Here is a 144179-nt window from a genome sequence, read left to right on the forward strand (position 1 = left end):
AAGGAACTAAAAACTCTCTCCAAACAAAGTCTAGGGGCAGAAGTTATTCCAGATGTGCCCATAACTGCCAGAAGCTGGAAACAACTGATAGGTCCTCTGGTAGATACGCTCAGACAAGGTTCACACATAAAGCCGAGTACTTAGGATTTTATAAGGAAATGAACTGTTATGCTACAAAAATAAATAAAGAAAATTTAAGAGTGGGCTACTAAGAGAAGGAACCCAGTCTTTAAAGGCACAAGGCGGTTAATCCTAAATAGATGTCATTCTGGAAAAGGTAAACCTGTGTTAACTACAAAGAGCAGAGGTTACAGGAAAAAATTTTTTTTTAATTTTTATTTATTTTGCATTTGTGTGTATGTTGACAGTGTTGGCAACAAAGTGCCTTTACCATTTGGGCCATCTTGCTGGTCCAGTTGCCAGGGCTTTAGAGTAAGGAAAACATGTTGTATGATACATATGACATAGTTAGATATCATATATCTTGTCATATCTATCAAATCTCTAGGAGGCACAATCCTACCGTGAAGTTTACTGTAGCCATGATCTTCGGATAGTAAGGTTGTGTGGGTCTAAATACATCAGTTATCACTCTGATAAAGACACTGATAACAGGAGAGGCTCTGCAGGGCAAGAGATAGCACAAGGTCATCTCTATAGTATGCAATTCAATTTTGCTATGAAGCAAAAAAAAAAAAGAAAAAGAAAAGGAAAGCCTCTTATAAAAGAGAATTCATACAGCTTGGATGATGCTGTGTAGCTCCTGGATTAAGCATTTATTCACAAAGGAAAGAAGAGGGCTCCTAAGAGTCAGGAAGCTCACAAAACTTAGAAGAACTGATGGCCCAGCCTCCAGAAGCTGTAGACAGTTGCTGGGGAGAGGAGAGCCCTCTTCAGGGCTCCCAGAAGGTCCTGCTGGGAATTACCATGTTGCAACTTCATGAGTGACCATGGGCTTTCCAGTGATGTGCCTACCCAAGTCTGTCATGTGCCCACAAGTAACCATACATCCACACTCCTGTTAGCAGCCCCAAATAAGCTTGATGACTCTCCAAGCTGGACTTGAGTGGAGCCAAGTGAATAGATGAATAGATATTTGCTGTCGTCTCCACAGGAAAAGTCATACAGCAGACGGTATTTTTAATAATATCAGTAGTGATGTCAACAGCAAATGATCATGTAAACAAATATGCACAGGATAGAGAATATTTTAAATAATTCGCTGGTTACAAAATAATAGATATTCTGATGTACTTAGAACTGAATATCATAAATAATTATACTTGAATTCCAGGGACCACAAAAAGGACACAGTCAAGAGATTCTAAGAGGAAAAGTCCTTTACAAATTTATGTTTCAGGGTCTGGAACTTTATTATTATGACAGACTCACTCTATAACAAACCATCTAAGGAAAGGGGGAAAGATTCGAAGATCAGTAGGTTTAGCAAATGTCTAAAGTGAGGAGAAAAACAAATCTAAGACAAAAAAAAATCTGATCAAAAATCTCTCAGGTATTTTTCACCAAATGTAATCTCAACTTAAGTAAAGAATTATTCAAAGTCAGTGTCAGGTCTTACAGGGAAATAGTTTACATATATTTCCTGTATCCATTTTATTAAATAAATACGTATTGAACAGGTCACTGGGCCCAAAGATGAATGAGACACAGCATTTGATTTCAAGGCACTCAGATGGCTGAGAGAGTGAATGAGAAAAATTACAACCCTGGAATAAAATGTGGAAAGTGTAGCCATTTAAGTATAAAAGCCTAACAACACACCCTTTGATTCTAGAACAGATGTGTTTTCCTCCATTTCACCTAACTCTCACGTGAGCAAAATTCACCAAAGGTGATATGCCCTGCAATATCCAAAGCAATATCCCCAACTTCTCAGTTGGGCAGCTCCAGGCAATACAAGAGTTAAATCTCGTCTCAGCCTCAAGCAGATAGAACTGAAGTAAGACATCTCTTGCAAAATCCTATCTAAAACTGAGCAGAGAATTTAGAGACAGCCCGTTAGGGTGGGTAATGGAAGACAACCGCTTCCAATCCAAAAGTCAGCATCTCAAACGGAAAGCATACTCAGGCGGGCTGGCATAGCAATGCTTCCTGCTGGTATGTGGGAGATGGCGGAGTAAGACTGATCAGGAACAAGGAGCCTCCAGCAGCATCCCACTGACCAGTACAAGGCAAAGATCATTAGATCACATTTCTTTGTTTAACCATCCCTAGTTAAAAAAAAAAAAAAGGATGACAATTGCTCAAGCAAGTTGTCACCTGTCTCGTTTCCTTCAGATGTACCCCTAAAGGAGACGTTTTTTTTTTTTTTACACCAACATCAGAATGGGAAATTATATATAGGAGAGATCTAGACTCTACGTTGACAGATCTCAGCCTCTTTGCTCAGAGGGGATTCTCCAATGGCATTTTCAGTTCTGTACATGGCACATGGAGCACAGCCTCAGCCTCAGCTCTTGCATGCACCATCCTTGTGGACGAGTCTTTTCTCAGCTGGACCTTCTGCTGTGCTGTGTTAACAGCTGTCGGGCTGTAAAGTGCTTCCAGACACAGTTGCTGCATTTCTGCAAGCTGTTCTTTTCTCCCTCCAGGTGTTGTTATTATTGTTTTGTTGTTGTTGTTGTTGTTGTTTTTAAGCTGGTATTTATTCAACTCTGGTGTCCAGTAATCATGTTTAAGAGTTTAAGACTTTCCACTTTGTGTTAGAATGACTTTCCAGACAGATCATCCTGCTTTGAGGAACTGGTTACAAAGTCTTCAAGATAGGTTGTCACATTTTGAATGGTGTGTGTGTGTGTGTGTGTGTGTGTGTGTGTGTGTGTGTGTGTGTACACATGCTCTTGCATGCATTTACATACATGTTTTGGAATCTGAGCACTGCAAATTCTAAGTCCCTTGGAGTGTGTTTTGCTTTTTTCCAGAACACAGGGCTATTGATCGGAGTTTGGTTAACAACTTCCATGGCAAGAACTCTGTGAAATCAAGAGCAGCAAGCACCCCCCCCCCGCCCCCGGGAAGCCCACGTGGGTCTCTCCAGGGACGCCCAGAAAAAGAAAAGCAGCATAGAAACACACCAGCTCTCTGGAAAGACAGACTCGGGAACTTGCCACTTGTATCCTTGGACAGACTAGATCTGATTTGGCTTCCCTTGGTTTCAAACATGGTCGTCTGTGTCACCTTCAACAAAGCTCAGCTCTCCCACTGGTTAGAGGAGAACGGTGAAAGCGACCATTTTCCTGGCAGTATGATGCTAGACTCAATTTCTGTAGTTAGTTTTAAGGATTAGGAAAACTCAAAAGCAAAGAAAGTATTCAAATATTTCTATAATGTAAGCATTAGCATCGAGGAGTCTCAGCAAGCAAGACCATATCAAATGATGAACTTTATTCTCTGGACTAAATTGTTCTTTTGTCTTGAAATAAAAAAATCAGAGCAATGTCACAAATGATGCCATGGAGTCTGAGCTACATGCTATCTGCACACATTTCTCGAAACAGGAAAAACATTTAAATGCCCTTTTAAAAGCAAAGCGAGGAGTTTCACCAGTTTAAACTTGGTCCTTACAGATACTTACTCCAGGACCATGAGTGAGTTATTTCAAAACAGTAAGTTTAGCAGTTAAGCCACTTAGGAAAGAATGACTGTAAAAGAATTTAACTGAAAATGCCAAACAAGATGATGGATATAGAGTCATAGGTTATGAACTATGTCAAAACTGAGGGCTCATCACTGACCCTCAGGATGGCTGAATTTCCATGCCTGGGTAGAGAGAGAAGCTGTGGGTATACCGGAAAACTGTCTTACTATAAAAGGACCAGGGGGTGGAGAATACGGTTGTGTAGAGGCCCGGTCGGAAGAGGGCTGCTGATGCTGTCACACAGTTGTCAGACACAGGCACGATGAATTCATGTTTTGTCAAGGCCCAATTTGCAAGAGATCGTAACACTTTTCATTTGACCTTTAGAATTTAAAAAGCAAGAGGTTTTTGGAACCGAGGCCCAGTTGTTTGCCTGCTACAGGACTCAGACAGACGAGTGGCTTCCCGAGGCACAACTTTCTCATGAGAAATGCCTAAGATGGGCAGCACATCTTCGTCACAAGTTAAGTAACATCTTAGGTCAGCACAGGGTCCGGGACACGGAGGTGAATCATGGCATATTCACTGCCTTCCTTCTGTGTCTGAGCCGTACCTCTCTCTCATCACCACCATTTGCACCAGGCACCAGAGTTTGGAAACTTTGTCTCTGGATAATAAATTTCATAAGCCGTGGTTGCATCTTTCCAGCAAATTACGCAGAGCCCGAAAGAGTCACCCGATTGGCACCTCCATTGCGGTTCTGCGCTTCGTGCAACTATTGTGACGGGGCCCTCACTGTTAGTTAGGTGAGTGAGTTGTGGGACCCTCAGTGCTTCTGATTATGTAGGTTTCTGGAAAGTGAAAGAACAGGGTGGAGGGGAGTTGGGAGGAGTGCAGCCTCAGAGCCAGGTCTGACAAGAAAGGCTTAGACAGTGTGGGCTTAGAAGCTCAGAAAGCTGCTTTGCAAAAGGCAGGTGCGGTAGCTTTACACAGAAACAGGGACTAAACGTCCTTCTGTTCTTTCTTCTACCGTGCTGTTCTACTCCATGCAGATTCCCTTTGCAGTAGAATCATGACGTTTTTCTGAAGAAGTAAATACCCGTCCTCGTTTATGAACCATTGCGCACTTGTGGGGTTTTTTTCCCCCCTCAGTTTCACCACTGAGAGAAGTCGGCAACACCTCAACCCTCCGCCTTGCATGCCACCTTGATTAAGGCACAAAATGTTAAAAGCAAATTACTGTGAAACAATTTGCACTTAATGTTTCAGTCATATCTGCAAAAAATATGACTTAAATATAGTTTTATTAATAATACATATTTTAATTAAACGGCTGGAGGTGCATCTAGCAGGAAAAAAAATTGAATCTTCCCTAGATTTCACATAGTGGTATGATTCATGGGCAGTAAATATGCAAAGCTCTATGCCCATAAGGCAATCAAACTCCAAAGCTGATATGCATGCTTTTGTCTAAAAGAGTGAAACCCAGTGAGGGTTAGAAATAATAGTAATCATAACAGACTGCCAGAGTCATCAAATGAATCGGCTTCCGCCAATAGCATCCTCTCCGTGCAACAGACGCACCCTTCCAAACGCAATTATATCTACTTGAACATTCATTATTACTTCTGGTGTTCTCATTATACACACACACACACACACACACACACACACAATTCTGCTTCTGCACGTATACCTATTGAAGAACTTCATAAATATTGACAACAAAGCAGTAACGATCAGATACTAGTGACCATCTTTGTGGACTCAGAAATGCTTTATTGCAAACTGCTTGTTCTGGGGTTGCCGAATCCCATAAGCACTTCGCTACAGTTCCTGGTGCTTGGCATTTGCCTCATGTATCAGTTAACCAGAGTTACCGCAGCGAGCACCACGGGCTCAGAGCCTCAACAACGAAATGCATTTTCTCACGGATTTGGAAAGCAGGTGTCTGAGATCAGGGGATCAAGGAGCTGCTTTCTCCAGGAACTGGTAGAGGGCTACCTTCTCCCACTGTGTGCTCTTCCTTTTATGTCTATCTATTTCCCAATTTCCTCTAGATATAAGGCTATCAGTCCTATTGATTAGGGCCTCCCTCTAACAACTGCCTTGGCTTAGTGATTCAAGGATGCTATCTCTAAATATAGATACATCCTGAGATACAAGAGGATATGATTTCAACGAGGGGCCTTTGGCACAACATAAATAATCTCGTGACACCTGTCAATTACCCAGAGCTTCACAGATTTATATTATCTGGCACAAACCATTATTTAACCAAGAAGAACCTGCCAAATGTATAAAACAAAACAGAGAACCCGGCACTAAGGTTTTCAGTTATATATCATCAATTTTAACCCCTCCAAAAAAATTGTCTTTGCTGTATCTATAATTATGTTATTAAAACATTTAATTAAAGGCAGACTCTAAGTTACCAGTAAAGAGAACATCAGGGCTTATAAGATAAACGTTAAACCAATGGGTGACTCAGGAGTCAGAGGCATCCTGTATCACAGATACCATGCTGAGGATGCCTCTGAGGGACAAAGCCAGCTCGAGGTGCCTTTGCAAGGGACCAGATGGAATGTACTTTTGGGGCTCTATGGTCAGATGCATACACGTTTGTAATCATTTTTTTTCTTCCTGACAACCTACTCATTTTATTGTTACAAAGTATCAAGAGTATTTTAATCTTGAAATACATGTAATTGTAATTTAAAATGTCATTCTAGGGTTTATATGCTTATTATTATTTTTTATTATAGTGTTTGTTTCATTCATTCCATTGATTTATTCAACCAAGTTGTGTCTTCAGATTTGATGTGTAACATTTGTAGAGAGTCTTGCTTTTTTATCCACTCTGTTAATCCCTCCTCTTTTGTTTTTTGTTTTTTTTTGTTGTTGTTGTTGTTGTTTTGCCATTAACATTTAATGTAATTAGTGATGGCTGATGTAGGTCTACCCATTTTGTTACTTTCTTCACTTGGTTACTTGAATACTTTAATGTTCCATTTCAACTGTGTTTACATTTATCCATTTATCTGTGTTTTACATCTATGTTTCTTTGTATTATATTTATGCATTCTTTAGGATTATAGTACACATACACAGCCTTCGACAGCCTCCATAAGATAAGATTCCTATACAATAAGAGCATCTTGAAATCAAATAATCTCTTTTCCATCACCCTTCAAATGAAGTTCATATTAAAGTAGCCACATGCTACCCTTACTGACATTGAAAACCTCACACAACATTATAATTTTGTTTTGGTCATTCATATCCATTTCTAAAAATTTAGGGAGAGAAAATAAGCCTTTTGTACTTATCTCTGTGTACCATTTCTATTGGTCTTTCATTTCTAAAGATGTAGACTTATTTCCCTTCAGCCTAAAAAAAAAAGTGTCATTTAGCTTCCCTTAGGGAGAAGGTAGGCTAGAGACAAAACCTCTTTATTTCTTGCACATGTGTGCATATACACACATGCAAACACACACAAGCAAGAGAGACAGAGAGAAAGAGACAGAGAGGTTATTTAACTTGAAATTATAAAAGATTAATCTGAGGATGTGAGGTTTTAGACTAAGAGTTCTTCACCTCCAGTTTTAAGGGGTATTCAGTCATTTCCTAAATTCCATAGATTCAGGTAAGAAATTTGAAATAATTGATGTCATTATCCAGCTGTGTGCAAGATATTACTTTCTCTGTCTGCTTTTAACGTCCCATTTATTCATGATTTTCCAGCTCCCTGGTTTTCTTTGAGTTCAGTTTGCTTACTAATGGCTTAGCTTTATTTCTATATATTTTGCTTTTCAACAAATTTGGTTTATTGTTATTTTCTTAACTGTTTTGGTCTCAACATTCCTTTTGAATTTTATTCTTTTTTTGTTGAATCATCTGAATAGAACTTGAATACAAAAGTAATTTTTATTTGCCAGATGTAATTGTCATCTCTGAGAGGCTTGCTGCTGAATAAACTCCCTCAATTTTATTATTATTATTAAATTATTTTATTTATTTACATTCCAATAGTTGCCCCCCTTCCTGGATTTCCTATCCCGGAGTTCCTCACCCCACCCCACCCTCTGTCTCTAAAATTACTCTTTCTAACCCTTTCTGGCTGGAGGGTTCAACTCAGCTGTTTTGGCTCAAACTCATCTCCAACCTGACTGATTCAAATTAGCTTTTCTTGTCTTCTGACTGAATTGCTGTGCTTCGCTTCATACTAATTTTGACAGTAGGTTCTAATCTTCTGGCTCATCCTCATTCTCTGGCTCATTCTGTCTTCACCCGTGTCTAGCTTGTTCTTTCTTCTACCTGCATCTATACAACTGCCCTTGTAAAACTGCTATGCACATACCATATACCTTTCTTCTTTCTCACTGCTCTTAAATAGCCTCTTTGTCATGTGAGTTCTGTTCTCGTGTGAGTTAGGCAGATCCTAACTCTGACTGATCCTGTTAAATCTTTCTCTGGTTCATCATTTTGTCTGCCCCTCAATTAGATGTCACTTAGAAACATAGATGCTTCATTATACACTCACCTTAACTTCATTTTTAGGGATTAAACGTGTGTGCTAAGGGTGTGTCTGTATTTCAGCCAGGTAATACTATAATCCAGAACAAATCTGCATTCTGGCTAAATCATATAGACCTAGAAGATCTTTGGATATGACCCCTTGCCAGATCAGCTATGGATTAAAATTTCTCCATACTTGAATTTCTGTTTGTGCCAACCTGTTTTATTCTCTGTTCCTTGAACTCAGTAATTTCTATCAATGCATTTCCAAGTCCAGTGACTCTCTTTGCTATCTCCATATTGGTCCTGAGCCCCTCAGTGAAAGCTTTATTACAGATATTAAATTCTCAATTCTAAAATGTCCATTTGTATCTTTTTGATACTTTTTCCCCTTAAAAGAGGTAGTCTCAACTTTCTTTTTGTTTTATTAATTTATTCTTTGACAATTTCAAACATGCATACAAATCTTTCACATTCTCTGCTAAAATGTCTATTGTCCATTACTTCATTGTCAGACACATTGTTACTTCTTGAAAGTCTTTGTCTAATAGTTCAGTGTCTAAATCATCTTGAAGGTGGCTTTGACTGTCCTTTCTTGTAGGGATTGGTCACATTTTTCTGTTGCTTGAATGTATGTTGTATTTGCATAATTATGGATCCACATGTTGGACCTAACAAATGATGTATTCCTTAGATTCTAAATACTAATATATTTCTCTAGAAAATATTTATGTCTCTATTTTACCAATCAACAACTCATTTAGGTACAAATTGTAAGTTCTGCCCTCTCTTATGTTGAGTTGTGATTCAAATCTCAGCTTTGTTCTTGTGTCTGAGCCACACTGAGCCACACTAGATGAGTTAGCCAAACACCTATGTGTCATACACACAAGGTATACATATAAACTATGCTGTGATGGTTTGTATATGCTTGGCTCAGGAACTGGCCCTATCAGGAGGTGTTGCCTTGTTGGAGTAGGTGTGTCACTGTGGGCGTGAACTTAATATCTTCACCCTAACTGCCTGGAAGTGAGTCTTCCACTAACAGACTTCAGATGAAGATGTAGAACTCTCAGTTCTGCCTGCCCCATGCCTGCCTGGATGCTGCCATATTCCTGCCTTGATGATAATGAACTGAACCTGTGAACCTGTAATCCAACCCAAATTAAATGTTTTCCTTATAAGAGTTGCCTTGGTCATGGTGTCTGTTTACAGCAGTAAAACCCTAACTAAGACATATGCCATACACATAAAATATGTCATACATGTAAGTTATGTCATACACATAACTAAAGAATTTCTTCCTCTGGAATCTCTTTTCCAAAATTACCTTCAAAGTTTCTCTAAGAAAGAAAGATGGGATTGTTGTAGATCTTGTCCAATTCTATCAAATAGTTACACATCTAAGGTTCACTCTCAGGACAAGGCTATGAGATCTAGCAGGAAAACAAAGACTATTGTTCTATCTGTTGTTCTTCTTGAGATAGTCCATCATCACCTCCCTCATTTGGTTCATCTCGATAGCAAGTCTTCAACATGTTTTAGTTTTTCATCATCGGGTATTTTTATATCCTTTCTACTTTTTAGTTGCATTCATTGAATAAAATCATTTTGAATGAGATTATATCATTACAGTGAAACAAAAGTTCTTTACATTCTCCTTTCAGACACAACAAGAAGACAAATCATGTGGAATCTTCCAGTGAAACTAATTTTGATCCACCTGTCATTTAAGGACCCTAGAACCTTATCTGCAGATAGATATGGTTATGGGGTAGCATTGTCTCGTAGCTGCCATTCACTCCAGAACCTTATCTGCAGACAGATATGGTTATGGGGTAACATTGTCTAGTAGCTGCCATTCACTCCAGAACCTTATCTGCAGACAGATATGGTTATGGGGTAGCATTGTCTCGTAGCTGCCATTCACTCCGCCAGAGTGTGTTCTCCCCGAGTTTGTAGGTCAGGATCAGAAGTAGCTGACATTAGAGTTCATCTAATATACACCAGATATATACACCTGAATAATTTGTATTAGTATAGACTGAATGTATTTCTAAAAATTAAAATACAATTTCAAGGAAATCCAACCACCAACTAAAAATTCAAGTAAATAGGGAACATACAGAGCAAGAACACCAAGAAGTAGCTCTCCATTCGTGTCTTTAAGCCACAAATAAGTTTCAACCAGCTTCAAAAACAGGGCATTCACTTTCATAAATCCATTTTTACTCCAAGAAACTAATGATAATTAATTTGTACAAGGTCACAATATGAATATCAGCATCACCTGAAGATGCACACATTCCTTTTTCCAGCCAACAAATATTTACTGAGTGCCTACATTTGTTAGACACTGTTCTATAGATCAAAATGTTCTCAGAAGAGATGTGCAAACTAATAGGTTCTAAAACTTGTTACAGTCTTTTGAATGAGCAGTAATTCTCTTCCTCTTTTCCACAATTACATTATTTCTGTAATTTGCTTTTTTGATTTATTACAATGCTTTTCTGATTTGATTAATGCACTGTATGTGAGGCTATGGTACAAGTATAAATACTCTCAAAGAACAGAAAGTCATTGATTTGATGTAATCATGATATCTCAGTATACACATGAAACATCATTTAATGGTGCCATTGTGTGACAGCTACTAGTAATTAGAAATGTAGGGATTGTGCTTCAGAGATGGAAGCAATGGAGCTAAGTCATTACTCCTACCAAAACCATAATGGCAACCTCCCTGCCGGCAGCCTTGCCCTGCTTTCCAGTTGCCTTAAAATAATATGGATATGCTGCCCCTCCTCACACTGCCACTTCTCCAGACCAGCCTGCAATAGCCCCAACTTATGAGACAAGGTAACTCTCTCCACTCCAGAGACTAGACATAGTTTTCAAGGTCTGCAAAGCTGGCATGTTGGCTACTAAGAAAGAGCAGCAATTCTGGAACAGTAACCAAAACAACAAAACATGTCAATGTGCAGAGTGGAAAGAAGGTTATAGTCGAGTGGAATAGTGTGACCTCCATATCTACGTTGACCTGACAACTTTGTTCATTTCCCATTCTTTCCAAGTTGCCTGCTTTCTACTAATAACCTCACTGTATGTGCATGCCCCTGTGTGTATGCATGTGCTTGCCCCTGTGTGTATGCATGTGCTTGCCCCTGTGTGTATGCATGTGCATGCCCCTGTGTGTATGCATGTGCTTGCCCCTGTGTGTATGCATGTGCTTGCACCTGTGTGTATGCATGTGCTTGCCCCTGTGTGTATGCATGTGCATGCCCCTGTGTGTATGCATATGCTTGCACCTGTGTGTGTGTGTGTGTGTGTGTGTGTGTGTGTGTGTGTGTGTGTTCGTGTCAAGCTATTTAAAAATAGTATGTTCATTCATTCTGCATGCAGGTTTCTGCACATCTTTTTTCTTGAAATGTACTGTGCCAAGGCATTGAACTAAGTAACAGAGAAACAAAGGTCCTAGGATTGAAGGAAACTTACCCCAGTGTCACCCACTTCCTTGGTGATACTTTGGGTCATTTTGTGCTTTGTTCTCTTCCCTAAAGCCCAATCTTCCCTCTTGCCTTTAGTTACTGCCAGCACTGTAGCAGATGACTGCTACAGTCATGGTAGACCATTTGTGCTCTCACACAACATCCTGCCTCCACTGCCAGCCTTCTCCTGCCTCAGGAGGTAAAGACTACTGCTGGATCCAAGGAAGTTCCTTTTGGTCATAAAAAAGAAAGAAAGAAAGAAAGAAAGAAAGAAAGAAAGAAAGAAAGAAAGAAAGGAAGGAAGGAAGGAAGGAAGGAAGGAAGGAAGGAAGGAAGGAAGGAAGGAAGGAAGGAAGGAAGGAAGAAAGAAAGAAAGAAAGAAAGAAAGAAAGAAAGAAAGAAAGAAAGAAAGAAAGAAAGAAGAGAAAAATTTAAGCCCAAGTCTTAATTCCTACTCCCTCCAAGCCTAAAGCACAACAAATGGCTGATCCCACAAAAATTAAAAGCACAGAAGTTACAAAAAGCACAAAGTTTGAGTTTTCACATTTCCTAGATCAATGAAAGTAAGACTTTTTCCCTGTGGAGATGAATGCAAGTTTAATTCTATTTATATTAACAGTCTGTTTTTCTCAGGGAAGAAAAATAATACTTTCAGAAGGGAAGTCTCTAACTGCCTCTCTTTCCTCTCCATACTGTAACGGGAAGACAACATTAAGCCTTTCAGTGAGATGATACCCATCTCAATCCACCCTGGCCATGCTGACCAAGAATGGGCTGCTCTGCTGGAGTCTTAACCAACCAGATCTCCTCCAGTTCACCACACATCACAGCCCATATCCTTCTTATGTTTGTATGATTGTTTTAACTCATACCATTCAGCCCAGTGTTAACTCCATAGAATCAAAATCTGTATCTTTTGTCCTTCTCCTTTGCCTCTTTTTTTTCCTTTGCCTTTCTTTTCTTCTTTCCTGACTGTCACATCTCCAGTTGTGGTATACTGTGGGAGTTTACTAATGTATCTAACAATTTATAACTATAATTGTTGTTGTTGTTAAATATCTAATAGTTTATTAGTATATATTATATATCCAGCAGCTTTCTGTATACTAACTAATTTACAACTTTGTCTTCATTATGAGACCATGATGGATGCATTAGAGGGGGAGTCAGCCACCTATCCATCTCAAAAATTTTAATCCAGAATTGTTCCTGTCTAAAGGAAAGACAGAAAAAAACTGGAACGGAGACTGAAGGAAAGACCATCCAGAGGCTGTCCCACCTAGGGATCCATCCTATCTGCAGACACCAAACCCAGACACTATTGCTGATGCCAAGAAGCACTTGCTGGCAGGAGCCTGGTATAGCTGTCCCCTTAGAGGCTCTGCCGGAGTCTGACCAAAACGGATGCAGATGCCCACAGCCACCCATCAGACTGAACATGGGGACCCCAATGGAAGAGTTAGGAGGACTGAGAGAGCTGAAGGGGTTTGCAACCCCATAGGAAGAAGAACTATAACAACCAACCAGAACCCCAGAGCTCCCAGGGACTAAACCACCAACCAAAGAGTTCACATGGAGGGACCCATGGCTCCAGCTGCGTATGTAGCAGAGGATTGCCTTATCTGGCATCAATGGGAGGGGAGGTACTTGGTCCTGTGAAGGCTCAATGCCTCAGTATAGGGGAATGCTAAGGCAGTGAGGGGGGAGTGTGGGAGTGGACGTGGAAGCACCCTCATAGAAGCAGGGAGGAACAGAGGAGGGGAAACCGGGAAGGGAGACAACATTTGAAACATAAATAAATAAAATAACCAATAGAAGAAGAAGAAGAAGAAGAAGAAGAAGAAGAAGAAGAAGAAGAAGAAGAAGAAGAAGAAGAAGAAGAAGAAGAAGAAGAAGAAGAAGAAGAAGAAGAAGAAGAAGAAGGGAACTCAGTTACACATACAAATTGTTCTACAAAAGCCTATAGAACAATAGAAAGACTAGGTGTTCATTATTGCTTAATGAATGATGGTAATCAATCAACTCTTATCCCAATAATCTTAGTATTACTATAATTTTCTCTTGTGATAATTTAACTCGTGTGATTTAGGGGCGTTTGTGAACATTATTTCCCCCTTGCAGCTACTGTAGAGCTACTTTGCATTCACACAAACCTGTCAGTGAATCTATCACGACTTTCCATGGAATTCCATTAGGGTTCTTACTTGTGAAGTTAAAATGTGAACACCTACAGAAAATCATGTGAAAAATATCATTTCGGGGGGGGGGAGTCTAGTTACTCTCATTTTCATCGGTGAAGAGGTAAAATTGGCAGAGAAGTTTGGCTCAGAAGACCTCTTCGGCTTGTGATCACACACTCACGTAAGCTGGACTTCCCATAGTCGTATTGCAAAACTCCAGACCTGAGGGAAAACTTGGGCCTCACTTTCCCTTCCTCAGAGCCACGCTGTTGTGACCCACCTTGCACAGCAGCTCCTACAGAGGAGGAGGAGTGCTTGCCTTGCTCACGCCTACTCTTTCAGCACAACCAACATCCAACACTTAGTTCTTCAGCAGATGCACATAAGATGAAGGTATATATTGAACTCAAGACTTAACCATCATGCAACATGATTTTGTTTCCTAATAACCCTTGAAAATGAATGCAACAGGTTTTACCCCTGCTGCCGATAAAAAAGTGGCCAACTCTATCATTAACTGCTGAGTCTTGGGTAATTCCAAATCCTGTGCTGCTGATGTTAAATTGCCAACCATACGATCTACTTGGCAGTTCTTGCAGAACTCAAAACTAAAATAATAAGGTTGGTCTGTGAGCGTAGACCAGTGACAGAGGACATGTTCAGTCCTCAAGAGTCCCTGGATTTGATCTATACATTAACTAAAATAAATTGAGGCAATAAATGCAGAGGAATAGTTTCACAGCTGATAAAGTATGGGAGAAAACCAAGGTATTTAGCACAAAATATTAAGATATTAAGCACAAAATTCAGGTAATGTCAATCTCTCAAAGAAGAAGAGAGGGGGAGAGAGAGAAAGAGTTTACAGGAAAAAGAGGGGTTCCATCAATGCTGGTACTTAGTGGGTTGGAAAGTACATGAATGCTTGATTGTTCTTCTATCTTAGATTGCATCTATGTAAGTATCTATACTTTTAACATTCATTTTATTACTCTTTTCAAAGAATTTCATAAGCAAGTATTTACATCAGTTTAAGAAATATGCATTTCTCATTGTTTTTGCAGGACAGCATATAATCCAAACAAGGAAATGGAATTGATTTAACTATCCAGGTTGATCGAGAGTTGATCAAGTGGTCCTCTACTTTACCAGTACAGATTCTCAAACCATCTCAAGGGAAGTGTTAACTTGATAGAAGAGTGGTCACCTTTCATCCATGACATAGACAAGTATGTATAAAGTTCATTAATCATGTCCCAGTCATACTAAAATAAGCTATGAAGTTAGTTGGGTAGAGTGCCATATGCCTGTTATCCCAACACAGGATAGGTGGAGGCAGACAGATCAAGACATGAAGATCATCTTCAACTAAATACAGAAGGTAGGTCTAGCCTGGGCTACATGAAACTCTGCCTCAAAGAAACAACTCAAACAAAACCAACAATAACCAAGAAACTATGCAAATTTGTCACCAGAATTCTTTGTGAACATCCCTAGTGGAGGAGAAAGAAGAAAGCTACGGGTGGTTGCTCTCGGTGCACCTGTGTGACAAATGCAGAGATAACCCTATTTGACCTGCTTCCAATACATCCACTTCATGTTATGTAAGCTTGGACAAGCTTTTTCTTCTTCCTATGGATCTGTTTCCTTGGCTCTGAAATGAGACTAATGCTTAAACTGCAGGCAGATGTAGGCAATTTCAGTAACACAAAACATTCAGTAGAAGGTGCCAATATACTTGCATGATGCAAAGAACCAATAGTCAGTCCCACAGTCTTTGTTAGTTACCTCGGTGTCTTCACTGACAAGCGCTTGATGGATAGAGAGGAGGAGGACAGTTGGCTTCTATTAAGTAAACTTTCATTGATGTGTAATAATGCAAATAGCTACTCACAGCAGTCTTGTATTCTGTAAAGGTTAAAAACCTCTAATACGTGTATCTATACATGCAGAATTCCTACCAGTACAGACTCTATAAAAATCCCATTATATTTATATGCTCATACCCTGAGTACCTGAACTAATAAAATTGCATTAATGGCTATTTACATAAATTCACAATTCTAAATTAGACCTTTAATTTCTGTAATAAAAAAGAAAGCGGCTCATGTAATTTCCCCATTTTTATTTTCCTACATGGAATAGGGTCGCTCTAACATAATGTACGACTTTGTGAATATTTGCAGAGCTCCTAATATTTTATCTAATATTATATTTTGTGTTTTTTGATCTCTGACCCCTGTTTATACTCCCAGAACCCTCATGAGCAATGCTCACTATGATAACCTTTAGTGGAAGAAGCCGGGCTAAAATGGAAGCTAAATCATCCATGGCGCAAATCTCTCAAGGAGGCCTCTCAGGGTCAGTAGTGATTTTTTTCCATGTATATTTCTCTACTTTAAGAATGTTTCTTAAATATTTGATTCATCAGGACTGAAATATAACCCTTCATTTCGAATAGATCACTGTCAAACACTGTAGAGTGTGACCACGACCCGAGTTCTTCCTGTCCTTTTATTATTATTATTATTTCACATTGTTCATTATTTCAATATATATTCCTACATCCTCTGGGGACCAACAAACCGAAACAAGAAGAGCCCAGGAAAAAATGATGAGACAATACAGCTTTTAAAAGATGGCAAACGTGATTTATCGACAGAAGAAATAGAAAAACATTATTTTTAAAATTAAATTGAATTTGGTGCCTTAATATTTACAAAAGGTGATGAGTGTTGGAAACCAAAAAAAAAATGAATATACTTTCCTCAAGGGGAGAAAAAGAATTATTAGAGAGAATTAGGATCATGTGAGGATCAGACTATGCGGAAACGTAACACATTATAAGCAAACACACGATGGTTAAGATACAAATTGTAAATGGACAAAAAAGGATTTTAACGCCCGTGGAAGAAGAGGAAAACCTTAGTGAGAGATGCTTCACACCTTAGCAGGGAGCGTCCATAAGACCACAGAGTAAGCCGTGAATCAGAAGAAAGAGACCCTAGATCACTACCAATGTGACTTCTTTACTCCAACTCAAACCAAACCACTGAGCAATGGAGACAGTGTGCATTCCACACTCACTCAAAGGAGGAGCGCCCCCTGCAGGCAGCTGAGCCAGAGACGCCATATCCAACCCTTCTCCCACTCCTACAGGCTGTGATTTCCTCATCCACATTGATTTCTGCAGCCTAAATCTGACCTTAGGAGTTTCCAGCATTAAAAAGTTTGCTGCTTCACAAGACCAAGGGCCTCTCCTCCCATTGATGACCTCTCTACTACATATGCAGTTAGAGCCACGAGTCCCTCCGTGTGTGTGTGTGTGTGTGTGTGTGTGTGTGTGTGTGTGTGTGTGTGTGTTTTCTTTGATTGGTGATAGGAAGCAGGAGTGGGTGGGTTGAGGAGCAGGGGGAGCGGCGAGAGGATTGGGGATTTTCGGAGAGGAAACTAGGAAAGGGGATAACTTTTGAAATGTAAATAAAGAAAATATCTAATAAAAAAATTTTTAACTAAAATTTGCAGCTTTGTCATTGCCTGTGGCTCAAGGGTCTCTAGGATTTGGCCATTTCTTCTTTGCTCTCACGTCCGCAGTAGCTAGGAGAAGTAAACCCTGACACTTGCAAGGACTTCTCTGTCTCCTTCCTGTTTTTCCTCTCCTCTCTGGAATGTTCTCTCGGAGAGTCCTCGGATCTTTCACCCCACCCCCAACCGTGAACATTAAAAGCAGAGCTTATTTTTCTTTCCTTTTCTTTTCTTTTCTTTTCTCTTCTCTTCTTTTCACACCTTTAGAACCCACCAGGATGCCTGGCAAGGAGACCATAAATCCTTATCAAGCGAATGACACACAGAATATCCCAAGGTTCAGAAAACTCTTTTGTTTGTTTTGTCATGCACATTCTCTTGACTCTATTTTCCTTCTTCCCTAGGAATGAGTTGGACAGGCATCTGACTTTCTACCACAGGCCTTTCTGAAGCGATAGGGCGCCAATGAGTGCGGAATGAAAGGGCTTGGTGCTCTTCAGGAAAGGAAGCTCAACCTTGAAGCTCCACTGGCTTCGTCTTGGAAAACCTCTCCTTTGCTTCTCTCTCTCTGTGTTCCTGGAGACATTTTCCCTGTTCCACCGCTGACTGAGTCTGGTCGGTGAGTTCCCTTATCGGAGGCCTGTTTGTAGCCCTTCACCTAGCAATGATGTCTTACCCTCCCCCATTATTTCAGTATTGCAGTAGCCGGGGAGATCAGAGCCATAGGTAACTGGTAACATTAAAAGGTTAAGAATTTGTTCTTAATCAAATAGTAAGACAGTAATGGCACTACAAATAGAAGCACATTTTTTATATTCTCATTTCCTTCCATGGAAATGAGCATACTTTTCATTTGCTAATGAACTACAGGAAGGTCATAGCTGTAGTCATATTGAAATAGACACTCACTGGGTAATGTACTACAGAGGTGTTTATACGCGGAGTAATTATTCAATCAATCAGCTGGCTATTAAGTTAGCGCCTACTCTGCACAGGGCATTTTACTAAATTATGCAGGAGACATAAAGAAATGTAGGGCATCTTCCCACAGTTCCAGATCCCAACATATATAAACATATACTCTAAGCAAAAGAAACAGTTCCCTCTCATAATCTGAAACCTGAAAGATATTAAAGTGGAACTAACCATCAAAGTAAGAGTGCTTTCTACCTGATGTGGTGTATCTAGATATTCCATGAGTCAGCCTTACCAAAGTGAAATCATAAAAGATAGATCTAAGGTCCACAATCTTCTCCCTGTGCCCTAGAATGTGGCTCACCTGGTAGAGTGCTTAGAGCCCAGTCCCATACAAATCAGCTGTGGTGATGCTGGCCCAAAATACCTGGGAGGTGGATACGAAAGAACCAGAAGTTCAAAGCCATCCTAGCCTAGCCTACAAGACTCTCCGTCTTAAAGGAAGAGATAGAAAGCACTAGAAAGCAAATCTCCGGCCTGATCCATTCATTCACTCTCACATTCTTTCACTCACCCAACCAAAATGTAATGGTAAAAAGAGAATGAACTGGGGCTCCTGAGTCCGTGGCTTCCCATTGTCAGTCCTCGTGACACTCACAAAACTCACACATCGATGAAATCATAAGGGAAAAAGAAACAACATCAAATGATAGGACATGGAGCTGACTCATCGGCTGCAGCATAGAGCTAACTCAGATGTCAGGCTGCAGCACAAATGCACAGAGAGACGGGGCTGTGGGTGTTAGTGCTAGAAGATTCGGAGGGAGACAGAAAGGGCAAGGTCACTTATGGCCCAGGTTATATGTTACTGTTGTACTCTCCTCAGGCTAGAGTGACAAAAAACAAAAACAACAACAAAACAAACAAAAAAACTGTAGTGGGCAGTTTCTTTCCCACAGCCCAAGAGGCTGGAAGTCCAAGTCACTACCCAATTTGGAGTCTGATGAAGTTCTGCTTTCTGATTCATGTTGGATGCCGACAGTATCTTGACCTACCTCTAGGAACAACACTGAGTGAAAAGCATCTAAAATTAAGCAAATGTCATTACAGATCCATTCAGTATAGCATAGATTTGTACAACAGGAGACAGATGGAAGAAGAGGGGAGGGAAGAAAATATAAATTAGAGGAAAACGAAAGTTTATGTGGGAAATAAATGATTATGTAATTGACATTTTTGTTTAAGGAAAGGAAAGAGTCCTTTGGGTGCTAATGTTAATTTGGAAAAGAAAACAAATTACAGTCATGTTTGTGTCATTTGCAAAAATAATTGTGAATTAAAGATGCAAACACATAAAACAAATGTAAAAATAAAAGCAAACTTTGAAATTATTCGTATGATCTTAGGATGGTAGGAAACTACTTAACCAAGTCAGAAGTTCAGTACTCACGAGGTGACTTTTTTGATGTTTTAGAATTCTGTTAGCAAGTGGTATCCATGCTGAGCCAGCATATACACTAGGGGGGGAATATTTACCTTTAGTTAAAAAGAAGGTGCTGTCTGCATTTGTTATTTGCAATGCACAAACTGACTTGACAGCTCAGCCTGCTTTTCAATAGCTCACCATGGCTGAGTTTCACCCACCTTCACACAGTAAAATTCAGAATACTTATCCTCCCAGAACCCCTTGCAAAATATAACTAAGATCTTCTTTGCCATAACTGTATTCTCCAGGCTCAAGATACTCAATATTGGTACATGGGATTGAACCTGTATCTATGAGATTTTTTTTCTATATCATATGCTTTCTGATGTCTCTGGGTAACAAACAAGTTTGCTGATTTATCCAGAGTGGAAAACTGAGATCTCAGGAAATCCAAGAATGGAAGATTTGGAGAGAGTTGCTGAGCCTTGTTGGCTGTGTTCAGCCAATTGCCTGAAGTTACAGCACCAGGAAGCAAGGGAGCAGGGCTGCATCCAGGGGTCAGTGAGCCATTCAGCAAAGCCATAGCATAGTGCAGGTGGACAGAGTCTTCAGGTCCCTAATCCATTAATTCTTCCAGGACTAAAAATCTTTCAATAGATCCCCGACTACACAACCAGACAGTTCTTATTGTTGTTATCAACCAAAGAAATTACTACAATACTGCAGGAGGAGCATCTACAAGTTGATATTTAAAGAAAAAAAAGTCTAAGAGTCAGCTCAAAGGAAAAATAGACAAGGAATACATATAGGCATATCATTTTAAAATATGAAAATATAAGCATATACAAGAATGCATATCTTCATAATGTAAGGGAGCTCAAATATAAACAGTGAATTAGACTCTTCCTACTCTTGTATAGGCAAAAAAAAATTAGAAAGATTACAATTCATAACCGATCAGAGTGTTATAAAGAAAAACATCAGTAGAATATTCAGTCACAAACTGAACACTTATTTCAGACACATAATACCCAAGACTCAGGGAGCATCAAGGAATGAAAAGGGGACAAGAAGATTGTAGGAGCCAGAGGAGGAAGTATACCAGAGAAAACCACTGTCTTTTGGACAAAACAAGATATATACACTCAAGAACAACAGACAGCTGTGACTGGCTGCATGAGACCTGCAGGAGATCCAAGGAGTGACATTCTAGCATAGAGTGAGAAAGGGCTCGTGAGTTCAGACTCCTATCCGAGGAGCTATTGACAGTTAATGACTCCCACAGGGGGCGAGGGGGGGGAAGAGGAATAAATCAGTTTAAAGTTGCAGCCCCTGGTAGGTAAACCACACCCCAATGAACGGTTCCACACCTGAGCAGCACCAATTAGTCTGGGTTGGCTACTGGGAGGAAAACAAGGCAGGAAGTGAGGAGGCAGTGGAGAGGTGGGGTCTGCAGTTAGGAGGAGGAGTGGCGGGGAATATGGTCTGTAGGAAGCATTCTAGGAATTAATAAAATATTATATTTCAAGAAAATATCATTAACATCGTGCAAAGTCACCAGCTTCATTTGTTAGTTGTCTACCCTACAGCCTTAGAGGAATCTGGTAATTATTATAAAGCCAAAAATGCACCTGAGCGAGGACCCAGTCACTCCACTGTTCGGAAACAAGAGTCTAGTGCAGAGCACTTATGGAAAAGGATATTTGTTACAGGATTCTTTGTGCTCTCAAAAAAAAAAAAAAAAAAAAAAAAAAAAAAACAACCGAATTGTCCACCCATTAAAAAAAAGCAGTTGACCGAATTTTATTTCATTCATTATGCAACATTATTTTGCATATGTGATCAAAATTTTATAATATTTACACTGCAACCTATTAACACATTTGGATCCATGTTAGAGTGCATAGAACACGGTGATGCTCTGTACACAGGGGAAATCGTGAGTGGGAAGGAAGCCCAGTATGGAGCCGTTGAAAGTGAGGACGGTGTTAATAGTTAGCATGAGACGTGGCAGAAAGCGAGGGTGAAGTCCAGGTCTGTGGATGGAAGTCACCGCATGTGGTATTACCTCCTGGAAGACTGTGGCGCAAACAAGAAAATAACGGCTTCACCCAAGAGCGAGGCGTCGCACGGTCGCTGAGTGGTTTGATGGCAACACACAGGGTCACTGAGTGTTTTGATTATGTGTGCTGTGGGATCTCAAACTATTCTGAAGATTCATAAATAAAATTTTGAGAGAAAAAGAAAAATAATCTGGAGACTGCTGTTTGCTTTGGTTTGGGGTAAACACATAATCTCTCTTCTCTGTTGTCACCTCAGAAAAATGACCTACTGGCATGTGTAGCAAAGGACTCTATAACCTTTGCTTTCTGTTCATGTTATTAGATGTTATCAGGTGTTACTTTAATGTTTTTATAGCTGTTAAAAACCATAGCCATACATTTTTTTAAAATGTAGCTTAAGTGTTTTACTAACACTGTCACACTCCATGTGAGGATTTCAAAAATATTATAAAACATAAAGTATTTTAAAAGATGTTTCTACTAAGTTGGGCATTACAAAAGGGGGGCTCCTGGTATCATTCAGTCCCCATGTGGTTACCCTCAGGTCTACTGTACCAAGTGCAGCACCTGGCAAAATGAAGCAATCTTTGAAGAATGGGTAAAGCACTCAGGCTCTGGGGGCATATAGTGACTTTTCTTTGCCCTTTCTCCTAGGCGCTTGCTAAAGTCTGAGTGAGTGTGTCCTGCAAATCTCATAGGCTGAAGCTGAATTGCCAAGACAGTGGTACCGAGAGATGGGAAACAGAGACAGTGTTGATCACAAGGCTTGTCTCTTGTGGGTGAGATTGGCCCCCTTATACAGAAGCGAGGGAGCCCCTCAGGAGCCCATACACCCTTTCCACATAGGAGGGTGCCTTAGAAAACAATACCTGTGTGATCTCTCTCAGCACACAATGGATCTACTGGCTGCTTAACCTTGGACTTCCCAGCCTCTAGAACTGTAAGAAAACTTTCTGTTTACAAGTTAATCAATCTAAAGTATTTTTTATAGAAAACTGAATAGAATGGCAAAGGTTTTTCATATTTACAAAATTACTCTTATTTTGAAAAATGTAATTATTACTGAAATTAAGGTCTCTTTTGTTATCATCTGAATGAAAACAATATGATTATTTATCAAAAATCAAATTAGAGGCTAGAAGGATGGCTCTTGCTATCAAGGCCCTTGCTACCATGCCTCAGAGTCTCTTTGATCCCTGGGACCCACGAGGTGGAAAGAACAGATTCTGGCAAGTCATGCTCTGATCTCTATTCACAGGCTAACACACACGCACACACACACACACTTTAAAATAAACACATCAATTCTTTTTTAAGTCAAGAAGGAAATAAAATCATGCAAACCTAACTGAAGTATCTAAGCAAGAATTTTTTAAAAAGGGCAAGTTTTTATTTATTATATTTTCTACTAAAAGGATAAATAAGTGTATAAAATAGATGAAACAAAATGTAGCTCTTAATGGGACTCAAGAACTTTAATCTAAGAGCCAGAGAACTGGTTCCATAGATCAAAGAGTTTGCCTTGAAAACCCAGTATCTAGAATCCATAGTAAGAAAACCCAGCCCTGAAAGATGTCTTTTGGATTCTACATGCATGCATCCAAGGGACACATGTAAAAACAATTATGAGCAACTTCTCTTAATCATAAAGAAAGCCTCTATCTGAGTCTACAGTGCAGCCATTCATGTGTGTATTTAAGTGAACACACAAAGTGGGCATATTTCAAGGTCTCTTCACTTGAGTTGGCATTGTGAATATACCGTAAATAAGAATGAGGCCCTGAGATGGGAGTAAGAATTTGGAGGCCATTGTTAACAACTTGCAAATGGAAAATTGGTTTTCTCCAACAGTCTCACGGGGAATACAAACTATTCTTAAGGGCAGGCCCCATGCCCATCTGTAGACAGCCAAAACAGAAGGAACTCAACACCATTTTTGGAAGTTCCTTGTCTCGTAATTTTTTGTCAGGGTTTTGTTTTGTTTTCCACCTTAAAGGTCCTTTGCATATATATCGTGGTTTTGGTTTTATGTTTTTATGGGGTTTCTCTATATGAAAACATGTAACTCTGCATCTATATGCGTTTCTTAGACTTTATTGGGGAGTGTCCTTTTCTTCTTCTGTTTGTTCTGTCCCATTCTGATTTGGTTGCTTTTATTATTATTATTTATTAATTACTGTTGTTATTATTGTTCCTACTATTTTAGATGCCTGTTTGTATTCTAATGAGAAAGAAACAGTGTGGATTTGGGTGGGTGGGGAAGACAGGGAGAGGGCTAGGGGAAGAAAAACCCAAATCAGAATACATTGTATAAAAACCTGATATTTTAATTTAAAAAGAAGTTAGATGCTTTTCAAAGCTAAAGGATTTCCATGACTTTACTATTCAGCTAAAATAATGTTTATCAAAAATAGGTCCAAAGAGTTCTATACTGCATTCATGGTTGAAATATAGTCACTCCCTTACTGAAGAAATTTTAATTTTTGCACTAAAATGAGTTATCAATAAATAAAATACATTAAAATATATCTGCCTCTAAAAGACTATTAGCCTTGGGATTGCTAATAAAGTAATGACAATAATGAGCAATAAAAGGATCTGTCATTTTAAAATGCTAAGGCTTTATGATGAAGATAGCAAATGGCTTGTAAGCCTTAGGACCGTTGTTACCTGAGTCTAAGCTGCCCTGAAGCTCATTTCTCATGACTAAAGATCACAGGGCCTGCTGCTTAATGGGAGAGTGGGTAAGTGAGTGGACAGGGATGTACCAAACACATCCTAGCTGCTCTATCATCTGTGAAGAAACACAGCATCCCCGCACTAGAAAGAAAGGGAAGCTAGATAAAAATCAGCCCATTATCTAGAGCATTATCTCTATCTTTTGGGCTTGCTCATTAGTGGCTCTCAGCACAGCTCATACCACACTCCTTGTCCAAACTGGGTTAAAAAGAGACCTGCATGATATGAAACTTCAATCTTGCATCATCACCTTTGGCTAATATAATAGAAACTGAGTTCTGTCATAGCTTGTCTACCACCATAATTAAACAGAGAGCTTAGATAACATAATAAAAATGGCCAAGATAAGGGGAGCAAAGGGGATGGATTTTTTTTCTATACCCCAAAATAGGATTCATGACTTTAATGGCTTTTCTCCCAGCGCAAAATACATGATGCTTAAAGTCCAAGTGACTTCTGATGCTATATCGCCTTCTGACGCTTTGGTAAGGTTTTATGGGTGCCATTCATTTATCTTGGAACGCGGCCATTACTGTGGTATTGCAGAAAATATCACTTTATCCCTGCATCAGGCACACAAATAAAAACAAAACCTAATTTCTCTTCTTCCAGATTTCGGTAACATAATGTCGCTAAATCAGAGCAGATGGCAGCTGTCCTCTGTCTCAAGTCACCCCTCTTCTGTGCAAAGGCAGGTCATGTGACGTTTCCTATGCATTTATATTTTCCCTAATGAAAGGATGCCTCTTTGTGCTGCAATAGATAGTTTGGATTTTTTAATATTGTTAGTGTTGAGAGATAAACACTTTGGTACATATTGGAGAGTAATAAATTGTGTTGAACATTGATAAACTAACGCAATTACCAGCAAGGTCAGAGAGTCAGCTAATTTAGAAATATCAGTCCTAGGATTTTGAGTTGTCCCCTGGAGAACTGCGGCCACTTTATTACAGCAGGAGGGTGAGGAGAAAATGGTACATTAGGATTGATCTTTTGATCTAATTGTGGGACTCTGCCATTCCTTGTTTGCCCAAAAATGCTTACCAAGCAAGAGGAAGCACAGCACAACTAATTGAGGGCCATCCCTTACACATCAGACACAGTGAAGGAATTCTGGGAAATACTAGACAAACTGCACCTGAGGTTGTTGGTAAGAGCCTGCTGCCATTTCGTGCATGTTTGTATTTCTTTTGCAAGATGTTTTCAGCATCATGGACAAAACTAAAAGCGAGCACCTTCAATCCACTTAAGGTGAGATTTTTCACTCTCCTTTCAATTGTCTGAGCTGGTTAAAATCTGAGAAAATCTAAATTAAATAATAACCAGCACCCTGCTTCCAATAGGGGATGAAAAGTTGCTTTAGGATTCCCTAAACATCAATAGGTTTTTCAGAATCAGAAACTGTCCCGTTGCCCTCAGACATTCATTGATACTGATTTATTTGCCCATCATTAACACAAAAACTGTGTACAACTTATATCTAGACCAGTTCACCAGCACTATTTACATTAATTCCAGAACTCTCAGGCTCACATTATTATTGTTCCGATATAGTTTACTTTATCTCTGGCCCGAGATCCATCAGGTCCTGGTTTCTCAGGATAGGTCAATTTGAAGGATTGCGTTAAAGTCAAACTGGGTAACATTCTGAACCCAGGGCTGAAGCAAAGTTCAATTGAAATGAGATTCACGCCTGGCTGCCAGGCACATCACAAGCACCATCTACCTGTGTTACTTGGGTACAGCATTTCAAATGCAGCCTCTTTGAATACGTAACCCCACTTGAGAAGGGCTTTCACAGGCTGAAAACGATGGCAGATGCACATTTACACAGCATCTCAGAAAGGTGTGAGATTGACAGGAGCAGTAAAACATCAGAACCTCGGACTCTAATCATGGATGGTAACAAAGTGCCTTAAAATTGCCTTCTAATATCAGCATGCAAATATGTAAACCACATGTAAGTCGTAAGCCTTGGTAGGATAAAGACGGATTACCTGAAAACATTTCCCTTGAACATTGTATCTCCAAAAGCAAAAACTAAAGCTTATAAGACAAACAGGAAGTAAAATTAAAAAGAGTGCTATTGCTTACTACAGTTCTGATTCCAGAGTCCATTCTCCCAAAGGCAAGGGAACTAGCAGAAAGGCAAGCATTCCTACGGAGCTGAGGGGAGGAAAGACATCAGTGTTGAGTGATCACAGACAGTACTTCAGTCTTTGCCAAGAGCCCACTCAGTTCTACCATCTTCACACTTGAGAAAACCAGCCTCCAGAATGCCCAGCGTCTCCGCTGCCTTAAGTGCCCCTGCGTCATCTCAGTTTCTATGAACTTAACTACAGTGCAGAGTACTTAAAGCTCACAGAAGAATGGTGATATTTTAAGGGCAGAGTCTTGAGAATACAGCTAGAATGTTCACGATTCTATACCGTGGGTACAACTGAACCAATAATACATGTAGCAAATAACTGATTAAAATTGATGTAGGAGGCTCAGCTGTCTGCCCTTTGTCTATAGATCTAATTCTCAGAATGGGGCTGGGCTAATCCCTGTGATGTAATCAGCTCCAGCGGCTTAGCCACTTACACTGCATTATTGGAAGGATGATGGAATGGTGACGGGCTGTTAACAGTAAGATGGTATTAGGCAGAATATGAGGTCAAACACTGAGCTTGGTCTGTGACTGGGAAAGGTTTGGGGGGTTTCCTTTTGTTTTGTTTCCTTAAAAAGACAGCTGAGGCCATTTGAAGATAATTCTGAAATTCCTTTCCAGGGAACAAAATACATATTTAGTATAAAGAAACACAATAACTATGATAAAAAAGGTCAGAATATATGTTTATATGCCCCCTATACATATTAAAGGTGGATTAAAGGTGTATGTCACCAAGCCTGACTTAGTAGTTAGTTATAATGTATCTGAGAATTACCTAATTAAAGAACTGGCATTGATTCTTCCAGAATACAAGCTAACTTCTTAAAGAATATGTTACCACCATTGGACAACTGGTGTTATTGGATGGCGGAGCTGGGTTGTTTTTGTTGTTGTTTGTTATTATTCAGTATTGCATGCATACATATGTGTTTTGAATCAGTCTACTCTCTCCCCTCCATTTCTCATGCCCAACCCCCATCCTATCATCACATTCCCCTCTCAACTAGAGCTGGAGAGAGAGCCCTGCCTTAATGGCTCAGGCTCACAGTTCTTTTGGTTTTGTTTTTAAAGGGCAGACTTTAGTTCTTATTACACAAATTTAAGATGCTGCAGACTACTTAGAACTGATGTTTGTCTCCCTGATCAATGAGTAGAGTCACCTGGGCCCAGTGTTCTCCATTGGGTGCTGAGACATGGTGAGCGTCAGCCCTACTCATGACCACAAAGTTGTATGTGTGTATGTCACAGTGATCACTAGTCTAGACTACAGTTCTAAATTCAACGTCTGACTCCACCATCAAATAGTCCTTCCTGTTGGACAAAACCTTAACCTCTGAGTCTCCATAAAAGACCCTTCCCAGAACCTCAGTTACACACAGCGTTGAACACCATAAATGTAATGTATAAAATGTTCTCATGACTAGTGTTTGGCTATTTTAAGGTTTGCCCCAATGACTAACATTTAAGCCCAACTCTGAACAATAAAATCTAAAGAGAATATATTTTAGATGATAATTTTTCAGTAGCTACTTTTTGTTAATATTTGTATTGCCCTGTGCTTGAAATAAGGAGCCTGTGTGAAATCTCCCAAGGTCTCACATTCGAGTGGTCAGTTGCTCTGTGGTAGATCAATTACTAATGTAATCATTGTTCCTGATACCCAAAATGATATTCAATATTTGCAAAACATTTTAAGTCCTTTGCATAAAACATAAATACAGATCAAGTGCTGCGGCTTAGTAAAAAACAATCCAAGACAACAACAAATTTTATCAGAAAAGTCAATATTTGTACTTTGTATTTGTAATTCTATTTTTAATATGTTACTTCATTGACATGCACAGGCACTCTTGATATAAGTAACTTCTAATCTTATACTTTAATGCAGTTGTTTTTAATAAGAGTTCTTGTAGGTGTAGGGAAAACACAAATCATGCAACATGTCTTGTATTTTGTCCTAAGCTCTAAAACACCATACGTGACCGGTATGTGTTTTGTCCCTACTTACACGATATGTGTCTATCTCTCTGTCTGTCTATGTATGTGTATGTGTCTGGGCCTTTCAGCCTATAGATGTGTGTATGTTTGTATACGTGTGTGTGTGTGTGTGTGTGTGTTTGTATATGTGTATGTATGTGTATATGTGATACACACAAGTGTGTTCATTTATGCTCACCTGTGGAAAGGTTGATATGGAATGTTTTCCTCAAGTTCTTCTCCACCTCATATTGTGAGAGAACGCCTCTCATTGAACTTGGGGTTCACCAATTTTGGCTGCAATGAGTAGCCGGGAAGCTCCAGGGATCCCCCTGTCTCTGCCCTCCAGCACTGAGGTTGCGGATATACACCAGCTGACCCAGCTACTCTATGTGACTGCTGGTGATCCAAGCCCAGGTCCACATGTTTGCCCTACAAGGACTACACTCTGTGAGTCGTCACCCCATTGCCTTCAGTTGTCCAGTCATAAGGAGAATGTTCAGAAATCAAGCTTTGTAAACATCTTACAAATACCACATGAATAACAGCTATATTGTTTTTATATTTTCTGCTTTGTCCCATAAGTAATATTCCTAAACACCCACTCAGCACAGGATACAATCGGTGTTAAAGTTAGCAGCACAGCACTAGGGTGTTCTCTGTGTTGACAAGGTTATGCAATAAGATAATCAAAGCCAAGTGCTAGAGGAAGAATATCCGGTAATAGGAACTAAGAGGAAAATTCATTTTAAAGCCAACGGTGGTTTTCACTCCTGTTGTTTCATTTGCTCCAGTCATCCTTGTTTGTTTGTTTTACTCCTGTCATCTTTGATAACTCAGAAAGTCTTCTTTTGGAGCAAATAACTAACAAGGGAGATGGGATCCATTGTGCATTGTCTGTCACTGAGGTGAAAATACAATACCATTAGCTAGAGATTATGTTTTACAGATTCTCGGGGATGGAGGACAATAGGCTCAGTGCTCTCAGTATATAAGTAACGTACTGGCTATGGGGAGCGGGGTGATTCTTTACAACAAAAGAATATACACTAGCCCCGCTGTCTTAGTCAGGGTTTCTATTTCTGCACAAAACATCATAACCAAGAAGCAAGTTGGGGAGGAAAGGATGTATTCGGCTTACACTTCCACATTGTTGTTCATCACTAAAGGAAGTCAGGACTCAAGCGGGTCAGGAAGCAGGAGCTGATGCAGAGACCATGGAGGGATGTTACTTACTGTCTTGCTTCCCCTGGATTGCTTAGTTTGCTTTTTTATAGAAGCAAAGACTACCATCCCAGGCATGGCACTACCCACAACAGGCTAGGCCCTTCTACTCTTGATCACTAATTGAGAAAATGCCTTATAGCTGGATCTCATGAAGGCATTCCCTCAAGAAAGGCTCCTTTCTCTGTGATAACTCTGTGATGACTCCAGCACACAAAACCAGCCAGGACACCTGCTCATAACAAATCTCATGTGCACTTCATTAGGTCACTGTCCACTTGGCTTTTCTGGAGGAGTTAGTCATAGATCATTGGATTTAGTTATTGTTGAGCTAAATCCCCTTATTTTACAAATATAGCTGTTGAAAGTAGAGAACTGTGCTTCCATTATAAGCTCACAAATACCATCTAGGCCTGAAGAGCTAATTTCTTCAGGGCCTCAGCACCTGCAATTCCTGCAGGTTTGTGGTGACTCTGAAGATCAGACAGAAAATCTGAAACATGCATCATCTGTCGGGAACTCCAAACCTGTGGAGCTTTGCATTCAGATCTGTGGTGCACACCTCTGTCAGCCATGGTCGTGTGACCTCAAACAAGTTATTTTCAATATCTTTGCATTTCTTCAGACAGCAAATGAGGATAACAGCTCTCTTGCTGGGTTTATGTGAGGCCTGGAATATATATGTGTGTGGCCAATGCCTCAAAGGGAAAATATCCTTATGCTTCTTCCATACTTTCATCAATTACTTACACATTTCTTCTTCCATACTATCAATTACTTACACATTTCTTCATCTTGGGAGTACTGTGGTGTCTACATGTCCTTCGTAGCATCCTGGCCACTGCTCTGCTGACTTCTTTTCTCCCCTTAGTGCCTCTGCCCTCCATTCATTGTGGGTAGATTTAGGATGATGTCATCCATTCTCTTCTATAATGTTAGCCTAAAAGGCTACATGACATTAGCTAAGGCCCAACCCCCACCCCACCCCCCAAAAACGTGCTGTGATGGTTTGTATATGCTTGGCCCAGGGAGTGGCATGGTTAGAAGGTATGGCCCTGTTGGAGTAGGTGTGCCCTTGTTGGAGTGGACATGGGTTATAAGACCTTCATCCTGGCTGCCAGGAAGCCAGTATCCTGCTAGCAGCCTTCAGATGAAGAGGTAGAACTCTCAGCTCTGCCTGCACCAGGCCTGCCTGGATGCTGCCACATTCCTGCGTTGATGATAATGGAATGAACCTCTGAACCTGTAAGCCAGCCCCAACCCAATTAGATGTTGTCCTTCTAAGAGTTGTCTTGGTCACGGTGTCTGTTCACAGCAGTAAACCCTAACTGAGACAGGTGCTTACGCTCAGACTTAGTGTTCTACCATTACTTGAGAGCTAGAGCAGCATCTGAGCTTTGCCAGCCTAGTTCAGCTTATATATTGAACTGGACTGTACACAAAAATGTAAAATCAGCTCAAGTCATCTGACCTTGAACTGAAAGTGCCAGTGCATACATACGCATTCCTCCTCGGTTCTGTGCCTTACTCTATTCTTTATATTCTAACACCATTGTATATGTATTTAATTTTTGACATGTTTTTCACTGTGGGTTTTGGCACTGATCTTTAAAAGATTAATTAGAACATTCTTCCTCTTCCTTGTTGAAGCTTTCTCACTCTCTTTAATTTTTGTTCCTAGAACTCTGCATGCCTCACACTGTTCCTCTAGGCTGGGGAATCACACTGTCAGTGTCACTTGTGAAAGTCGTCATCACCAGCTATGATGTCTCTTCCTATTGTTTTAGCTGTACTTGTGGCTACGTAATATCTTTTCCCCACTGAGATAGTTTTGAACCCTTTGAGATAATGCCATGAGATCCCATTACATTTTCAATAACTGTTTATTCTGTTTGAGTCAGACAGAACCTCTTTATTCAGTTTGATTTTAGAAGGAGTAAGACAGTGAATGAAAGAGGTGGGGAACTTCAAATCTTTAACGTCTACTGTGACCTGAAATTACAGGGATAAGATTTTTTTTTCAATTTGTCAGATGATGTCTTCATTGTTTTATTCTTGTGACAAAATACTGGGTGTGACAGGGCTGGGGGTGGGGATGTTATGTTGCAATTGGATGCAGTGTATCATGGTAGGGAAGACAGGTCAGGGAATCATGGTAACAAGAGTCAGGTGGTCACATGACATCTACACTTCAGGAAGCAGAAAAGGAACAGGAAGCAATGCCAGGCTATCAAGCTGCAAGGCCTGTCCCCAGCAACCAACTTCCTCCAGCAAGGTTCTCTCTCTTACTGGTTCCACGGGTACCAAGCAGGGGACCAAATGTTCTGACATGTCTGCCTCTTCACATAACTTATATTCAAACAAAAGTAGATTCTAAAAGGTCAATTTTCTTCATAAGACTCCTGTGTGACCCTTTGGTTAAGGCTCAAAGGTCTACATACAAGAAGAGTAGACAGATTGTAAGAGCCGTAGGAATGAATGACTTAAAGACAACTGTTTGCAGACAAGGCAATACAGGTGTACAGATGACCTCGTAAAAATTGCAACAGCATGCATTAGCTCAATCCTGGCAATATCCTAGCATGGAGGAGAGGAAACAGGCTGAGGTGTCATTGGCATTTGATTGCTACTGAGAGAGACAAAGTCAGTTTCTTTAATGGTGTGGCACCGGGTACATCAACCACACTCCAGGGTGGGCCTCATACCCAGAGTAGTTGATCAACATAAACTGGATTCAGTATGTTGAGAGCAAGAAAGACACAGATGCAGACAGACAGAGACACACACAGACACACACAAACACACAGAGAGGCACACACACACACACACACACACACACACACACACATACTCCAGAGGTAGAAGGAACAATTGAACAAAAAGAGAGAGTATGAAGTTAGATAGGTGATAGGTAGGGTAGGATCTGAAATGGACAGCAAAATTTCTCTGGTTTTGTTAGGGTAATCATTATTGAAATGAAACACAGTCTGAGGGGTGGGTTTATTTGGTTCAAACTTCCAAATCACTCTTCTTCATTGAAGGAAGTCAGGACAGGAACTCAAAATCAGGCAGGAACCTGGAGGCAGGAGCTGATGTGAAGGCCAAGGAGGGGTGCTGCTTATTGGCTTGTTCTTTATTACTTACTCAGCCTGCTTTCTTATAGAACCCAGAACCAGCAGCACAGAAGTGTCATTGCCCACAGTGGGCAGGGCTCTCCCCGTCAATCACTAATTAACAAAATATCCGATAGGCTTGCCTACAGCCAGATGTTATATAGACATTCTTCTCAATCGAAGCTCCCTGCTCTGTGATGGCTCTAGCTTGTGTCAAGTTGACATAATACTAATCAACACAAGCTCGTTGATGGAATATTTCTTACACATTTTTTTTTCAAAATATATAAGGCCTAAAGTCTTGGTGGTACGATTCTTTATGCAGAGGGTTAGGTTTGTTGGAAGTGGCTAGCCACGTACAATTCTGCTTTCATCAAGAGAGTTACAAATAACTCCTGTAGATACTTCCTACCCAAGGGCATGAGGCCCAACTCCAAAATCCTTGAATGTGGACTTGGCGGAATGGCTTCCTTCAAAGTGTGCAGTATGGGTTGTGTGGAAAGAATGGCTTTGTATTCAAGATGAGTGCTCCCTCAAGCAGATGATCAAGATCGACAGTGACAATGGAAAGTCATTGTTAATCGCATATACCTCTGGCATGATATGGATGGCACTCTGAGGTCTGTGGCCTTCCTCTCAAAACCAATACCCTATCCCAATCCTGAGTATAACACCAGAGAGGCTTAAATTGGAACAATTCTGCAAATGTGTGACCAATGCTTTTAAAACTGTCAAGGTCATCATGGTTATGGGAAACTATTTGGTTACCGGTCACAGCAGAGAGTTATCTAAGGAAGTGTGTCAAGCAGGTGAAGTGTGGCCTCCTGGATGAGATCCTAGAGTTACAAAAGGCTACTAGATAAAAATTAAGGAAATCTGAATGAAGTATAGGTATACCAATGTTGGTGTGTGTGTGTGTGTGTGTGTGTGTGTGTGTGTGTGTGTGTGTACAGGCACATGAGAACAAGAGTCAGAGACCAACTTCTATCGAAATCAAGGCTCTGTTCTTCTGTTTGTTTTTTTATTTTGTTCAGACCCAGGATCTCTCATGGGTTTGGAGTTCATGTATACAATCCTGAATGGATTGTGAGGCCCATTCATTCTCCTTGTCTCTGTGTCCCCTCCAAATCTGGGATTATAGATGTGTACAACCACTTCGAATTCAAAAACAGGTTATACTGCATGCTTTACATTGCAAGCACTTCCACTGGGCCACCTCCTAACCTCAATGTTGGCTCCTTAATAAGAATAAATATACTACACTAACATAAAATATTAATGCTAGGGGAAACTGAGGCAGGGAACACTCTTTTATACTATCCTTATGATTTTTCCTTAAACTCAAATGTCTCTAACATAAAGCTTCTTTTCTAATACAGAAAAAGTAAACTTTAATAATGTCATAATGTATATATCAGACTTATCGCTAACAGAATAGAATTTTAGTGATCTCCTGTGTCGAAACTAGGATATGAAGAACGGAGATGCAGTTCTGTGGTGGAGTTCTTGCTAGCGTGAACAAGGTCCAAAATCAAACCCTCAGCACTGCAAGGACAAACGAACTGAGCAGATCCGAGATCCACACCCATCTAAGTATCAAAGCAAAGCCAAACAGACACTTTGGTTTCTCTCTGAGAAGCTTTGGTTTAAAAAAAAAAAAAAGTGGTGTTCAATTTTCAGACTACATATTAGCAATAATCTTCTCCCATTCATAAATGATGTCTTGCCAAATAATGTGTCTTTGTATCAGATAAATGAATGTGAAATTGTAACATTCATTTGTAATGTGACAATTAAATGTGTAATTACACAGCAAGATACATTTTCATGTCTGTAAGCAAAAAATTAAATATGCAATATAATTCCAGGGCAAGCGGTTTCAACACTGCTTATGAGTAACCCTTCTTATTTTACTATCCTTATAATTACCCAAGATCCTCAAAATCAAAGCTTGGCCTGTCAAAGATGGTAGCTGAGAAAATAAGAGCCCGGGGCTGGTGCGACGATATTTGGCAGAAAGACTTGGAGGGTGGTGGGAGAGAAGGAAGCAGCATTCTCCCGGATGTGGTACTTGGGAAGAGTGCTGTGGTCCTTCGGGTGACCCACAGAACTGAAAAGCATCAGTTAACTTGGGTCAACTTACTCCAAAGAATCGAAAATCTCCGCCCACCAGAGTCCTCGGAAGAGAACTCAGCATCCTGCTTACATCTGTCTTTTTGGCTTCTCTTTGCTCGGCTGCAGCTTTTATCACCACCTGGGGGCAAGCCAAACAGGCAAGGGCGCCTTTCCACCACTAAGTCATTCATAAATTATGTGTTTTCTGAGTCAAAAAGACGCTTATGATTTCAAATGATTGCTTGGCTTTTTCCCCAATAAAATTCAGTCATTTATTATATATTTCTTCTTCATCTCAAATACGATTTTAAAATATAAACTGATTTTTGTAATCCATGAACACCGTCTTTTTGTTTTATCTCCCTGTCTCTTCCTATATGTCAACCTGTCAGAAAACTTTTGTAGTTACTTTGAACATATTTCAACTTAGGGGGGAAAAAAAAGAAGGTTGGAATTCTAAATGCACAGCACTTAGTTCTTAATTACTAGGCAAGGCATTTGCCAAGTATTCACTAACGTACCTTTAGATTATATATCATACACTGTCAGTGCACACCAAGCGAGCTTTCCTGCTAAAGTTATTTTAAAAGCAAATTCATTTCAGATGATACAAAAAACAAAAGTATTGTTCAGGAAACTTAAACCTTTTCAGTTTAATTGTTACTTAGGTACTTGCTATGTATACTTAGTACTTACTATGTATAAGCCACAAGTACAAATCAATATGTATCTAAATGATGATTAGGATCTCTCTCTCTCTCTCTCTCTCTCTCTCTCTCTCTCTCTCCCCCCCGCCCCCCTTTCTCTCTCTCCGTGATCTTTCTCTGCCCATCCATTTGTCCACTGGTATGCACTTAGGCTGCTTCCATTTCTGGTCCATTATGCATAACACTGAAAGGAACATGGTTTAGTGTCTCTCTGACATACCACCTTCAATTCCTTTGGATAGATCCTGAGATGTGGAACTGCTAGGCCATAGAGTCATTCTTTTTTAGGATTTTATTTCTTTTTCTGGCTTGTTTTGAGGTGAGGTTATGGGGAAGACTGGGACGGCTTTCACTTCCCCAGTGCAGAAATTTCCAGCATGTGCCACCATGCTCGGCTTTATTTTAAGTTTTTTGAGGAGCAACTACACTATTTCCAAAATATCTATAGTAATTTACATATATACAGACTGTATGTATCATGGTTCTCTTCTATATCCTTGCCAATATTTATCTTGTCAATAATTATGACTATTGGAACAGTATGATATCTCATTATAGCTTTGATTTGCATTTTTAATGATTAGTAGACACGGCACACTTTCCATTTACCTGTTAACAGTCTCTATCTTCTATCTATCATCTATCTATCATCTATCTATCATCTATCTATCATCTATCTATCATCTATCATCTATCTCACTTATCTCTTTCTTTCCTTCTTTCTTTCTTCCTTTCTTCCTTCCTTTCTTTCTTTCTTTCTTTCTTTCTTTCTTTTTTTCTTTCTTTCTTTCTTTCTTTCTTTCCCCTCTCTCTTCACTCTCCATTCTGTCTTGATTTTTTTTGAGACACAATCTCATGTAACACAGGCCAACCTGAACTTGCTACATAGCCAAGGTCATTTGTTTTGTTCTCTTGAGTTGGCAGACTGGGTCCTTATCAAATGTCGCCTTTGCTAATTTGCTCCTCCCTGAGCTGTCTCTTCACTCTGTGTACTTGACTGTGTAGAATCCATTACACTGTGATGATCTCACTTGTCTCTCTTTACTTCTGCTACTTGTGCTTCTGGGGGTCGACAGAATAATAAAAAACAAACAATAAGAGAATACAAACCACACTAATACTATAAAGCCTTCTTCCTAGGGTTTTTCTTTTTTTAATATTTTTATAGTTTAATGTTTTTATCTAAATTTTAATTCATTTTGAAATGATTATGTATATATAGTAAGAAAGTAGCTCAGTTCTAATCTTCTGCATGGGCCTATTCGATTTTTATCATCTACAAGAGCAATGATATGAAATGATATGGAGTCAATCAATAGTAGAGTGTGTTTTAAAAGCATAATACATTTACATATACTACTGGTGGAATACTATTTGTCTGAGATCTTGTTGACATTAAAGAAAAGCAAATTCTGTGATTTGTCAGGTGGCACTATAATAAGTGAAATAAGCCAATTACAAAAATACTTTCTAATTTCATATGTGGAATCCACAGAGGTTGTTCTGATAGAAACAGCAAGACATGCTTCCCAGACACTGCTAAGGAAGGGGAAGAAAGGGGAGAAAAGAAGATGTTGGTCAAAGGATACAGAATTTCAGATGCACTAGAAGAACAAGTTTTAGTACCCTGTACCACTGTATAATGCCCACAAGTCACAATATACTGTGTGCTAATTATACCTTACAAAATTGCTGGAAGAATGGAGTTTTATCATCCTAACCACATAAAAGTAAATCAGGAGGCAATATACACATGAACTTAACTGACTTTGTCTAGAATGCATGCATAGATCAAAACACTAAACTGTACCACATATGTATAATTAGTAATTGTCCATTAAAAAAATCAAAAAGTAGAAATGAGAGACCTTGGAAATCCAGCAGCCTTGATACAATTTCAAATTCCGTGTCAATAAAACTATTATAAAACATAAATAGTATTGGGGAAGTGATCCTGTAGCATTCAACACATTGAGGAAACCTATCATATTTGAGTCCTTAATTAAGAAACCCATTGGATCCATGGCCAAGTCCACAGTGAACAGAATCGTTGTCTCTTTGTGCTCAAACCCCACTGCTTCTTACTGAAACATGCCATCACTGTTCTACGTGCTTGATGTCTCTTGGATTGCTGAGTTCAGGCATTGCTGAATACCTTGTTTCATGACCAAGGGGGACATTGTCTGGGCTCTTCTTGACATTTCCCCCATCTTAGCACACTGTATTTTTGCTAAATTCGTAGCTTTTCATAGAGATCATTTGAGCAGGAAGTCCTACCCTAAATCTAGATAGCATATTCTGATGTTATGCCAGATAAAGGGATATGGAGGAAAAAACTGTTGGGTTTTTTTTTTTTTACTTGCTTACTTAGTCTTCCTGGCAAGCTCATCTATCCACCATTAGAGACAATTTCTGCAAGGTACCAACAGAGACTGAAGGGCAGCATCTCTCCAGGATCCTCCAGGGCTCTAGCACCATATTGGCACTACTGAGACATCTACCCTCTCTACTGGGAGATGGCAATTATTGAACTAATCCAGACCACTATCTGTATGTCACTCTAATTAAACACCTTTTAATACTATAAAAAAATGAAACCCATCCCATAACTTACATGAACAAAGTCTACTCCTCAGGTGTCAAGATTCAGTTGCAGTGTTAAAAGCCCACAGTGAGGATTCTTTCATAAGGTCTTTAATCGTCCAAGACAGAAGCAGCTGTCATTCAGGTGCGCTAAATGCCTTTATGGTGTTGTGTTCAGTATGTACCAAAACTTATCAACAGACTATAGAGCAAGCAAGAGGTCAAACAAAATATCATGGATGTATTTGTCACCACTGGACTAAAAGTATAAGCCATTCTTTGAAGATGATACCTATGTCTTAGTTTTCAACCATGCTTAAAAATTCAATAGAACTCTTTAAAATCAATAGCTAATAAACACTATTTTTTTTCTCACCCTGGTGACTACAAAAACAAACTTGAACAATCAGGAAAGGATGATATGGTCACAGCCCACAGCCCTGAGGACAAACTCAGCATCCCCTTTTGCCTGCCTACAAGACATGCTGCCTTGTCGGTATAGATCGCACTTCAATACGAACATACCTGATTTTTTTTAAAAAAATTATTACTATACATATAAAAATATATATTGTACATACAAATGTTTTTATCTCTGTGGTTTTATTCATCTCTGTAAAATCTACAGTCTACAAGTGAGAGAAGATATATGATATCTAAGAATGACTTTAGTTCCTATATGCAGTCATCTCCAGTTGCATACACTTTCCTGTAAACAATAGAATTTAATTCTTCTTTGTGGCTGAAAAACATCCCATTGTTCATATTTACTACATCTGCTTTGCATTTGTTTGTAGGGAGAAGAGGGAGCCCTGAGTGTGCCTTGGATGGAAATCTTCTCATTGGGAGACTCGGAGGCATGACAAAGACGTTCCCTGCTCCATGTGTGGGTGTCTACAACAGCTTTCTTCTCCCAGATATTTATGGCCTGAATACTGCTCGCCTACAGAGAATTTGCCTCCCAAGATGAGCTAAACTGTTTTCTTGATGCAGCTCTATGCCAAAAACTCACCTCCTTGTTTATCTGTATGTGATAACCCGGGCTGTATGCAACCACCTCGCTTCTCTGTTCAACTCTAGGTAATAAATACACTGATGTTTCTCCCTCAGAGAGCCCAGTACGACCTATCTCAGCTCTCCCTCCCCGCTCCCCCTTCCCCTCCCCCCTGTCTCTCTGTGTGTGTTCACGCATGTGCGTACACGTGCTCTCACATGTGTGTGTCTGTTTATTTGTTTGTCTCCGTTTTCTTTGTTCCCTCACTGGCCCAGTCGGATCAAGTCCCTGGAGGCATGCAGAGCCTCAGCACTATTCCTCTTTGGATGGACACCTAGAATTGTTCCATATCCCAGCTATAGATGTGAATAGTGCTGGAGTAAACATGGATGAGCAAGTGTCTCTGCAGTGTTGACTTTGGCAAAGGTGAGTCCTCGGGTCAAATGTCCAAGGATGCTACGAGAGAGATGTTTTATAAGATCATTAACCCTATGGTGTTAATACTTCATCTTTCTGACCCCATTTAACCTTAAAAGCTGGTCTCCAAACACACTCACGTTGTGGGTTAAGGCTCAAGCCTATGAGCTTTAAGAGTGTCCAGCAGAAGGATTTCTGCTGTCTTTTCCTTTGAAACACTTGGTGATTTGTAGCATGAATCAAAAGATGAGTAAACACAAGTGGTTTGTAGCATCACTGAGCCTTGTGGAGTTGGGAGGCAAGGGCTGCAGCTTAAGTGAGACTAAGGGAGGTAGAAATCAAAGAGCCTATGTCTCAAAAAAAAAAAAAGAAGAAGAAGATCTTGCACGCTGTATCAAATGTTTCCTACTCTGGTTACTGGCTCCTGATACAGTAAATTAACATTTTAAGTCTCTATCTTCATCATAGATTTATAACATATTTGTTGAAAGCCACCAGCAATATTAGTCATGAAATGCCAATAATCTTCGTTCCTGAATCAAAACTATTTCTTTAGCAATATTACTTTTCTAATTTAACTTTTGTTTTCCTTTGAGAAACAAGTATGCTATTTTTCATTTGCCTAGTTTTAATATAAATATAGGGCTTATTTAATCAAATGATCCAATGTGTCTATCTAAGTTCTGTGAATATGGTTTAGAAATAGTCAAATAGTTGATGTACTATTTCCAATCTTTTCCCATTGAAATTTCATTCCCAAAGCCCTCCAAACTCCTTGGATTTTTTTTTCCTGGTAACACCAGGTCAATTAATCTGGTTATTGAGGCATCTGGATAGTGAATAGGTAGGTAGTATATAGAGCATGGTTAACTAGACATAATTTTGATTCACTTTCTAGGTTGGGTAGGGCAGAATGGTACAGGATTTTTTTCATATAACTCAGAGCAACAATTAAAAACTTGGGAAGTGTTTATTTCTGGAATTTTTCATTTAATACATTTTTACTGAAAACAAGGAAAGCAAAAATTTACCAAGAGAAGAATATGGTAATAGTCATCATTTACTTCTAGGGACATTATATCTGCTTGATTTTTCTTGTAATTTGGGTCATACTAAAATCACTCAGCCTCAATGAAGCTTTGGTGTGTGGAAAATATAAGGAATCTGTTTGTGCTTCTCCCAATTTGCTGTAAACTTAAAACTACTTTGAAAAAATAATTTTAAAAAATAATCTTTGCAAATAGAATAAAGGAATACTTTTTAAAGGATAATATTTTGAACAAAAACTTTAACTGTAATACACTGTAATATTTTCCTTAATTTCCTGGCTTTGAAGAAACAGGTACCCCAAAACAGGGAGCAAATTTTAAATTTTGCTACACTGTTTATAACTATTATAGGTATGTTTGGACATAGGCTTGATGTAAATATTAATCCAAATACAAACATTACTTTAACAGCTTGCAGTTTTTGTTCAACATTATGTTTATGAGATTTTATATATAGCTCTCATTTGTAATTGTATTTGCCAGATGCAATTGTCATCTCCAAAGCTTATAGCTGAATTACCTCACTTTTCCTAGCTCTTTCTGAACTCTGGCTATCTGGGTCACCTCAGCTGTACTGACTCAATCTGGCTTCTCTTAGCTTCTGACTGAATTGCTCTGTTTGGACTCAAACTAACTCTGGCAATTTGTTCTAATCTTCTGGCTCCTTCTAATTTTTTTAATTAATCAATCCATTCATTTACATCTCAAATGAAATCCCACTTCCTGGTTACCCCTCCACAAACCCCATATCCCACCTGTGCCCTCCTCTCTTCCCTTTGCCTGTATGAGGCTGTCCTCCCCCCATCTACCCACCCTCTCCTGCACTACTGCTCTATCATACCCCCTATGCTGGGGCATCAAACCTCCATGAGACCAAGGGCCTACCATCCTATTGCTGTCAGACAAGGCCATCCTCTGATACATAAATATCTGGAGCCATGGATCCCTCCAGATATACTCTCTGGTTGGTGGTCTATTCTCTGGTGAACTGAATGGTCAGGCCAGCTTATGCTGTTCTTCCCCTGGGATTGCAATCCCCCTCTGCTCCTCAGTCCTTCTGCCAGCTCTCTACCAGGTGGCCTGAGCTCAGGCTAATGGTTGGCTCAAACATCCACATCTACATTGGTCAGTTGCTGGCCAGACTTCCCAAGGAACCACCACAACAGCTTCCTGTCAGCAAGAGCCTCTTGCCCACAGCAACAGTGTTGGATTTGGTGTCTATAGACAGGATGGATCCCCAGGTGGGGCAGCCCCCAGATGACCCTTCCTTCAGTCTCTGTTCCATTTTTTTTTTTTGCCCCTGTTCTTCCTTTGGACAGGAACATTTGAAATGGGTTGGTGACCCCATCCATCAACCAGGGCCATGCCTATCTACTGGAAGTGGTCTCCACAAGTTCTATCTCCCTGATTCCTTCAACCATCTCTGCTGACCTTTACTAAACTGCACGAACTCACAACAAACTGATTCACTCTCCCTGTGCTGCTCTTAAATGGCTTCTTTCTGTCACATCTCTCATTCTGTCAAATCTTTCTGATCTGTTTCTTTGTCTGTTCCTTAATTAGATATCATTGTTTGGAGTTAAAGGCATGTACTAGAGGATGCCAGCCAAAAGGACTAAAAGTGTGTGCTAAGGGTACAACTGCATTTAAGCTGGATCACCCAGACCTGAGAGGTCTTTGGGTGCTATCAGAGCAGCCATGTGTCTGGTTAAAATCCTTAAAAATCCTTAAAATCTTTCTGCACTCATTCACTCATTTTAATTGAATGTGGTAAATGTATTATACAATCACTTATTACTCTTTTGTTTGAAGATTTCATATTTGTGTATTACTGGATATATATGCATGAGTATGTGCACCTGTGTGTGTGTGTGTGTGTGTGTGTGTGTGTGTGTGTGTATGCATGTGCGTGCGCACGTGCACATGTGTGCATGTCTGTACAGTTGAACAGAGGCCAGAAGAGGGCATCATGTGTCCTCCTCTATCACTTTGTCATCTAATATTCTGAGGTAAAGTCTCTTCCTGAAGTTGGAGCTCATGCTTTCTCAGCAAGCTGGAAATCAGCAGGCCAGCCAACCCTAGTGACCTGCCTGATCCTGTCCTTCTCAGAGCTGGAGTTATAGGCATGCACCAATGTCCAGCATCTTGTGTGGATGCTGCAATCTGAACTTTAGAGTTCAGATTTATGATTGTGAAGTAAGCACACTTAAACAGTGAGCTATCTCCCCAGCCCTCTCATAATCGAATGTTTTCATAATCTATTTAGTGAGTTATTTTACGTAACTTTTGCACTTTTCTCCATTGCATCAACACTACTGTAAGCATTCTTGCACTCATTTATGTGCTTGACACAAAATGTATATTTATAAAAATATATTGAAACTCAGCTTTTGTAAGATAACTCAAATTTTTAAGGTTCAACTGCAAATTGTGAAGTAAGACTTGCTTTCTCAATCTGAGCAGTCAAGAGCAGTAAAAAACTAAAGAGCAGAACCATCCCAGGTTAACATCCTCACTTTGGACACTTTTGCTCTCCAAACACCAGGCCTGGGAGTAGCCCCCCACCCCCACCCCCACCCCCGAGAGGGACTGTAGGTATGAAATGAGACTGTCAGTGGTCACTGAAAGACATAACCAGGTACTGTCACCAGCAGTCAGAGAAACCTGCCTCCCCCTCAGGCAAAACTACATCCCAGACTGTATGCAGAAAAGAATTTTAGTACCAGCCAAAGTGTAACAAAGTTAATAAAGTTTATTAAGTATTTAGACAGAGATACATGTAGGAAAAGAACAGGACACACCATTTCCAAGACCTGTTTTTTTCTCTCTAAATTCAACTATTATACAACCTTTTTTAGGGGTTGACCTGTCTAACTTGGACACTGAGGTGGCTCTTTCTTCATACAAGGGGAAAGTATCTAACTGTAACACTCCACAGGAAGGAGTTACTGCTTTCCCAGGAGCTGGAAGACCTCACTCTCTGAACTACCTTCATTGAATGCTTTCTTTTTTTTTTTTTTTTTTTTTTTTTTTGGTTTTTCGAGACAGGGTTTCTCCTTATAGCTCTGGCTGTCCTGGAACTCACTTTGTAGACCAGGCTGGCCTCGAACTCAGAAATCCGCCTGCCTCTGCCTCCCGAGTGCTGGGATTAAAGGCGTGCGCCACCACGCCCGGCTCATTGAATGCTTTCTTAACAAGAACATTTTTCCCACTGAAGTCTCAAGTTCCTCTCCCTTTTTTAGTCTAAGTACATTCTCTTATGTCTTCCTTAGTCATTCTTAGTAATCCATGAAAATCATTCATTTAATATTTTAATGTTAAATTTTTAACATCTGTGATAAAACATTACACATGAGATGCTCTCACACTTTAAATTCCTCACCATATCTGAGGGTATATTGCATTTCCCCATTTCTGGTGGGTCTTCTTCCCCCTTTTCATGGGTGTAGTTCACTCAGCGTTTTAATTGTTCACTGATTATTTCAAAGAACTAATCTTAGGTATTGGTGGTGGTTTGTTCTTACCATATATATTTTGTTTACTTTGACACAGCAAAATGGTTTCTTCTTTTTCTACTCCCTTTTACTTTTATTTATTTTCTTCTTTCAAGTTCTCAAGATGAAGTCTTTCCCCTTTTATTTTCAAACTTCTATTTCCTATTTGATGCCTCTAAATCCATAAAGTTTCTTAAGTACTGTGTTGGCTATATCCCACAAGCTTAATAATAAGCCACTTTGCTATTTTAACTTCTAAATTATTTACAACTACAATTTTGATTCCCTCTTTAGAAATTTTTAGGATTTTGAAAGAAAAATACATTTTGTTATTGCTACTATTGTTTACACTATGCAAAAAAAATATGTCTACTACTAATTCAAATTTGGGAAAATGTGTTTTACTTTAATTTGTTTTAAAACCCATGGTAAATTTATGTGCTATGCTATGTGTTTTGGAACCAGTGTGTATGCTGTCATCACTTAACTATTTAATAGATCAGTCACAATGATTGTCACTCACATATTTGGTTTTCCTGTTTTCTTTTTGTTTTTGTAATCTACTGATTTCTTGAAGACATTCTTTTGGTCCTGACATTTTACATTTCTAACAAAATATAAGTAGTGTCAAAATCATTTCTTCACCCTTGAGTCATCAGGTTCTTTGTGTTAATTACCCAGGATCTGTATGAAAACTATGTGTATTCAGCTCTTTGTTGCCTGTCCTGGGGAAATTCAGTTACAGCTTATGAGAACTGATCACAAACAACCACAAAACTGAAGAAAAGGGGAAGCAAATGCCAGACTGGACACAATGTCATTGACTGAGTCTATCCTAAATGCTGAGGGTTTATGGAGTAAATGAAGATTTCACACATCAAGTAGATGGGTCATTTTTCCTACCTTTGTAGTTATTCCTTTTCTTGCTGGACACTTTTGTACATGTGTATAATGCATCAGGGTTTCCTCTTCCCATGGCCTCTCTTATCTCCCTCACAGCCCTATTAACCCCCCCTCACTACACGAGTACCTATCTCAGATTTGTGTCTTTCCTGTTTGTTCTGTGACAGATTTTGTTTATCCAGGGCCATCTGTGTGATCACTGGATTACAACTGTCCATTGAAGTCTCGTGGTGTCATCAGGGACACACAACTGAAGACAATAGCTACCTGTCTCCCCTGATCTAGCCATAGCCCGTAGTTCAGCAGTGAGGGGTAGAGCCCCTTAGTTCTTCCTCCATCCTTACCTCACTATTGATGAGCTCATTCTCATTTTTTGAATTTTTAAAAAAATGCACTTATACATTTTTGTTGGGAACAAAAAAAAGGGGGGGCCCTGAGGAAGGCCCTGGGGAAGAAGGGGAAGGGAAATGGGGCCAAACATCTGGCCAGAGTTCCTGTGCTCTGGGCAGGCGGATGCAGGTGTTGGGGGGCTGCCGGTTTGCTTTCCACCTGGCTCAAGTGGGCATGCAAGCCTCTGACCCACGTGGCGGGGGTGGAGAAGGGGCAGCCCCCAACCTGGGCAACCCAGGGCCACACCCTGTAGCCCAGGGGGTAAAGGAGAGAGGGATAAGGGATGAGGTCCCCAACACTGACCAGAGTGCACAGCGGATCTTGATGGAGCAGAGACTCTCTATGGTTAAAGAGCTTTATTATAGAAATGCAGGGGGAAAGAGAGAAGGAGAGAGAGAGAGAGAGAGAGAGAGAGAGAGAGAGAGAGAGAGAGAGAGAAAGAAAGAAAGAAAGAAAGAAAGAAAGAAAGAAAGAAAGAAAGAAAGAAAGAAAGAGGAGAGGAGAGGAGAGGAGAGGAGAGGAGAGGAGAGGAGAGGAGAGGAGAGGAGAGGAGAGGAGAGGAGAGGAGAGGAGAGGAGAGGAGAGGAGAGGAGAGGAGAGGAGAGGAGAGGAGAGGAGAGGAGAGGAGAGGAGAGGAGAGGAGAGGAGAGGAGAGGAGAGGAGAGGGGAGGGGAGGGGAGGGGAGGGGAGGGGAGGGGAGGGGAGGGGAGGGGAGGGGAGGGGAGGGGAGGGGAGGGGAGGGGAGGGGAGGGGAGGGGAGGGGAGGGGAGGGGAGGGGAGGGGAGGGGAGGGGAGGGGAGAGGAGAGGAGAGGAGAGGAGAGGAGAGGAGAGGAGAGGAGAGGAGAGGAGAGGAGAGGAGAGGAGAGGAGAGGAGAGGAGAGGAGAGGAGACAAAGAGAAAGGAGAGAGAAGAGGAGACAAAGAGAAAGGAGAGAAGAGAGAGCATAAGAGTAAGACAGTGAGGTGGGGGCTGAACAGCCCTTTTTATGGTCTTTACTGTTGTTAGGTAACTGGGGAGGAGTTTAGCCTGAAGGTCAGGAGCTTGGGCCATTGCTTAAGTGACTACTGACCATGCTTCTCTTGTAGGAGCTGTGGGAGGTGGTAACTTAGGCAGGGGCCAGAGTTCCAGGAGCATGAGGGAACGCCTACTGTTGAATTATGGGCCACCGGTGAATTATGACCATCAGGGTTTAGACCTCAGCTCAACTGGATACCAGCCTGCAATTCCCCACATATTTTGTTTGTGTTTATACATGTTTGTGTATCCTACGCAGACCAGGCATATGTGTAGAGACCAGAACAAAACTTACAAGAGCTTAGTTACCATCTGCGAACCAGGGATAAAACACAAGGATCATCAGGCCTGGCAGCAGGGGCCCCTACCCACTGAGCAATCTAACTGGCCCAGTTGGTCCATTCTTGTCCAGACTGAAGGCAGGCATATAAAGCTGCTATGAGTTTGTAGTTGCCATGGTTATGTCTCAGCTCAGGAAATGACACATCTCTCACCCTTCTTCCTACCTTCTGATTCTTACATCATTTGGACCCCCTTTCTGAAATGTTCCCTGAGCCTTACAGGGGATGGTATAAATGTCTTGTTCAGGACTGAGTCCTCAACCATCACTGACTCTCAGTATCTTGGGCAGCCATATGTCTGCATTCAGCACCATCCACTGAAGACTTCTCTGACTAGCACTGAGAACAGCATGTGTCTATGAGCATAAGCATACATATTTGGAAGGCATCTTGATGCCATATCAGTTTGCTGAATCATGGTATTCAGATGGTCACTTTTAAATGAGTCATTTCAAGTTGCATCACATTGTCATAGAACAATTAAGGCTTGAATTCCTTTTTAAACCAGGTGCCTTTTATAGAGAAAGGACCTATTGAAATTTTTTAAAATATCTGAACAACAAAAGCTGACCTTATCCAAGTGGAAACAGATATTCTGTTTTGCTCACATAACTGTGTATGTGGGGCCATAGAGGAGGCTCCTAAAGTCCATTTGTCAAAAGTTGAGAGCCTGAAATATCCCCAGTCCAAGTGTGGCTGACTGTCCTGGGCTGTCATCTAGGTCAGGAAGTGATCGGATCTGGGCTGTTGGTATTTAGTGAATGTGAAGAAATGCTAACAGCACATCTACCTGGTCTTCTTGTTTCTTGCCTTTTTGTTTGTTTTTCCCCATACAAGTGTAAAAGAGGAGCATCTCGCTTTGCTTTTGTCCGTTTGTTTTTCAGTGTATTCATTTCAAGGGCTAAAGACAGCTTTCTCCTCCACACAGTCCAGCCTGGAACTGACTGATTCAAAGCCTCATGGATATGCATTTTGGGAGCACTCCAAGCTTTCCCAGTGTGCCAAGCCATATAAAGAGATGTACAGGTCAAGGGGATATGTGTCTTGGCCCTAAAGAACTTGAGCTTCTGTATAAGGTGGCACTTCCAAAGCAATGCTTACTCCATCCTGTAAGGAGCATGGGAATGCAGTCTTTGACCCACAGTGGCTTTTTTTTTTCTTTCCTGTCAGTGCAAAAGCCAGCAGGATACAAAAGACTACATGTGCTTTAGCATTGTTTTCTCAATAATGTTGACCATGGTAAGCCCTTGAAAAGATCTCAGTGACCCTCAGAAGTTCACAAATTATGCCTTAACAACAAGAGGACATCTAAAATGTGATCCAAAGGCTGGGAAACTTCTCTGTGATTAAACAGGTCACCCAAGTAAAGGGCGCTGTCCTTGGTGCTACATTTCTTTCCTCAGTCACCCACAACTATCTGTGCTAAAACTAGAAGATGCATTCAGGAGAGCACACTGCTTTTCCCTCTCAAAGAAAGAATGACTTTGAGAGCTTTCTATGGGGGTTGAGGCTCCTCTCTAAGAAAAACATGATGTATGGCAGTCTCAGATAAACAAACAAACAAACATGGAATGCTGCAATTTGTGCTAAGTTACTGGGCCCATGAAAAAGTCTTAGAAACTAAAACAACAACAAAATTTAAAGAATTTAAACTCTATATAATGAATCTGGAGGTGGGTTTAAAAAATAAAGGAAATGTTCTATTTTGTTCTCTTTTACCCACCTTCATTTTTAGAAAAAAAAGGGGGGGGGGGATTAGGCCTTTCCTTTTTAAAGCTAACTGTGTATTTGGGGGTCTAAGTTACTTCAGAAAACAAGCTCTATTAATATGTATGAAAAGAAATTTATAGCAGCTATCATGAAATACAAAGCAACCAGGAATAAATTCATTTAATAAAAGAAATTGAGTGTGCTGTATATATCCCTAGATGTTACATTTAAAATATTTCACCAACTTAATCTAGTTAGCTAGTAGTGAGGCAATTACACACTGAAGATTTAGGGTCGATACAGATTTAGGGTTCAGCTGTGATCTTGGCTGGGTCTCACAAAACACTTCATATGGGAAGGAAGCCCCTTGGCAACCTTCGCATCGCTGTGTTCAATTAAGTGACAATTTATTCTGTTTTTGTTTGTAATGGGGCTCGTCATTTACTGTCATTACTGGTCCACAAGAGAATATTCTCTTTACTTTTCTTCTCAGAATAAATCTAAGCCATCTAGAGTTTGCTCTTCTCGGCAACAGAAAAGCTTGCGACTAATGGAAAGGCAGCTCCATCTAGCTGTCTATCCTGTACCCCTCTGTCCAAGTCCATCAGAGGAATATTATGTATCAGCAAAGAGCAGCTTCTCTGAACTCGACCCTTTCTAAATGGACAGATCTCTGACCTCTTGTATAAAAACGTTTAAAGGCACTGATACTTATTCACTTACTTCTGTTGTATTTTTCTCCTATTTTTGCTTTGAACATGTGGAAAGCATTTAGTCACATTACAATATACACGCAAATAAATATGTTCACTTCACCTCCCTGCTTAAGTTTGAAATCCAGGCCTAACCTTTCAGTAAGGTTAAAAGGTTACCTGATTGACTGTTCAAATTGTATTATACATGAGAGTGTTCATTGTGTGCATATGGGTCTTTATCAAAAGAATGCTAAGCAGTTCTCCCGAGGCTTCTAAAGGGGTGCTCTCTAATCTCTCTCGTTGAAATCAATCTAAAAATATTTAGCATGTGGAAATGGTGTAGTAGTCACATGCATCTTTATTAGACTATGCCAATATTAAGGAGATTTACCAAAATAACAGTGCTTGTTGCACATATTTCCTACATTGTTATTATTAAATTATTCCTAAAATTGAAAAATTAATAAATTCTATAAGACATACTCTTGAGTGAGTGAGGAATTCCACTGTCAACACAGTTTTGTCACTAAAGAGATGTGCTCACATCTTTATAAAGTCACTCAAGTCACCATTTCACTTCAAGGAGCTTTATGTACATTTCAAACTCATGGTTGTGCCACATTTTCTGTGTGTTTCCATCAATATTTCATTTTGCTATCACCTAGTTATGCCTCTTGCTACAAACAACAAAGTGGCAGGGCCGTCGTTGGATGCTTTAACAGAGCTGGAATTGGGCAAGCACATTACACTGTGATCTTCATTCAAACAGTAAAAACGTGCTCTATGGGACAAAAGACACATTTATAAGCATAAATGTGATTTTATAAATTGCTCAGACTTTTAAAAGCAAAAGCACATTCATCATATGTAATTTCTCAGGCTGTACCATGTTTTATCTGGCTCACAGTCCTGTTTAGGTATAAGCAGCATGCATACCCATGAAGAATGGAAAGGAGACCATGAATGGAGATCTACAAAAGCTGCCTGTCTATCCAGGTCGGATGCAGCCTATAATGCACTCAATCATTTATCTCTACAATACAGTTTTGCAGATCTACTACAAACACACAGTTCTATCCTGAGCTAAATCCTTAGACTCTTAAGAGAAAGCATGTCTTCAAATTTCCCAACCACAAAAATTATAAGGACAATGTAAGGTGACTGATAACGGGCTTTACTTTCTTATAGTTAATTCTCTTCTGAGATAAGGCCAATGCCTTTGTCCAAAGTCATTGACATCCATCAATACTACAGCCTGATTCTGATCATCAGAAAAACTAGAAGAGACACACTGAAGAAAGAACAGCGGTCTAACAATCAGAAGTAAGACTTGTTACCCCATACCATGAAAGCAAATAAGGAGCTAGGTACCCTGAATTCTAGGCAACAGCAGAGAGCCTGCATCAGGAGTTAGGCAAGTCAAGACTGATGTTTGCTGACCCCCAGGACAACCATCACAAGTGTGTAGACACCAACAGTACAGTTACTAACTTTCTTTTTCTTCACAGGCAAACGAGAAATGAAAAAAATTCAAAGCATAAATTCTTTAACCCTAAGATATTGAAAAACAGCTTCAAACTTGGATAGGACAAGAACATGCTCCATCTTAGCCCCCCAAAAAACACACAAAAGGAAGGGAAGTGTTTATGTTCCCTTACCAAGCCAAACTTGTCCAGGACAAACAGGATACTCTCAATACATATCTTTTCTATCGACATGTCTTTTCAGTTTGTTGCCTAAATACACTGTTAAAAAATTGCATTTTCATAAAACCACCACTTTTTGTTTGTAGAAAGCAATCCGTTTCTTGAAATTTTGACATTGTTTAGAAAGAGATTTTAAAGCCATAGTGAGGCTGAGGCAGGAGGATTGTGAGTCTGAGACTAGTCTGAGCTACATAGATAGTTCAACACTAGCCTAAGCAATATGGGAATTCCCTGCCTCAAAGATAGACATGTAATCCATAAAAATATTTCAAACTAAAATATTAAGAATTACTAAAATTAAAATTGAAAATGCACACGACACTGTAGATGAGACCCCATCCCTTCTTATACTGTGCTCACAAGATCAGCAATGTGGAAGCTTTATGCTGCAAATGACTAGCCTCTCCTCCACATATGAATCCCTTTTGGTTCATCTGTTTTACCAGCACCCAGAGAGGCAGTACCACCCTCCACAGAGACACTGTACAGCACGAACTAATCCTCACTTACACTGTGAATTTAATAGATAGCATGACTTTCAACTGCTGTCTGTAAGTTAAATCTCTTTGTTTTTAGTTAATTTGCTTCAATCCTTTACTAATCCATGAATAAAGTCTCATTAATCATCTCTTTTCTTCTATTTATTTATTATTATTCTATACTTCTGTGAGTCTAAGAAACAATTCATGGGTGATATTTACACAATACTACAGAAGGACTTTAACCCAGTAATACCAAAAGTAATTCTGCTGTTAACGTATAAGCACCATTACAGTACGTTCATACACTTTGTCAGATGCAGGTTTTACTTCTTTGCCTTATAACACTAAGGATCTGGACAGATGGCTCAGAATAGTTGCTGCTCTTCAGAGAACCCATGATCAATTCCCAGCGCACATAGGCCAGCTCACATACCATCTATAACTCCAGTTCCAGGGGATCTGCTGCCCTCTTCTGGCTTCTGTGGGCACTGTGTGTGTATAGTGCACAGACATACATTCAGGCAAACATAAAATAAAGAGTTAGATGTCTAATCTGGGCATGGTGATATACATCTTTAATCCCAGCACTAGGTAACCAGAGGCAGGTAGAATTTTTTGAGTTCATGGCCTTCCTGGTCTACATAGTGAGTTCCAGGTCAGGACTACATAGAGCAACCTTGTCTCCAAAAACAAAATTTCAAGTCCAATTATTTTTAACAGGTACTAAAGCAGACAGGGGGCTATTTGAGATGAGAAAGGGTGTCAATGAGAGTAGCAAGGGACAATGAGCATAATCAATGTCTGTTGTCTACATTATGAAAATGTCATAGCCGAAGCTGTTGTTTTATGCAGCTAATACACAGTGATAAAAAAAATAATAAAATGAAAACAAATTCTCATGTCGCACACATTGTCTGACAAGCACTGGTCTGTGTGACTGAGAAATGTATTGCCATTCATGCAGAAGCTGCCTTTACAAAGACAGTGCCGAAGCTACCATTACCCCCTGAGAAAGGTAACTGACAACAGCCAGAGTCTATCTTCAGTTGCTTTCTTGAATCATGAACAGAACAGAAAGCGAATTAGCATTGACAGCAGTGGCTTTCATTTAGATTAGAATTACCTCCTCTGGTACTTTTACATATTCATCGCATTGTAGCAATTGATGGCTTTTAAATTTCTCCAGAAATCAATCCAGATTATGAAACTTGAATACTTAGTTGTCACCAATTCAATATCACTAGTGGGAATAAGGTGTCATTTTCATTACATTTCTATCTTACATTGATTTTTATCCCATGGTGAGGCTCAGACTTGAAGTGGTTCCAATCTCCTAAGAAGATTTCCTCAAAGAGCCTTTTACCCCCGTCAGTTTCCCATACTCCACACAAGGGCAATGCATGGGGAACCAAAATACAAAGAGTATTACCTAAAACTGGCACAGCAGCTAATTGAAAACACTTGAGTAGACTCCAGATGTACTGTATAGCCCTGAAGCCAGGATTACACTCACACTCACTGCACAACTGAAGTGAGCTTTTTCAGCCTTGTACCCATCAGAATCTACCTACTCCAAATGCCAACATGCTGAAGGTGCCAGAGCAGATGTCAGGAAAGATTCTAGCTCAACCGGGTTCTAAGTTCTTGTGTATTGTGCTTTACACAAAGAGATCTAAGCACAAGAAGGACAAAGGAGGGTTGAGAAGATAGGACTGTGGCAGGACACTGGCCCGCCATGTGCAACCCTGATTCGGTGCCATAAAGGAACAGAGAGAACGGTCTTTCTAGAGACCTTAAAAGTCCCGTCTTCTACTGCCTAAAAAAGTCAGGCTGCAAACACATCGGCCCACTCTCAAGTGGAACAGTCTTTGTCGAGACCTATTGCCTTCAGCTGGGATGTTTGAACGCCAAAGAGAAATCTCCATTTAATAAGCATGAAACGACTTAAAGATACAGCATGATCCTCTACTTGAGAAACTGGATGTTTTGACTAGTGATAAACAACAACAAAAGCACTTAGTAAGTACCCCAAACCTGAATGGTATTCACTCCTGAAGAGGTAGGAAATTCTGCCTGCTGATAGAGAACCATTGCCAGTGTGGCGGCTCTGTCACATATGCTTCAAGAGGTGGCAGAGAGGAGGGAGGCTCTGTCTATTCTCAGTGTTCTGACCTATGAACATTTGAATGATTAGTAGCCTAGCATTCCTTGTAAAAAGCCAATCTGAGACATCCTACAAGTCCCAGTGGCTTGCAGGACAGGAGCAAGCCATGCACTAGAAGAACCTAGTGCGGGCCCTTGGCGGAAGTGAGCCCTAGATAGACAACTCTCAAATGGGACCACTCCAGTAGTCCAGAGAAGGAGCAAGCCCAAGATGATCAGCACCATGAGGCCTGGACAAAGAGCTAGCCTGAGATGACCACCAGTCAGGCACCATGGAGACCCATGCCCAAGATACCCCTACCATGCTCCTTAATGTACCAGATGGGACACAGCACTCCTGAGACCACTCCTGAAATAATCCCAGATGCTCAGAGGCCTCAGGCACCTCTAAAAGGTACACGTAAGTAATGTAGCAATGAAAAAGAAAAAGATAGCAATGTAGGGAAAAATGAAGAGAGGCAAAACTGAATACTCTAGGGTAATGATGAATAGCCTGGTGTGAGTGGCCAGTGATGGCACCTGGGATCATGGTAGGGTTTTAGCCTGTACTGACATAGGGGTACATGTCTGGGTTGGTGGTCCAGCATCAAGGATCTGTTACTACCAAAGACCAGGCAGACATTCCTAGTCTGGGCTGTTGCCAAGGGACATGCTGCTATCTGAGATCTGTGCAGAACTGGACTCACCCCTCACCTGAGCATTGTGGGAGAGTTGGCTCTGGGGGCATGAAAGCCAGAGAGTTGATTCTGCCCCTAGCCAGATGTTGTACTAGGAATGAGTGGTTCCACACATTGTGAGAATTGCAAGTGAGACAGCCCCAAGGGCATGAGCATGGGAGAGTTGACCCTGTAACTTGTCTGCTTGCAGTGGCATGGGCAAGGGAGAAATGGCCTCCCCTCCTGGCTTGCCACCTATGGCAGGCAAGAGAGCTGTCCCCTAGGTCAACAGATCAGGAAATCTGGCCCTGCTCCTCATCTGCTGCAGCATTCGGGAGAGCAGGTCTTGTACCTCACCTGGGCAACACAGTGGAGCTGTCCCTGGGTATAGGAGTTGCAGGTGATCAAGCCCCCAAGGTGCTCAAGTGTGGGAGAGCTGGCCATTCCTCCTGTCTACTTGTGAAGTGGCATTGGTGAGGGAGAGATCCCTTCCCCCTCCATCTTGCCCTCCCCACAGGTGGCAGGTGGGAAAGTGGACCCTAACTGGGTCATAAGAGCAGGAGAGCAGGCCCTGCATCTCATGTGGGCAACACAGTAGAACTGGAACTGGATGTGGCGGTTGAGAGTGAGCTGTCCCCAAGGGGTAAGTGTAGGAGAACGTGCCTGCCTCTTATCTGCTGAGCTATGGCACAAAGGAGGGAAAGATACCCTCCTCTTCTCCCTTGACCCTCACCACCTATGGTAGATAAGAGAGCTGGACCTGGAGTCATGAGAATAGGAGAACTGGCCATAGCCGAGAATACTTGGGAAGATTAGAACCTGTACCTCACCTGGGCAGCAGGGTAGAACTGGCCCTGGTAGTAGGAGTTTCTGGTGAGTCAGCCCCAATGGCATGAAGGCAAGAGAACCAGCAGGCTGTCTGGTTCAGATACCTCTCAGACCTGATTCAGGGCTTTGAATCCCACCTCCCACCCCCACACCCACCCCCAACCCCACCCCTACCCCCACCCCCACCCCCACAACACACACCACACACACACAGCAGTATCTACCTCATCAATGAACTGCTGGAGAACATGAAGGGGCTGATCCTACTGATCCAAAACTCCAGGATCGCCATGACACAAGGCAACAACAGGGTATCTGAGAGGAGTCCCAGTGAGGTTCCAGTATTGATAGAGTAGAAGAAGCCAGAGACCTCGAATCAGACCAAGTCATTGCAATAAACATTAGCAAGCAAAGATGTGTGGACAAAAGGGTAGACTGTAGGACCCAATGAAACATGCTACAGTGTCCACAACAATTGTTTGTTCTCTGTTGAGCAGGGGAGGTTTCAAGGGAAGAAGGTGGATGAGCAGGATTAGGAAGCATGGTGTGAAATCTACAAAGAACCAATAAATTTTTTTTAAAAATGAAAATTCTGGTAACATGCACAAATCTTTAGGAACCAGACCAATTGAAAGTCACAGAATACAACTACTCCATGGTTTCTTTAGTTATTATTTGTATTGGTAGTTAGACTTGTAGAAGTAGAATATAGAATGGCTATTGCTAAATGCTGTTGATGGAAAAATGGAACACTGGATAATGGGCACAGAAGTTTAGTTTTACAAGATGGAAACATTTCAGAAAGTAGGAAGCAGTGTGGTGAATGCACTTAAGACTCCTGAACTGAAAGTGTAGGTAAGAGTAAAGGGTATATATTTATATTATGACATATTTTTAGTAGAAAAAGAGTTTGAAAACTTTCATTCAATTGGCTCCATACTAAGGGAAGTAAAACTAAAATATTTTAATCAAAGCCCAAGTCAACAAATATATGGAATCAATGGAACAGCTTAGATTTTCACAAAAACACAAAGAATTCTTAAAAAGAAAAAAAAAAGACATCCAAACCAATATATATGCTTTAAGGTTATGGTTCTCCATGTTTATAAGTTGAGGGTGGTTGAGAATTAGAAGGGAAAATAATCCTCTGATACTTGAGGCATTGTGATTTGTCACTTTACCTACAAGATAGTTTTAACAGTCATGTATATTTTTGTCAGATTTTGTGCTTAGATTGTTTTTTTTCTTTTGCATTTTCAGAAGTGCCTGAAGCTTATTGCTTTATACCTTTATTCTTCTAAAGAAAAAATTGATTTGTTTGATCATAAATACTTAGTAGTGAACAGAAAAAATTCATATTCCTGCTGACAATTCTATGTGGCTTATACATTTATGAGATATTAAACTTTAGAAGGAATAACTAGTAATGGAAAGTCTGAAATAATTTAATTCTAAGCAATAGCACCACTCAAATACTTTAAGAACAGTTATTTGTGCTGTGTTGACATAAGATCATAGAGGTAGATAGATAGATAGATAGATAGATAGATAGATAGATAGATAGATAGATAGATAGATAGATGATAGATAGATAGATAGATAGATAGATAGATAGATAGATAGATAGATAGATAGATAGACAAACTAAGAGCCATAAATCAGAATAAAGAGCATGCTTGAGGCTCTGGATTTGATCTCTATTACAGCAAAAAGTAAATAAAGTAGAAGTTGAAAATGACACTGCTGTTTAAAATTATTATGGCATAGACACTGTGAGCATGTTTAAAGAAGCATTGGCACTCTGCATTATTGGACAGAAATCTACCCACAGACAAGATGCCTAACACATCTGTGGGGGATTGTTACAACAGGAGACTAAAGTGAGAAGACCACCTTAACTGTAGAGGGCACCATCCAAGGGGTTAGAATCCCAGACTGAATTAAAAGTGGATGTGAGCGGAGTACTAGCATTCATTGTGCTCAGCTTCTGACTGTAGATGCCATGTGACAAGTGGCCTGAACACCCGTTAGCCATGACCTACTGTCCATGAGAGATGATACCGTTGAACTGTGAGCCAAAAGGAACACTTCCTTTCTCGTGTTGCTTTGTCTAGGGTACTTTATCTCAACAACAGGAAGAATAACTGATACAGGTAGAATCAACTGAATGACTCTACTTTGGAAATTCCCTGCATTTCTATGAAAGAAAGATAATATTCCTATAATATATCAAGAATTGACCCTGAATAGATTGTTCTATAATTTCATCATCACAAATGTTTGGGGTTGGGGGGGGGGTGTTTGTTTGTTTGTTTGTTTAGCCTTTTTCAGTAGCAAAACCTTCCCAAGTGCCAACTCTCAATGTCTCCTCTGAGCTGAATAGTTTGTCCTGGTCACAGAATCCACAGAAGTGTATCTCAAGACCTCTTGCTCCTCTATATGTGTTCAGCCAAGCACAGGCTTCCTCAGGAGGATCCAGCTTTAGTCTGCAGACTTGAGACATCAGATCTACCAGCTGCAAACCGAAAATCATCTTTAAGCCTGACTTGTGTCAGAAAAATTAGACAAGTCTTCTTAACCAATCTAAGTCCTGGAATCCACCCCCTTATCTGTGTTCTCCACCTTTCCTGACGATTCTTTCCCACTGTCACTGACTCCATGACAACTCTAGATTTAGGTCCCATCTAATATCTAGGACCACAGGTCTCCAGAAATCAACTTGACTCTTCTCTATCAATCACATGTAAACCCACATATTGATCCCCATTAGTCTTATGACTGTGGTGCACCTTCCTGTTTTCCCAACCTCAATTCAAACTCCCACTACTTTTGCAACGTCCCTATCAGGAACCTGAACTGTCTTTCTCCCAAGTCCATCCCACCCGTGATTCCCTGTACTGCCCAGGCTTTCCCATCCATTCCATAGAGCCAAAAACCCTTTCTTGAACTCCTGGAATAAATAAATATTTATGCTCAGATTAGTAATACTGACCCCCAAAGTTGTAACAGCAACACCAGATTTATGCTTTTTCTTTGTTACTCAAATGAGTTTTACAGTCAAGTGGTGTAAAACGCATAGTTATATCCATGCATAGTTAATGTAAAAGTTATATCCAAGTGCAGTTTCCAGACTATTTCTCCCTTTTCCTGGAAAACTTTTTTAGTGAAATGACTACACATCATTCTGCCCCTTAAAGCATGCCTCCTGAATCTGTGAGCTCATCAAGAATACAACCAATAGAAATGTCTATTGACATAGAAGACAGTTCAGGCCATGATAGAAGACAACTGGAAAGTAAATGAAGTTTTTGTAAAATAGCTCTGTCATGGAACTGAAGTAAGAAAAAAAAAAAAAAGATTGGAAGGAAGGGAAAGGAAGAGGAGGAAGAGGAAAGAGGAGGAAGAGGTCAAGATACTCCCTCTTAACATGTTATTAACTTCTGCTATTTATTTATTTGTTTTGCTTTGAATAGGGAAAGCTAGTATATGTCTACCATATTGCAGATACCAGTGTTGTACTTAAGGAAACTAGACAGGGTGCCTGCCTTCATTGAGACAATTTGACTAACTATTATTATTGTTGTTGTTGTTGTTGTTGTTAGGAGGAGGAGGAGGAGCAGCTGTGAAATCTCTTTATGCTCTTAACTCCTGTATAGTAATTTCTTTGTTTTTTTAATATTCTGTCTTTCATCATATCATCATCCATACATAAGCCTTTTGTAATCTTTAATAGGCTTTTCTATAATAATTCCCCATTGTGTAACATCTTAACACATCTGTGGTCTTCCTTTAACTTTCATATGTGCATACTAAGTCAAAGTCATCCGGATGCAGGATGCTATTGCTCTGTCCACAGCCTAATATAAAATGATGGAGTAAGGCTTCAATGAGTTTGTAAGGTTAGGTTTCACTAGACACAAATAGTTTGCCTTCAAACCAAACCAACCCAGTGAAAGGCTTTCTGGGAAAAGAAAGCAAAATAACTCTTGCTTGAGGGTGCATTCTTGAGATAATTTGAGTTAATTGTTTCAAACCATGTAAACTTCCTTTAAGTCTGCTTATTTCTCTCTCCTTACCTTTTCCCAAGTTTAGTCAGTAGGAGTCAAAAACACTCAATGGTCTAAGGAAGCTACGATTGATGAAAATGCATAGAATATATTTTCCAATTAAGTATAAAAGGGTGTTCAATTAATTGCTCTAAGAAGTTTTCAGGGTACAATTATTCCTCTAATGTGAACTATTTTATAAAAAAGTAAAATGGGATTGGTAAGATGGCTAAGCAAGTAAAGTGTCTGCTACCAAAACTGATGACCTGATTGTAATCCCAGGACCCACATGCTAGAAGAAGAGAACCAGCTCTGTCAATTGTCCACTGGCCCACAAAACACACACACACACACAAACCAAAATAAATAATTCTGGACATATACGGACATCAGCTAGGGTTACAGATGCTTTCTTCTTCTTCTTCTTCTTCTTCTTCTTCTTCTTCTTCTTCTTCTTCTTCTTCTTCTTCTTCTTCTTCTTCTTCTTTTCCTTTTTTTTATTAGATATTATCTTCATTTACACTTTAAATGCTATCTTGAAAATCCCCTATACCCTCCTCTCACCCTACTCCCCAGCCCACCCACTCCCGCTTCCTGGCCCTGGCATTCCCCTGTACTGAGGCACATTATCTTCACAAGACCAAGGGCCTTCCATTGATGGCTGACTAGGCCATGCTCTGCTACATATGCAACTAGAGACACAGATCTGGAGGGTACTGGTTAGTCCATATTGTTGTTGACATAGTACTACCGGAAGATCCAGCAATACCTCTCCTGAGCATATACCCAGAAGATGTTCCAACTGGTAATAAGGACACATGCTCCACTATGTTCATAGCAGCCTTATTTATAATAGCCAGAAGCTGAAAAGAACCCAGATATCCCTCAACAGAGGCATGGATACAGAAAATGTGGTACATTTACACAGTGGAGCACTACTCAGCAATTAAAAACAATGAATTTATGAAATTCTTAGGCAAATGGATGCATCTGGAGTGGATGTCATCCTGCGTGAGGTACCCAGTCACAAAAGAACACACATGATATGCACTCACTGATAAGTGGATATTAGCCCAGAAACTTAGAATACCCAAGATACAATTTGCAAAACACATGAAACTCAAGAAGAAGGAATACAGATGCTTTCTTAAAGGCAATGGCTCTGTCTTATGCACATCAGCTAGGGTTTTACATCGCATAAGTTGATGAACACAAGGGCTGAAAGATACAAATGGGAGCAGCTTACTTATCACCAAAAAACTAACAAACAAATAAACTACTTGATTGCCTTAATTTTATTTATATATACCATTCACTTCCTTTTTTATACAAACAAAAAACAAACAAAAAAAAAACCAAAAAAACTACCTTAAACTCTAAAACTCAAACATTAGTCAAGGTGCACATATCAGAACACTTAAGTCCATGATGGCCTGAACTATAATTTGTTATGCCTTGATATAATTGCATGTAACATTGCTATGTAAAATTAAGGTAAAAATAAACAGTTGAATATATGTATGCAAAATAACCCAAGCATCCAGTCAATTAAATGAAGAAAAGGAAAATTCACTAATCAATCTATTCTTTTAGGACATTGAGAAATTCAAACACAGTACTTCTTGTTAACCATAGAAGACGTAGCCCAAAATCTCACAAAGATGCTTGAACCTGAAAGTAGTACCAGATCCTATATGTAATGAGATTTTTTCCCTCTGTATACCCGTCATAACGTCTAATTCCCAAGTTAGACACATGGAGAAACTACCAAGAACAAGAATAAAAGAGAAAAATTACAATCAGATACATAATGAAAGCTGTGTACATGCCATGCCATTTCTCTTTTCTACCCTTAGCTCACTGTGGTGCACTCACCCTCTTCTTGTGAAGAAGAATGATGAAGCATGGTCAGGTGACTGTCATGGCCATGTCACATTATGACATGGCATTAGATGACAAAGAAAGAGCTACATTAAAAAGGACTACTTAGACACAAATAACAAACATCTAATAACTGAGTTAGTTACCAACTGGCTAACAGGCAGGCAGTATATCCAGTGTGGATACTCTGGACTTTCTTTGATAATTAGCAAAGAAAGACAAAGCAAAGGGTGAATTTCCATTATGCTAGTCAGATGATGGACAACTGAAAACTTAAGAACTGTCAGTTTGGAAGATTATTTACTTAATATGTTTAGACTGAAGTTCATCATATGTAGCTGAAGTGTTGGAAACTACAAACAAAAAAACATGAATGAATCCAGTCATGAGAGTGAGTTGTTTCTCCCTTATTCAGAGGGAGGGTATTTCAATTAAAACACAAAGATAATAATAAGTTCTTTATCATTTTATAGTTTTATTAAAGCAAACTTAATTTAAAATTTACACCTGAAAAAAATTTATGAATGTTCTCCTTTGTCATTCCCTCACACAGTATGGGGTCCATCAGAGAAAATTAAAATGGAACATGGGAAGGATCGAAAGTCACGGCAGCATAGACTTCTTTTCTAAAACTACATTGTAATTGGTAGAATTTTCTTCTCTTTCCTATGTGCACCCACCTAGTGCTTTAAGCACACAAGCACAGAACATACAACGACAAGCTCAAAGAGTTTATGTTGTCCAGAGGATTCCAAAGGTCAAACGAGCATAAGAAATCATTCCTGTGTGTGTCTAATCTGGCAGAGCTAAAGACAAATATGTGGAAAGTTTAGATATCAGTTTACTCTACTCAATTAGAGGAATAAGTCCACTGGTAGAAGCAGGCCCTGAATTTAATCTAAGTACCAAACAATGAAAAAGAAAAGTTGTTCTGAATTAACTTGAAACTTCTTACTCCAGACTATGGATCAGATATCCACTGTCACTTGCTTTCTGAGAGGGTCACAGGTAGTAGTGGCCCATCCAGATCAAAAGGAAACTATATCCAACAGGCTTTCCCTGCCCCATAACTGCTGGGAAGTCGAACTTCCTCACTCAGATTTACTATCCTTTTGTTTTTCCTCACAGGCAAGGCATGGTTCCTGTGAGATGACCCCAGCAAAGGTTCAAGACCTTGGTATTGTGTGCCTGAGGCCTTTTACTGAGAAAATTGAGTGTGAGACCTTGATCTTCAATACTATCTGCCTATTGTGATATCTCTCTGAGGTCTCTTCACCCCTAAATTCTTCATTTCTTCACAGAATTTAGCTGAGTAGTACTTTCCCTTGCCTGTTTATCTCCATGGCTGTCTCCCTGCTGGTATTTATTGCTTATCACTGTAAGTCTTTATTGAATGTAATCTGTTTGGGGATATAGTTGGCATGAAAGATGCCCCACCAAACGAAGTTGTAAAGTATTATACATAAATACTTAATTCCTGGACTTATTTATTATCCTCATTACTTATTTACTGCTGTACGTACCCAGGACACCTTTGGAAGAAATAAATCTGGTCAGTTGCTCTCCCAAATTTGATCAGAATATCTTATAAGATATAAATTATGACATTATATAATTATTAATATTCTTCCTATGACTGGCACAGATTACAGTTTACAGAAACTTTTTCACCATTCTTCTTCCTGGGCACCCAAGGTAAAGAAATTCTCAGCTCAGAGGTGCAGGTCAGAGAACTGAGAGTCAGCATTCTAAGTGACACAGCAGAGGTCACCTGAGTAAGAAGCCACACACCCTGGCACAAACCCAGGTCTCCTGCTGCAGGCTCTAACTCTGTGAAACTTAAGGATGAAGAGTTTATAGCACATTATGTTTTGTTTTCAGCTAAATTAACCAAACTTTTTCTTTTATCCAAGCCCAATAGAGTCTATGATTGAATTTGAAGTCTTTGTTAGAACAAATATTAATGTTTTCTATATAGCCATGGGCAAGCTGGGAAAGCCATTATAGTGATCTCTCATTGATATGCAAGGGCAGAAGTTTATATTCACCACAAAATGTTAGCAATGGCTGGGCTACAGTTGTGACAATTGTACATTCAGTGACAATTCTATGATATGTAGGACTAGGATCTTAATCAGATGACTGTACCAATAAAGGGAACAAAGATCCTCACAGAACAAAGATCAGGTTACACAAGTGATTTGATGACCTTTTTTACTGACAGGCTGTTAGGGCACATTTAAATAATGAATGTGCATGGTTAGAAGCCTGATAGGCCTTACAGTTAACATCAGCTGCATCCCTTATATGTCATATCTTTATATCAATAAAAGTAGAAGGAGAGAAAGACTAATATACACAGATAAAGAACTTGTATAGTGATCTGTACTGGGGAGCTGAGGCTGTTCCACAGCCCACTGTGCACTGGTCCCAACAGGAGAGAACTGGTCTCCCAGGAGTGCTTACACTCCCAGGCTCAGAGGTGAGATAGCCACTTTCTCTCCAATAACTGCCTGGAGCGGGGTTGGGGAGGAGCACTTGAGGCACAGGAACAGTGGAGAAGCTGGGACAGGATCCTTCTGGTCACCATCTGCAGCCAGAGTTTGGGTTCCAGAGCTCTCTGTATACAAGTTCTGCCAGGAGAGAGCTGGTCTCCCAGGAGTATTGACACAGGCTTACAGACTCACAGGAGAAACAAGCTCTAGCCAGAGACAGCAAGAACATCTAACACCAAAGATAAAACAAGATGGCAAAAGGCAAACACAAGAATCTTACCAACAGAAACCAAGACTACTTGGCATCATCATAACACAGTTTTCCCACCACAGCAAGTGCTGGATACCCCAACGCACCGGAAAAGCAAGATGTGGATTTAAAATCACATCTCATGATGATGATAGAGGATTTTAAGGACATAAATAACTCTCTTTAAAGATACAGGAAAAAAGCAAATAAACAGGTAGAAGCCCTTAAAGAGGAAACACAAAAATCCCTTAAAGAATTATAGGAAAACACAACCAAACAGGTGAAGAATTGAACAAAACCATCCAGGATCTAAAAATGGAAGTAGAAACAATAAAGAAGTCACAAAGGGAGAGAACTCTGGATATAGAAAACTTAGGAAAGAAATCAGGAACATCATCAACAGAATACAAGAAAAAGAAAAGAGAATCTCAGGCACAAAAGATACCATAGAAAACATTGACACAACAATCAAAGAAAATGCAAAGTGCAAAAAGATCTTAACCCAAAACATCCAGGAAATCCAGGACACAATGAAAAGACCAAACCCAAGGATAATAGGTATAGATGACAGTGAAGATTTTCAACTTAAAGGGCCAGTAAATATCTTCAATAAAATTATAAAAGAAAACTTTCCTTACCTAAAGAAAGAGATACCCGTGAACATACAGGTAACCTACAGAATACCAACTAGATTGGACCAGAAAAGACTTTCCTCCCATCACATAATAACCAAAACACCAAATGCACAAAACAAAGAAAGAATATTAAAAGCAGTAAGGGAAAAAAGTCAAGTAACATATAAAGGCAAACATATCAGAATTACACCAGACTTCTCACCAGAGACTATGAAAGCCAGATGTTCTGGGCAGATATCATACAGACCCTAAGAGAACACAAATGCTAAGTCCAGGCTACTATACCTAACAAAACTCTCAATTACCTTAGATGGAGAAACCAAGATATTCCAGGACAAAAACAAATTTACACAATATCTCTCCACAAATCCAGCCCTTTAAAAGGTAATAAATGGAAAACTCCAACCCAAGGAGGGAAACCACATCCTAGAAAAAGCAAGAAAATAATCTTCTTTTAACAAACCAAAAAGAAGATAGACACAAAAACATAATTCTACCTCTAACAACAAAAATAAAAGGAAGCAACAATAATTTTTCCTTAATATCTCTTAATATCAATGGACTCAATTCCCCAATAAAAAGACATAGACTAACAGACTGGATATGTAAACAGGACCCAACATTTTGCTACATATAGGAAACCCACCTCAGTAACAAAGACAGACACTATCTCAGAGTAAAAGGCTGGAAAACAATTCTCCAAGCAAATGGTTCCAAGAAATAATCTGGAGTAGTCACTCTTAGATGGAATAAAATTGACTTTCAACCTAAATTTATCAAAAAAGATAAGGAAGTACACTTCATACTCATCAAAGGAAAAATCTACAAAGAATAACTCTCAATTCTGAACATCTATGTTCCTACTGCAAGGGCATCCACATTCATAAAAGAAACTTTACTAAAGCTCATAGCACACATTGTACCACACACAATAATAGTGGGAGACTTCAACATCCCACTCTCAGCAATGAACAGATTATTGAAACAGAAACTAAACAGAGACATAGTGAAACTAACAGAAGTTATGAAACAAATGGATTTAACAGATATCTACAGAACATTTTATCCTAAACAAAAGGATATACCTTCTTCTCAGCACCTCATGGTACCTCCTCCAAAACTGACCATATAATTGGTCACAAAACAGGCCTCAACAGATACAAGAAGATTGAAATAATCCTATACATCCTATCAGATCACCATGGACTAAGGTTGGTCTTCAATAACAATATAAACAATAGAAAGCCCACAACACATGGAAGGTGAATAATACTCTACTCAATGATAACTTGGTCAAGGATGAAATAAAGAAAGAAATTAAAGACTTTTTAGAGTTTAATGAAAATGAAGCCATAACATGACCAAACTTATGGGACACAAAGAAAGCAGTGCTAAGAGGAAAACTAATAGCACTGAGTGCCTCCAAAATGAAACTGGAGAGAGCATACACTAGCAGTTTGACAGCACACCTAAAAGCTGTAGAACAAAAAGAAGCAAATACACCCAAGAGGAGTAGAAGGCAGGAAACAATCAAACTCAGGGCTGAAATCAACCACGTGGAAACAAAAAGAACCATACAAAGAACCAACCAAACCAGGAGCTGATTCTTTGAGAAAATCAACAAGATAGATAAACCCCAAGCCAGACTATCCAGAGGGCACAGAAACAGTATCTTAATGAACAAAATCAGAAATGAAAACAGAGACATAACAACAGAAACAGAGGAAATCCAAAAAAATAAAAATCATTAGATCCTACTACAAAAGCCTGTACTCAATTAAACTGGACAATCTGAATAAAATGGACAATTTCCTAGACAGATACCAGGTGCAAAGTGTAGTCAACACAACCTAGACTTAGCAAACCTCCTGCCCCAGCCTCCCATGGTAGGATTACAAGCATTCACATCCAACTATCATAAAGATTTTTCACTTCAACATGAAACTATTCATTTTTAGATGTACTAATATTACCCTACCCATGCTAAACAATGTAAAGTGTATGAATCAGATTGTTCTAATATGCTTTCTGTTGCTGAGATTAAACATGGGCCCAAACCAACTTGAGGAAAAAAGGGTTTATTTAGGAAGACAGATTATATATTCCATTATCTAAGAAGGCAGAGTAGAAGTTCAAGGCAGGAAACTGATTGCAGGACCACACAAGCAGAGACCATTGAAAGATACCACTTAAAGGCATCTTCAGATATCTACCTTATGAATCCCAGGTCTATCAACTCAGAGATGGCACTGCCTACAGTGGGCTGGCTCCCCAGTACTTTATCAGCCATTAATCAAAGAAATGCCTCACAGACAAGCCTATGGAGACAATTCCTGAATCAAGGTTCCCTCTTCCCAAGTGAGTCTACTTTATTTCAAGTTGGCAAAATCTAATCAAAGTAACTGATCCCTTGTTAGCTTGATAAGCAAACATATCATTATTAAGCAATAACTTTTCCTTTCTTGTTTATCCCCTAAGATCCTATGTTAACATCACAAGATAAAACACAGTATAATGGGCTGGAGAGATGGCTCAGTGGTTAAGAGCACTAACTACTCCTCCAGAGGTCCTGATTCAATTCCCAGAAACCATATGGTGGCTCACAACAATCTGTGATGGGATCCGATGACCTCTTCTGGTATACCTGAAGAGAACTACACTGTATTCATACATTAAAAAAAAAAAAAAAAACTAGACTCCCAGGAAGTCTGTCTAACCAGGCTCACAGGTGAGACACCCTCACTCACACCTACACCCTAATCCCTGACCTAACTGGAACCCCCCTTCCCCCAGGACTCAGGGGAAGCAGGACCTACAGCCACCCTGGTGAAGACACATCTTCCTTCTGGCCTACAACCCTTCCTGTGGCAGAGCCTACACTCCACAGCCCCTCCCACACCCAGAGACAGCTTAACTCCCAGGAGGTCTGTCACAACCAGGCTCACAGTTGAGTGCCCCTGTAAGATTCTTAACTACAGTCAAAAAAATACAAAGTGCAAAAATCTCCTTACCCAAAACATCCATGAAATGCAGGACACAATAAAAAGACCAAACCTAAGAATAATAAGATTAGGAGAGAGAGAATATTCCCAACTTAAAGGGCCAAAAAACATCTTCAACAAAATCACAGAAGAAAACTTCCCTAACCTAAAGAAAACAATGCCCATAAACTTAAAAAAAAGCCTACAGAACACAAAACAGATTAGACCAAGAAAGAAATTCCTCCTGACACATAATAATCAGAACATTAAATGCACTAAATAAAGATAGAATATTAAAAGAAGTAAGGGGAAAAGGTCAAGTAACATATAAAGGCAGACCTATCAGAATTACACCAGATTACTCACCAGAGACTATGAAAGACAGAAGATCCTGGACAGATGTTATACAGACGCTAATCAAACACAAATGCCAGCCCAGGATATATACCCAGCAAAACTCTCAATCACTATAGATGGAGAAAGCAAGATATTCTTTGACAAAACCAAATTTAAACAATATCTTTCCACTAGTCCATCTTTACAGGGATTAATAGAAGGAAAACTCCAACATAGTATAGAAACTACATGCAAGGAAAACCAAGAAATTAATCATCTCACAACAAAACCCAAAGAAGAAAACCACACAAACATAATACCACCTCTAACAACAAAAATAACAGGAACCAACAATCATTAGTCTTCATATTCTTCAATTCTTCATAGTCTTCAATATCTCTCAACATCAATGTACTCAATTCACAAATAAAAAGATATGGGCTAACAGATTGGATATATAAACAGGACCCAGCATTTTGCTGCATACAGGAAACACATTTCAGTGACAGAGATGGACACTACCTCAAACTAAAAGGCTGAAAAAAAAAATTCCAAGCAAATGGTCCCAAAAAACAAGCTGGAGTAGCCATTCTAATAGCCAATAAAATAAGTCTTTCAACCAGAAGTTATCAAAAGAGATGGGAAAGGACATTTCATACTCATTGTTCCTATCTAAAGGAAACACAGGGGGAAAATGGAGGAAAGGCTATCCATAGACCACCCCACCTTGGGATCCAGCCCATCCTCAGGCACCAAAACCTGATGATGCCAAGAAGTGCTTGCAGAGAAGATATGGCTGTTTCCTGAGATGGTCTACCAGCACCTGTCTAACACCACTGGACAGAGCCTGGGGACCTCAATGGAAGAGTTATGGAGGGACTGAAGAAGCTGAAGGACATTGCAATTTCATAGGAAGAACAACAATATTAACAAATGGACGACCCAGAGCTCCCAGAGACTAAACCACCCAATCAAAGAGTACACATGGGCTTATCCATAGCTACTGCTACATATGTAGCAGAGGATGACCTTGTCTGACATCAATGGGAGGGGAGGTGCTTGTCCTGTGGAGGCTTGATGCCCCAGAGAAGGGAGATGTTAGAGGGATGAGGCAGCAATGAATAGGTGGATGGGGTAGCAACCTCTTAGAGGCAAAGAGAAGGGGGAGAGGGGTTTGCAGAGGGGAGACTGGGAAGGGGGACAAAATTTGAAATGTAAATAAAATGGTTCATAAAAAATATTTCAAAAAAGTATATCATTAAAAATCCGATGGTCTTTTAATAAAAATATAAACACTTTTAAAATGCCAGTGTCTCTTTAAAATACTTAGAGTCTCTTAACTGTGAGTTCCTGATGAATACAAAATCAATTATCTTCTTTTTTATTATAAAAGTCAAGATCCAGGCCATAGTGAGAAATCAGATTAAAGCAAAACCAAAATGCAGCCATGTGACTAACTCAGTTTCTGATGTCTGGATCTCACGGATCTCACTCATGATCTTCAGAGCATCACTTACCTGGCTCTGCCATCCACAACACACCCAATCTGCCTCATATGCTCAGGCCAGCTTCCCTTCACAGCTACTGCTGTCTTTAGCAGCCCTCCTACTGACCTGGAATCTAGAATATTATGGAGTCTCCACTGCAACTGATGCTGCACCTTCACCAATGGCCTCTCTTCATGCAAGCTTCAATTCTGCCAAGCAGTGCTACAGCTTAGCTACTCTCCATGACCCCTTCATGTGGGAGACTCTCACACAATATTTGCCAAGTTCTCTGGTCAGCTTGGTATGCAGTCCTAACCCCACACTGGGACGAAGCCTGTGCTGGCCCTGGGAAAGAAAGTATTCCTTCATACATGTCATTTTAATAATGCTATTCCATGTTAATCACAGCTGATATTTCAGCCTCACTTAACCATGCTAGTAAAGTAAGCATTTTATTCCACACAGTCTCAATTTGTATTCATTATATAAAATCCCTGAGAGAATCTAAGAAGGGTTCTCAAACCTCCCTTAAAGATTTCACAAGCCACCTGAGCCTCCAGCACCTGCATGTCTCTCAATTCTTATCTTACCAATTGGCACTTAATAAAGGACATTTCTGAGCCCTACCTGGGATTAAATGCTTCCACAATCTTCTCCAAAGCAGCATGGATGTCTGTCACAGCATCCTCTCAGTCTCTGATACCAATTTATTATATTCTTTTGCATGAGAAGAGAGAGGAGGAAGAGGGAAAGAGAGGGGAAGAGAGGGAGGGAGAAAGGGAGGGATGGAGAGAGAGAGAGAGAGAGACTGAGAGACTGAGAGAGAGAGAGAGAGAGAGAGAGAGAGAGACTGAGAGACTGAGAGAGAGAGAGAGAGAGAGAGAGACTGAGAGACTGAGAGAGAGAGAGAGAGAGAGATAGAGAGAGAGAGAGACTGAGAGAGAGAGAGAGAGAAGAGAGCACTGAACAAAAACTAAGGTAAGAAGGAAAGGGTTTACTTTGGCTTACAGTCCATAGTCAAGGACTGTGTAAGGGAAGAGCTCAAGTCAGACAAAAAAGCAGAAACTGGAGCAGAGGCCATGAAAGATGTCTGTACACTGGCCTGCTCTACATGGTTTGATCAGCTATCTTTCTTACACAGCTCTGTCCCACCAGCCTAGGGAATGACGCTGCCCACAGTGGAATGGGACTTTCTTCATCACTTAGCAATTCAGAAGATGGCATTACGGTCATGCCCACAGACCGATTGATGGAAGCAGTCTCTAAATCTAGGTTACCAGGTGACTCTATTCTGCGTCAGGTTGCCAAAGCTAACCAGTGCCTTATCCTCCACAGACTCTCACACAACAGCACTGCCTCTGCCTCATGGCTTGCAGAATGCCTTGCTTATATTTAGGGAGTTCTGATACTCATCCAAGCAAGAAGGCATGGCAGGAATATACAGTTCTCATCACTCTATTCAGAATATATCATTCTATAGTACCTCATCTAACCACTATCTCCAACTTCTATGGAAAATTATCCTCTGCTAACAAGAATGGACTTACCAGGGAAGCTTTACAGCAGTTTTGACCCATCTCTACCTCCATAGGCCTGGATAAAAGAGAGGTGGTAAATACTGTAGGCATTGCCTCAGCCTGGGATAGCTCCAGAGGCTGCTTCCATAAATGATAGCAAGGCAAGATTTTCAGTTCATAAGAGCAACAATCAGCTTCTTCCTCTTCCTTGGCTCATTTTACCATCAACTTCCTAAGTTTTCTTGAAAAAAAAATTCCTCAATAAATCCCGTGTTATGATTAAAGCTACCCAGTCAAAGGCTCTCTTCCTATGAAACTGGAACTAAGTGGATACCAAGTTGGAGAATAGATATAGAAGGGGTTAGTTTAAGGCATGTGTGGTGGCTCCGTTCTGTAATTGCAGCATTTGAGAGACTCGGGGAGGGATATCATCATGTGTTTGATGCCACCCTGGGCTACATATTGAGTTCCAGGTCAGTTTAGGCTACAGGAAGTGAGCATGTCTCAAAAAAAGCTAATTTAAAGTACAGATTGTTTTGCCCTACCTCTGGAGAAGTAAATTTTATAAATGTGTCATAAAGCTGAGAACTGGACATTTTAAAGCAGTGCTAACTGTGGATCCAAAAGAGGAACCCACTGACCACCCCTATGGTTCACTGGACTGAACCATCAATGCATACTCTCGACAGTGGGATGCTGGGAATGTTACTGATGTGGCAATACTCTCAGGCAATGTGTCTGAGAACAAGTTTCTCTATAGTTGCTGCCAGGACTTTCCAATTCCCCCAGCTTCAACTTCACGATATGACTTTCACTCTCCTCATGTTTACAACTTCAAAATGTTAATAAAACATGATAAGTGCAAAAGTCAAAATAAAGTAGAAGAGGTGACATGTCAGTAATGGACGGCACACTCTTAATTTAAATCATATATATTTATTCGCTCACTCAGTAACCGAATCCTAACCAAATGAATTTGTAATATATTCCAGTCTAGTTTTATTAGGATTTGTGCTGTATGGGTAAATGTGAAAACAAAGAAAATATATTGCTATATCAACTTATATTATTCATGCATATAAAGTTCTGTGTACCTGCCCACACAATTGAGAAGATGCATTAGGAAGTCGATTACAATAACAAGAGAAGGTTATTTGAGCCAAATCAAAACAATAAATGGGCTAGAGAAAAATTGTAAAATATTTGTTTTACATTTTCCTCCTGTGACACATAAAACATTATCTTCTTCTCTAAGAGATTATGCACATTTCTACTCTGTCATGCGGCATAAAGTAGTGATTTGTTTAGAATCATTTCTGTCTCAAAAGTTACACAAGCTCTTTTATGCTTTAGAGAAATTATATTTTTGATTACTACAGTTGCTGAATATTACAGTTGTTATTTATAATTATTTTCATACAGTTTTAACTATAAAAGATACTTGAACAAAACTCTAATTTTCTAACTTATTAGATTCACTACACTTGGCATTCCTTTGTAAAATACACCCATATATGTGGACAATATACAGAGCATTTGTGTATGTTTGGCTACTCTCTTATGCCCACCTGTCTTCTTTTCTTGTAAGGTGTCACATCCCTTCAAGAGTTAGCTGTGTATTATATTCATCTCTCATCTCTCATGTAATTGTGTCTCTCATCTCACTTTTTTATATTATTTGACTTTGTTAAATGCTAAAGAGTCATGTGAAAGATGGTTTTAAAATAAATAAATAGATGTTTCTTTGGAAACTGAGATGAATGTTTTAAAGAAACTTGTTGATTTAAACCATCCACTAAAAATGCCAGGAAAGAAATCAAGAAAAATCCTATTCAAATAGCTTTTTAAGGAAACTCTAGGATAAATGTAACCAAGAAGGAAAAAAAAATGAAATTTACAATGAAAACTTTAAAATGCTGAAGACAAAAAGTAAAAAAGAAAACCACCAAGAAATGGAATGATTTTCCATGAATATGAATTAGAAGAATTGTTTTATTAAAAAACAGTAGCCATGTAGCTAAAAGCAACCTATGGATTCGTCATTCCAATTACATTCAGAGTACTAGAAAAAACCCAATCCTAAAGTTGATAGGGAGCACAAAGGACAGCAAATAGTCAAAGTACTCCCAAGTAGAATGAGTAATGCCAAAGGTATCCTGATGCCTGATCTCAAATTACACCACAGAGCCATAGTCACAAAGCATCTTGTTAATGGCACAAAACTGGATGTGCAGAGCAATGGGATAGAATAAAGGAACCAAGAAAAAACTCGCACAACTACAGCTGTCTTGAATCTGGCAAAACTGTCAAAAAAAAAAAAAAAACCCATACATTAAAAATGACTGCCTCTTCAACAAAATGGAAAATCTGGATACCCACAGGTTAGAAAGATGAAACTAGATCTTGTGTCCGGGGTCCCTTAGAGACCAGTCTACACAGGTCAGCTCGCAGACTGCAGAGGGTTAGCAAATGGACTGCAGAAGCAACACAGCTTCTAGGGACACACCATGTTTCAGGATCCAGACACCTGCCAGAGAAAAGGTGCCTCACTGGGAAGGCTCTGACTGCCTGAGCAGGTGAGAGAACCATCTTGTGGCCCGGATCCCTCAGAGACCAGTCTGCACAGGTCAGAGTGCAGACTGCAGAGGCAACACATCTTCTGGGACAGGCCCTGTTTCGGGCTTTCACCATCAGTCAGGAGGCAGGTCTGAATGCCAGGCCTCTGTACATGTTCCCTGCAAGGGGAGAGCTTGCCTGCAGAGAGTACTCTAACCAATGAGACTCAGGAGAGAGCTGGACTCCTAGAACTGCTGACAGAGACTAACAAAATCACAGGAGTAACAAGCTCCAGCCAGAGAGAACTGTAACAACTATTACCAGAGATTACCAGATGGCGAAAGGCAAACATAAAAATCTTACTAACAGAAACCAAGGCCCCTCACCTTCATCAGAACCCAGCACTCCCACCTCAGCCAGTCCTGGATACTCCAACACACCTGAAAAGCAAGACTCAGAATCAAAATCATATCTCATGATGCTGATAGAGGACTTAAAGATGGTCATTAATAACTCACTTAAAGAAATACAGGAGAACACTGCTAAACAGGTAGAAGACCTTAAATAATTACAGGAAAACACTGCTAAACAGGTAGTAGTCCTTAAAGAGGAAACACAAAAATCCCTTAAAGAATGACAGGAAAACACAACCAAACAGGTGATAGAATTGAACAAAACCATTCAAAACCTAAAAAGGGAAGTAGAAACAATAAAGAAAACCCAAAGTGAGACAACTCTGGAGATAGAAAAGCTAGGAAAGAAATCAGGAAACATAGATGCGAGCATTAGCAACAGAATACAAGAGATGGAAGAGAGAATCTCAGGTGCAGAAGATTCCATAGAGAAATGGGCACAACAATCAAACAAAATGCAAAATGCAAAAAGATCCTAACTCAAAACATCCAGGAAATCCAGGACACAATGAGAAGACCAAGCCTATGGATAATAGGAATAGATGAGAATGAAGATTTTCAACTTAAAGGGCCAGCAAATACCTTCAACAAAATTATAGAAGAAAACTTCCCAAACCTAAAGAAAGAGGTGCCCATGAACATACAAGAAGCCTACAGAACTCCAAATAGACTGGACCAGAAAAGAAATTCCTCCTGACACATAATAATCAGAACAACAAATGCACTAAATAAAGATAGAATATTAAAAGCAGTAAGGGAAAAAGGTCAAGTAACATATAAAGGCAGTCCTATTAGAATTACACCAGACTTTTCATCAGAGACTATGAAAGTCAGAAGAGCCTGGACAGATGTTATACAGACCCTAAGAGAACACAAATGCCAGCCCAGGCTACTATATCCAGCCAAACTCTCAATTACCATAGATGGAGAAAACAAAGTATTCCATGATAAAATTCACACAATATCTCTCCACAAATCTAGCCCTTCAAAGGATAATAAAGGGAAAACACCAACACAAGGATGGAAACTACACCCTAGAAAAAGCAAGAAAGTAATCCTTCAACAAACCTTAAAGAAGACAGCTGCAAGAACAGAATCCCATCTTTAAAAACAAAAATGACAGGAAGCAACAATTACTTTTCCTTAATTTCTCTTAACATCAATGGACTCAATTCCCCAATAAAAAGGCATAGACTCATAGACTGGCTACACAAACAGGACCCAACATTTTGTTGCTTACAGGAAATCCACCTCAGGGAAAAAGACAGACACTACCTCAGAGTGAAAGGCTGGAAAACAATTTTCCAAGCAAATGGTCCAAAGAAACAAGCAGAGTAGCCATTCTAATATCGAATAAAATTGACTTCCAACCCAAAGTTATCAAAAAAAGACAAGGAGGGGCACTTCATACTCATCAAAGGTAAAATCCTCCAAGAGGAACTATCAATTCTGAATATCTATGCTCTAAATACAAGAGCAGCCACATTCATTAAAGAAACATTAGTGAAGCTCAAAGCACACATTGCATCTCACACAATAATAGTGGGAGACTTCAACACCCAACTCACACCAATGGACAGATCCTGGAAACATAAACTAAACAGAGACATATGGACACTAACAGAAGTTATGAAACAAATGGATTTAATAGATATCTACAGAACATTTTATCCTAAAACAAAAGGATATACCTTCTACTCAGCACCACATGGTACCTCCTCCAAAATTGACCATATAATCAGTCACAAAACAGGCCTCCACAAATACAAAAATATTGAAATTATCCCATGTATCCTATCAGATCACCACAGACTAAGGCTGATCTTCAATAACAGAATAAATAATAGAAATCCAACATTCACGTGGAAACTGAACTATACTCTACTCAATGATTCCTTGGTCAAGGATGAAATAAAGAAAAAAATTAAAGACTTTTTAGAGTTTAATGAAAATGAAGCCACAACATACCCAAACTTATGGGACACAATGAAAGTAGTCCTAAGAGGGAAACTCATAGTTCTGAGTGCCTCCAAAAGGAAACTAGAGAGAGCATACACTAGCAGCCTTACAGCACACCTAGAAGCTCTAGAACTAAAGGAAGCAAATTCACCAAAAAGGAGTAGATGGCAGGAAATAATCAAACTCAGGGCTGAAATCAACCAAGTAGAAACAAAAAGAGGTATTCAAAGAATCAACCAAACCAGGAGCTGGTTCTTTGAGAAAATCAACACGATAGATAAACCCTTAGCCACACTAACTAGAGGGCACAGGAACAGTATTCTAATTAACAAAATCAGAAATAAAAAAAGGAGACATAACAACAGAACCTGAGGAAATCCAAAACATCATCAGATCCTACTACAAAAGGCTATACTCAACAAAACTGGAAAACCTGGATGAAATGGACAACTTCCTAGACAGATGCCAGGTACCAAAGTTATATCATGATCAGATTAATGATCTAAACAACCCCATTTCCCCTAAAAAAAAAAAAATAGAAGCAGTCATCAATAATCTCCCAACCAAAAAAAAAAAAATTCCCAGGACCAGATGGGTTTAGTGCAGACCTCTATCAGACCTTCAAAGAAGACCTAATTCCAACTCTCCTCAAACTATTCCATAAAATAGAAACAGAAGGTACTCTACCCAATTCATTCTATGAAGCCACAATTACTCTGATACCTAAACCACACAAATATCCAATAATAAAAGAGAACTTCAGACCAATTTCCCTTATACATATCAAGGCAAAAATACTCGATAAAATCCTTGCAAACCAAATCCAAAAACACATCAAAACGATCATCCATCATGACCAAGTAGGCTTCATCCCAGGATGCAGAGATGGTTTAATATACAGAAATCCATCAACGTAATCCACTATATAAACAAACTCAAAGACAAAAACCACATGATCATCTCCTTAGATGCTGAGAAAGCATTTGACAAAACCCCTTCATGATAAAAGTTTTGAAAGATCAGGAATTCAAGACCCATACCTAAACATAATAAAAGCAATCTACAGCAAACCAGTAACCAACATCAAACTAAATGGAAAGAAACTCGAAGCAATCTCACTAAAATCTGGGAATAGACAAGGCTGCCCACTTTCTCCCTACCTATTCAATATAGTACTTGAAACCCTAGCCAGAGCAATTCGACAAGAAAAGGAGATTAAGGGGATACAAATTGGAAAGGAAGGAGTCAAAATATCACTATTTGCAGATGATATGATAGTATATATAAGTGACCCTAAAAATTCCACCAGAGAACTCCTAAACCTGATAAACAGCTTCAATGAAATAGCTGGATATAAAATTAACTCAAACAAGTCAATGGCCTTTCTCTACAGAAAGAATGAACAGGCTGAGAAAGAAATTAGGTAAAGACACCCGTCTCAATAGTCACAAATAATATAAAATACCTTGGTGTGACTCTAACTAAGGAAGTGAAAGATCTGTATGATAAGAACTTCAAGTCTCTGAAGAAAGAAATTGAAGAAGATCTCAGAAAATGGAAAGATCTTCCATGTTCATGGATTGGCAGGATTAATATAGTAAAAATGGCTATCCTGCCAAAAGCAGTCTACAGATTCAATGCAATCCCCATCAAAATTCCAACTCAATTCTTCACTGAGTTAGAAAGGGCAATTTGCAAATTCATCTGGAATAATAAAAAACCTAGGATAGAAAAAAAACTATTCTCAACAATAAAAGAATCACTGGTGGAATCACCATGCCTGACATTAAGCTGTACTACAGAGAAATTGTAATTAAAAAAAAAAACTGCATGGTAATGATATAGCAACAGACAGGTAGACCAATGGAATAGAATTGAAGACCCAGAAATGAACCCACACAACTATGGTCACTTGATCTTTGACAAGGGAACTAAAAACATCCAGTGGAAAAAAGACAGCATTTTCAACAAATGGTGCTGGCACAACTGGCAGTTATCATGTAGAAGAATGCGAATTGATCCATTCTTATCTTCTTGTAAAAAGCTCAAGTCTAAGTGGATCAAAGACCTCCACATAAACCAGAGACACTGAAACTTATAGAGGAGAAAGTAGGGAAAAGCCTCAAGGATATGGGTACAGGGGGAAAATTCCTGAGTAGAACAGCAATGGCTTGTGCTGTCAGATCAAGAATCAACAAATGGGATCTCATAAAGTTGCAAAGCTTCTGAAAGGCAAAAGACACCGTCAATAAGACAAAAAGACCACCAACAGATTGGGAAAGAATCTTTACCTATCCTAAATCAGATAGGGGACTAATATCCAATATATATAAAGAACTCAAGAAAGTGGACTCCAGAAAATCAAATAACCCCATTAAAAAATGGGACTCAGAGCTGAACAAAGAATTCTCACCTGAGGAATACCGAATGGCTGAGAAGCACCTGAAAAAATGTTCAACATCCTTAATCATCAGGGAAATGCAAATCAAAACAACCCTGAGATTCCACCTCACACCAGTCAGATTGGCTAAGATCAAAAATTCAGGTGACAGCAGATGCTGGCGAGGATGTGGAGAAAGAGGAACACTCCTTCATTGTTGGTGGGATTGCAAGCTGGTACAACCACTCTGGAAATCAGTCTGGCGGTTCCTCAGAAAATTGGACATAGTACTACCAGAGGATCTTGCAATACCTCTCCTGGGCATATATCCAGAAGATGTCCCAACCGGTAAGAAGGACACATGCTCCACTATGTTCATAGCAGCCTTATTTATAATAGCCAGAAGCTGGAAAGAACCCAGATGCCCCTCAACAGAGGAATGGATACAAAAAGTGTGGTACATTTACACAATGGAGTACTACTCAGCTATTAAAAAGAATGAATTTATGAAATTCCTAGGCAAATGGATGGACCTGGAGGGCATCATCCTGAGTGAGGTAACCCAATCACAAAGGAACTCACACAATATGTACTCACTGATAAGTGGATATTAGCCCAGAAACTTAGGATACCCAAGATATAAGATACAATTTGCTAAACGCATGAAACTCAAGAAGAAAGAAGACCAAAGTGTGGACACTTTGCCCCTTCTTAGAATTGGGAACAAAACAGCCATGGAAGTAGTTACAGAGACAAAGTTTGGAACTGTGACGAAAGGATGGACCATCTAGAGACTGCCATATCCGGGGATTCATCCAATAATCAGCCTCCAAATGCTGACACCATTGCATACACTAGCAAGATTTTGCTGAAAGGACCCATATAGAGCTGTCTCTTGTGAGACTATGCCGGGGCCTAGCAAACACAAAAGTGAATGCTCACAGTCAGCTATTGAATGGATCACAGGGCCCCCAATGGAGGAGCTAGAGAAAGTACCCAAGGAGCTAAAGGGATCTGCAACCCTATAGATGGAACAACAATATGAACTAACCAGTACCCCCCTGGAGCTCGTGTCTCTAGCTGCATATGAATCAGAAAATGGCCTAGTCGGCCATCAGTGGAAAGAGAGGCCCATTGGTCGTGCAAACTTTATATGCCTCAGTACAAGGGAAAGACAGGGCCAAGAAGTGGGAGTGGGTGGGTGGAGGAGTGGGTGGGGGATCGTGTGGGGGACTTTTGGGATAGCATTGGAAATGTAAATGAAATAAATACCCAATAAAAAAAAAGATCATGAATTGACAAATGGGCCCTCATAAAATTGCAAAGCTTCTGTAAGGCAAAAGACACTGTCAATAAGACAAAAAGGCTACCAACAGATTGGGAAAGGATTTTTACCGATCCTAAATCTGATAGGGGATTAATATCCAATATATACAAAGAGCTCAAGAAGCTGGACTCCAGAAATTCAAATAACCCCATTAAAATATTGGGTACAGAGCTAAACAAAGAATTCTCACCTGAGGAATACCAAATGGCTGAGAAGCACCTGAAAAAATGTTCAACATCCCCAATCATCAGGGAAATGCAAATCAAAACAACCCTGAGATTCCACCTCACACCAGTCAGAATGGCTAAGATCAAAAATTCAGGTGACAGCAGATGCTGACAAGGATGTGGAGAAAGAGGAACACTCCTCCATTGTTGGTGGGATTGCAAGCTTGTACAACCACTCTGGAAATCAGTCTGGCGGTTCCTCAGAAAATTGGACATAGTACTACTGGAAGATCCAGCAATACCTCTCCTGGACATATACCCAGAAGATTTTCCAACTGGTAATAAGGACACATGCTCCACTGTGTTCATAGCAGCCTTATTTATAATAGCCAAAAGTTGGAAAGAACCCAGATGTCTCTCAACAGAGGAATGGATACAGAAAATGTGGTACATTTACACAATGGAGTACTACTCAGCTATTAAAAACAATGAATTTATGAAATTCATGGGCAAATGGATGTATCTGGAGGATATCATCCTTAGGGAGTTAACCCAATAACAAAAGACGTCACTAGAGATGCACTCACTGATAAGTGGATATTAGCCCAGAAACTTAGAATACCCAAGGTACAATTTGCAAAACACAAGAAAATCAAGAAGAAGGAAGACCAACCTGTGGATACTTCATTCCTCCTTAGAATAGGGAACAAAATACCCATGGAAGGAGTTACAGAGACAAAGTTTGGAGCTAAGATGAAAGGATGGACCACCCAGAAACTACCCCATCTGGGGATCCATCCCATAATCAGCCACCAAACCCAGACAGTATTGCACATGCCAGCAAGATTTTACTGAAAGGACCCTGATATAGCTGCCTCATGTGAGGCTATGCCAGTGCCTGACAAATACAGAAGTGGATGCTCAGAGTCATCTATAAGATGGAACACAGGGCCCCCAATGGAGGAGCTAGAGAAAGTACCCAAGGAGCTGAAGGGGTCTGCAACCCTACAGGTGGAACAACAATATGAACTAACCAGTACCCCCAGAGCTAGTATCTCTAGCTGCATATGTAGCAGAAGATGGCCAAGTCAGCCATCATTGGTAAGAGAGGCCCGTAGGTCTTGCAAACTTTATATGCCCCAGTACAGGGGAATGCCAGGGCCAAGGAGTGGGAGTGAGTGGGTTGGGGAGCAGGGCAGGGGGAAGGTATAGGGAACTTTCAGGATAGCATTTGAAATGTAAATAAAGAAAATATCTAATAGAAAGAAAGAAAGAAAGAAAGAAAGAAAGAAAGAAAGAAAGAAAGAAAGAAAGAAAGAAAGAAAGAAGAAGGAAGGAAGGAAGGAAGGAAGGAAGGAAGGAAGGAAGGAAGGAAGGAAGGAAGGAAGGAAGGAAGGAAGGAAAGGAAGAAAGAAAGAAAGAAAGAAAGAAACTCTCACGTGAACAAAAGGCTATTTCCAAATGCATCAAAGACCTTTTTGTAAGATCTGATATGCTGAAATTTCTAGAGAAAACTCCTTCATGACTCAAGGACTTTCTCAAAAGAACTCCAGTAGCATGGGAAATGCTTCCATTAATCAACAAAGGAGAGTATGTAAAATTAGAAATAATGTAAAGTTACTGTAAACTTAATGTAAGATTAATAAAGGAAGTAATCAGCACAATAAAGAGACAGTGTGTAGAATGTGAAATATCTCTGCCAACTGCATTTCAGAGTATATATGCACTACATTGAGCTGAAACTATAGTTCAGTGGTAGAATACTTTTAATATAAGGCCCTGGGTTCAGCGACCAGCACTATCAGGAAAAGAAATGGTGGCCTAGGGATGTGGCCTAATTGAAAACTGTCCTAGTAGTCATGAAGACCTAGTTTTGATCCCTAGAACCACATAAAACTAAGTGCATAGACACACCCTTGTACTCTCAAGACCTGGGAGATAAAAGCAGGAAGATCAATTAAAGTTCTCCGTTAGCTAACTAATTGGAGACTAGCTATAAATGACACACTGTTTAAGAAAAACAAAAGCAATGACAAAGATGTAAGGTCAAAGAAAACAAATAATCTAATCAATAAGTGGAATAACAAGCTATATAGACCAATGGTTGTCAACCAGTGGGTCAAACCCCTTTGCAAACTGAACAACCCTTTCACAGGAGCCGCATATCAGATCTCCTGCATATCAGATATTTAAATTATTATTCATAACAGTAGTCAAATTACCATTATGAAGTAGAAACAAAAACAATTTTATGAATAGGGTTTGCCACAACATGAGGAACTGTTTATTATAGGGTTGGGGCATTGGGAAGGTTGAGAACCACTGATAGAGACAGTTCTCAAAAGAAGAAATACAATTGCCAATAAGTACTGAAAAAGTGCTCAACATCCTTAGCCACCAGAGATGCAAATCAAGACTGCTTTGACATTCTACTTCATCCCAGTGAGAGTAGCTTTCATCAAAAAACAAAACAAAAGCAACTGCCATGTCCATACTAGGGGTGTGGGGAAAGGGGATTTCGTATGCATCCCTGGTGGGAATGTAAACATACACTTCTACTATGGAACTCCGTTTAGAGATTCCTCCAAAAATGAAAATAGAAACTCCATTTGATCTAGTGACTCCATTCCAGGGTAGAAAAGATTCTCAGTCAACATGACACGGAGATTCTTGCACATCCAAGTCAATTGCTGTCTTATTTGCAACAGTAAAGCCACGGGACCAACCTATACTTCCATCAGCATATGCAGAGATAGATAAAAAGTGACTAATATACAAACTGGAACTTCATCAGCTATAAAGAAAAGGGAAACCATGATGTTTTCAGGGAAAGAGGTGGAAGTGGATGGAGATCATCACGTTGAGTGAAATACGGTTGACTCAGGAAGACAAATATTACAATGATCCTTTCGTATTCCGAACTCAAATTTAAATATGTGTGTGAGGGAAACAGCTGAAAGTAGGAAGAAGACCATGAAACCTGCAGAAAAGATCTGCATCGTGTGAACACACGTGACATAAAAGCAGAAGCGGGGGGAGCATTTGCTGGGAGGAAAGGAACCAACAGAAGAGAGTTGGGACTTGCGTGAACACAGCAGGGAAGGGGGCTGAGTAATAATGAAGTGTGATGGCAATGACTTACATCCAGGAGAGTGTGACAGTAAAACCTATCTCTTGTATTCTAATAGAAAACACTCTCAAAAAAAATGTTCCAAATGCATCTACAAGATACTCTCGTGCCGAAGACTCAGAGAACATTGCAGAAGAGAGGCAGACAGACTGTAAGAACCAGAGGAGCAGGGCATTTGCTGTAAGGGTTTTTTTTTTCTCCTAGTAATGTCAGAAGCTACACCCATTAAGTCTCACCGGCATGATTGCCTGAACAGGAGCTGAACAAGTTCATGACAAGATGGATGGGAGACAGCCTAGGAGGTTATATAACCCTATGTAAAGAGCTACAGGAAATGAAGGAGATGAGAGTGGGAGAAAGAGACTCCCCTAGTGAAGAGCTTACTGCTTGGTTATCCAGGGTCTAATGGTCAGCCCTGAAAACATAAATATAAATGCTAATGTGTGTGTGTGTGTATGCATGTAGCAACAATTAATAATGAGGATGTGAAAAAAGCAAGGAGAGGCATATGAGGGGATTTGTAGGGAGGAAAGGGAAGGAAAAAATAATGTAATTATATTATAATCTCAAACAGAAAAGAAAAAGTAAAAATCCACAAAAATAATCTCATATCACACACACACACATATATATATATATACAAATACAATAAGAAAAACAATAAAGAAAAACAATAAAGCTCTTAGATAATACTGTACCCTCTCAAATTGCAGCCCGGGGTTCTAATTTTTTTTATCTTTTAAAAAAAAATTCCTAATTGATCATTAAGGATCCAATATTGGTGTAGTATATACAACAAATGCATACCACGCAACCTCTCCAATAAGACCCAGGCACATCCCCATCTCACTTACTAATTGATTATATATTTATATATTTTTATTAAAACTTTAAAATTTTTAATTATTTTCAAATTGTAGATGTTAAAAGCAATGCACACAAATAAATAGCTTTGCCATACCTGCAAATATTCCTTTAATAAAAAATGCCATTCACATTCCTCCTCAAGTATAGTCTTCAAGGCAAAGACTAAGCCTGTATATGTCTTTAAGTGTCTCCCACATCCATCCACTCTGACTGAGTCTTAACCTCTGGGAAGTTAGCAGGGAACTACCCTATGTTGACAGGGTATCTCAGACATAGAAACTCTGGGTCATGATGTACTGTCTTCTTTCATTTTATAACATACTGCCAAGGGTGCCCCAAAGTAGAAGGTAGAAATCGCACACTCATGACCAGGCTACGATTCCCTTCTTAAATCCTTGTCAGCATTTGCCATTGTCAAAGTCCAGTCCTTGCCACTCTGGTAGATATAAAACTTTATTGTTTTAATTTGCAACTTCCTTAATAGAGCAGCCTTTTGTCATAAAACACCAGCCATTTGAATCTGTTCTTCCATCAATTGCTTTCTTCTTCCCCAAGTAAGCTTTCCTCATGCTTGTAGCTATGTGTTAGGTCTTCTAAAAACAAAACAAAACAAAACAACAACAAAAAAAAGCATTGAAGGTTCCACAGCTGACTAAAGTGAAGACAGAAATCCTTTGTCTGTCATCCACTCCTGAATTTTTCTCCAGAGATTCTATCACTTTGTGTCCTTTCAGCTGTTTTTCATAAAATTTATCTCCCCTATTTTGAAATAATGTGATTATATGTTGTTATTATTATTGATTTCCTATATAGAGGTGAAGGTTTGACATTCTTACACCATTATCTCATCCTACCAATAAAATTATAGCTCATTTTCTTCTTAAAATATTATAATTTAGAATGCTAGATTATATAAAAATCGACCAAGGCTTAGACCATTACCACCATTATTGCTTTTCCTTTTTAAACATTAGTTTTCCTGAAATAAATAATTGCCTCATTCGCTCCTATGGTTTCCTTCACTGATTCTTCCTATACCCTCAGCTCTATTTCTGCATAACGGCATCTAAATGATTCTCTTTTTCTTTATGAGAAACCCTCTGTTCTTCTGTTCCAACTTGGATTGCTCATTCTCCCAGCTGAGGTTTTTAGCTTCACAATTTCTAGAATCACTGAAGAAACACGCTTCTGCCCATGCCTGTGAGAGATTAACTAGGTAAGGTTAATTGGGATTGGTTTAAGTAAAGACACACCCTAAATATGTGTGTGTGGTGGTGGTTTGAATAAAAATGACCCCTATTGGCTCTTCTATTTGAATGCTTAGTCATCAGGGAGTGGCACTATTTGTGAAGGATTGGGAGTCCTGGGCCTGCTGTAGTAGGTGTGGCTTTGCTGGAGTTTGTGTGTCAGTGTGGGTGGCCTTTGAAGTTTCAAAAGCCTAAGCCAGACTCAGAGTCTCCCCTCACTGCCTGTAGATCCAGGCACAGAAGTCTTAGCTCCTTCTCGAGCACATGGCTGCCATGCCATGTGCCCTTCCATGCTGACAAGGAATGAAGTCAACCCCAGGAGCTGTGAGCAAGCCCCAGTCAAATACTTTCTTTTATAAGAATTGCCATAATCATGCTATCTCTTTACAGCAGTGAAGCACTGACCCAGGCAATATGGATAGTAATATTCCATGGGCTGGGGTCCATGGTTGCACAGAATGGAGAGAGCTAGCTGAGAGCCAGCATTAATGGCTTCTGAGTGTGAATGAAATGTGATACCGGCTGCCTCATGCCTCAGCCACCATTGCCTTCCTTGTCATGATGGATTGTGCTCAACTGCAAGCCTAAATAGACCTCCCTCGGTTGTTTCTTGATGAGTATTTGATCCCAGCAACAAGAAAAGTATCTATTACATGCACGTTACGAAGATTTTTCACATGTGAAGCAACTCTCTCAAGCTAACCACTAGAATTGAATGTAATGCTCCTACCTCCAGCAGGGAGACAGTTACTCTGAATATACTTTGTCTCTCCTGCTGGGGCCTGCAGGCCTACTGTGTGGGATGAAAGTGGGAGGCAGCCCAATGGAGGAGCTAGAGAAAGTACCCTAGGAGCTAAAGGGGTCTGCAACCCTATAAGTGGAACAACAATATGAACTAACCAGTACCCCCCAGAGCTCATGTCTTTAGCTGCATATGTATTAGAAGATGGCCTAATCGGCCATCAGTGGAAAGAGAGGCCCATTGGTCTTGCAAACTTTATATGCTTCAGTACAGGGAAACACCAAGGCCAAGAAGTGGGAGTGGGTGGGTAGGGGAGTGGAGGGTGGGGGAGACTTTAAGGATAGCATTTGAAATGTAAATGAAGAAAATACCTAGTAAAAATTGGAAAAAGAAAAAAGAAAGTGGGAGGCAGGAGCACAAATTCCTCCAGTGGATGATGACCTCGCCCATGCTCTCAGCCCTCTTCCTTCTGCCCTTGGAGCCCCAGATGCCATCCTCCTGAGACCCCTGGGGTCTTTGAAAAGGATCAGCTCCTCTCACTAGGGAGCCTCTCTAGTTTCTTAGGTGCTTCTTTTCTCTGTTCTCCCCTACCGTCCATCTCTCGTTCAATGGAGTTCCATCGTCCATATACATTGCTATCTTTTGCCAATGGCCATTTCAACACATTGTCCTTGTAGCTAGAAGAGTAATGATAAACACCTCAGCCTTCATAGCATGAATAAGTCAGAATTCCACTGCAAGTGACTTTTCCTAGTCTACAGTTCTGTGTTTGGATTTGATCTTCTTTCCCTGTCAACATGATCATCATTTCATCCATCTTTAAAATGTTCTTGTGGGGTTTCAAAAGAAATGATACATAGTATAGAATTTCCCAAATTAACATTAACTCTGGTTGCAAATGTGGATGTTAATCTAGGGAAATAGGGGACTAAAAGGTTTGTTACGTTGGCATGGTATGCTGTGGTGTGCTATGGGATGCTATGACCTCGTATGCTATGCTACTAGGGATAAGAACAATGATGGAGCTATATTTATGATTTTGGAAGACAGAAGCATGAGGGCTTATTCTCTGAATCCATGGAATGGATTCTTGAAGCTCAACCCCATGTTTGTAAAGTGCTTGAAGAAACAATTGGAAGAAACGATACCGACTGAGATTGTAAATGCCTCAAAGGGTATTGCTTACCTTGTTCCGTTTCAAATGACTGAAAAATTCTAATTAATTTTCATTAAAAATTATCCTTTTCTCTAAGTGAAATTATCTGTCCACTTAACCAGACCACAAAGGTATTGTCTCAAGGAGTATAGGCTGGAGGATATATAACACAAAGTAAGAGGTGATTAATTTTTATAGCACAAATAAAGAGGTAATTAATATAAATAAAAAGGGCTGGTTGTACAGGTTGGCATTAATTGGTGGTGTGGCATTTGATCTTCTCCAGCAGGTACCAAGGTATTCTTCTTCCCTTCAAAAGAGCTGCAGCCACTTCCCAGGCATCTTCACGAAGAGGATCGTTTTAATCCTCACCACAATCTCTTAAGTATCTTCACTCAATCCTATTTTACTGGCCAGAAACTGAGAAGGGTCAAAAGGCAAGGCCATTTGTCAAGCTAAATGAGAATTTGAATCCAGATCTCCAGATGCCGAGGAAAATATCTTATTGGCCACTCCAGAGACCAGCTACCAGCATCCCTTCCAACCTTGTCACTGGGGAAACATACTGAGTCCCTTACCAGGTGACAGAACAAAGTAAGGACACTGTCAGCCAAAGAGGTTGTTGGCAGATGTCTCATAGCATATGCCAGCACATTCTGTTGCCCTTAGGGCACCAGAGCATCAGGTGACCAAAAGGACATGTTGTGAAAAGACCTACATTCATTACAAATGGTTCCTCTTGCCTTTTGTTTCCCTCATTCTGAGCATCTGGTACCTTTCAGTGAAGTGTCAGAATTATACTTAAGACATAGTACATCATTAAAATAAAGCTCAGGGCTAATAATTATGTCTTGTTCAGGTGTTTTATGACTAAAGAGTCTGACTTCCCCTCAAGGTTTCCAACTTACTCTTCAAAATTGCTTCTCTCGGGGCATTTGTTACATTGTGGATGTGTCCCCAACAATTAAATAGCAATTTAGTTCTCTATCTCCAGATATTTCTATTTGAAGCAGTATCCTGGAGCTCAAGCTACCTCGGCTTTAAAGATGGTATTGATGGAGTCCCCAGTCAGCTCTGTAAGCGTGACTGCACACAGATGCTCGCCAGAGTGGAAAGCTGGCTCCAGCCTCTAGGCTGCTCACCCTCTACCCATTTACCTCTTCATCAGCAGCCAAGTTCACCCCTCCTCTACCCTGCCTTCATCTCACCAAATATTATTCAGTAGCGATTAAGACCTCCTGAACACTATTTCACTCTCCAACAGGGAAAACCACGTGGACCCTGGATTGTACAAACGTAAGCTCTTATTCTCAGTATTCAGTTCTATGTAATAAAGACTCCACCCCCACCCCCACCCCCGGGGGGATCCGTGTGTTAGGTTTGGGCTCAGAGTGGTGCTTATGGAGGTTTTGGGGGTGACTGAAAGCGTGTTACTGAAGGAGACGAGAGGACCGTAGCTTCTTCTCTGCTCCCTAAATCGTGAGGCAGAAGGTTTGCTCTGCCACATCCCCACCTGTCCATTCCCGCCTATGCAGTCCTGTGCACTCCCACCGAAATCCACAGCGTGCACCAGAGGCTCAGAGTCACAGTGGCATCTATCTGGGCCTGGACCAAGAACCAGGAGTAAAATAAATCTTCCTTTTTTTTTTTATGAGTGAGTTGCCTCCAGGAACTCATTATAATGATGGACAGCTAGCATGCTTAGTTGTTTTAGGTTTTACATTATTATTGTGAGGAAAAAAAAAACAAATAAGATTGTAAGATTGGGCATCTTTAATTATTTGGTAAGTTATAAAGAAGTGGGACTTCGGGGCTGGTAATAGCATTTTCATATAGACCGGCTCATTGAAATGCTCTTCGGGAACTGGTGACCCTGGTACTTTGTGTAAGAGAACAGGATCATTACTTTGTGTGATGTAAGAGAAGGATGCTTCTTGCTGTTTTACATTTAAAGTGAAAAGCCTACTTCGGTCATTTCCTTGCTGTCTAACGTGGCTCTGCCACACAGCAAAACACGGGGCAGCTTCTCTGGGCACAGAAAGCAAAGACACAGAAGAATGCCAAACCAGCCTTTCTCCGCGCGTTTATGAACAGCTAACAGTGGTCTGTCCGTAATATTACCATTTCCCTATCATCAATATGATGATGTAGTAATACTATAAATAGTAAGTAACATTTCACAAATTATTAATTTATGTGTTAAGATGCTTAGCTTTTCTACTGTATGGGAAAGTGAGGAAAGCATTTTGAATAAAACTCTCAATCACTCCCCTCGGAGAAATTCTACTCCGTTCAGTCTAGCTAGATACTGAGAGGCCAGGAGCTGAACTGCTGTGGTTTTTATGGTCACGGTCAGAAAGAAACACACCTGTCAGTGGAAGTCCAAGTCTCAGGACCCAGTGTACACAGTCTTAGCTCAGGTGGTTTGGACTTTTCATTAATCCTATTACCGAACATTTTCAGTTTCTTTTCAGGGCAGGTGATTAGCTATGAACCGAGGGGTCGGGTACATAAAAATAAGTCCCATTCCGCCTTCCCGGGGCTCAAAACTATTTAGTGCAGAAATCAGTCTCTTCAAAAGAAACACTCCTCTCTGTGTGTCTCGCTGGGCCTTCGGTGTCCCCAGGTCTGCCAAACTTAGGTAAGTTCGACTAACTGAGCTAACGCTTACAGAACTATTCTAACAGCTCATACCATCATTATAGTGATAATATCTTTTTTATTTATTTTTTTAAGGAAATCAAGGCAGACTGGAAACCCCTCTTGCTCATCTAAGTTCCCTTTGTTTGACTGAAAAGCTCATGGTGATGAAGTCAGCAAGGGCTGGGAATTTACTGACTCGCTGTGGCCTCAGTCACTCTCAAATTAGTTAACAAGGAAAAATTGGGAAAAAACATTAGCAAGTGCATAAATCATATAGTTGATATTTAGTAAATATTATAAATAGGACATATTCTTTACAGAGGGTGTCTTTCCTAATGCTCACGATAAAGCGACTAACATGGTAGGAGATAAAGAGTATCTCAAATGTGGTGTGAGACAGTCTTCTCGCCACATAGCCCATGATCCGCTAGTAGAATGAGCAGAATCTCTGCATTTGCTTACACTCTTGTTTTCTTTCTCTGCCTGTTGAGTTTCTACGGCATACAAACCACCGTGATGGCTTCTGGGAAAGGGAACAAAACTGAAGAAGCCATCACTTCTACCCTCAAAACCTTTTAGAATCTCAAGGCGATTTTAGAGTGGGACAGATAGGGAGCAGTGCGCTGGCAGGTCAGTCCTCGCCAAACAGAAACGGTCACCAGCAGCGAGACCACACGGTCCTACTGCATCAGGCACGGTGAAGAAACCTGTGAAGAAGGCCTGTTCAGCTCAGGGCAACCGGAGAGAGATAGACAGAAGGAGCCACACCACCATAAGTGGATCTGTGTGCCTCTCACAGGCTCCACCTCTTAACGTTCCCCACATCTCCCAGGACTGCCATGCACTGGTGCTCAGACCTCTAATACATATCGCTCTCAGGGAACATTCAATAACCAAACTAGAGCCGGCACTTTGAATTTTTTTCCTCTGCATATGACCAACATATAATGTTTCCCTCGGAGTCTCAGACAAAAGAACATACAGTGTAGGGCAAAAGGCTCATTAGGCGTCTTCCGGTCAGCATATCCAAATGAAGAGCATCTTTCTACCTCAGTTCCCCCGGGTCTCCCCTCAGTCCATTCCTATCTGCCCTCGCATCTTCCCACTCTGACCCACACACTCAGGCCAGGCCTGATGAATCTCTACTTTGTCTCATGTGTACAAGTACCAGACAAAGGTGGCCTGAAACTCTGGGAGAAACAAGAATGGATTTTTTTTCCCTAGAGCTCCTAGAGAGATCCTGGTCCTCCTCGTGCCTTGACTTGTGACTTCTAGCAACCACAGTTGCCAGAAGGTATATTCTGCTCTTTCGGAAGCACTCATCTGTGCAGCTTCACTAGTCCTAAGAAAGTGATGGTATAAGCAATGGAAGCGATGGGTAAAATTTTCAGACAAGCAAGGGAGGTAGAGCAATAAAATGTAGAATGGCCAGGCCGGGCTGCTTCGGATATTAAAGGTCATGGGTGTTAGCATTTCTCTGATATCCCCTGAAACAAAGGTTCATTGAGAAATACCCCTAACAGGAAAATAAAACCTTCCCAGTTGTAAAGCCTCATGGTCAGAGCAAGGAACCTTTTAGTCCCTCATGGTTAGTCACTGTCTTCCAAATTGTCCTCTGTCTCACGCCATAAAGTCCTCTGTCTCCACAGTTCACCCCGAGGTGAGAACCCCCATGCTGCTGTATGTGAACAGTTCACACCCTCGCGTTCAGGCCTTCCATGTCTCATGCGCTGGCTCTAAACTCCGGACACAGAGGCAGGCTCTAGGGGGACGAACAAATGGCAGTGCCGGTCCACAAAGGCCTACAGATCATTGGCAGATACAAACAAGCATTTAGGTGGCTTCAACACCTCATAAAACGTAGAGAGCAGGGCAAGGGTCAGATAAAGCTCTCCTACCACAGTACCCTTGTGTGTGTGCGTGAGGTAAGGACACGCGATCTAAAGCCTTTAAAATGCTGTTTTAAGTGGGAAGAGAGAGGTACAGTCAGAGTGTGGGAGGCCAGCTGGGATAACCGCGGACTGGGGGCGTGGCTCAGTGGTACAGCGCTTGCCCCATCAACTCCAGACTTGGATTGTACTCCCAGTGCTGCAAAAAAAAATTTCGTGTCTGACAAGTGCTTGTGTTGAGGATGCTTCAGAAAGGTGAGGGCTGTACACTAATTATTCTCGAGAACTGAGTCCTTATTTTTGAATATATTCTCGTTCCCAACGTTTCTTTTCCTAAACGGTGCATATATTGGTTATGACTGCTGTGAGTATCAAGGGACGTTATAAGGTAAAACTCCTTTGGAACACTTAGTGCTGCCTAGACAACAGATGTTTTTTACAGACACAGATAATTGTTTCTTGTTATCATACTAACAGTTCTTCTCCATCCTCACCTCAACTTACAGAGTCAGACCACACTTGGTAAACATGTTTAGGACCCAGTTATAACAAAGGACAAGGAGAGGCAGTTCACAGCAAAGCCACGTGCCCACATTTCGGTGTCAGATCCATTGATTAAATCTCTCAAATCCAGCACACCCTCTAGGGGGCAGTCAAGTCAGAAAAGCACACACTCAAGAGTTACCATCCATCCATCCACACAAAGGCAGGTGAGTCTCAGTAACTTGAAGGTGTATCAAAATCATCCAAGAAGCCCAAGACTTCCAGATATCTAAAAGCTAATAAATAAAGTAAGAAAACAGTTTACAGCACACATAGGAATGCCACAAGAACTCAGATGGGGAAGGAAATTTACAAATATGGCAAATTCAGGAAATGTGACAAGGTTAAATTTAAGTTTCTGCAAGAAAAAGATATGACCACATTATTTGTAGAGCCCTGTTATATCAGCCCTATGCTTTAAACAAAGGCCCAGATAGTTAAAACTTGAAAGAAAAGAAAAGAAAAGAAAAGAAAAGAAAAGAAAAGAAAAGAAAAGAAAAGAAAAGAAAAAAGGGAAAACGAGTGGGGAGGAGAGAAAAGACAGCAGGGAGAATAACTTAGATTGGCAGGAGTAGCGAGAAACTTCTGGGAAAATGGAAAGGGCAGAGAGAACTGGCCACCTTCAAATCTCCAGTCTGGCCCACCTATCTGGAAGGACTCAGGCCTGAAGAATCCTGGAAAGCTCCTTAGGAAAAGAACCAGAGGGCATGGGCAGGAAAATTACCACGAAAGAGAAGTAGAGGTCAGGGGAGGGTGGTGGACGCCAAAGGACGGTTAGGAGCGTGTGGATCCGTGCTCAGAGCAATGTCTCTCAGACAGTCTTTGTATTTGCACCAGTATTTGTGCCGACCGAGCTGCCCTCTACCGAGCTCCTGCCTCAGTAAGCAGGAGCATTTATGGGGAAGAAGAATGTGTCTTCTTATTCAGGGCTCCTCCACTGAGTATTAGTCTCAGAGATGCCATTGCTCCTGAGCGATGGACGGGGTAGCCACCTGCAGTTTCCCAGGAAACTGGAGCGTTATCACAGCAAGTTGGATCCGGAGAAGAGGAACATGCCAGGCAGGGCACTTTTGATTATGAGTAAGCTAGAAAGCACAGACACTCCCTGAGGACTTCTAGGATTACTGGAAAGAAATCGCCATGGGCTATAGGTCTCTCCAAGTGCACTGCGAGAGACTGTGAGGTAGGGGAATACTGTTTTCCTGCTTTGTGTCTGTTACTCTGACTCCTGGGATTCTGATCTGGAAAATATGAGCCACACGAGCAAAGCAAACAAAGTTCTGTCAGGACATCTGACCTGAAGTCTGAACTCCCCCTGACCCTGACATCAGAAGGCCCCAGAGAGGAGATGTCCCCACTGCTTGCCGCAGCTGGCAGCCACCAGCATAAAGACACAGCCAGCTCCAAAGAGTCAGAAACCAAGAGCCGCAATCAAACACTTAGGGGAATACAGATATCTTCCTGGAGGCAAGGCACAAGATACTGGGTAACAGAATACAGCTGCCTACATTAAACCCATCTTCATTTCAAAAACCTCCCGTGGCAGGGTTCTGCTGTGTGGGCCCATCAAGCTGAAAACAAAACTCTATACTAGAACAACAGCAAAAAGAAGAAGAAGAAAAAAAAGGTGTTTGATATCTTATTTCTCAAAACGTCAACAATACACAGTAATGCAAATTGTCTTCAATGCGGACTCTTAAGAGGGAGTCCAGGAAGTAGAATAAAGCTTTATAAAGAGATAAGGAGAAAATTGCAACAAGAGGAATAAACGCGATGGGACGTGGGAGGTCATCATAAAGGACGGAATGTAGTGAGAGATAACTAAATGCTAAAGGCCTTTTGAAAAGCCAAATGGAACCAAGCAGAAATGGCACATACCTTTAATCCCAGCACTCCAGAAACAGGCAGGACGTCTCTGCAGGTCAGTACCTTAACTAGACACTGTTGTGCCAAATAAAAACCCCAGTGGCAAGAATGGTTTGCATATTTGTGAGTCATTGTCCAAAAGGATTCCATAGACCTTCTCTGAACATCACAGGCTATTTCCAGATACGAACCCATATAAGGGACAACAGTCACCTGACCCGACCATCAGTGCAATACAGGAACAAATGTTAGGGGAGTAACAAACCTCTTTCTAACGAAGGTTGAGGTCTGCTCCATGAGACAGAACCCACACCTGACATTATCAATTAGGCCAAGAATATGAGACTAAGTAGGGCACAGGTCCGAGGGGACAACCTACAACTTTCGCTCTGCTAAGTGAACATGGCAATAAAAGAATTCCTGGTAACATATTGCCCTACCCATGGATCCGCTCCTCACTCTACCCCTATGAAAGAAACTTCTTGCAGTACACGGGAATTAACACAGAGACCCACAACTAGACCATGTGCAGAGTGAGAGACTTTGGAGCACTCAACCCTAAATGGGTTGTCTCTACCAAAGCCCTCCCCTCAAAGCTCAGGGATCTATGTGCAAGAGAAGATAGAAAGAGTGTCAGAACAGTATTTTCCAGACACAACAGGACTGATGCATATATGAGCTTACACAGATTGTGACAGCACGCGCGCATGCACACACACACACAAACACACACACTTGCCAAGCTCAGGCCAGACAAAATCCTAGCGTACAAAAGGGGAAGTAGCCACAAAGGTCCCACCTCTAGCCAGAAAACGATTTGAAATTGAAAAAGAGGAAAGAGGAAATTGGTCTCCTTCAATGAGATGACAGTGGGTATATCAACTATACTCCAGAGCTTACCCTACGTTCAGAAGTTAGCCAGCACTCCATTTGTGTGTTTGTTTGGGTGCGGGGGAATGTTTTGTTTAGGTTTTGTTTTCATTTCTGTTTTTAAGAGAGAGAGAGCTTCATATCAGCTGGTGTGTGCTGCCTGGTTGGTGGTCCAGTGTTTGAGAGATCTCAGGGGTCCAGATTAATTGAGACTGCTCGAACTCCTATAGGGTTGACCCCCTCCTCAGCTTCTTTCAGCCTTCCCTAATTCAGCAACAGGGGCCAGCTGTTTCTGCCCATCTGCATCTGACTCTTTCATCTGCTTGTTGGGTCTTCCAGAGTGCAGTCATGCTAGGTCCCTTTTTCTGAGCACTCCATAGCCTCAGTAATAGTGTCAGACCTTGAGACCTCCCCTTGAGTTGGATCCCACTTTGGGCCTGTCGCCAGACCTTCTTTTCCTCAGGCTCTTCTCCATTTCCATCTCTGTAATTCTTTCAGACAGGAACAATTATGGGCCAGAGATGTGACTGTTTGATGGCAACCCCATCTCTCACTTGATGTTCTGTCTTCCTGCTAGAGGTGGTCTCTATAAGTTCCCTCTCCCTACTGTCAGGCATTTCATCTAAGGTCCCTCCCTTTCAATCCTGAGAGTCTCTCACCTCCCAGGTTCTCTGGTGCAGTCTGGAGGGTCTCCTAGCCCCCATCACCTATCTCCCAGGGTTGCCTGTTTCCATTCTTTCTGCTGGCCTTCTGCTGGGCTTTAGTCCTTTTCCCTCACCCAATACTAGATCAGGTTCCTCTCTCCCACTCCCACTGCTCCCCATCCACTTTCTCTCCCAGGTCCCACCTTCCCTCCCCACTTGTGATTGCTTTCTTCTCTCTCCCAAGTGGGACTGAGGTGTCCTCACTTGGGCCCGTCAGCTTTTTGACCATTTTGAGTTCTGTGAACTGTATCTTGAGTATTCTGTACTATTTATTTATTTATTTATTTATTTATTTATTTTTATATTTTTTCTGCTAATATCTACTTATTGGTGAATACACACCATGCATGTCCTTGTGAGTATGAATTACCTCACTCAGGATGATATTTTCCAGTTCCATCCATTTGCCTGGAAACTCAGGATGTCCTCATTCTTAATAGCTGAGTAGTATTCCATTGTGTAAAGGAACCACATTTTCTGTATCCATTCTTCTGTCGTGGAACATCTGGGTTATTTTCAGCTTCTGGCTATCACAAAGTAGGCTGCTATGAACACAGTGGAACACGTGCCCCTGTGGCATGGTGAGACATCTTTTGGGTATATTCCCGAGTGGTATAGCTGGGTCCTCAGGTGATATGAGGCCCCCAACACACATACAGTAGAGGACTTCCAGGTCTGTGTTCATTCAGAGATGATGCACTTAACCCTCAAGAGACTGGAGGCCACAGGGAATTCAGGTGAGGTGAAGGTGGAGACATCCAGGTAGAAGTGGGGGGGGGGACAGGGAGGTATGGGATTTGGAAGAGTTGGAGGGTGGATGGGGGGATAAAATATGGAGTGTAAAAAATTTTTTTAATTTAAAAAACTCTTTAAAGGACACTGCAAAATGCTCCATTAAAGTTTAAATGCAGCAGAGAGAGAGAGAGAGAGAGAGAGAGAGAGAGAGAGAGAGAGAGAGAGAAGAGAAGGAAGGTAGGGAAGAACCTGGAGGATTTAGTGGAAAGGAAAATATAATTGAAATATATTGTATTGTCTTAAAAAATAAATACTAATTTAGAAAAAAAAGGAAAGAATGAGTCCAGGGTTGTAGAGAGGGCTCAGCAGTTAAGAGCATTGGCTGTTCTTCCAGAGGACTCAGGGTCCATTTCCAGCACCCACACGGTAACTCTAGCCTTGCTCCAAGGGATGGATCATCTGGCTTCCACAGGTACTGCATGCATATAGTGTGTAGAAATGCAGGCGAACATCCATATACATAAAATTAAAATAACAATGTTTGAGAGAGAAAAGGAGAGAGTGCACCCAGTCTTAGGAGATGCAGACTTGAGGATAATCCACTTGATTCAGAGACAATAGAAAAGAGAAGAACACCAGCCCTTCTTCAGATCACAGGAGGAGGCCTTGTGCTTTCTTGGCCTTGAATTATCTTTCCAAGAGTGAAAAGAAAACATAATTTGATGAACTTTGTAAATGTTTACTTTTTTGTAACCCACCTGTTATTTGATCCAAATTTTTATGCATTAAATATTATTAGTTTATAGGCTCCTAGTCTTATGAAACATTAGCTTACTTCTTTTAAAATAATAACTTCGTCACCCATTTTAGTAACTCACCATTTGTGAAGTTCCAGGTGACAATATTGCCTCTCAACGTTTTAAAAAACCTGACTAAAAATTAAAGTTACAGGACTTATCTAACTAGAGGGGAAAAAAGCAATCTGTTTAGCAAGAGAAATTTTGTATTTGCAAAATAATTATTGCTCAAAACTGTCATCTAGGGTGTCAGACTCTCCTGGCATGACCCCACCATAAAGACTCTTCTGTCATTGGCTGAAGCCTTTGGCTGCAGAGAGATGCTATTTTCTGGAGGCTTTGACTCCTCTGGCCATCATCCCAGAAGTATTGATCAGCTCCGTGTCACTGCCTTACCCCCCATCAGCATGGCGCCAGGGTGATCTGAAACCCAAAATCTATATCATACCCCACCACCACATAAATCCCAAAAGTCCTTCCTCATTGTCCCAGATGAAAAGGCTCAGCATCCTTAGAAGGGCTGAACGGCGGTCCCTAAGATCTGGGTGCTGCCCCGTTTCCACTTCTCCTGTGCAGGAAAATATGAGCCATGCTGGTAAATGGCTCCTTTGAGGTCAATACTAATGGATGGCATCCATTTGCAAACACGGAGATGCATCATGACTGCGATCCCCCTCCCCCACCCCAGCCCCTGCGTTCCCTCAACAAAAGTGGGAACTCAACCATTTTCAGGTTCACTTGAAAAGATGCAGATAGCATGTTATTCTTTGCTTATTAATTATTTGAAAACTTTAGTTGAGGTTGAAGGCAGGTAAATAATGGTGGGACTGAAAAAAAAAAAAAAAAAAAAGAAAAGCCATTCCAGCTCATTTGAGAATAAGCTGCTTTCTCTCCTGTTCACTTCCTCCAGCTGACAGTTTTAATAGAGTTTGCTTTTTAGTCCCAAATAATGTAGTCTCTCTGAGTATTTTCTTTGCAGTGATATTTCCTAGATCGTGACTATTGTGACTTTCATGTTTTACATGTTTTCTTTTTAAAGGGCTCGTCTTCCTGAGGAACAATGGCTAATGCCTCTTGCCTTCTGGTAAATCATGAAAATGGCTGCAGGGGAAACAGTGCATCAGTGGTCACTTGGTCAGCAGGCTCCTTTGATCTTGTCTCTTCCATTGCTCTGGGTGCTCTCTCTGCAGAATGAGCTTTGCGGCTTTAATAATTTCTCCCAGGATATCAAAAGAACCAACGGCAAAGCAGCTGCAGACTTTGCTCAGTGAATGTATTACCCAGCCAAGAGCTGCCTATGAGTGATGCTAAGGCCATTGGCCCAATGGCCTCCTCGTCAGCAATGTTGCTTGTCTGGCAAGTGACCAGTGTTCTCTGGGCAATTGAAGAACTCTGCCACCAGGTGCCTGTTGACATGACAGAGACTAGAAACTTCCACAGTGTTCAGCTCTGGCCAGAGGTCCCTAAGATGGCTGGCCTTATGGCCCTCAGCTGTTGAACTAGAGAACTTCTTATGGAAAAGACATTTGATATTCTTTCAGTCTCAGCCAGTAGAAAAGGTGTGGGTCCCCAGTCCATCTGCACACAGATACACAACATTTTTACTTTTGGTCAAAGTATTTTATTTAAACAAAAAGTAGATAGAGCTATCTGAATGTTTCATCAAGATTATATAGTATTTTAGTATTTTAATTAAAATATTATATACTCAGAATTATCATAGCAGTCCCTTCCAGTCTCAAGGTTTCCCAAGATGGCACATCTTGGGAAAAGTGTATGGTTAAAGTGTATGGTTACCCTACATAATGGCATGGGTACTAAGAAATGCAGAGTCCAAGTCTATACTGAGAAGCAGATGTCTTTCTCCCGATGATACCTAATCACTACCTAAAGGCAGCCTGTACCCACCCAACACTCAGCCACAGAAACTTAATAACATAACATGGTAGTGGTGGTCACTATTGATCCTGAAGGGTTTGGGATGAAGCCCAGTTTCCCCAAAACATCCCCCTTTTTCTGCAAGAGGCTCCAAAGGCCAAGGAGCTTGTGAATCTGGCCACAAGTTGCCTGAGGTTTACAAGGAGAGTCTCCAAGGCCTGACCAATCAAAACAGAGCAGTTCAACTACGTGACAAGAACCACTAACAGGGCAAGCAAGAGACACTACCCCAGGACCAAACAGGCAAGGGATGGGCTAAGAGGATGCTGCAAAAGCCTGCAGGGACCTTCCCAGGGCCAGAAACTGCTTCCAGCACAGGACAGGTGGCCATGTTCTTTGAGTAGAGAAGGAGGGAATCTTAACAAAAGGAGCCCCTTTGATTGTACGTAACGTTCAAACTATAGTACACTATTAGGGTTTTTTTTTTTCTAGTTTTTTTTTCCAAAAAAACTTCAAATTGGATAAATTGTTTTTCTTGGCTTATGTCAGTATAACATATATATAAGTTAAAAATTCCCCTATCTAAATGAACGTTAAAAGCATTATCATTCAGAAGCCTCCTCCAGTGGATGAGATGTGTCAACTCGTGCATCTGGATGGCACCACGTGTACATCAGAGAATTTCCCCCAAGCTGTCACTCAGTGAAGCTCAAATGTGTAAGCGTTCCAGAGGGAGGAGTGGGCAGTAGCAGCACTGGAGGAAAAGAGGAGGAAGGGACTCCCATGAGATTAAACATGGGAGGGAATTGTTAAGAGGAATTGTGTCTACATTTCCCTGTTTTGGGTGTATTGAATATTAACAAAAGCCTTCTTTGTAATTATCATCTGTTATAAGTGTGAGACTGGGAACTGAGAAAACAGTATGAAAATGTTTCCCAGCACTGAACATAAGCGCCTCCAGGTTCAGAGTCTGCAGGCCTAGCCTTCTACAGGGATTACTCTATATAGTGTGTTAGTTTTTGCTGGAACACAAACGATACCTTGTACCCGAGGAGTTTAGAAACTTCAGATCTTGTACATCCCTGTCCCAAGTGTAAAATTACCATGCCCTCTGCCCAATCTCTCCCTTGTGCTTTTTCTGATGACAATGTGGGAAACCTGTGCTAATCTGTTTGGGGACTCAGGGAAAGATGTTGGGAGAATAGAATGTATTCCCCAGGAAGCCATTCGAGTTTGCTAAACAGAAAAATGTACAGACTTACTCTTAATTCACTCTGAAGTGGTGCATTTCAGATCCCTTGTCAAATACAGAAACACCACGTTGGAACATCTGTCCCAGCAAGAGCTGTCTTTTGAGAGCTTAGGTCAAACCTCTCCAACAACTACCCACTAAAAAATCACAGATCAGAAAACACAGCTCCTGTTTGCCAGGTGTTTAGGGAGAGAGGAGAGAGGGTTGTTTATTTGGTTGGTTTTAGTTGTTTTTTTGTTTTGTTTTGTTTTTCAAAAGGAAAGTTATCATTGTGCTTCATGCACAAAACTAAAATGGTATGAAAATTTAGAAGAAGAGAAAAGTAAGGGAGTAACAAATTATTTTTCTGCAACTTCAATTCCTCTCCCCCATATCTCATCCAATTCATCTCCTTCCTGTCATCTTCACCGTTTTCTGAGCGGAAAGACCACAGTGTTATGTCTGGCTGGCTCCTCTTCTTTAAGCCCCACTGCCTCAACAGTCTTTCAGCTACTCTCTTTCTATGCTACCTGATTCTCTTTCTATGCTACCTGCTTCTTTCCCAGAGACCAAGAGCATCTCCTGCTATGGCAACGTCCTTCCACCCACTGCTACTCATTTGCTTCCTGCTTAGTTGACCGATGTGTTTTCTTTTTCAAATGTTCCTCTCTCCACTTTGCCAGAACGAAGGAGACGGAAAAGCTTTGAAATCTTCTGCACAAGGCAAACTCGGTTCAGCAACCCTCCTCCAGGACCTATTTCTGCTGAAACTGTCTCCCTTCCTCCCAAACTATGATTTCCCATTTCTCTCGGCCAACACCAACCATTTTCTTCCCCCATATTAGATATGATTCGATTCCACGGCTTTTTCCTTCGCTGTGACTTCTCCGGATACAACAGCTGTCACGTCATCAAAGTAAAGGAAAGAGATTAGAGCAGGCAATTTGGTTTTGGAGCAGTACTGGTGGTGAAGAGCTATGGTGTACTCACAGACTTCTAAATAATTGATTGCATTGGGGATGCCAAATATTTCAGTTATTTTTCTATGGCTTCTTGAAACTGTTTTCTCAGTTTCTCAAAGCTTCCTGCTTCTGCGCGTGTTATCCACTCTGCTATCTGGAGTTCTACTATGAACCTTCTCCATTGGTCAGTTCCTCTCAGTCACCTCAGGTATTCTGTGAGTCCATCTCTGACATACTCAGGAACCGTCGCAAACACCCTCCCCTGTATGGCAGGTAGTTCTCCTATTCTTATTATTTTTATCACTTACCTTGAAATGTCACCCTTTTGTTCTGTTTACAGCAATAAAGTAATAAATTTCAGATTTCCTGGAGAGAAGGCCTGGGGGGAATGGGTCATCTAGAGAGACACTGGTCGGTCCCAGAGCTGCATAAATTGTATATGCATAATGAATCCTCAGAAATGTTTATTACAGGAATGCAGCACCTTATCACTAATAAAATTAATTATTTGGTATAATGACATCTCTGAGAACTCCAGCTCATTGCTTTGATACTGAGTCTGCAGAATGGATGTGCTTCTATAATGTATTTCATTTTCTTTTTCTTCTCTCCTATCATCACACTATGTAATCAGCGTGTGTGTGTGTGTGTGTGTGTGTGTGTGTAGGGGAGGGGTCTTAATAGCTCAAACTAGCCTTGATCTCATTTTAGAGCTGAGGATGGCCTGGAACTTGTGATCCCCCTACTGATACCTCCCAAGTGCTAATATTATGTGTGTGAACCACCATATTTGCATTCTTCTTGTTTCCTTGTATTAAATATACAAGGAAATATAAAGTTCTTTCACAATTTCATACCTATATATAGTGCATTCTGATTACTGTTACCTTTACCCTCTATAATCTCCCTCCTGTTCCTGTTTCTACACACACACACACACACACACACACACACACACACACACACACACACCTTTCTCACATCCAGGTCTTTGGTGTTAGTTTGTGACCCACTGAGTTTAACCAGGAACATACGCCTGATCATGGGTTTGGGAGCATGATGGCTTTACCAGAACCCAAATGGAAGACTCTCTGTCCCTGCTCAAGAACCCCAGCCGTAGCCCAAAGTGCAGCAGGGTGGTAGGTCCCAGTCTATGACTATCCTGTCTGTTGACAGGAGCACTGTAGGCAGCCACTGTGGCTGAGATAATGACTGCCACAGCTGTGTCCTGCCCCAGAGACAAGCCAAACCACAGCCTTCCTCGTCAACTGTTTGTTTGTTTGCTTGCTTGCTTGCCTGCTTGCTTATGTTGTTTCATCATCCTTTTCAAGTTCCTCCTGGGCCTTTGAAAAGATGGGACGAATGGAATGTCCTTTTGAGGAGCAAGCACTTAACCCATCCTTATTCTCAGCATCTTGAGCTGACAAGTGTCTTTGTGTTTGTCTCCACTCACTGGGAAAGGAAATGGCTCTGATTGAGACCGACAGTAGAATTTGTCTATCAGTCTACCTAGGTACAAACAGAGACTGGTAAACTTTCATCGCAGCCATTCTCTTCCAGGAAGCACTAAGTCGGTGCTGCTTCAGGAGGCTCTCGGGCAGCGGTTCTAAACCTTCGCAACACTGCAACCATTTAACACACTTCTCATGTTGTGGTGACCCCCAACCATACAGTTATTTTCTTTGCTTCTTCATAGCTGTAAGTTTTTACTGTTAATGAATCATAACGTAAGTATCTGTATTCTCTGATGGTCTTAGGAAATTCCAGTGAAAGGGACATTTGACTCTCTAAAGGTGTGGAGACCCACAGGTTGAGAACGAGTGTCCTAGACCCAGAAGCCTTACTTTCTAATGATTTTTACACTAGCATTCCAGATTCTGTGTTTCTTATTTTATTCTCCAATCTCCACTTAAAACATTATATATGCTATTTTGGTAAATGTCTACCAAGATGTATTCCCAAAGAACCATGCTGGTTGAGCCCCTTGTACATGGCCATTTCCTCTGGCTTGTGCTGCACCTCTGTTTCCTCATAAACAGGTAGCCTCGAGACGACAAGACGTTGGAGTGGCACTGTAACAGGGAGGTTGATCCTTGTGACGTTTCCTTCTCTTCCTGAATCACTTGATTCAATTGTGGTCCAAACCTAGAACATTCTTTACAAGAACCTATGAACATAAGATTGAAATATTTTAAACATCTTGTCTTTCCTAGTTAGTGTTACAAAAATTTTTCCGTCCTGACCTGGGGTTTCTTCCCTGCCTTTGATGATTTACTTTCTGGATAAAGACACACCCAACCTTTATATTTACAATAAGCCTTAATCAGCACAAAAGCTGGAAAACAGCTACCTTCTATGCTATTAGAATCTACTTTCCTATCAATAACCTCGAGTCATTACTTACTATGTTTCATCTGGGCTGCTCTTAACTCCAATTGGCCAGCCCTCATGGACATGTTCTCAAGACTCACCTAATTCATGGTGGCTTCTTCTCTCCTCCTCACCTTCTTCTCCTCCTCGTGTTTGTTTCTCCTCCAATCCCCAAGCCAGGGAATCCTAGAACCCCACCTATGCCTCTTCTGTCCAACTTTTGACTATTAGCATTTTTATTTACCAATCAGAAATAACTTGAAACTCGGTCACTTAGCATCTACAGGCAGACTCTGGACTCTGGGGCAACCAGTCTGGAGGAATCAATATTAGCATTAAAATATAAGTAGCATCAGGCCAACTTGATACAAGGGTTTCTATTGCTGTGAGGAAACACCATGACCAAAATGCAAGTTGGAAAGGAGTTTTTTTCAGCTTACATTTCCATATTACTGTTCATCACCAGAGGAAGTCAGGACAGGAACTCAACCTGGGCAGAATCCTGGAGTCAAGAACTGATGCAGAGGCCACAGAGTGGTGTTTCTTACTTGCTTGCTTCCTAGGCTTGTCCAGCCTTATAGAACCTAGGAACACCAGCCCAGAGATGGCACCATCCACTAAGGGCTGGGCCCCCTCCCATTGATCATTAATTGAGAAAATGCCTTACTGCTGGATCTCAAGGAGTCATTTCTTCAACTGAGGCTCCTCCCTATCTGATGACTCTAGCTCGTGTGAAGCTTACACACAAAACTGGCTAGCACGTCATCTTTCCAAATGGAATCCCAGGCCTCTGAATTCCTTACTGTGTGAAGATAAATTTAGCTTTGTGGACAACTGGTTCCGTAATACTCTCAGATTTCCAGCATAACTTCATCATCACCACAATCATTTTCATTGTCAATTTCACCACCACCACCACCACCACCATCATCATCACCATATCATCATCATCACCATCCTCATTAATACAGACGATATTCTCGGGGCATTTCAGGTACTTGCTAAATGCTTGGGGATTCCTGAGAAGCACATCTTTAGATAAATAGTGTTCTCAAACAAGTAATTAAATTATATGAAGCTCCTTCAAAACGCTTTCCGAAGATGAGGTTAATGTTTTCAAGACTCCACCGGCCAAATAGATCTACCTCACAAAGTTGTTCTGTAGCAGATTTCCTTGGTAAGTATCAGAGGAGGCCATCTGTCATCGCAGTGATATTGGCTTCCACAGCTCAAGTGCCGCTGAATTCTATTAAAGTCATTCCAGTGTTAGAAACAAATGAGCAACTCCTTTCGATATTAGAGAGAAGTGAGCTCATGGAAAGTATCGGCTGATGAATTACGTAAGAAAGTGTTAAGTTCATAAGCAAAAGGAAAGTGGAAAACTTTATGGAAGAGAAATGCCTAGATTTTTGCCTTTCACCTCCAAATAAAGAATAATAGATACTTTTTGCACACTGAGAGAGGTAAATCGGAAGTGGCTGAGCTTCCCAGCTAAACCATCAACGATACATTGTAATTTGACTTTTGCTACACCACAGGCTTGACTTTGCCACACCACCAGTAAAAATTCATTTTCCAGCAGCGCACCTGAACAGCCTGTGCTTAATTCACGTTCTCTGCTAAAAGCCAAAAGGAGAGGCAGCCCCTCCTAAGGAGGACGGACGGCGGAGCGCATCGTCGGAGGAGGCCTCGCGCTAAATTAATCATGTTCCAACTAGAATTTGCAATTCTTTGAGAGATGTTCAAGATGGCATAAAAAATTTAGAGGGAGCAGGGAAAGGAGAGAGGTTGTGGAGCAGAAAGCATGAGAGAGCACTTTAAATGTAAAAGATGCATTATGGTTTCTAGCACATGAGCCAGGTAGCCTGTCTTAGCCAGAATGTGATAACTAAGGACCATTCTCACAGATAGGCCACGTGATAAGAACTCCCCTCCATGGTCTATTCAGTGATTCAGATTGCTCAAGTTTTGTTCCTGTTTCTGTGATTAAAACACTCTTACCAAAAACAAGTTATGAGGAGAAAGGGCTCATTAGATTTACAATTCCAGGTCACAGTCCATCGTGAAGGGAAGTCAAGGCAGGAAGTCAGAGTAGAAACCTGGAAGCAAGCCTGCTTGCTATTCTACACAGCATTACCTCTGACCAAGGAAATGATTTCACAGCCAAAGGAGTGTAGCAGGCATCGTGGACTATGCTGCTTACTGTTAGCTAGGTATTATTCACAGCTAGGTGTTTTTACATATCTCATGATCACCCACCTAGGGAATGGTGTCACTCACAGTGGGCCGAGCAGTTCCACACCCACAACAAGACAACAACAACCTCCCGCAGGCATGCCCACATGCCAATCTGACCAAGGCAATTCCTCAACAGAAAGTCTCAATTTTAGGTTCTATCAAGTTGATAGTTGAAGTACATGGGAGAGTTTAGAGAAAAGAAGAAGGGAGAGGAGATGTAATTATAACCTCATAAATGGAAAACGTTAATTTTAAAAAAACTAACCAGCATATGTGAATATACAATTCATTTGTCTTGAATTAGCATTGATTTGTCAAAGCTATATGCATGGGTAGGGTCAGTCTGGTGACACAATCTCCTTAACAGAATGCAGCCTCTGGATAGAGAAATGGCTCAGCAGTTAAGAGAACTGGCTGCTTTTCCAGAGACTCTAAGTTCAATTTCCAGCAACAACATGGTGTCTCACAGCCATCTATAAGGAAGGCATCTGTTCCCTCTTCTGGCATGTGGGTGTACACACAGCAGAGCACTCATACATTAAATAAACAAATAGGGAGCACGTTTAAAAAGAAAGAACACAGCCGTGACTGTGTAGCGGAGTCTTAGAAGTATTGTCATGTGATTTACAACTCCCTCTCTGTCTTTGCTTTTTTTTTTTTCCCCAGGGATACTTTTCAGAAAATATAAAAATTTACTTTTTTCTGAATAAAAAGTAAATGAATGGGCAAATAAATAATCTATCTAAAATAATAAGGTATTTATCAGTGCACTACAACTTAGTGCAACATTCCATGATAGCTGTAAATTTAAATGAAAACACTCATGCTCACTGTCTCAAGAAGAGAAAGGGATGGAATCTTTACTGCCTTTGAGCTTCTGTTGAGTTCTTCTGCTACACTTCATTCCTCAGTCAACTCTTCATACAGGTTGATGGCCATCTTCCCCGGACATTGTCCATTCCAGACTATCCCAGGGTCTAACCTTTCAGTCTCAACAGAAACATTATTGCTCACAAAGAACACACAGTATTTGTGCTGGGTGCTTATCTCAGTACTTCTATGATAATGACCGAAGCACACTTAGCCTGCTCTGTAATATTCACCACCACTTACTCAAATTGACTCCCACAGTAGACTTCAAAAGGCACTGGGCCTTCTGATTCAGTACATTATTATGTTATAAGATAAATTATATTATATTGTATTTATTATATGTATGTGTATATATTATATGTATACACATATATGTATAACATATGCATTATATTATACACAAAGATGTTTATAACATGGAAGAATAAAGGCAAGAACAGTATTTGATTCTTCAAATACTATTACAGTATAGCTGCTACAACATCTGGTGTGGTAGCCGAGCCCTAATTAGCATTCACTAAAATGCTTGTGGATAAATACAGGAATAAGAACCCTAAGGATGACAGCTGAATTCAGCAGTACCCTGAGTCAGCTGGGAAAAGTCTTCAACCTGGGTTCCTGCCTGATCTCTCAGTGGGCTTCTTGCTCACGACTTGGCTCAGATGAAAGCTAGGGGAAAAAAATAGAGAAAAAAACAGAAGTAATAATGTGCTACAGAAACTAAACTGCCACATTCAAAAACAGTATTTTTCTCTGCTTCTTTCAACTCCTACTGTGGAATACCACCCCTCCCCAGAGGAAAAGATCACTGGAAATACACGCATAAGAAAAAAAATCACCACTATTTTTTTTATATAAAAAGTGTGCTATTTAAATTCGCACTCATGAATATGTAGCTAATATTGACTAATGGAAACCCTAAAAGGAAGGGAGCTAAGGCTTTTTAAGGCAAATCCATTGAAATTAAGGTCATCTGCAAGAAATTTGTTTAAATTTTTTCTGAGCCACATCCAAAACTCCAGAGGGCATGTTAAATAATAAAAGTGTAAACTACTGGGATCGGGTGCTGGTTGGTATATTGGCACAGTACATAGATCCCTGTGTGGAGAAAAGGAAAAAAACTAAAATTTCTCTTCTTCCTTTATCTTGAAGCCTCCAAAATTAAAATAGTTTTCTTTGTGGAGCAATACATGCTAATCAAATTATTCTCTAATATTTTCATTCAATGACTTGGAAAGTCATGAAAATGCTTGTTTGGGGAGTTGCCATGCAGAAAGAGAAAGAAAGAACCATATCGGGAGGATTTTTTTAAAAGAGAGAGATAAAACAAAGAGTTCCAAGGATTGTCACAATCCGATCTGCATAAATAAAAGATAATGGCTTCAGTGAGCTGGCCAACCTTTCTGTGGAGTGATCGGTCTGTGGAGAGTCATGTCTGAGAGGCTGCAGGTCATTATGGCAGGATAAAGCCTATTTCTCATTTATATTAAAGAACCTTGCCTGTTAAGGGCTTGATTTGAATCTCAGACATAAATGTGCATGGGGCTGCACACCTTGTTAAGTCAATTGCTACATCTGCATGCTCTTCCTAATACACATATAGATTTTATCATCCACAACCCAACCGTCACTCCAGCCGTTCTCTTCTTGATTTAGAAAGGATAACATTTAGGTAGATCAGAAGTGCTCAAACAGACAGGATTAAAGCTTACATTTTTCTCTTGACACAGAATTTTTTTTTCTAATTTTGCATAGAAGAAACAAATTTCCCTTCCCTGAAATGGGATTTGCTCCATCAATAGAAGAAGGTTAAGTAGTTTCCAGGTCTGTTTTACATGTTTGATTTATCTGATTATCTGGTTTCAGGCAAGATGGATTGTCCCAAGTTAGCATTTGGAGACTTTGCAATGAAAATATTGACTCTTAAAAAAGAAGAAGAAAATGAAGAAGAAAAAAAAAACCACAAAGCTGAACAAAAGCAAGCTAGGAAGTCAAGGAAAACCACAGCCCAGAGGTTCTCAGCTTTCCTGATCTTGAAAACCTTTAATAACGCTTCTCATGGATGACCCTTAGCCACAAATGTATCTCCTTGATACTCCATAACTGTAACTTTGCTACTCTTACGAATTATAATGTAATTATGTGATATGCAGAATATCTGATGCATGACCTACAGGTTGGGAGCCACTGCCGTAGCCATTTGAATTTTTTAATGAGTTTTATTTTTATTTTATGTGCATTGGTGTTGTGCCAACACGTATGCCTGTGTGAGGGTGTCAGATCCCCTACAACTGGATCTACAGAGTGTTGTGAACTGGCATTTGGGTACTGGGAATTGAACCCTGGGTCCTCTGGAAGAGTATCCAGTGCTCTTAACCCCTGAGCCATCTGTATGCTCAACTCCTTGGATTCTTAAGGGGTTGTTGGTATAACTGAATGGCTTCTTTGGATGGGAATCTTGAGATGGCTGTAGTTTTAATGGGAGCCTACCCTCTAAGTCTTCTGATCAAGGAGTTCATGCATCATTTCCTTCAAACACCCAAGCGCTAATGAGATGATTGACATCAACGACCAAAAAAAAAAAAAAAAAAAAAAAGCTATTCAGACCCTGATTTCAAATAAAAAGAGCACCTGATTAATCCTTACCTCAGTAACAATATAGCATAGTAGAAAATTCCTCAACAGATGGGTGATAAAGGCTCTCAATTTGGCCATCTCAGTAAGCAGATGAAGTCACTTGGCCTCTGGTTCATAGTTTCTTATATTTCCTAATGGGTAATGTAGTAGGAGTTGATTTATATCTATGTAAAAGCAGTTCTATATTAAAATGAACAAAGAAGATAGCAAAGGGTTGTACTGTGATCTTCAAACAAAGCTAGACCTATCAGGAATGGGGCTGCTTGTACCAAAAAGTTTCTTAGCCTAGTTTTAAGACTCTGTAATAGGAGTGAAAGGCTTATCTCGTGGGGTGCTCTCAAATCTGTGATGTACTGATCTGACAGGGAGAACAAACACATTTTACTGAAAAGGACCTGAATCCATGGGTCTCAATGGGAATGCTACTGGTCCTTGAAAGAGGTTTTGGAAATAGGATTGTACATGTATTAACACAATGGCTATGGCATTACTGGCTTTTACTAGACAAGGGTCAGGGCTCTCCATGTCTAACAATGAACAAGGAAGATTTGTTCTGTCTCCCGCAGAATTTCTATACACAACCACATTGATGACCACGGGTTCATTAATATTTAGTTTTCTTTTACAAATGTACCTGCAGCATGATTTGTCCCATGTGTGAACTTCTAGAGTGGCAGTTAAAAACACAATTAGGGGTATGTCATGTCTGTATTCAGATTTTTATCAAGAAGGGTCACAATTTTGGGAAAAGCATATCTGTCGGGATATTTGAGTAAACAATGCAATATTACAATGCTCTGTATCTACAGCTATAGGATTTATAGAGCTTCTTTTTAGAAAATATGTATCTTTTTAAAGAAAAATCACTGTCTCTTCTCTCCTTGTAATGAAGTTAGTATTTATAATGTAAAAATGAATTTTGGACATCTCACTGTTAAGAACTCTGATCTAGGGCAAAGGGAGTCAGATGAAGAAAACAAGAGAAGCTCTCATAGACATAATGGGAAGAATTGGCCTTTCTAGGTGCATCTCAAAGTGATGGAAATATCAAGGGAGAGGTGAAGGCAGACAAACACAGCCTCTGAGACCCCTGAACATATACAGTCATGTCCCCCAATAGATGGAGAGTTAAGGCAAAGACGGGACCTTAGAGCACATTTCTCATGTGTAATCCTAGGGAGAGGCTGCTTTGCCTTATGTCCCATCCAGAATACTATAATAATAATAATAATAACAACAACAACAATAATAAACCATTAGAATAGACAGTGTGGCACATATAAGCAGCAAGCAAAAATGGCAGACCTAAGATTATTTATACCGCTCATAAATCACGTGACAGAAGCTCCACATCTACAGGTACTCTTATGAGAGGAACTGGACGGCACCAAGAGTACCAAGCCAGGAGGTTATGTGGAGCTTGCCCTGTCCATTGTAACATGCCTGAGTGAGGCCCTATGGGAAGGATAGTCAAACCCAGGTAGGATGTGAAAGGATCTTCTGCTGTAGCTGAGGTGAGCCTTCAGCCCTCAGCCTCAGCACAGAAAACCCTGGCAGTACTGTAAGGTCACAGCAGCAGAGTCATGGATCCAGAAGCAGCTTGAATCAGGAACACCTCCAAAGTGGGCAGTTTACAGACCCACGGAGGTGTCACGAGGTGTCTTTCCATAGCCAGAAGACATCCTCAACAGAGAAGGGAAAGTACAGCCAGCAGGAAAGCCTGAGCCACACGCAGAAGTGGCAGCGAGCCTATCAGATGCTGTGCAATTCTAGAGAGGTGTGAATAAGTTGCATCACCGTGTTTAAAGGCAGAGGCTTTGCTTGTCCTACTCGGCTGAGTAGCAAACGACAAAATAAAAAAAATCAGGAGGTTTTTTAATCAACCCTTTAAAAAGAAAAGCACATTTCAGTTCACCAAGTTTTGCATTTGCCTCTAGTCTTCTGTGGACATAAAAAGCTGATCATCTTGAACTAAAGGAACTAGACAGGCTTTGCGTTCATCCTGAACCTCAGACCATTAAAGTAAAAACAAGAATAAGAATGCCATCTGCTGGTGTGGAAGGTAGAGAGACTTAGTAAATCCACAGTGGGGATTGCCAGGATTGCCGTTGTTTCACTATGGAAACTAACAGCTAGAGAAGCAAGCATTGAGTAGCCGTGATAATAAAGGACACAGGCAAGCAGAGTTCCTTCTTAATTAGTAAATCTTTCACCACGATAGCAAGGTTTTATAGAATTCCTGACTGTAAGTTCTGTTCTGACCTAGAAGAGAACAGCACAAAGTATTTGCTTCACTACCTCACCAGGATGTTTGGAAGCAACCGAATCTTGAACTTTTAAAGATTTTAAAGTATTTGCAAATTGTTTCGCCCAGGCAGACAGATGAAAAGTCCTGTAACTGTCCTGTTTTTCTCTCTGGACATTGCAGGGGTGCTGGACTCTCTGCGTGGTTTTGCAGGAGACACATTAGACACTGGTTGTGCCACGTGCTCTGTGCTGGCCTCTGTGCGTGTGAACATTTCTATGGTTTCCCTCACATGGCTGCAAATGCATTTTGTATTATGTTTAAATTGAGATATTATGGCTAATCACTTGTTTCAATATCCTTTTTCAAATCATGATATTTCATTAGATAATGTTCATTAAAATGTCCACACCTCCAAGGTTTACTTGATTAGATATCTCATTGTTCCAGCACAATCAGTAAAAAGATAAAATTATCCTTTCCCCACACTATCTGATGTTGGCACATTTGCCAATACTAATTGATGAAATATGGGGCAGAGTCCTGGGTTTTCTATTCTCTTCCACTATCTGTTTATCTATACACCAGCTTTTCACTGCTGATAGCTATAGATTTCTACTATGTCTTGAATTAGTTATTACAAATCATCTATTTGATTTTTTCCGAGATTTTTTTAAAAATCTACATTAGGCACTCACTTCCTAGTCCCATACAAACTTCAAAATCACCTTGCAAATTTCTACAAAAAAAAAAAATGGACTGTGCTAATCAACTGAGATTATGTTGCATTTCTAAGTTAATAAGGAGTGTGGTGGCTATTCCCCGTTGTCAACTTGACTATATCTGGAATGAACTACAGTCCATAAATGGAGGGCACACTTGTGACCCAAATCTTGAGTCTGGAAGACACAGGCTTTTGATCCAGATCTTGAGGCATAGTAGCAATGAAAAACTTAAGGTCAGACAAGATGGTGCACACCTTTAATCCCAGGAGACAGAGGCAAGCAGATCTCTGTGTTCAAAGCCAGCCTGGAATGGAACAAGTTCCAAGTACAGGACAGTTTAGGTCCAGGCATGGCAGTACACACATTTAATCTGAGCCATACCTTCTGCTGGAGGACTATCTAAAGACAACAGAAGAAGAAAGGCTTCCTTCTTCTTCCGTGCTTGCACTTACTTGCCAGCACATCTGTTGGAGCCTATTTCTTCAGGAGTCCAGCTTATACAGAAGACCAGCTGAAACACAGAGGTTCGTGGGACAGAACAACTGCTATATATTCTTGGGCTTCCCATTAACAGATGTCCATTATTGGGTTAGGTGGACTGCAGACTGTAAGTCACTACGATAAATTTCCTTAATACATAGAGCCATTCTGTAAGTTCAGTCACTCTAGAGAACTTTAACTAACACAAAGAGTAAATTGACTAATAATGCTGAGTTTGTGTATGAATATGATATATCTTTACATTTATTTAGGTTTTCAATTTTTAAAATTTTTTTATTATGTATTTTCTTCATTTACAATTCTAGTGCTATCCCAAAAGTCCCCCATAACCCCCCCCGACTCCCCTACCCACCCACTCCCACTTCTTGGCCCTGGCGTTCCCCCGTACTGAGGCATATTAAGTTTGCATGACCAATGGGCCTCTCTTTCCACTAATGGCTGACTAGGCCATCTTCTGATACATATGCAGCTAGAGACACGAGCTCGGGAGGAGGGGGTAGTGGTTAGTTCATATTGTTGTTCCACCTATAGGGTTGCAGATTCCTTTAGCTCCTTGGGTACTTTCTCTACCTCCTCCATTGGGGGCCCTGTGATTCATCCAATAGCTGACTGTGAGCATCCACTTCTGTGTTTGCTAGGCCCCGACATAGTCTCACAAGAAACAGCTATATCAGGGTCCTTTCAGCAAAATCTTGCTAGTGTATGTAATGGTGTCAGCGTTTGGAGGCTGATTATGGGATGGATCCCTGGATATGGCAGTCACTAGATGGTCCATTCTTTTGTCTCAGCTCCAAACTTTGTCTCTGTAACTCCTTCCATGAGTGTTTTGTTCCCAATTCTAAGAAGGGGCAAAGTGTCCACACTTTGGCCTTCATTCTTCTTGAGTTTCATGTGTTTCACAAATTGTATCTTATATCTTGGGTATTCTAAGTTTCTGGGCTAATATCCACTCATCAATGAGTACATATCATGAGAGTTCTTTTGTGATTGGGTTACCTCACTCAGGATTATGCCCTCCAGGTCCATCCATTTGTCTAAGAATTTCATAAATTCATTCATTTTAATAGCTGAGTAGTACTCCATTGTGTAAATGTACCAATTTTCTGTATCCATTCCTCTGTTGAGGGGCATCTGGGTTCTTTCCAGCTTCTGGCTATTATAAATAAGGCTGCTATGAACATAGTGGAGCATATGTCCTTCTTACCGGTTGGAACATCTTCTGGATATATGCCCAGTAGAGGTATTGTGGGATCCTCCAGTAGTACTATGTCCAATTTTCTGAGCAACTGCCAGACTGATTTCCAGAGTGGTTGTACAAGCTTGCAATCCCACCAACAATGGAGGAGTGTTCCTCTTTCTCCACATCCTCGCCAGCATCTACTGTCACCTGAATTTTTGATCTTAGCCATTCTGACTGGTGTGAGGTGGAATCTCAGGGTTGTTTTGATTTGCATTTCCCTGATGATTAAGGATGCTGAACATTTTTTCAGGTGCTTCTCAGCCATTCGGTATTCCTCAGGTGAGAATGCTTTGTTTAGCTGGTTTTCAATTTCTTTAATAAAGCAATCATTTATAGACTAAAACTTAACTCAAAATTAATCCACAGACCTAAATATAAGGATTAAAATTATAATCATTCTGAAAGTAGAAAAAAAGATATTCATGACAGGTGGTTGTAAAATATTTCTTAAATCTAACAAAAAAAACCCACAAAATATGAGACTACATAATAACTGAGACTTTATCAAAATCACAGAAGTGAGGGCAGAAATATTTTAAGAGACAGAAACCCCACACACCTGCTGCTATCTGGCTAGTGTCTCCTACACATGACAGGGAAGTTTCACCCAGGATAGTTCAGCAATATCACAGGATCAATAAGGCCTGTGTAATGACAATACCAGCTGGCATGCCAGCAGGAATGGGGAAGTCTTCATAAGTCTCTATGCCAGTGCTCTAGATGAAAGGCACAGGCAACTGAGAAGGGAAGATCAGTTTTCTCCATGACAATCGCCATGACAGGCTATCCAGTTCCAAGTGATCAACCCTAAATGCAAGCATTTATGGGCAACACTAACAGACTCAGCATGCTGTACATTTAAAGACGTGTGTGTGTGTGTGTGTGTGTGTGTGTGTGTGTGTGTGTGTGTAACAAAAATTTAAGAAGAAGACGTCATTAATTTGAAAAGTAATGGCAAGCAGGAGGACAAAGTGGGGTTGAAGTTATGCAAATATAGAACTCATACATGGAATTCGTAAAGCAAAAAAAAAAATTTTTTTTTAACTAAATGAAGTCATACTGAGAAAACTTAATTTTGGGGGGGTTTGAAGTGAATTAGCCTACATGAAAAAAATTATAGCAAGTGTTCTTAATTGCTGAGTCGTCTTTCTGGCCAGATATGTTTCTTATTTGTAAATAGTTTATGCCTTGCAGAGTTTTGCTTTTAGTTTGGGATTTGCCTTTCACTTTTGCTATAAAGGAAAGGCCATCCAGAGACTGCCCCACCTGGGGATCCATCCCATATACAGCCACCTAACCTAGACATTATTGTAGATGCTGGGAAGTGCTTGCTGATGGAAGCCAGATATGGCTATCTCCTAAGAGGCTCTGCCAGAGCCTGACAAATACAAATACAACTATTGGACTGGGCTCCAGGGTCCCCAATGGAGAAGATGGAAAAGGGACTGAAGGAGTTGAAGGGATTTGCAGCCCCATGGAGGGAGCAACAGTATCAACAGGCCAGACCCCCCAGCTCCCAGGGACTGGACCACCAACCAAAACATACACATGGAGGGACCCATGGCACTGGCCACATATGTGGCAGAGGATGGCCTTGTTGGACATCAGTAGGAGGAGAGGCCCTTGGGCCTGAGAGGCAAGGGCCCCAGTGATGGGGGGAATGCCAGGGCTGGAGAACGGGGAGTGATTGGGTGGGGAAGCATTCTCATAGAAGCAGGGGAGAGGGGATAGGATAGGGGGTTCCCAAAGGGGAGACCTGGAAAGGGGAAAACATTTGAAATGTAAATAAAGAAAATATCCAATAATTAAAAAAAGAAAGAAGAAGTAGAACACTTGCTATTACACAGACCACACCTGCCAGAATACTAGGTAGGCTGTCTGCAGACCTTCTCTTCTGTCTTTCTCTGTTTTCCCACACCCAGTTCCTCCGTCTCTTTGCTCGCATTGAGACAGAACACTAGCAGTAGCGTCCCTACTTACATTTCCTGTGGATCCCACAGACCATCCCCTTTTAATCTTCCTCCCCCAACCTGTTTCTATGACTCGACCCCCAAGTAAAGTAGGCATTCCTTGTGAACACACCAGCTGAGCAGTCCAGGAAAAAAGGTAACACAGTCATCATGCCATCCCAAAATCCAGAGAGGAAACAGAAGCCAAGGAACAAAGCACTCATCCAACAAAAACAAACCCAAAAATCAGCACTAGAACTATAATCATCATATGGGGAAGGGGATAGCATTGGAAATGTAAATAAATAAAATATTCAATAAAAAACCACAATCAATAACTGCCAGGACAACATGTCTTCATTATCCTACCACAGCAGTTCCTGAATGCTCCAACATGGCTGGAGCAAACAAGAACTACAGAAGTAAGCTTCACAAAGAGATTATAATAAACAGAAGAGAGAATCTCAGGCACTGAAGATACAACAGAAGAAATTGATACATTGGTCAAAGAAAATGTTAAATCTACAAAATTCCTGACACAAAACATCAAGGAAATCTGGGACACTATAAAAAGATCAAACCTAAAATTAATAGGACTAAAGGAAAAAGAAGAATGTTAACCCAAAGGCCCAGAAAATATTTTCAACAAAATCACAGAAGAAACTTTTCCTATTCTAAAGGAGATGCCTATAAAGATACAAGAAATATACAGAACACCAAATAGACTGGATGAGAAAAGAAGTTCCCTCATCACATAATAATTGAAAAATGAGACATGCAGGATGAAGAAGATATAAGCTTCAACGAAAGAAAACTATATAAAATTAACATGTAAAGGCAGACCTATGAAAATTACACTTGACTTCTCAATGGAGACTCTAAAAGCCAGAAGGACCTAGACAGATGTTTTCTAGACTCTGTAAGAGAACACAGATGCTAGTCAGACTACTATACCCAGCAAAACTTTCAATCACCATATATATTCCATGATAAAGTCAAATGTAAACAATATCAATAAATCCAGCCCTACATGTGGTGTTAATAGGAAAACTCCAATGTAAGGAGGTTGAAAATACAGGAAATAAATAATCTTAACCAAAAATCTAAAAGGAAAGCACACAAACGCTCCCCCCAGCACCTCTATCACTAAAAAAATAATAATAAACAACAATCATTGGTCATTAATATTTCTCAATATCAATAGGCTCAATTCCCCAGTAAAAAGACACAGTAAACAGAATGAATGCTGCTGCATCCAAGAAATAAACCTCAATATCAAGGGTAGATATTACCTCAGGGTAATAATTTGGAGAAAGATATACCAAGCAAATGGACCTAAGAAGCCAGCTGGTGTTGCAATTTTAATATCAAACAAAATCGACTTTAAACCAAAACTAGTAAAAGAGAGATGGATAAGGACACTACATATCCGTTAGAGAAAAATTCACCAAGATGACATTTCAATTCTTAATATCTATGCCCTAAACACAGGGGCACACAAGTGTGTATATGAAATGCTACTACAGCTTAAATCAAACATTGATACTCACACAGTGATAGTGGGAGACTTCAATACCTAACTCTCAACAATGAACAGAGCATTCAGACAAACACTACACAAAAAAATACTTGACCTAAGAGATGTTATAAATCAAATGAATCTAAAAGGTATTTATAGAGCATTTCACCCAAACACAAAAGAATACACTGACACTCATGGGCAGTTCTCCAAAATAGACAACATACTCTGACACAAAGCAAGTCTCAACAGATACAAGAAAATTGAAATAACTCCCTACATTCTATGAACCACCATAGGTTAAAGCTAGATATCAACAAGATCAGAAACAAAGAATGCTTCCAAGCTCATGGAAATTGAATGACTCTCTACTGGATGAAAAAATGAGTAGACAGAAAAGATATAAGGAGAGAAAGTAAAGGCTTTCTAGAATTCAATGAAAATGAATACACAACATAACCAAACTTATAGTAAACAATGAAAGCAGGGCTAAGAACTAAGTGCCTACATAAAAAATAAAAAAATTAAAAAAAAATAAAAAAGCATTTGAGAGATCTCATACTAGCAACATAACAGCACACCTGAAAACTCTAGAAGAAAAGTAAGCACACCTAGGAGACATAAAAGTATAATCAAACTGAGAGCGAAAATCAATAAATAGAAACAAAGAGAACAATACAAAGACTCAGTGAAACAAAGAGTTGGTACTTTTAGAAAGTCAACAAGATAGACAAACCTTTATCCAAACTAACTAAAAGACACAGAGAGAGAATCCAAATTAACAAAATCAGGAACAAAAAGGGGGATATGACAATAGACATGAAGGAACCCCAGAGAATCATAAGGACATAGTTTAAAAACCTGTACTCCAAAAAAAAATTGGAAAATCTAACAGAGTTTTCTGGATTGGTACTACTTATCAAAGTTAAATCAAGATCAGGTAAATAATTTAAATAAACCTATAAGCCTTGGTGAAATATAAGCAGTCATTAAAAATGTCTCAACCAAAGAAACCCAGGAGCTGGATGGTTTTAACTCAGAATTCTACCAGACTTTCAAAGAAGAATTAACACCAATACCTCTCAAATTATTCTATAAAATAGAAACAGAAGGAACACTGACAAATTTGTTTTATGAGACCACAGTCACCCTCATACTGAAAAAAAAATAATCTAATTAAAAAATAGGGTACATGAGAATTGAAAGAGTTCTAAAATGGCGAACCATACAGTGAAGGCATACATGGCACCAACCCTCAGCATCTGGTGGAGAAGATCATCCGGACACGAATCTATGAATCAAAGTACTGGAAAGAAGAGTGTTTTAGACTTACAGCTGAACTTGTAGTGGACAAAGTCATGGAGTTAAAGTTCGTGGGTGGTGTATATGGTGGAAACATAAAGCCAACCCATTTTTTGTGTTTAACCTTGAAGATGCTTCAAATTCAACCTGAGAAGGATATCACTGTTGAGTACATAAAAAACGAAGATTTCAAGCATGTCCAAATGTTGGGGGCACTTTACATGCAGCTGACAGGAACTGCAATTGATTGCTACAAGTACTTGGAGCCTTTGTACAATGACTATGGAAAAATCAAGAGCCAGAACCGAAATGGAGAGTTTGTACTAATGCATGTAGATGAGTTCATTTATGAACTACTGCACAGTGAGAGAGTCGGTGATATCATTTTGCCCCAGCTACAGAAACGGTATGTGCTGGAAGAAGCTAAGCAACTGGAGCATCGAGTTAGTGCTCTAGAAGAGGACATGGATGACGTGGAGTCTAGTGAGGAACAGGAGGAGGAAGATGAGAAGCTGGAAAGAATGCCATCATCTGACCATCGACGGAGAAGCTACAGAGACTTGGACAAGCCAAGGTGCTCACCTGCACTGTGCCACCGGAGGAGCCAGAGTCGTTCTCCCAGAAGGCAGAGTAGATCCCCTAAAAGAAGAAGTCCTTCTCCCCGAAGAGATAGGCATAGGAGCAAGAGTCCACGATGCCATCGAAGCAGGTCTAGAGACAGACGACACAGATCCCGCTTTAAATCCCCAGGTCACCACAGTAGTCACAGACATAGAAGCCACTCACAGTCTCCTGAAAGGTCTAAGAAAAGCCACAAGGAGAGCGGAGAAGAAATGAGTAATGGATTCTCTTGATTTTAATCCAAATGACCTCCTGTGGATCTGAGAGCATCTGTTTAAGTGGAATGATCAAGATCGCCTCTTCAGGCAGCTATGAGTATTTTGGGTTTTTTCAAAATCAACTTCTTGTTTTGTTGGGTTTTGTTTTTATTTTAATATTACAGAGTGCTAAGTTTTGTATCTCTTTGGATTATAACCAACAGCTTTGAAGAGTGTTTTTGACCAAATCAAGGTCAAGTTTTGGCCTAACCAACTATGGTTATTCATACTTAACAGGGTCGAGAAAACCTGGGAATTTGAGAGGTTCCTGAGTAAGAGATGTGATCCTTTCATTTGTAATTAAACCTGCCGCAGTTTAAAAAAAAAAGATGGGGTGCATATATAGACAAGAATCCCAATAGGGGAATTTCAAATGGCTGAGAAACAACAGAAAGAAATGTTCAGCATCCTGAGCTATCAGGAAAAAGACCCAGCTATACCACTCTTCAACCTATACCCAAAGAATTTTCCATCCTACCACAAGGATACTTGCTCAGCCATGCTCATTTCGGCTTTATTTGTAATAGCCAGAAACTAGAAACAACCTAGGTTTCCCTCAGTGGAAGAATGGATAAATAAAACGTTACATTTACACAGTGGAGTATTACTAAGTAGTTAAAAAAAAAAAAACAATGACATCATGACATTTGCAGGAAAATGGATGGAACTAGAAAGAATCATTCTAAGTGAGGTAATCCAGCTGCAGAAAGGGAAATGTCATATACATTCACTTGTAAGTGGATGTTAGCTGTTAAGTAAATGATAACCAAGTTACAAGTCATAATAGATGCAGAGCAGTTAGGTAAAGAGAAGGGGCCTGAGGATGATGGTGGCATGGATCTCTCTTGAAAGGTGAAATAGAACAGGATTTGCAGGTGAACTGGGGTTGGAAGCAGGAAGGAGTAAGGCAGTGGGGTGGAAGGAGAGTGTACAAGGAAAAACTACTGGAATTGGGAGCATTTGGGGGTTTGTGTGGAAACCTAGAGCAGTAGAAACTTCTTGGAACCTACGAAGGTGATTCTAATAAGTCTTCCTTGTATTGGAGGGGAATATCAAGTATCAACCGAACATCACTTGTAGCCAAGCAAAGGCTTCCAGCGGAGGGACTGAATTGTGTTCAGTTGAGTTGTTGGCCAAGGGGATCCCATGGAAATCTCCACACAACCCATGTTAAGATGTTAAGACAAAGTGTTGCTCCCCACAAACTGACAGTGGGATCCCATTGCCTAGGACAGCACCCGTACTACTCATTGAACATGGAAAAGTCAAGCTGTTACCTCCATGGAGCCCTCACCTCTATGTTCTAGTCTCCTTGGTGAAAGAAGGTACTCTGCAGGCTACTAAAAGAAAAAGGTGAATACCAACCCAGCCACAAGACTTTTGACTTATGATCTTTTCTACCTACAAACTATACTATGGCAATAGTGACACATAACTTGTGGGGAGTACCCAACCCATGTCTGATTTGACTTAAGACTGACCAGGAAAAGGAACTCATACCCAACACTGTTTGTGTAACCAAGTACCAGACACTCGATAGCCTACAGAGCTAGATAAATCCAAACATAACTAATCTAAAACAATCAATAAAATGATTTCTAATAATGTTCTGCTAATACTCACAGATGAATGCCTTATTCAGTCATCAGAGCAGCTTCCTCCTGCAGTAGATGGGAACAGATGCAGAAACTCACAGACAGACATTATGTGGAGAGAGTCTAAACTAGATGGCTCCATTCAAATTTACCACTGAGAGTCCAGAAAATCCTGCAGAAGAGGAGGCAGAAAGAGTATAAGAGTCAGAGGGAACAGAGTACAGAAGGAGAAGAAGGCTCTTTGAATCAACTAAGCAAGGCACATATGAGCTCACAGAGACTGAAGCAGCAAACACAGGACCTATGTAAGTCTGCATTAGGTCCTCTGTGTACCTAGTATCACTATTAGCTTTGTATTTTTATGAGGCTTCTGGCAAGGATAACAAGTGAGTTTCTGACTCCAGTGCCTGCTCTTGAGGCTCTTTTCCTCCTGTCTGGTTGTGGTGTCCAACTTCACTATGAAATTTTTTGCTTCATCTTGTATTTTCTTATGTTTGGTTGTTATCTCTTAGAAGTATGTTCTTTTCTAATGAGAGACAGAAAGGGAGTGGATCTAAAGGGGAGAAGGTATGGTAAGGAAGTAAGTGGGTGGAGTGGAGGGAGGGGAAACTATAATCAGGATATATTATATGAGAAAAATATTTTTTAATTTAAAAAAAGAAAAAATTTATACAAATTATAATTTTTTCTGATAAAGAAGAGCACATGTTCTTATAGGAGACCCAGGTTCAATACACAGCATCCATATGGCACTTCACAACTCCATTTACAGGATATACAACACCTTCTTCTGGCATATATGGGTACCAAGCACAAAGTTGATATACAGACATACACATAAGCAAAACACTTATATACGTAAAATAAAATTTAAAAATAAATGAAATACATTAGAAAGGACATATACTTAGATGATATAAAGAACTGTTACCAATAAGGAGCACAGAAAGAGGGATGGAGAGGGGATCAACGTCACTGGGGATGTCTACACTGGGGATATAGAAACAATGTTTACAAGCTAACTTAAAACGCACGTAAGAGCCGGGCGTGGTGGCGCACGCCTTTAATCCCAGCACTTGGGAGGCAGAGGCAGGCGGATTTCTGAGTTCGAGGCCAGCCTGGTCTACAAAGTGAGTGCCAGGACAGCCAAGGCTACACAGAGAAACCCTGTCTCGAAAAAAAAAAAAAAAAACCGCACATAATATTCTATGCATGTATATATGAACATACATAATTATGTCACACAGGGCAATTATGCTCCCCCAGAAACTAGACTTTCTCAAAAAAAAAAAAAATACCATAGTGGAAGGGAAACCGCCCTGCCAAATCCTATATGGCCACGCAAGGGACAGAGTGATATGGTTCCCACCCCTGGAACAGAGGCAGCAGGGCATGGATCTCCATAAATGTTAGTGGTTGTGGGTGTCAGGCTTGTTTGTGTGTGCTATTTCCCTAAATAAATATGGCTTCTAGCCATGTTTTAAATACTTATCCTTCTATCCACAGTTACATGGAACTCTCACCCTTCAAATAAGTTTCTACACTTAAGGCTCAAGAAACATCAAGGAAGAAAAGGCAAAAAGATTATAAGGGTCAGATGACTAAAGTACAACACTAAATGTACTCAGTGTATATGGATGTGTGCGTGCATGGTGTGTGTGTGTGTGTGTGTGAGTGTGAGTGTGTGTGTGTGTAGGGGTGTGTGTATGTGTGTGTGAGTGAGTGTGTGTGTGTGAGTGAGTGTGTGTATGTGTGAGTGTGTGTGTGTGAGTGGTGTGTGTGTGAGTCTGTGTATGTGTGTGTGTGAGTGTGTGTATGTGTGTGTATGTGTGTGTGTGTATTTGTGTGTGTGTGGTGTGTGTATGTGTGTGTGTGTGGTGTGTATGTGTGTGTGTGAGTGGTATATGTGTGTGTGTGAGTGTGTGTGTGTGTGTGAGTGTGAGTGGTGTGTGTGTGTGTGTGTGTGGTGTGCAAAACAAGCATATTCTCTGCACAATCGAAAGTCACGGATGGAGTTGTTTTTAAAAACTGAGCAGAATTTCTGTGTTAAGAACATAATAGCCAGTCTCTAAGAGAAAAAAATTACATCCTAGACTCCACAATTAACATTAATAATACAGTTGAGAATCCCTAATCTACAAAATCAAAAATCTAGTATTCTCCAAATTCAGGAGATTTTCAGTGTTAACACTCTACCACAAGGGAAATTCTAAATCTGGCTTTTCATTAGGGTTGTAGTAAAAAAAAAAATGTTGCAGAAAGTTATCTTCAAGCTATATGTATAACATATATATGAAACATAAAGGAAATTCAAATGTGGACATGGACCCCCTCCTGATGTGTTGCTGTGTGTGTGTGAATATTTTAAAATCCAAAAGAAAAACTGAAATCCAAAGTAGCTTTGGTTACAAGTACTCCAGATAAATATATTCAGTCTGTACTAGTCTGGTCCCATCACCTGTTCCTCTGGCGGGAGTCCTTTGGGATCCACAAGGCAGATCGCATTGCTCTCTTCAAGAACATCCCAAGGTTTACCTCTGCCTTAGGGTGGAAGCTTATCTCTTAGAAAGGCCAACAAGGGCCCCAGCCATCTACACTGTCCCACTCATACCACCATGGTTCTTCTCTCTTCATCTGAAAACTGCCTCTTGATCCTCCCCTAACACACACACGGTGGGAGAGGTGGGGCACAAACACATGCAAGCACACACACATGCACATAAACACACACACACACACAGAGAGAGAATGGACACTCGTTCCTTCCTTCCTACCCATGCTGATGCTACAGATTTCTTTGAGATTCACCTCTTCCATAGCTTTGTTCAAACATTCCTTTCCCTAAGCATCCCTTTTAAAGTCACAAACCTTGTTCTACTGCTTTCCTGGAGCCTCGGTCAGGATGGCACCCTGTATTTAGTCATTTGCCTGATCAGCTGTTGATCTCACCACGCTGTAATCTGCTACTGTCCACAACCCACAGAGCATCATGTTAGGCAATTTATATACGTTGACCTTGTTTGATTTGTGCAGTGGCTCTGGAATGGTGATTCTTTGTCTTGTAATAATAAGGAAACAAATTAAGGAGACTAAGACTCTCACCCTCAACTGTCAGGGTCTGCAGAAGAAGTGTTAAAGTTCAGTTCTGACAAAGAAAGGTGCATATAGGATGCTTTGCCTCTATACAGTGAAGCGTGGATCAAGGAGGAGCCCACGGGGCCCTACTCCCTCCTGATAAAGTATTGGCTAATGGATTCTGGGGAAAAGGCAGTCATTGTCACCATTTGCCCAGCCACTGAGGTGCCCAGCAGGCTCCAACAACACAATCCAAAGCCAGTGTCACACAGATGATCCTGATTAAACTCAAAGGCTCTCAAAATAAAGTAGACATGAATGTTTAACAGTTATAAAGAGGGATCACCACGTGTACTTAATGCATGCATAAAACTAACCAAGAATAAATTCAGTTTTTAAAAAAATCTCACCTCTATCAGTTACCCTGATCCATTATTTTCTACTGTGACTCAGGACCTTCTATGGAAGGACAGACAGAGCCTGAGGGGTTAACTACAGACCTCTATCACTCCTATCCTTTTGCTGAATTTCACTGTTCACTTTTTCAGGGTGTATCGGCCGATGCTGAAACCTTGAAAAAAAAGAAAAATCTCACTTCAGAGTTGTTTTACCTTTTGGGGGGATGGGGTGGGTTAGACGACAAGTCAAAGAGTCCATACTGTGAGCCTGGTGCTCAGCATAGGGGCTGATAGGCTAGAGCTCAGCATACTGGCTGATGGCCTAGCCCTCAGCGTAAGGCTCATTGCCAAGGCAGCAGCAAACTCAGGATTATAGAACCAAGAATTCAGAGCCATGTTTTATCAACTTCCCCACAGACAGAAATAATTTCAAGGAAACAAGTGAATCACTACTTCCTTTCTCAATTATAGATTGCCAGCTGACAGTGAAATTTCTCTTGATGTACGATTGTTTTTTCTGTAAACTTGAATCTGGGGAGTGCAGAATATTTATCTGTAAATCCACAATGTCCAGCACACTGAGAGAGAGAGAGAGAGAGGAGAGAGGGGGAGAGAAAGGAGAGAGGGGGAGAGAGAGAGAGAGAGAGGGAGAGAGAGAAGCAGGCAGGGAGAGAAGGAAATGAAAGACTGAATGAAAGAAAAGCTTAGTGAACACTTGCTGACTGAATCAATGAAGTGAATAACTGAATGGTGCCACAAACCCTAGGAAGAACTGAGAAAGGTAACTCTACTGAACAGCATACGGTTTCCTAAAGGATCCTTTTATCTTTCCTCCTGACTTGAAACATAGACAGAACTATCTTAAATAACGCTATTGCAATGGGATTTTAAAGTGATTACTGCATATCACAATAAGTAATGTTCCAATTTAGAGCTGTGGGTGATTGGTTCGATATGGAGCAGCAGTGAATGCTAAGAAACGTGTCTGAAATCCAGTAGCTTATTGGTTAAATATTGGTTTAATTTAAATCTGAATCTTAATCCAGGCATACCCCCCCTCCTCAGGCAGCCCCTTTTAAGCTTTCTCTATCGTGTGGCAGTATTTGCATCTGTATCTGTGTACTTTATTACACCATAAATACTGGAAAGCAGGGACTGTAGTTTATTCTTACAACTAAAACAACGCTGTGAAGTTAGTGGGCATTCACATAGCACTTCCATAATCTACTAGATTTACTCTCTCCCTAGCCACCCCCAGCTACAGATTCCCCCCCACCTATGGAAAATAAGTTGTAACAACTAGTTTAGGCAGATATCAAAATGGGAGGAGACATATTTATAAATAGCTGGACTACCACTTAAATAGCTTCATAAACACATCAGATATATTACTAGGCCATCAGATGATTATATATATATATATATATATATATATATATATATATATATATATATATACACAATTATAGTAGTTCCTCCAACCAAACCTTGATGATTTAACATGCACTGGCCGCATACAACTCATCAGTCCTGGTCCCAACATATTTACATACACCAGCTCCCTTGGTCCTAACACCAACTTCTTTAATCCATGATGACTATTGCCCATCTTCTGGATGAATAAATTATGGTAAAACATTGAGTAAATCTGGAGTCACACATAATTGGAACAGGTCAGTAGTGGGTTATATGAACTCATAATCTCAGATTTAAATATTCTGTTTATTACATTTCTTTATTAAGAGGTTATCTTTTGCTTCAGACTTTGATAGATAGCCTTCCAATGTATGGTCTGGCTCTTTAGAAGAGTTGAGTCTTGATTGCCCTGCACTGTCCTATCACTTACAGTAATAATTATACAAGTAAAAGTGTAATAAAATGGGAGACTTTAACCCATATTTTAGGAGTCACAAATGGGCTGTAAAAAGCTGCCATTTTATCATTTCCTTTAGAGATACTTAACAGCTAATGTCAGCAGTAAAGCTTAGTGACCAACCAGCTCTCAATATTCCTTCCCCCAGAAGGGTAAAGCTTCCTTAAATGAAGAATAATCAAAAGAGTATGAAGACGTGTGTGCAAGACACACTCACATCACTGCGGTAGAAACTAAAATGTAAAGGAGTTAGGATTAATGTGTTATACTGCAACAACTCTACAGATTGGGTAACCAGAGAAAACTGCAAGAAAGGAAAAAAAAAGCAGAATGAGGATATTATCCAGAAAATTAAAATTGTATGTGGCTGTGCTTGCAGCATATACTACCTGGAAGAAATGGCCCTAAATTGTAGACACAGCATGAGACAGGCATTGCTGAGTTGGTTAGTTTCGCATTAACTCATATTATCTGACCTCCTCTGACATAGTTCAACATCTAAACATTTTTCATTCCTCTCTAATAAACTAACTATCTCTTCACCTTGGTACAGCTAGGTTTCCAATAACCCCTCCTAGACCAGAAGCTGGGTACCCAAAGCTGCTGATGAGTAATTCTTTCCAGTCCCTGCCTTCTTGTTTCAGTTCTGATTCTCATTTTGCATTTTCCTACAAAAGAAGAATATACTTTTATTCTTGGGTATTACTGGGAGTAGTTTTTCAGCCCAAAAGTCAGTTTGCCCAGAGCCTATTTATTCTTTCTCAATGCTATCAACCCAAATCTAGAATACTCACTCAGACACCCCTAGAATTTCACAGTCCTTACTCCACACTGTCTAAAGAAATGGAAAGTTCTGTCAAACTTTGCATTACATACTCAAGGTATTTTATTATAAATATATGTTTAGACGTGCTATATCTTCTTGGCAATTTTAATATACTGCTATTATTTAAGGAACCTTTATGTCCTTTTATATGGAAGCCCATTATGTGTGCTGTACATCTATGGCTTTTGTTTTGGTGTTTATTTCCTTGGAATGTACAATTACATCCATTAAGCCACCTTCTGACTTTTTTTTATATTTTATATCTGACCTAGAACCTTAAATTCAATCTGACCATTCCTGTTATTAGCTAGTGTACTCAATCTATGCCATAGTTTGTGTCAATGGGCATCCCTAGACATACTGGGGAAGAGGGAATCTCAGTTGTGGACATGCCTCCATCAGACTGGACTACTGGCACATCTGTGTGGCATTTTCTTGATTGCTGATTGATGTGGGAGGGTCCAGCCCACTGTGGAGCTTACAGTCCCTGAGCTGGTAGGTCTGGGATGAATAAGAAAGCAGGCTGAACAACCCTGAAGAGGCAAGCCAGGAAACAGCATTCCTTCACAGTCTTTGCTTCAGTTCCTGCCTCGAGTCCATGTCCTGACCTGGGAGTTGTAATCCGGAGCAGGCCCTCTTCTTCTGGACTTTGATTTTGCTTGTGGTTGTTTACCACAGCAGCAGAAAGCAAGCAAGAACAGTCTGCTTTCTCCGTGTTGTTTTATTGACATAGCTGGAACTTATAACTTACATTTTTTCCAGGTATTTATTCATGGTCCTGCATTTGCAAGTTTCATGGTGCAGTGTGCCATGGTTATTCGATTCAAAACATTCTATCATTTCAGTTTTCTTTTCTTATTTAATTCATTGACTACAGACAACTATTTTTCTTTATTTCCAATGTGCAGGAACATTAGTTATCTTTGATGGTAGAATCAGTTGAGACTCCAACGTTCCAAGAATTCTCTGGTGAGAGGTAAGTTATTTCTGTTTATTTATGAGTTTAATACTATAACTTTACCTATACCTGTAAAGTCTAGTGATCAGATTGGATTAGTTAACACTCTTATCTCCTCAAACATTATCATCTATGTGTGATAGGAACGTCCAACCTCTTCTGCTCTAGCTATTTTGAAATGTGTGGTTGATATTGCGCTAGTAGCTAATACTCTGCTATAGAACGCCAGCTCCACCTTTCTGTCTATGTGTTGGTGCCCATTCCCCATGCCATCCCTATACTCTAGTGACTCCTGTCTACTATGCTTCTCTCTAACCAACTCTTTTAGCCTCCTTGAAAGAGTGAGAAGGTAGCCATTGATAATTGAAGTGTTTTTTTTTTCATCTTTTTATTTGTATTTGTCCTATGCTTGCTTTGTTTATTTATCTGGTGCTTAGTCTGTATGGATCTATCTTGAGCCTCAGAGTCTCTCGCCCTACCTGTCCTTTATTTCTTCCATTGCTTTGGCAATATCCATGTGGGTCCCATTCAACTTTGTGCATGTATAACCTGGCAGTACCTCATCTCACCCTGTGGCACATGCTCCTCATTTTGTTTCCCAGAGCTAGCGTCTTGGTCAAACCATGGCTGAGGATGCCACCTGTGAAAACATAGCAGGTAAAAAGCTCCAATGAATAAATACTTGTATACGTTCTATGCCTTTCTTGGAAGACAAGCATGAAGGTTATTTTTCTATAGCTTGTCAGCCACATCCTTAATATTGGATAAGCAACCAGTTACCTGAAACAGTGAGAACAGAAAGGAGCAATAGAGAAGTATAAAGTAAAAAAAATTCTAAATCCTCACTTAGCAAGAGCTACTTTCAGTGGGCAGATTTTGACAAAGTCTTATAAAATAAGGAAAAATAATACTTTATTCCTTCACCAATTCTTACACAACCCAATAGGTAATGTAGACAAATCTGCATTTCCTATGTTTTTATTTCATTTGAAAGTGCCATTTTACCATGAAGATATATTTATCATTGGTAGTATGTTGGTGATATAAATAATTTCTATAATCTTAAGATGATTTAACATGGATAAAACTAAAATTATTTGTGTGCTAACAATGGTTGATTTGCCTTAAAATTATTCCACTTACCTATCAATTTGTTTCACAAACATTTACTGAGACATATTTTTTCCCCTGTGGTGCTTCCACTTCGAAGCTAGTTCATTTCCAGATCTGCCATAGAGTATGTAATGTGGACCAATTATTTAATATCTCTTGACTTCCTTTCCCTTTTCAAAGAAAATAATATGCCGGGCATGGTGGCACATGCCTTTAATCCCAGCACTTGGGAGGCAGAGGCAGGCAGATTTCTGAGTTCGTGGCCAGCCTGGTCTACAGAGTGAGTTCCAGGACAGCCAGGGATACACAGAGAAACCCTGTCTCGAGAAACCAAAAAGAAGAAGAAGAAGAAGAAGAAGAAGAAGAAGAAGAAGAAGAAGAAGAAGAAGAAGAAGAAGAAGAAGAAGAAGAAGAAGAAGAAGAAGCTCACTATAAAGAAAATAATAAGGATAACATCACCCCCACTAGGACAACATCATCACCAACACTAGGATAGCATCATCACCAACACTAGGGATCTTGCACACACATTGTGAAACCTGCCTGCTTTTACCACACATTCACACAATGTGCTGCTGAGAGCAGACTCTATTGAATCCAGGGATACTCCTTTCAGATCCTCCTTGTGTGCTTCACTCAAGAAGGTTCTAGAAAATGAGTGAATTATAACCAAGAAGGCTTCGTGCTTAAGTTGGCCTATTTCTCTCACTACTTGTTTTACTTTGTCTTGTCAGGCAGACTGTGAGGAAGACTGTTCATCAAAAGAAACTGCTGCCCTGAAGTGCAGAATCTTAACCCTCTGGGGTTGTGCTGAGAGAGACAGCAAGCATTCCCTGAGAGGGAATGATCACCCAGACTTAAGAAATGACTCACTTCACAGCGACATTACTTAGAATTAACACCTGAGTAAACACTTGTCTTCTGCCTGCACCAAAAGCATGCAATGAATACTTCCCTCCACCCAGCACTTTGTGGGGGGAAAGCAGGAGGCATCGCTGCCTGAGACTGCAGCTCAACAACTCCCTGTTGACCCCTGTCTGAGGCTGAAGTTGATGCAAAAATTTCCATTTTCCTGGTTTTATCTCTTTTTTATGGTCGGGATATGTTATCTAGATCTTTGTACTGCCCATATTAATGCAGTCTCTAAACACAAGTCAAAATTCATTCTCTGATCCCAAAAGAGGCAATAACTACTTTAAAGAATTTTTCTCCACCAATTCTTTTTCCTAGGGAATCCAGCTGACAGGCCTGAGTTATTTGAGATGGTTAAGAGACAGGATTTTATGCACACATTTGTTTTTATATATACTCATAGGTGTTCACACATATCTTTCACCTCTTTCAAAATTTAGAAGGAATAAAAACACGAGCCTTGAGTAAATCATACAAGATCTACTGTCTGTCTGACTCGTCTCTTGTTCAGACGTGTCTCTTTTCCCCATCCTTTTCTTTGTCTCGTCTATTTTATTCCATCTGAAGAGGTGAGAGCAAGTCCCTTCGGCCTACACTCCAAGGACCTTGTACTCCTGTTGTTTAACCTGGGAGAAGAATCGAAAACGAGCCTCCACAGGGACTTGAGAAGCACCAGAGAAAACTCCAGGAAGGGAGGCAAAGTAGAAGGAAGAAGCCGATAGTACTTTACTCTGCTCCTAAGAGGAAGGCTGCAAAAGAAACGTGTTTACACCTAAGTCAATACATCCAGAACATTCTTCAGCTTTCTAGGTAGGCTTCATATGGGGTTACAAGATGAAAAAGTGCATTGCAGCTGTCAAATTATTTACCAAATAAAACAGTGCTCAGCCAGAAAATGAAGAAACAGCTCCTGTAGTGTTGACTGGTCTCTGTGGTAACTGCACTGAGCAAGATCAATCATATGCCTTCATAATTTTAATTTTTAAATGGAGCAATAAATTTACATGGTATAAAAATATCACCATGTTTAACATTTCCTATTTGTCCTGACATTTTTATTATTCCAAACATAAAACAGTTTATATGTAAATTGCCATATGCTCTTAAGTTAAACCAATACAATACTGTCTGGAAAAAAAGAACTCATTGTTTTGTTGTAAACGTGTAATAACAACCCACTGCTCAAATAGTCCAAGAAAATTGTAGAAAAGTGACACATAGACATTGCAAGAAAACTTTGTGTGTGACTCAACTGGGTCATAGATTCTGTTTTGTGCTTGTTTTGTGTTCTAGCAATAAACATGTGCTGTTTTAGGTAAACATTAGATGATTGTGCCAGTTAGGGTTACTGTTTCTATGAAGAAACACAATGGCCAAAGCAGCTTTGGGAAACGGGGGTTTATTTGGCTTACACTTCCATAGAATTGAAGGCACTCAGAACAGGAACTCAAATAAGGCAGGAGCCTGAAGGCAGGAGCTGATGCAGAGACCAGGGGTGCTGCTTATTGGCTTGCTCCCCATGGCTTGCTCAGCCTGATTTCTTACATGACCCATAACTACCAGCCCAAAGATGGCACAATCCCCATCAATCACTAACTTAAAAACTGCCCTACAAGCTTGCCTACAGCCAATATTATGAAGGCATTTTCTCCTATTTCTCAGTTGAGGTTCTCATATTTCAAATGACTTAGGCCTGGGTCAATTTGACATGAAATAGCCAGTACAGTAATGAAACATTTTTCTTTTAATTTTAATTTAAGAGAGTGAAAGCAGAAGTGTGCTAATATGCTCTCCATTGTCATAGCAAACACCTGGTTAACCAGCTTATAAAGAGTTCCATTCTGGATCGTGGCTGTACAGGTTACACTCTGTCATGCATTGACCCCATTGCTTTAGGGCTGGTGACACAACACATCACAGTGGAAACACATGACAAAAAACATTAACCTAGTTACTGAGATTAAAGAAATAGGAAGGAAGGAGGGAAGGAAAGGGAAGGGAAGGGAAGAGAGAGGGGGAGGGGAGGGGAGGGGAGGGGAGGGGAGGGGAGGGGAGGGGAGGGGAGGGGAGGGGAGGGGAGGGGAAGAAAAGGGAAGGGAAGGGAAGGGAAGGGAAGGGAAGGGAAGGGAAGGGAAGGGAAGGGAAGGGAAGGGAAGGGAAGGGAAGGGAAGGGAAGGGAAGGGAAGGGAAGGGAAGGGAAGGGAAGGGAAGGGAAGGGAAGGGAAGGGAAGGGAAGGGAAGGGAAGGGAAGGGAAGGGAAGGGAAGGGAAGGGAAGGGAAGGGAAGGGAAGGGAAGGGAAGGGAAGGGAAGGGAAGGGAAGGGAAGGGAAGGGAAGGGAAGAAAAGAAAAGAAAAGAAAAGAAAAGAAAAGAAAAGAAAAGAAAAGAAAAGAAAAGAAAAGAAAAGAAGGAAGGAAGGAAGGAAGGGGGCTAGGGTCTTTACCTATGCATCAATGACACACCCTCAATGAGTAGCAGCATTTTATCTAAAAAGTTCTACCATCTACCCAAAAGACTTTATGGATATATATCCAAGCTCTGGCAAGTTACATGGATAAAGACCATGTATTTTACTACTATGTTACAGTCTCAATTGTAAAAGACACTCGTGCATACATACATACACAACATCGTGTACCTGGATACACAGTACCTAGCACCAAATAAGTACTTAGACATTTGCCACAATTATGATCAAAGTGAATTTTCTATAAGATAAAATTAAATTCCGATTTGTTTCTCTCTAAAGCTATGATGTTTTTTTCCCCATAAGATTGCTATAAAAAAAAAAGAAGAAAGAAGAAAGAAAAATTGTTGTACAGAAAATTTCATTACAGCCATTCATCCTCATCATCTATTATTGTATCCTCTATTCTATTACTAAGCATTCTGGACTAATTTTACATAAATTGAATAGAGCAATAGAAAAAGAAATGGACATTAAATTGTGCAAAATTAAATTGCACTTAAGAGATTTTGAGAAGAGTGACTATTTAGGATGAGAGAAGAGGAAAAGGGTGTGGTTCTACGTGTAGAAGTAATTATGTGGTCCCAGAAGGAGGTCATGTGAGAGAGCATTCACTTCCTCATTCCTTGATTGTTGACTAGCCACTCCTAAGCATCAGGATCTCTCCTTGGCCCTGGAGATAGGAAGTGAACAAAACCAGTGATGCTCTAGCTCTTGTGGAACTCACATTCCAAAAGGGAAGAGAGAGGAAGAAGCAAGCAGTTCAGTGACATCCACTGGATTTAAGTACTATGAAAAATAAGAGTCAGGAAAATGGGAACTGCTCCAAATACCATCTGGTAGCTGTGCCTCCAGAGAATGAGCTACAGCAAGCAGCGATAGAAGCAGAAGCAGATGGGATTCTGTTGTCTTACATAAAATAAGAAATAAGGGCAGCTGGAACTACACAGTGTTAGTCAAAGTGCTGAGAAGGGATTAGAAATTGAAAATAAGGAAAACAGAGTTTGCCAGGAGGTCATGGTACACACCTTTAATCCCAGCACTTAGGAGGCAGAAGCAGGTAGATTTCTGAGTTCAAGTCCAGTCTAGTATACAGAGTGAGTAACCAGGATAGCCAGAGCTACACAGAACCAGGAGTGGGGGGAGGAAGAGAAGAAATAAAAGAAAATTTGCTGATGAAATATCAAACAAGGACATCAAGAATGATTTGAAGGTTGGAAAAGAAATAGTGCATGTAAGCTAAGCACAGTAGCCCACAGCTATAATCTCATCACTCGGGAGACAGAAGCAGAAAAATCTCAAATTAGAAGATAGTCTGAACTACACAGTGAGAGTTTGTCAAAAAAAAAAAAAAAAGGTGTGTGTGTGAGAGAGACAGAGACAGAGACAGAGACAGAGACAGAGACAGAGACAGAGACAGAGACAGAGACAGAGATGTAGCTCAGTGGTAGACCAGTTGCCAGCTTGCATGATGCCCTAGATTCAATCCCCAGCATGCTAAATATATATAAATACACACATATGATGAAAGATAAATCATTGCATAAATAGAGGACTATAGCATTCATGTATAAAATGTAATACATTTATAATATATAAACTTATTGTTTTGATATATATTATACTGAATAAATAAATGGTGTGTTATAATATATAAATACATTTGTATATTAATATTGATTTGCAGAACTGAGGGCCAAATAGATGATTCAGTGTACCAGTAACTCAGTGGGGAAAGGTAACTTCCACCAAGCATGACAAGATGGGTCCAAGCCCTGGATGCCACATGGTGGCAGAAGAGAAATGACACCCACAAAGTTGTCCTCCAAGCTGCAGTCTTGCTGGGGACACAAAAGTAGCTAATACAAGAGGTCAAGGAAAGGAACAATATATTAATATTAATACTATAAATTATAATACAATGTGATGATATATTTATACATGAGTAAATTAATATAACATGATAGGCATATTACTAGCCCAGGAAAAAAAGACAAGACTTGAAATTCCATCCATGACTAGGCTTTGTGACCATAATCCCAGCTACCAGGAAGACTACAATCCAAATTCATTAGCCTGAGCTACACAGTGAGTTCCAAGTCAACTTCAGCTATTTAGTAAGATGTCAGTAAGAACCTGTCTCAAAACTAAAGAGCATTTTATAAAGAAAAATATGTAAATAACAAGAATAACATAAGCACTAAGTTTTAATTTTTGAAACAAGATGTGTAAACAGCTGTGTAGGAAATTCTGTGTGCTTTCCTTCGTTGCGCAGATCTTGGTGGCTGACCAAGCAAGCCATTTGGCATCTATATGTCCCCCAAACTTCCAAACTCTGGCCTTCATTTTCTTTCTTTTAATCTTCTGAATTCTGTCTTTAGCCTTTACATAAGCCCAATGTGACTGTGAAAACTCATGATGTAGCTGTCTTAAGGAGCAATGATGTAACTGCACTGATGCAGGCAAGGTGGTTGATGAGAGCTATATAGCCTCACCAGAACAGTGAGCTACTGGGGGGCTCTGAAATTGACCAATTAAAACTTGATTGCATTAACTTCAATAGTCATGGAAGCATACATGGATAGATAGCACAAGAAGCTAATGATACCAATGCATTTGTAGGGAGAGGGTTGAGAAGGAAGAGCAAGGTAATGACTGGCTTCTCTTCTATGGTACATACTCATTAACTGTTTACTTTGATTAGTGTGTATCTATACTTCTTAAATTTGGGTCACACAGAACAATCTGAAATTTATACCTTTACTTTCCAAAGATGGAATTTATAACATGAGCGCTTCTATATTCTAAGTAACACATTCACATCTTCAATAACTGACAGGTAACAACTTCAGTCCCAAGTCAAGCTTGTATGTCATTAAAGCTATCAGTTAACGAAAAATGTCAGCATTTTAACAAAGGTGATAGCATAATCACAGAAGTTATCAAACAGAACTCCACCAAGAAATGTATTTGCATGAGTCAATTCAACCTAAACCAGTGCCCTTGGGTTGGAGCTCACTAACAGGAGAACAAAGATGAAGAAGAAATCAATAGGCCCTTTGTCTGGAATATCTCTCCTTGCATTTGAAAACATAAAGTGCCTTTTTGTGTCTTAGAATTAATCAAAGCAACCTACATTTAGAGTCTGAAACACACCTGACAGTTCATCTCATAAAGATAAAACTCCACCCTGATGCTTCCTCCTCCTTGGATCTTTTGGGGAGGGGGGTTGTTTTGTTTTGCTTTTTTGTTCAGGATGCTAAACAGCACAGAAAATTGATAACAAATCAAGTCAGCCTAGTTTATAGTCTCCAAGATAACTGACATTACATTAAACAGATGATCAACCATCAAAATTACTACAGCAGTGTTTATTCTCCAGATCATATTTTGTAGTCTTTGAAATGTCAAATGCTCTCTCCCACCGAGCAGCAAATGCGGATCTACATATGCAAAGCTGTCATCAGCCAGGGGAGGATTGAAGGCAAATTTATAAGGATTCATTACAGACTTCATCCTTCGTAAGATTCTGATTAAGCAAGGGGCTGACAAGCTGCTTGGTTCTGGCGGATTGGGGTTATTGATTATTGACACGAGAACTTGAGCTTCTGAATGCCTGTCCAAAGGAATTCCAGGCTGCAGAGTGTGGCTGCCAGATACAGTCCACTCACTTGGGTATGGTCTATTCAGATTAACTGTGGGCACTCACATCTGATGAGAGATGAGAACTGTCACCTAAGTGCATGCTCCTGTTATTTCATTAAAGCACCAAAGGATACCTGTGGGCTGGAGCACACACTTGCAATTTCAGCACCAGGGAAGAGGTGACAGGAGGAAGAAGAGTTCTAGGCAAGCCTCGGCAACATGGTAAGACCCCGTGTCAAACAAACACGACGGCTAATGGATCTAAAACACAGCACGGTGATGCAAGCCTATAACCCCAGAAGGCAGGAGGGAGAAGTAGACAGATTGCCACAGATTTGAGGTAAGCCTCAAAAAGGAAATGAAAATACAGAAATGACCCAGGCATGGTAGCCCAGGTGGCACCAAGAGGCTGAGAAGGGAAGACAATTTTGAGTTCAAAGATAGCCTGTGCTACGTGGTGGATTTGTGACCAGCCTAGTTAAAAAAAAAAAAAAGTTAAATAATGATTTAAAAAATTAAAATGATAAGGGGGGAAGAAGAAGGAAGAAGAAAAGCAGAAAGCAGGAGGAAAGAAAGAGGGAAGGAGGGATGAAGGAAGGAAGGAAAAGTTTTAGAACTATGATGGAGGAATGTCATTCCAGATCTAATGTAAATCACACATCTCAGGGACTTGGGCTTGTCTTTGTTTCCTGACTTAGCCAGCACTGCCCTTCCTGCAGCCTGCTTCCACCATGTCCACTGTGTATATTGATCCACCACACATAGCAAGTGACTCTTGGCCATCCTCTTCCATTCATCAACCCCTGCTACTAATAACAAAACATCTTTCCTTCCCTCACACCATGAGTTCCTTTTTCCTTACAGTATGAGTAGAAACAATAGCATGGGTTTCTCTTTCAGAGGGGCTTAGAGCTTATGGAAACAACCAGTCAGGATTGCCAGACGAGGATGTGACTTGGAAGAGAAGTTAAGGACCAGTGAGAGAGAGAAAAGAATAGGACCCTTACACATGATCCATCCGAAGCAGCATTGGGATAAGGCTTTGCTTGGAACTGTGATGGGGGAAGCAGTCAACAGAAGCTAATTTCCCAACACTCTAGTCTGGGGATAGTATCCTGTAGGTGTTTCAGGTCAGTGAGGCTGTGATGCCTTGTTAGGGAATTAAGGATACAAAGACATATTGAGCTAAGAAGCTTGCAGGGGTTTGTTTTGTTTTGTATCAAAACCATTAAATATGGGAGTGGACTGGGGTAGTGGATGTGATGTAGACACAACAGACACACACACATACACACACCACATGTATGTACATATATGCAGAGGGAGGAAAGGCAGAAGAAAGAGGAGAGGCGGGAAAAAAAGACAGCAAAAGAAAGAAGGAGAATTTGCTGTCTAAGCAAACAGTATAGTGCACAAAAATTTCACCATGTTTTCTAATTAAAAAAATATTCCTGGCTTTAGCTAAGAAACTGGAATTTACAGGTGTACCAAGTGTCTTTAGGGCTCCGTGTATACGTGTCTACTAAGTGTGTTTACAGTTCTGTGTTTTGCTGTTGTTGTCATTGCCATTGTCATCTTTTGTCTTTGAGACAGGATCTTTCTATGTAGATGTCCTAGAACTCACTATGCAGACAAGGCTAGCCTTGAACTCACGGAGATCCACAGCCTTTGCCCCGTGCACACTGGGATCAAAGGGGAGCATCGCTACATCTGGCTTGTACTGTTTTATCTGCAGACTGCCTCCTTCTCTATCTTTAAATCCCATTGCCATTCCTGTGCTGGTGGCTATGACCACAGAAGGATGACATGGTCACAGGAAGTCCATGAGACATTTAGGAAAGTCCACATTAGGGGGACAGTGTGAGGTTCTGTGCTCTGTGTCCTAGCTGGTGGGAATACAAAGGGTAGAGTAGCAAGAAGCCTTAATTTTTCCCTTTCATGACAGACTTCCTGCAAGGTTCTTACTTTGCCGTCCAGCATGCTTGGTTATGGAAAAATTCATTCTTCTTCTGTGATCTCTTAGGGCCTCTACCTTCTTCCCATAAGGCATCCAGAAATATATAAAGAAGTGTTCTGTGAGATCCAATGAGTCAGCTGGTGCCAACTGTTCCTTACAGAAGGAACCTTCTGGGGGCCAACACCAGAAACATCAAATCACACATTGTAGGCTTTGATTGCCGGCATGCAGTAATTAAATTATGTAGAAATTTCCTTAACTATGGGGACGAACAGAACAAAATTGCTAGCAATTGGTATCAACCAGAGTAAATAATGCCCATCTTGGTATTTACGCTTGGTTCTCCTATAAACTGCCTACTGGGTTGTGTGGAACTAAGAGGCTAGCAAAAACCTGAGTCCCCATCCATCAGTATTAATCTCACACTTTACCGAGGCTCCATCCATTTATCTTTCCGACACAAATTAGAAATTCAAGAGTTTTAACAAATGAGCCTGCAAATGTAAACTTATTAGGCCATATATTTTTACTACACACTGTGCAGTGCCCTCCACAAAGCTGTCCCTTCAGAGAGCATTCTCCTATTTTGTGTTATTGATGGCAGCTAACTAATCACATTTTTAATGTTGTCTTTGGGGAGGGCTGTTTGAGTGAATGTGCAAGCTAAACTACCCAGAATAAATCTACCTTATTAAATGCTTGAAATTATGTGTCTTTTACGATAAAGAAACTCCGGAGCACTGTTACATTTGCTAACCTTCTTTTTGCAGGAATCAAAAGACTAGGATTAATTAAAATAATACATCAAAACTGGGGTGTTGTACCGAACGTGTCTGTGTGTGAGGAAAGGCCAAGAAAAATTGGTTAATTGGTCTCTTCATCCCTATTCACTCCCCTCCATCGGAATGGCTTTAAGTGTTGTTTGAAACAGACTACAATAACAGGAGCTGCGGAGGGAGATCTGCAGGCCGGTTTGCTAGACAATGCGGGGTCCCTACGCATACCTTCACTCACAGGAAATTTAGGTTGCACAGACTACATCTGAATGGTCCAAAACACATCACAAGTATAACTCCTATAACCCAGCCTTGTATTTTATCTCAACAGAAATGCCCTACGAGGTGCTTTTGAAGAATGTCATCAGTACCAAAAGCAAACATCTGGAAGGTAAACGGGACTTCAAAGCCCAGCTCCTGCCTTCCTCAGCAACGCTGGGCCTTTCCGTGCTCTGTGCAACCATTTCATTACTCTGAGGTAGTTAATTACTGGCAGGTCCTTTATTACTGAGCTCAAGAGCTAATCCAAGTGAGCCGAATGCATCTGCTTCCTACTCGCTTTGCGAGTTTGGTACTCTCGCAGGCAAACGCAAACGTGGCCGCACTTGTGTCTTGTCACTTGAATTTCAAGGATGCGGAATGATGCGTGAGCTTACATCAAGGGGACAAGGGTCACTGGGGAGTCAGTGTTCCCGTTGGCACAACTGGTACAGATTTGCCATGCACATCAGTACGTCCCATCGGGATGAAACGAGATGGCATAGAAGTTTACTGGAAGAAACAAATGCCCAGGAAGTGGGAACAGGAAGCTGGAAACCCATCCTTTGTAAATCTGCATCCCACCACTTGACGCTCTTGCATGATAGACGCGACTTTTACGAAACTGACATTTATTTACATGGTAAGCATGTGCTCCTCACAGACATTAAAGCCACGGACACTTCAAGGCGACCTAGTGGGGGCTTGCCCATTCCGCTACCATCACAGCTCTTCTGGCTTGCTTGGCAAGGAGGGAAAAAAAGAAACTTGATTAGTATTTAACCAAAGTGTAACAGCTGATGAATTGCCCTCAGTACTTTAAAAGTAGACAACTCTGTGAAGGTTGCCTGGAATTCATTTATTAACTGTGTGGGCGCCCTCATTTTTCTCACTCAGTCGCAGAATCCACAACTTAAGGATGCCTTGGCTCTCTGGAAGTTTCTTATTTACCTAGGATTAACTGTTCAGCCTAGCAAAGGTACGGCTGAATAGAAGAAAGAGATCAGTTGAAGAGAAAGGCATGAGTGGCAGAGGGAAACTCACAAGGAAAGCCTTTTGCATTGGAAATTTGGTTTGAAAAATTCAAGGTGTTTAGTTAGTCAGCAAAGCACTGATCTTAGTACTTGCTAAGAGCCCTGCCCTGTGACGGATAAGAGAAAGACAAAGATATCAAAGGCTCTGTTCTTTAAGAATTACTAGAGAAGACATTCCTTTAAGCAGATGATAAGTAAACATGGTAGGTTAGGGACCGATACGGTAGCCAACCATGAGTCCGAGAGCTTAAATAACTGTTGTAGAAATATTCTTGACTCCTGGGCTATACCTGTTAAATGTAGAGTCCAAGTTGCACTTGCTTTCATTGTATTCTGGGAGAAAAATAAATCCATATACATTGAATGGTTTTGGTCAATGTGGACGTCTTAAAACAGTCACATTGTTCTCTTAATTGTAAAACAGGCAAAAGTTTTCATCACAGAAGTTTCCATAAAGCTGGGAATCAGTTCGTTCCACCCCACGGTAACCATGTTTACTCTTAAGAACACCTGGCAGTGAGTCTTTTATTTAGCAAAGGACCCTTTTGTTGTAGGAATAAGGTTACTGCATAAGTGTGGGTTTTCTTAGATTTGAATAACACAAACCATAGTGAACAGTCCCCAGACAACATGCATTGCCTCCTTGGGACCTGGCTCTCTGTGCTCTCACAAATGACTTACCAGCAGGATAAGTCCTAGATCCTGAACCTCTCAAGAGCCTGGTCTCTCTCAACCTCCAGCCTCAGGTTAAGTGACAGGACCGTAGAGCTTTGACCTGTCTGGTTCCTGTGCGACTAACATAGAGCAGACATCCTCCCTCGTGGCACTCTGATCATGTTGCCTGTGTAACATAAGCCAGGCATCAATCACTCTCCAAGGCTGGTAGATTCTGGGGCAGGTTTACAGCGGTGTAGCCTATGCCTCCTTCAGTCACGGTGGAGTGTGGGCCACTGCAGCCAGTGCTTCCTACCCTGAAGCATCCTCATGTTCCTCCCAATGTCCCACTTTATCCATTAACATTTACCCAATTGAATGTATGTGTTTTTAATAAGACCACGTATCACTGCTGCAGATGGAAAGCCACCATCATTCCCCATACGAAGAAGGTAACTATGACAACTCAATGTTAGCTGATTCTAGCGGATCACATTCAAGATACCAAATACCACATGCATGGACATAAAGCATTTTTAGGAATGCTGGTGGTGTAGGAAAGACAGGCACGGGCCTTACTGCCCAACAGAGTTCATCTTGGCTCTTCACACTACTCCGTGTCCTCAGCAAAGTTACCTGACTGAGTTGTTCCTCGGAAAGTTTATCTGTAGGCACAGTAGCAAACTGTTGTGTGAGATCAGCTTTAAGGTGAGACATGGAAGGGAAACACCCTGGCACTTAGCACCTTGTTAGGTCGTTTTGAGATACTGGAACATCTTAATGCTCAGAAAGACTGGATATTATTCCTGATGGCATTACAAGGTGTGAACTGAAGCATCTTATGTATTCATCCAATAGTCCTCACACTGCCCCCTGCTGCCCTTTGCACTTCAGAGGTGCTAGGTCAATGTTCACTGGAGCTTTCATGATCAAGGCTTGCTCACATTCTCTGTGGTGTCCATCCCCACAGGTAGACAGTAGACTGTCTGTCTGTTCTCTCAAGGTCCAGTGGAACCCCACTCCAGCCAGGCTTTTTCTGCATTCTTCTCAGAGACTAATGAAGATTCTCATCTTCACAAGCTGCCGTTGAGGTAGGACAGAAAGACAGGAAATCAAGGAACACAAGGAAGGAAAAGACTCCCTCACCCAACATGGAGTCAGGTTTGTTTCTGACTGACTGAAAGTCAAGCATCTCATGTCCAAGGGAGGAGTGTGTGTGTGTGTGTACATGTATGTGTTGTGGGGGATTGAGGAAGTGTGTGTGTGTACATGTACATGCTGTGGAGGGAGGGCAAGGGTACATTGTGTGTGTGTGTGTTGGATGTAGGCCACAGGTGACCATTGAATGTCTTCCTCTGTCACTCAGACCTCACTCTGATTTCTCCTCTTTAAGTCCACTCCATATATTGCTTGTGCATGCTGTGGTGTCACACAGGTAAATACATTGTGTTGGGAATATTCTCTGATTCCCCAATACCCTCCTCCGTATTACTATCTTATCAGTCCCTTTTATTCTCTGCCACACACACACACACACACACACACATATCCTTTTTGAGACAGGTTCTCCCACTGACTCTAGAGATAAGCAACTTGGCAAGACTGCTGGACAGTGAACTTCAGGCAGGGATCCTCCTGCCTCGGCCTCTCCAGAGGTGAGGAACGTTTCCTATAGATTCTAAGGGTCAAACTTGGGTCTCGAGCTTGCATAGGTCCCTCCCACTTCACTGACTGAGCCAGCGCTCCAGCCAGAGTCAAGAATTTTGACCCAACTGACAAAGGCACTGTCACAACTGTCTGTAGGAAGACGATGCCACCTTTCCTGAGATATAAACAAGAGCATGAGAGTAGCTAATGAGGAATATGTGCAAGATGTAAGTCACACCCTGCAACCACTAACGATTAACACTGTCAGCACTCTTGCGTCCTCTGTAAGCCTGGACAGTCAGCTCACCATCCAGCAGACTACTTCATCGACCAAAGGTCATGCGACATATGAGAAACATGTAAGCCATCCTTGACATTTTCTTGTCTGATTTTTAAATGTCACTTAATCTTGGAGCCTGGTTTTGAGTTATATCTTTAAAACAATGTCATTTCAACGGCCATAAAAAATAGTTATTTCTAAAAGACATAAGCTTACCTTTTCTAATGCCCATGCTGTAAATCTGTCTTTGAATGGATACTAGCAGACCTTGTCTTCATAAATCCTCCTTTTGCTTCATGCTAAGTGATTCAGAAAGCCTTCTCCACAGCACAAGTCTACCCAGAGACGCATGAGCAGAGGTTCTGGATACCTCAGGCTGCTGGGTTGCTCCCCTTACTATGCTGTGTTCTTTCCTCAACAAGAAAAAAAAATCCTGTGTCTTGTCTTCTCATTAGCCAAAATGCCCAACAGTGGGGAGATGGAACCTAAAGAAACTGCCTCCAGTAGATAGACATGGCCCCATTTGAAACATGGGGCCACCTCCCATTTTCAAAATTCTTGACCCAAAATTGTTCCCGTTTAAAGGAAATGCAGGGACAAAAATGGAGCAGAGATTGAAGGAAAGGTGATCCAGAGACCAGCCTAACTTGGGATCCATCCAATGTGCAGGCACCAAACCCTGACACTATTACTGATGCTATGTTGTGCTTGCAGACAGGAGCCTAGCATGGCTGTCCTCTGAGAGACTCTCCTAGCAGCTGACTGAGACAGATGCAGATGCTTACAGCCAACCATTGGACTGAGGTCAGGGAGCTGTATGGAAGAGTTAGGGAAAAGACTGAAGGAGCTGAAGGGAATGGCAACCAACAGTATCAACTAACCTGAACCTCTCAGACTCCCAGAGACTGAGCTCAAAGAGCATATGTGAGCTGGTCCATGACCCCCATTACATATGTAGCAGAAGACTGCCTTGTCTGGCCTCAGTAGGAAAGGATGTGCTTAATCCTGCAGAAACTTGATGCCCCAGAAGAGAGAGAGGCCAGAGGGGTAAAGTAGGAGTGCATGGGTGGGTAGAGAAACACCCAAGGGGGAGAAAGAGAGGGAGGGGATGAAGACCTCGTAGAGGGGGGACCAGGAAGGGGGTCAACATTTGGAATGTAAATAAATAAAATAATTAAAAAATAATAAAAATTCCTTTGTCAGAAAGGAAAAAAAGAAAAAGAAGATTCACTAATTCTACCGGAAGAAAATAGCTCAAGTGTGAAGATTTAGGGAGAGCCATTGTAACTGAAAAATGAAGCAGAGGAAAAAGTCAGTCTTTACTTTCAGAAATAAAAGGATCTGATCCAACAAGAAGGCTCAGTGAACAGAGCTGCTGG

General features: G+C 40.6%; 1 protein-coding gene and 1 non-coding gene across 2 annotated transcripts; both read left to right on the top strand.

The window, feature by feature from the left end:
* Positions 1-3181: 3181 nt before the first annotated feature.
* On the top strand, positions 3182-119309 carry LOC110309002 (pre-mRNA-splicing factor 38A-like). The gene is made up of 4 exons (XM_085828872.1): positions 3182-3263; positions 3986-4164; positions 4307-4404; positions 118385-119309. The coding sequence occupies exons 1-4, from the start codon at positions 3182-3184 to the stop codon at positions 119307-119309; spliced, it is 1284 nt and encodes a 427-aa protein (XP_085684998.1).
* On the top strand, positions 53592-53725 carry LOC115029307 (small nucleolar RNA SNORA17). Its single transcript, XR_003834881.1, has one exon. It is a non-coding gene; the product is annotated as a small nucleolar RNA SNORA17 (small nucleolar RNA).
* Positions 119310-144179: the final 24870 nt, after the last annotated feature.

The sequence above is a fragment of the Mus caroli genome, unplaced genomic scaffold (assembly GCF_978045245.1).
Source record: "Mus caroli unplaced genomic scaffold, Mus_caroli_1 scaffold_12, whole genome shotgun sequence".
Lineage (NCBI taxonomy): Eukaryota > Metazoa > Chordata > Mammalia > Rodentia > Muridae > Mus > Mus caroli.

Excerpts from the sequence above, each read along its gene's own strand:
- LOC110309002 (XM_085828872.1), top strand. The coding sequence starts at position 3,182 with ATGGTCGTCTGTGTCACCTTCAACAAAGCTCAGCTCTCCCACTGGTTA. Across the intron at positions 4,165-4,306 it reads ACAGGGTCCGGGACACGGAG|CAAATTACGCAGAGCCCGAA; the intron begins GTGAATCATGGC and ends GCATCTTTCCAG. Across the intron at positions 4,405-118,384 it reads GGGCCCTCACTGTTAGTTAG|TGAAGGCATACATGGCACCA; the intron begins GTGAGTGAGTTG and ends CGAACCATACAG.